General features: G+C 37.2%; 15 protein-coding genes and 1 long non-coding RNA gene across 20 annotated transcripts in view; 10 read left to right on the top strand and 6 right to left on the bottom strand.

Annotated features, from left to right (window-relative positions):
- Positions 1-7526: 7526 nt before the first annotated feature.
- Positions 7527-9287, bottom strand: LOC145210932 (uncharacterized). The gene has a single exon (XM_080080012.1). It carries the CDS (start codon positions 9285-9287, stop codon positions 7527-7529), a length of 1761 nt encoding a protein of 586 aa, XP_079936138.1.
- A 4184-nt stretch (positions 9288-13471) lies between these two features.
- Positions 13472-22317, top strand: LOC145208538 (uncharacterized). The gene is made up of 14 exons (XM_080078959.1): positions 13472-13658; positions 13923-14077; positions 14612-14765; positions 16363-16547; positions 17377-17536; positions 17897-17936; positions 18379-18544; positions 18757-18920; positions 19517-19697; positions 19789-19859; positions 20166-20352; positions 20468-20578; positions 20639-20741; positions 21759-22317. The coding sequence occupies exons 1-14, from the start codon at positions 13583-13585 to the stop codon at positions 21902-21904; spliced, it is 1899 nt and encodes a 632-aa protein (XP_079935085.1). The 5' UTR covers positions 13472-13582; the 3' UTR covers positions 21905-22317.
- Positions 22318-23866: 1549 nt separating this feature from the next.
- Positions 23867-26135, top strand: LOC145205692 (uncharacterized). The gene is made up of 3 exons (XM_080078434.1): positions 23867-23970; positions 24235-24389; positions 24690-26135. The coding sequence occupies exons 1-3, from the start codon at positions 23895-23897 to the stop codon at positions 24879-24881; spliced, it is 423 nt and encodes a 140-aa protein (XP_079934560.1). The 5' UTR covers positions 23867-23894; the 3' UTR covers positions 24882-26135.
- A 21-nt stretch (positions 26136-26156) lies between these two features.
- Positions 26157-34196, top strand: LOC145205682 (mesocentin-like). The gene is made up of 12 exons (XM_080078422.1): positions 26157-27725; positions 28613-28806; positions 29834-29993; positions 30405-30453; positions 30848-31013; positions 31235-31398; positions 31996-32176; positions 32258-32328; positions 32613-32799; positions 32916-33026; positions 33104-33206; positions 33629-34196. The coding sequence occupies exons 8-12, from the start codon at positions 32300-32302 to the stop codon at positions 33772-33774; spliced, it is 576 nt and encodes a 191-aa protein (XP_079934548.1). The 5' UTR covers positions 26157-27725; positions 28613-28806; positions 29834-29993; positions 30405-30453; positions 30848-31013; positions 31235-31398; positions 31996-32176; positions 32258-32299; the 3' UTR covers positions 33775-34196.
- A 1753-nt stretch (positions 34197-35949) lies between these two features.
- LOC145209017 (uncharacterized) lies at positions 35950-43089 on the top strand. Its single transcript, XM_080079267.1, has 14 exons — positions 35950-36100; positions 36363-36517; positions 37776-37926; positions 38402-38595; positions 39378-39537; positions 40004-40043; positions 40413-40578; positions 40796-40959; positions 41030-41210; positions 41295-41365; positions 41703-41889; positions 41961-42071; positions 42138-42240; positions 42864-43089. Exons 1-14 carry the CDS (start codon positions 36025-36027, stop codon positions 43007-43009), a joined length of 1905 nt encoding a protein of 634 aa, XP_079935393.1. The 5' UTR covers positions 35950-36024; the 3' UTR covers positions 43010-43089.
- Positions 43090-43998: 909 nt separating this feature from the next.
- Positions 43999-49795, top strand: LOC145210916 (crystal protein-like). The gene is made up of 10 exons (XM_080080011.1): positions 43999-44282; positions 44725-44845; positions 45083-45293; positions 45885-46021; positions 46450-46646; positions 46996-47254; positions 47781-47932; positions 48419-48586; positions 48920-49064; positions 49481-49795. The coding sequence occupies exons 1-10, from the start codon at positions 43999-44001 to the stop codon at positions 49793-49795; spliced, it is 1989 nt and encodes a 662-aa protein (XP_079936137.1).
- Positions 49796-53489: 3694 nt separating this feature from the next.
- LOC145210900 (betaine--homocysteine S-methyltransferase 1-like) lies at positions 53490-56402 on the top strand. Its single transcript, XM_080080010.1, has 5 exons — positions 53490-53762; positions 54073-54270; positions 54617-54779; positions 55497-55670; positions 56212-56402. The coding sequence occupies exons 1-5, from the start codon at positions 53490-53492 to the stop codon at positions 56400-56402; spliced, it is 999 nt and encodes a 332-aa protein (XP_079936136.1).
- Positions 56403-60963: 4561 nt separating this feature from the next.
- On the top strand, positions 60964-62607 carry LOC145209160 (protein hunchback-like). The gene is made up of 3 exons (XM_080079419.1): positions 60964-61258; positions 61553-61673; positions 61735-62607. The coding sequence occupies exons 1-3, from the start codon at positions 61075-61077 to the stop codon at positions 62147-62149; spliced, it is 720 nt and encodes a 239-aa protein (XP_079935545.1). The 5' UTR covers positions 60964-61074; the 3' UTR covers positions 62150-62607.
- Positions 62608-63167: 560 nt separating this feature from the next.
- On the top strand, positions 63168-65692 carry LOC145209159 (zinc finger and BTB domain-containing protein 41-like). Its single transcript, XM_080079418.1, has 3 exons — positions 63168-64429; positions 64821-64941; positions 65004-65692. Exons 1-3 carry the CDS (start codon positions 64222-64224, stop codon positions 65416-65418), a joined length of 744 nt encoding a protein of 247 aa, XP_079935544.1. The 5' UTR covers positions 63168-64221; the 3' UTR covers positions 65419-65692.
- A 2129-nt stretch (positions 65693-67821) lies between these two features.
- On the bottom strand, positions 67822-70827 carry LOC145209148 (uncharacterized). Of its 2 annotated transcripts, XM_080079400.1 has the most exons (4): positions 70503-70827; positions 70313-70433; positions 69699-69809; positions 67822-69360 (listed from the first exon to the last, which is right to left on the bottom strand). In XM_080079400.1, the coding sequence occupies exons 1-4, from the start codon at positions 70726-70728 to the stop codon at positions 68490-68492; spliced, it is 1329 nt and encodes a 442-aa protein (XP_079935526.1). In that variant the 5' UTR covers positions 70729-70827; the 3' UTR covers positions 67822-68489. The 2 variants fall into 2 exon arrangements, with proteins under 2 accessions (XP_079935526.1, XP_079935527.1); XM_080079401.1 differs by lacking the exon at positions 69699-69809.
- A 739-nt stretch (positions 70828-71566) lies between these two features.
- On the top strand, positions 71567-78779 carry LOC145209143 (5'-AMP-activated protein kinase catalytic subunit alpha-2-like). The gene is made up of 11 exons (XM_080079395.1): positions 71567-71709; positions 72111-72508; positions 73076-73258; positions 73552-73742; positions 74174-74308; positions 74450-74557; positions 74908-75049; positions 75367-75485; positions 75837-75950; positions 76858-77005; positions 77497-78779. Exons 2-11 carry the CDS (start codon positions 72112-72114, stop codon positions 77634-77636), a joined length of 1677 nt encoding a protein of 558 aa, XP_079935521.1. The 5' UTR covers positions 71567-71709; position 72111; the 3' UTR covers positions 77637-78779.
- A 480-nt stretch (positions 78780-79259) lies between these two features.
- LOC145209149 (protein NDRG3-like) lies at positions 79260-89145 on the bottom strand. Of its 3 annotated transcripts, none has more exons than XM_080079402.1 (13): positions 88965-89144; positions 87743-87869; positions 87147-87267; positions 86962-87024; positions 86660-86720; positions 86338-86424; positions 85731-85787; positions 85549-85655; positions 84794-84956; positions 84033-84120; positions 82574-82600; positions 81249-81353; positions 79260-80333 (listed from the first exon to the last, which is right to left on the bottom strand). In XM_080079402.1, the coding sequence occupies exons 1-13, from the start codon at positions 89049-89051 to the stop codon at positions 80245-80247; spliced, it is 1182 nt and encodes a 393-aa protein (XP_079935528.1). In that variant the 5' UTR covers positions 89052-89144; the 3' UTR covers positions 79260-80244. The 3 variants fall into 3 exon arrangements, with proteins under 3 accessions (XP_079935528.1, XP_079935529.1, XP_079935531.1); XM_080079405.1 differs by having other exon boundaries at positions 80268-80333; positions 82564-82600; positions 88965-89145; XM_080079403.1 differs by lacking the exon at positions 82574-82600.
- A 3449-nt stretch (positions 89146-92594) lies between these two features.
- LOC145209157 (uncharacterized) lies at positions 92595-98902 on the bottom strand. The gene is made up of 7 exons (XM_080079415.1): positions 97951-98902; positions 97774-97880; positions 97493-97611; positions 96005-96181; positions 93563-93651; positions 93441-93499; positions 92595-93359 (listed from the first exon to the last, which is right to left on the bottom strand). The coding sequence occupies exons 1-7, from the start codon at positions 98115-98117 to the stop codon at positions 93286-93288; spliced, it is 792 nt and encodes a 263-aa protein (XP_079935541.1). The 5' UTR covers positions 98118-98902; the 3' UTR covers positions 92595-93285.
- Positions 98903-98958: 56 nt separating this feature from the next.
- LOC145209154 (uncharacterized) lies at positions 98959-101884 on the bottom strand. 2 transcript variants are annotated; one of them, XM_080079413.1, is made up of 7 exons: positions 101234-101884; positions 100567-100697; positions 100388-100500; positions 99862-100047; positions 99637-99743; positions 99313-99368; positions 98959-99249 (listed from the first exon to the last, which is right to left on the bottom strand). In XM_080079413.1, exons 1-7 carry the CDS (start codon positions 101404-101406, stop codon positions 99137-99139), a joined length of 879 nt encoding a protein of 292 aa, XP_079935539.1. In that variant the 5' UTR covers positions 101407-101884; the 3' UTR covers positions 98959-99136. The 2 variants fall into 2 exon arrangements, with proteins under 2 accessions (XP_079935539.1, XP_079935540.1); XM_080079414.1 differs by having other exon boundaries at positions 99637-99734; positions 101234-101882.
- Positions 101885-102069: 185 nt separating this feature from the next.
- LOC145209142 (uncharacterized) lies at positions 102070-111882 on the bottom strand. The gene is made up of 14 exons (XM_080079394.1): positions 111823-111882; positions 111174-111391; positions 110278-110530; positions 109874-110023; positions 109079-109225; positions 108581-108747; positions 107641-107781; positions 106913-107077; positions 106354-106539; positions 106072-106207; positions 105482-105680; positions 104686-104786; positions 103488-104259; positions 102070-103144 (listed from the first exon to the last, which is right to left on the bottom strand). The coding sequence occupies exons 2-14, from the start codon at positions 111365-111367 to the stop codon at positions 102921-102923; spliced, it is 2835 nt and encodes a 944-aa protein (XP_079935520.1). The 5' UTR covers positions 111368-111391; positions 111823-111882; the 3' UTR covers positions 102070-102920.
- Positions 111883-120325: 8443 nt separating this feature from the next.
- LOC145209164 (uncharacterized) overlaps positions 120326-120377 on the top strand; it is a 564-nt gene continuing 512 nt past the window's right edge. Inside the window, exon 1 of the long non-coding RNA XR_013855018.1 lies at positions 120326-120377. This exon is cut by the window's right edge and continues 216 nt beyond it. This is a non-coding gene — a long non-coding RNA (uncharacterized LOC145209164).

Raw genomic sequence — 120377 nt, 5'->3', positions numbered from 1 at the left:
CTGTTGATAAACATGATCAAAAGATTTCACTTATTAGAAGTGCAGTGCTGTTCAATGCAGCAGCAGTACGAAGATCAAAAAACGTTAACATGATAAAACAAGACCTTGCTAAACTCTGTCGCAAGGCTTTAACGCTTGCAAAAGCTAAATTCATGGATAGTGACTTGCTTGAGCTATCACAAGAAGTTTTCTTGCGAGTAAGTAGCCTGAGAACCGATGTCAATTGTTCTATGGATAAAGAGAAAACATCAGTTAACATGCCATGGTCCGAAAAGGTAAAAATCACCGAGTCGAGACAAAACTTCATTACTACTGAGTACAAATTCATTATGAGTGATATTATAGAACACACTATTTTGACATTGGGAACTCCCCAGTGTCGCTTTGCTCTGATTGGAATGGGCTCTTTGGCCAGGCACGAAATTACACCCTATTCGGATTTTGAACATGCATACATTTTGGAAGATAATGTACAAGAAAGGGTGGACTATGAAGAAATACTTGAATATTTTAGATGGGTTTCAGTTATTTTTCATTTGATTGTCATTAATTTTGGTGAAACGATAGTGGCCAATGTGTCACTGCCACATATAAACGACCAAGTTTGCACAGAAAATGATTGGTTTTTCGATGAAAACACACCACGTGGAATCTCTTTCGATGGAATGATGCCCCACGCATCCAAATTTCCATTGGGCAGAAGTGAAACAAAATCAAAGCAGTGGAAAACTGAGCTGATTAAACCTGTTTCTGAAATGCTTCAATACTTAGAAGCGGAAGAATCCTTGAAAAATGGCTACCGTCTTGCTGAAGTTCTTCAAAATTCTTGTTTTGTTTGCGGTTCAGAACCAGTGTATACATCATATAAAAAAGGTATTGCAACCTTGCTGCAGTCAAACGGCCTTACAAATGTCATTGCTGGCTTGAATGAAGATTTTCAAAACTTCAATCCATTAAATACCTTGCCAAATTTACATACAAAACAACAGTTTAACGTAAAGCGTTTGATTTATCGCAGCACAAGTTTGTTCGTTGCAGCTCTGGGCCATATTTATAAGATCCCAGCTCAATCCTCATTTGAAATTATTCGTAAACTGTGCGAGGCTAATTTCATATCCCAATCTTTCAAAGAAAACACTCTATTTGCATTGTCTTTGACATGCGATGTTCGTCTTCGAGTTTACATGCAACAAAACGGACAGTACGACTTGGTTAATGTGAGGCAAAACAACGACGAAAGCTTTACATCAACACTTATAGGAATGCTTGGTGAAAACATTGTCGTCAATTATTTTGAAACAGTCTTGCAATTGCAAAGCCTTGTACAGCAATCATGCCACAACGTCCAAGAACCGCAAGACTTGGATATTTTCAATAGATTGTTCATTTTGTACTGGTTTAAGTTGTATGACAGCGCCATCAAAGAATGTCGCACTTTGCTGAAAGAACTTCATTTGGAAGACGAAACTGGCAGAATATTTTGCCTTCACACCATGTTCTACAGCTATGTTTACCTCAAGGAATACTCTGAAGCCACAGAGATCTACGAATGCATGCAAATTTACCCTGGCTGTTGCGTTAGTCCTGATGGTAAAACAATTTTTCTTAAAGTTTAGAAGTATGACGACTAAAACCCAAAAGGCGCCTTTTAATTTGTAAATGTTATTCAAAACTACTGGTACCGTTGTTTTAAGGTTTTAGCCCAAAATGTTTCTACAAGAGTGGAGGTTTTACTTTGTTTCATTAAATTCTGAAACGGGATCGGGAAACATTTTATTTTTGAAGATCGGGTTAGCCTTACTTTAAGTTTAATATGCTAGTTCTCCATCATATCTAAAAAAGGTCAATCAGTTGTGGTTTAGCCATGGTGGAAAACCTGCGACATCATGCAATCATTCGAAATGTCCAAACTGTTTCTTGTAGCATCCAAAAAAACTATTTTGTTCTAAATGTCACGTACAAACAATCAAATTCAGTGGTTTCCAACCATTTTTATCCAGAGGCCCATTAAATACTGGTCCAATTTCTATTTTAATAATAGGCCAGTATCGAAATATTGAAACCTATCCTGTTCCAACTTATAAGTTTAATTTAGCTACATTTTTATTGCTGATGAATAATTTACTCTTTATTGGTGATACTTTTTTCCCTTTGTTAACGACCCCTAAGGTGGTAGCGACCAATAGGTTGAAAACCGCTGGTCTAACTCAACATAGGATTCAAGCCTAAGATTAATTCTAGCATTGATTGTGCTTTACAGTTGCGGCATTGGCCTACCACGAAGCAGCACAACATGCGTCCAGCGATCACAACTTGAACTATTATTTAGGCCAGGAAGTGGTCTTGAGAAAATTATTGTTGACTGAAACAAAATCACCAGCAAAGAAACAACTACTGTTACATCGGATAGGAGAGTGTTTGTTTGAATGCAGAAAATACCAAGAAGCGTTTAAATATTTCAGACAAGAAAACAACTTCATTCAAATATGGCGAGACCGCTTCGACAAACTTCAACCTATAAGATGCCAAATAAAAATCGCCAAGTGCTCTTACTTTTTGGGCAAATTATCCGTGGCTATGTCATTTTACGATATTGCATTGCTACATCTGACCAGACTACAGCAAAAAGATTGTGATAACAAAAGTGTCCTTGACATGATTGCCACTTGCCACAACGGAATCGGAAATTTATTTCTTAAAAACAAAGATGTGCAGTGTGTAGATCATTTTGATAAGGCATGTGACATTTGGATAAAACTGCAAAGTGAAAATTTAAATGACTTAGTTTTGAGCCTATCCTTTGCCGGGAAGCAATTGCTACAAGGACAAGAGTATGCTCACGTCATTACCTGCTTCAAAATGGAGTTAAAAATAAGAGAACACAGACCAACTGACTGGAATAATCTTAATGTAAAAGCGGACCGTTATTTTGCACTTGGCTGCTGTTTTCACAAACTAAATGACACTGATCAGGCACTAAAGTACTTAACAAAAGCAAAAGAAATATTACAGTTGATCAATGATGAAAAAGCACCACTTGATATTGCAAAGTGCGATGCAATGCTAAGTTCCACTTACCTTGATGCAAAGAATTACCAATGCGCTTTCAGTCATTCACAGGCTGGTTTAGAAACATTACCCGACAATGAAGTGAATTTCTTGGTACGTTGTTACTTCACAAAAGCTCAGTGCCTTTTTTACTTCGGCAAAACATTAGAGGCATCAGATGCTTTTGAACGCTCTAAAGAACTTTCTACAATTAAAAAAATGTGAATGCGTTCAACATAATAGGAGCTCATACTGTGTTATTTTTGAACAGTTTGGGCTGTATAGTTTGTCTAGTTTTTTTTATATTAACGTTTTGTCTATATTTTTTCTAAATCAGCTTTTCTGTAGTAATGTACTAATTTACATTTACGAATGTCTTCAAATCACTGTGACTTTATAGACTACGAAGGTCTACAGCGAAATATTCGTTACTTAATATACAACCATCATTTTATGTTTAGGGGGCCTAATCACAAATGAAGGGTGTGCTTGACAACGCTATTAAACGTTGATTATTATTTGTGTTTTCAGTCTACAAAGTGTGCCGCGAACAAAAAATGAGTTTGTCAGTATGCTTAAAAAGGTCAGGGGCCACATAAACATAACCATATGCAACCAGTGTATCCCACTCGTGATTGTTAGAAAAAGCGAACATGAGAGCTACCTATACAGTTTGATTGCCAAACTTACATTTGGTTTCTGTTAGATTTTATCCATGCTTAGCGCAAATTTTTTGTCCGCAGAGATGTATGAGCAGTGCGCTATTGCAAATCAATACAGCTTAAACAAGTTCATAAATATGTTCCAAACTTAAATTCGCGGACTACGGAGAGTTGTGAGAAGATATTTAAATGTATGTGGGGTCCACAGACGTGTTGAATTATAAATTTGGTCGGTTACATTGCAAAATGTTTTGAGACTATTAGACTCACAACAGGTAAGGACTCACAACAGGTACAGTTTGGAAACGTACAGCCGTCGGTTCTCTTTATTATTAATCTGTTACGGGGCTTAATGCCTAACTATATGCGGAAATACTATACAAATAAACAAAACATAGAAACAATATATAGCAGCGGTTCCCAAACTGGGGTCCGCGGACCCTTAGGGGTCCGTAAAGCAATTTTGCGGGGTCCGCGAAAAGGTTGACGTGCCTCTATAGTCTTATTTGGCGTCAATTTGTGTCACTGAATAGGTTGAAATCAAAGTACAATTAGAGATCCACTGCCTCCATTACTATACAATAAATAGCCTTTATTGCATGACAACTATCAAGAATGCAATTGTTTGCGCATTATCGTAATGTTTTCTGTCTTGTCTGTGATGTCACAAACCGTCTTTGGATCGTTGTTATGTGTAATTTTGCATACCTAATAAGCTAAAATTCAGTAAACCGACTTTCGTATTGCTAAAATACACCTTCACGCTTAAGGTCCGCGGGGTCCTCGATACAATGGCAAATTGCCCGTTTTAAAAAAAAAAACAATGAAAAAGTTTGAAAACCACTAAGTTAGAAAGTTGTTACGTTAAAAATAATCGTGACTACACTAGTGTACTAGAAGAAACAATGATTTTGCACTTGTCCTATAGCATTCTTTGATTTTTTATAAGGCCGCAAAATATCAAAATAATTGCAAAGGATCCACCAGGCAAAATTTTTAGAAAAGTTTGGGAACCGCTGATATATAGCGTCCAGACTATAATCAACACATTGGTAATGCAAACAAGGTTATTTTGGGAGTATATTGCAATTTGTGATTAGTCGACTTTGTAAAACTTTCCATTTGGTGTCTGTCCAGCGTTTTATAACGGTGTCAAATACACCTGCCTTTTGTCATCAAGACCCAAAAAATGAGGCCTCTCTCACTACGATTATCGTGTTCTTGCATACCTGCAGCGAACCGGACACATTGCCTTCTTTTCTCTGCCACTCTTGTATTCGTACATTTGTGTTATTCTGTATTGCTGTGCCTCTAATAAACACCTCGCTACATTTGGTGAACCCAAGCGTGCAGAAACGTTGTTTTTTTGCAACATTACATAAGCCACAAACAATTGATGGTTGCACTTTAAATAACGAATGCTCTATCTAGACCAGTGGTTCCTAACCGGTGGAAATTTACTTTATGCAGAGGAAAATTATGTAAGTATAAGGAGTCACCCAACTCTGTTCCTCGGGTCAGATCCGCAACAACATGTAAGATTAATTTCATTCAGTTGTACACGACACATTAAAATGTGAAGGTCGTTTGTTACTTTAAAGACCAGACCAAAAGTATCAACGTCTGTATTATTGTGCGCGAATAAATGCCATTCTTATGTTGATTGTGATGCAATAAATGAGTATGGCAAACAGAGGAGACTCTTCAATATTTTTACTTTCTCACGGAAGCACTATTCAAACTAAATAAGATTGCAGTGAGCTCTTGCAGGTCCGGATCAAATCTCTTCACAAAATTATTTCAAACAAAGAATAAAAATGTTTGTTAATGTAGGGCACAAAACAACATTATAAAAATAACAGAGGGATAAATTGGAACTTGGTGATTGACTTTAGTGGGAAGATACACCATAAAGGTTGAGAATCACTGCTCTAGATCTAGACCTTCGTATTCTATGAGGTCACAGTGATTTGAAAACATCGGTGTAAAACTAGTACATTACTACAGTGATTTACAAAAAATATAAACACAGAAAGTTAACGTACAAAAAACTAGACAAACCATACAGTGCCAAGCAAAATAAATATTTTATTCCACTCCATTTTTAAGATAAAAATTGTAATCATTCCCTGTATGGACTCCGTTTACTTTGTACACATTTACTGATTTTCGATTCCAGAAAGTTCTTTGGCGCGTTCAAGAACATCAGATGCTTCCAATGTTTTGCCAAAGTGAAAAAGGCAGTGAGCTTTTGTAAAGTAACAATGCACCAAGTATTCCATTTCATTGTCGGGTAATGTTTCCAAACCAGTTTGTGAATGATTGAAAGCGCATTGGTAATTCTTTGCATCAAGGTAAGTGGAACTTAGCATTGCATTGCACTTTGCAATATCAAGTGGTGCTTTCTCATCATTGAGCAATTGTAATATTTCTTTTGCTTTTGTTAAGAACCTTAGTGCCTGATCAGTGTCATTTAGCTTGTAAAAACAGCATCCAAGTGCAAAATAACGGTCCGCTTTTACATTAAGATTATTCCAGTCAGTTGGTCTGTGTTCTCTTATTTTTAACTCCATTTTGAAGCAGGTAATGACGTGAGCATACTCTTGTCCTTGTAGCAATTGCTTCCCGGCAAAGGATAGGCTCAAAACTAAGTCATTTAAATTTTCACTTTGCAGTTTTATCCAAATGTCACATGCCTTATCAAAATGATCTACACACTGCACATCTTTGTTTTTAAGAAATAAATTTCCGATTCCGTTGTGGCAAGTGGCAATCATGTCAAGGACACTTTTGTTATCACAATCTTTTTGCTGTAGTCTGGTCAGATGTAGCAATGCAATATCGTAAAATGACATAGCCACGGATAATTTGCCCAAAAAGTAAGAGCACTTGGCGATTTTTATTTGGCATCTTATAGGTTGAAGTTTGTCGAAGCGGTCTCGCCATATTTGAATGAAGTTGTTTTCTTGTCTGAAATATTTAAACGCTTCTTGGTATTTTCTGCATTCAAACAAACACTCTCCTATCCGATGTAACAGTAGTTGTTTCTTTGCTGGTGATTTTGTTTCAGTCAACAATAATTTTCTCAAGACCACTTCCTGGCCTAAATAATAGTTCAAGTTGTGATCGCTGGACGCATGTTGTGCTGCTTCGTGGTAGGCCAATGCCGCAACTGTAAAGCACAATCAATGCTAGAATTAATCTTAGGCTTGAATCCTATGTTGAGTTAGACCAGCGGTTTTCAACCTATTGGTCGCTACCACCTTAGGGGTCGTTAACAAAGGGAAAAAAGTATCACCAATAAAGAGTAAATTATTCATCAGCAATAAAAATGTAGCTAAATTAAACTTATAAGTTGGAACAGGATAGGTTTCAATATTTCGATACTGGCCTATTATTAAAATAGAAATTGGACCAGTATTTAATGGGCCTCTGGATAAAAATGGTTGGAAACCACTGAATTTGATTGTTTGTACGTGACATTTAGAACAAAATAGTTTTTTTGGATGCTACAAGAAACAGTTTGGACATTTCGAATGATTGCATGATGTCGCAGGTTTTCCACCATGGCTAAACCACAACTGATTGACCTTTTTTAGATATGATGGAGAACTAGCATATTAAACTTAAAGTAAGGCTAACCCGATCTTCAAAAATAAAATGTTTCCCGATCCCGTTTCAGAATTTAATGAAACAAAGTAAAACCTCCACTCTTGTAGAAACATTTTGGGCTAAAACCTTAAAACAACGGTACCAGTAGTTTTGAATAACATTTACAAATTAAAAGGCGCCTTTTGGGTTTTAGTCGTCATACTTCTAAACTTTAAGAAAAATTGTTTTACCATCAGGACTAACGCAACAGCCAGGGTAAATTTGCATGCATTCGTAGATCTCTGTGGCTTCAGAGTATTCCTTGAGGTAAACATAGCTGTAGAACATGGTGTGAAGGCAAAATATTCTGCCAGTTTCGTCTTCCAAATGAAGTTCTTTCAGCAAAGTGCGACATTCTTTGATGGCGCTGTCATACAACTTAAACCAGTACAAAATGAACAATCTATTGAAAATATCCAAGTCTTGCGGTTCTTGGACGTTGTGGCATGATTGCTGTACAAGGCTTTGCAATTGCAAGACTGTTTCAAAATAATTGACGACAATGTTTTCACCAAGCATTCCTATAAGTGTTGATGTAAAGCTTTCGTCGTTGTTTTGCCTCACATTAACCAAGTCGTACTGTCCGTTTTGTTGCATGTAAACTCGAAGACGGACATCGCATGCCAAAGACAATGCAAAAAGAATGTTTTGTTTGAAAGATTCGGATATGAAATTAGCCTCGCATAGTTTACGAATGATTTCAAATGAAGATTGAGCTGGGATCTTATGAATGTGACCCAGAGCTGCAACGAACAAACTGGTGCTTCTATATATTAAACGCTTTACGTTAAACTGTTGTTTTGTATGTAAATTTGGCAAGGTATTTATTGGATTGATGTTTTGAAAATCTTCATTCAAACCAGCAATGACATTTTTAAGACCGTCTGACTGCAGCAAAGTTGCAATTCTTTTTTCATATGATGTATGCACTGGTTCTGAACCGCAAACAAAACACGAATTTTGAAGAACTTCAGCAAGACGGTAGCCATTTTTCAAGGATTCTTCCGCTTCTAAGTATTGAAGCATTTCGGAAACAGGTTTAATCAACTCAGTTTTCCACTGCTTTGATTTTGTTTCACTTCTGCCCAATGGAAATTTGGATGCGTGGGGCATCATTCCATCGAAAGAGATTCCACGTGGTGTGTTTTCATCGAAAAACCAGTCGTTTTCTGTACAAATTTGGTCGTTTATATGTGGCAGTGACACATTGGCCACAATCGTTTCACCAAAATTAATGACAATCAAATGAAAAATAACTGAAACCCATCTAAAATATTCAAGTATTTCTTCATAGTCCACCCTTTCTTGTACATTATCTTCCAAAATGTATGCATGTTCAAAATCCGAATAGGGTGTAATTTCGTGCCTGGCCAAAGAGCCCATTCCAATCAGGGCAAAGCGACAAGGCGGAGTTCCCAATGTCAAAATAGTGTGCTCCATAATATCACTCATAATGAATTTGTACTCAGTAGTAATGAAGTCTTGTCTCGACTCCGTCATTTTTGCTTTTTCGGACCATGGCATGTTAACTGATGTTTTCTCTTTATCCATAGAACATTTGACATCGGTTCTCAGGCCACTTACCCGCAAGAAGACTTCTTGTGCTAGCGCAAGCAAGTCACTATCCATGAATTTAGCTTTTGCAAGCGTTAAAGCCTTGCGACAGAGTTTAGCAAGGTCTTGTTTTATCATGTTAACGTTTTTTGATCTTCGTACTGCTGCTGCATTGAACAGCACTGCACTTCTAATAAGTGAAATCTTTTGATCATGTTTATCAACATAATTTTCCGATAATTTTAAATACTCTTGACCTAATTGATAAAATATTTCAGCACATTTTTTCACATTTTGTTCCCTGCCATCGTTCCCACAAAACTTTCGTAGTTGGATTGACAAATGTTTGATCCTTGCTTCATTTTTACTCATTATCCGACTTGGAAATTTTTTTAACAACTTTAACTAACCCATGCAAGCAGATTTGCCGAATCAAAGTCACATTTCAACTGTCTAAACGCAAAGCATCAGATCATTTGCCTTGGAAGGTCGCAAATGATTACTGAAATTGTCGTCTCAGTAGAACAATTGATGTCTTTAAACCTTAGCTTCCACACTTATTCAAGCACTATGGCGCCGGTTCGGGCTTGCAACAACCGCTCTAACGATGTGTTTTTCCATACCTGTCTTTAAACTCTTTAAACATTGTTCCAACAGTTGGACAGACATGAAGGTTAGTTTAGCATTAACACCCACCTTCAACACAGCATTCGTCCAACAATTTAGGTAAACATTAGGTTAGTTTAGCTTTAAACCCTGAATGTATTTGCTTTACGCGTTTATGGCTCAATATTATGATCCTGTACGAGACTCGATTAGAAAGCAAATCAAGCCTGTTGTGCGTTCGCAAAAGGATAACCACAAGTAGAACACAACATTAGGTATCTTAAAAAAATAATGTCTAACTATATGCGGAAATACTATACAAATAGACAAAACATAACAATCTATTTCGCCCAGACTACAATCAACACCTATCAACATGTTAGGTAATGCAAACAAGGTTGTTTTGGAAGTATATTGTAATTTTTGATTAGTCGACTTTGTAACACTTTTCATTTGGTCTCCTCCAGCACATATGTTTATCTTAAAGAATGAATATGTAACATGTATTACAAAATTGACATCCATTTCATACCACACCAATTTTAACACTTGCAAAGCAAAACAAGACCAAAACCCTATTACTGCTCCACGAGTCCTATATTTATTAACACATAAAATGAAACAAAGGTAAATGTTTACGATGTGACGAAAACAGGATTTATGCCTTCTCTGAAATAGCTAATATTTTTTCAAATTTAGGTGATTAACCAGTGCATCGAGGTAGACTAGGTAGTCTTGCTTGGTAAAGATCTTCTTCTCATTGTATTTTTTAACATATTAATGTATTTTACTTTCTTACAAAACATGCTTAAAACACAATCACACGTTTGCTCCAAAGTTAAAAATTCTCGTCGAAGAACACCCACATCGTAAAACAAATGCCATACTCACTTGTTTTTGTGGTTTTAAATACTATGCTTTTTTACAGGTTTTACTTGCTGCTTGGTTTTTACTTTCATTTTATTTGAGAATAACACGAGTTGCTGTCGTCATGTTCTATGGCTTGTTTGTTTCTCTTTGAAATTGGGGACTTATGACAAACGGAGGGTGTGCTTGAAAGCTCCAAAAAAGTTAATTAGTTTTTGTGTTTCCAGTCTAAAGTGCGTCGATTCTATATGTGGTATCGGTACTTGTCCGATACTTTGGTGGTATTGGAGCAAATACCAATACCTTAAAAACAAGTAAAGCGTGTTTTAGTTTGTCATTTCTTCCACTATTTTTTACTTCACACGGACTTTTGACTCAGTCGCTAGTCGCTACTGCAACACAATCTCTGCGTCCGGATTTGACGCTTGCTGTTCGTATCCGAGAACATACCAGATGTGCCGAAAAACCGATTTGCTGAATCAGCAATTTTAATGACGATCCTGTTTTTAAGCATTTTGTTATCAGTGGGGTAACAAAATAACCGTTTAAAACTAAAGTAAAAGCGATTTGCATGCCAAATCCACATCTTTTACCTGATGCTGTGCGGTGATTAGTTGTTGTGCCTCAACTAATGTTATAATGAATTGAGTTTATGTCGCGGCAGCAGGCTACTGTGCAAACGGACACTGTACGCTGTACTGGAATGGTTAATGCAAATCCGCACAACAGCAACTAAAGGTGCCTGCAAGCTAAACACCTTTAATTCTTTGATATTGGCCCAAGAAAGTTATTAACACAAACAGCAAAAACATAGGAGCTCCCCAAAGACTGTTTGAATGCTTAATTTACCTTTAGTTTCTGTTAATTTTTATTATGCGCTTTACAATTGCTACGAGGGAAGAGCATGCTTAGATTTAACACAAAGATTTAAAATTCCCAAAGACGGAATTTTTCTTTGCGTTTCTGTTAAATTTTCTTCATGCACAACATTTTTCTTACTTTGCGTTTCTGTTAAATTTTCTTTATGCACAACACAACACTCCGTGTAAACTGAGAATATGTGACAAATGCGCTATTGGAAAACAACACAGATTAAACTAAGCATCGATATGTTCGAACTTGGATTCGCGGTAGCGGACTACCGAGGGTTATGAGAAGAAATTTAAAAGTATGTGGGGCCCACAGACGTGTAAACGTCGTAAATGCGGTTAGTTACATTGCAAAAATGTTAACTACAGGTACTAACAACAGGTAAGGAACAGTTTTGCAAACGTACAACAGTCGGTTCTCTTTATTATTAAACCGTTCGGGTGCTATACACAGGTTATGACACATCTCCATAAGCCTAGTGCGGAAACATATTTGATCAATTTAATTGTTTCTCTTCAGGTTCGTTCCGCGAAACGTAGTATTGTTTAACACACAACAGAAATGTCAGTGTAAAAACGGCGGTGCAGCTTAATCAGGTCCTAGTAACATGACCATTATAAGAGAGTGGAAGTTAGTGGTTGTCACTGCAATCCTACTAAATTAAAGGACATATTCTGTTCTCGTTTATCATCATCAAGCAATGCCGAAATTTTCCATTGTAGTACCGAAATCTCAACCCGACACTATACATACACTCAGTAACTCAGTGCGGTTCTCAACCTTTTTTACTTCGCGACCCCGTATGGAAGTTTTTTAACACAACGCGACCCCTGTAGGAACACATAGAAAAGTTTTTACTGCCATATTGAGATTATCATAAATTTGCAAGATTGAACACCTTCAGCAAGACCCTAAAATTGTGGTCATGGCGCACGTCACCATGAACTTTTTCACTATTTTGCGCTTTTTATTTCAAGAAAAGGCGGAAACCCAATTTATAGAAACATTTATTCGCAAATGCTGTTTCGCCCCTTTCAAATCAAATTGTCGTGTGAGTTACCGTGCCAATAGAAGACACTTGGAAAGCATTTATAATACAGATTAAATCATCTTGAGTTGGGTTGCGTTTCACAGCCCCCTCAAAAGTGCTGTGAGACCCCCAGATCGTTAGAAACACGGCTCTAACTAAACATATAACGTAAACATATCTAAGATAAATTTTGGTATTGATTTACAGTTGCGGCATTGGCTTACCACGAAGCAGCACAACATGCGTGCAGCGATCACACCTATTATTTAGGCCAGGAAGTGGTCTTGAGAAAGTTATTGTTGACTAAGACAAAATCACCAGCAAAGAAACAACTACTGTTACATCGGATAGGAGAGTGTTTGCTTAACTTCATTCAAATATGGCGAGACCGTTTCGGCAAACTTCAACCCGTGAAATGCCAAATAAAAATCGCATAAAAGTGCTCTTACTTTCTGGGCAATTCATCAGTGGCAAAGTCATTTTATGATATTGCGTTGTTATAGTTGCTACATCTAACCAGACTACAGCAAAATGATTTTCGACAAAAGTGTCCTTAAAATGATTGCTAATTGCCACCTCGGACTTGAATTCTATGCCTTAGAGACAAAGATGTGCAGTAGATCATTTTGATAAGAAATGTGACATTTGGATGAAACTGCAAATTGAAAATTTAAATGAATTAGTTTTGAGCCTATCCTTGGCCGGGAAGCAATTGCTACGAGGGAAGAACATGCTTAGATTTAACACAAAGATTTAAAATTTCCAAAGACGGTTTAAATGCATAACTTACTTTTCGTTTCTGTTAAAGTTTCTTTATGCACAACACAACACTTCGTGTAAACTGAGAATATGTGACCACTGCGCTATTGGAAAACAACACAGATTAAACTAAGCATCGATATGTTCGAACTTGGGTCGCGGTCGCGGACTACCAAGGGTTATGAGAAGAGATTCAAACGTGTGTGGGGTCACAGACGTGTAAACGTCGTAAATGCGTGTCAGTTACATTGCAAAAATGTTGGAGACTACCGGACTAACAACAGGTAAGGTACATTTTTTGCAAACGTGCAGCGGTCGGTTCTCTTCATTGTAAATCCGTTACGGGTGCAATACACAGGTTATGACACATCGCTAACAGTCTAGAGCGGAAACATGTTTGATTGCCTCAATTGTTTCCAGGGTTCGTTCCGCGTAAAGGGTTGGTTCCGCAAAACGCGGGGTTGTGTAACACACAACAGAAACACACAACAGAAGTCAGTTTGAAAACGGCGGTGCAGCTTAATCTGGTAGAAAGATGACCATGTTAAGAGATTGGAAGTTAGTGGTTATCACTGCAATCTTATTCAATTTAAGGACATATTCTGTTGAAGGTAATGAATACGTCAATTTTGATAAAGTCAATGATTTTATTTTATTTTAACATTTGTTTGTTTAGAATGCTCTTGTATCCTTATCACACACCACAGATGGTGTTTTTTGGTATATTTCATGACCCTACCTTTTGTATATACTTGCTTTGCTTATTTGTTGTCAATGAACTTTCAAAAGTATAAAATGTGTAGATTTTTTCATTTAAAAATTTAACTGAAGTATTTATTTTACCAAAGTTCTTTCCTTTCCCATCTGCATTATAGGTTTCGGCAACTACTGCGGGCCTCATAATATCTTCGGCTTGGGATCCTTTACTATCGCCGACAACTGTGACTACGTTAATGCTACATTAACCATTGGTACTCCAGGTTGGGCAATTTTCCAGAAGTCGGGCGACCTTGGTAACGACGAGTGCAGTGTAAGAATGTACTTTACCAGAACCGTATGAACTAGATCTGCATGCAACTCTTTAAACCACTGGCCGACAGCCGCCGGACCGCAGGCTGGTACCGTTCCGCGAAGAGTTCGTTACCGGGCAGTATAATTTTTCATTTAAATGCTACAAAACATTTTGCTCATATATCCCGGAATAATAAACTAATTTATGCATTATTATTGCTAAATATTTGTAGTTTTTTTAAGGCAGGTCCGCGAAAAAATGTCAGTTTAAAAACGGTCCGCAGTAAAAAAAGGTTGCCGACCCCTGCTTTAAACTATAAGCAGTCAATAGCAGCAGAGTTGTAAACGGGCCCGAAAGTACAGACCCGAAACCCAGCACGAACCCGAATCGTTTTTAAGAAGCCCGATCAAGATTCGTTCTTCCAAAAAGCAGAAAAAAGCATTCGTTCTTAATTGATGTCTTTCCAATAACAAAAGTTTGATCAATAAGTTATACTGCTGCATAATCAAACTTTTTGTACAAATTTACATATGCTAAGCGCTTTATTTGTAGCTTACCCAGACTGGAGATAAAGTTAGAACTTTCACTGGTGACGGACAAGACATTCTAGCCTACGAGACAACCGTATCAGTAACTATGACATTTGAATGTATTTTTACCCAGAATACTGTACCAGGAAATACACTTGAATTTTTCGCCGTTAAACGTAAGTACCCAGCGCTTGTTACTAACATAATGAAATACTGAGAATGCGGGGTTCAAGACAACCCAAACCTTAGTGATATATGTGCGTTTAATCCGTTTTTAAACGGTATGATACAAATAAAAAATGCTTTAAAAGTGAAGATAAATAACTTTTATTGTCTTTGAAACTTTGATATTCTCATTAAAAAAAGATTTTTTTACAAATCTTGTTCGAATCGTTTCTCATTGCAAATCATACAATAACAAACAAAACAGGAATTCGTTATGCTCATTCATGCCTTGAAAATGTGTTATGGCGTCACACTGATGTGGCATAAGTTTTAAAGCTAAAATACATTTGACTTTGGTCATTGAAAAAGGTGCTTTTGCAGACAGTAAGTTAAAAGGAAAAAAAGTGTGTTGATTTTGGTGCCATAAGTCAAACTTTGTTTGTGTTTTTATTTGTAACGACGTTTGTTTGATTCCTTTCAAATAAGGAACTGAAGATTCCTGCTTCGGGACTGCGGGGCTGTAGCACCCTTAGATTATTTTACTTGATATTTCTGCTAGTATACTGCAAATAACATTCATCACAATATTTTTAATGGTTAAGTATGATTTCCCCCTTCATCGAATTTTTGTATTTAAACCGTTACCTATGGTGGGGCTGTGCTCTTCACAACCCCAGTTAATGACGTTATTTGTGCCAAAGCAAAACCAGTGTACCACATTCTTAAGTTCAACAATAAATACAGTTAATTGGTTCTTTTTTAAGCTTTAAAGTTTATTTTTAAGTTTAAAGTTTTTTCTAAGCTTATTTGTTTTAGAGGTAATTGTGTTCAAAATGACTGCATGTGGGGTTTTCCAGTTGTTATTTAATTAAAAACTGCAAAGAAAAATTGAGATAACACCTTTTATTCCAAATATATCAGAGAGGAATAAGTAACAACAAAAAATACACAGTTTTAATTTTAAATAGTACCCAAAAAATGTTTTTGCAAACTGTGAAGTTAAATGCCTTACTGAAAATCAAATACATAACAAACAGTTGAAGAAGGAACAGGAACTCTGAAATACCTGACTGATGACAATTTTAAATCTTGGTTACAACTTTTTTTTACACACAGTGTGGAAAATGTTTGCAAGCAAATTCAATTTTTAGAAACTTTTGCGTTTGAGCCCTTTGTGTCAATAAAAATGTAACAAATCCTTCTAGAACGAAGCCAAAAAAGTCTCAACAGTAAACACTATCGTTTTTCCACAATAACCATTGCTACCCAGGAAGGGGCTTTTTATATGTTGACCTTTTTATGTTCTATAAAGGCTTAACACTAGGTGAAGCATCCCAAGTATTTTAGGCACAATTTGCCACCGCCTCAAATAAACTCAAAGGGCGACATGCCTTGTTAATCAAACAGTTCAGTGAACGCTAATGTCATTATCAGTGCTGTGAGAGGTCAAATCAGTTACACGCATTTATAAACACTTGAATCACACATAAGATTGATAAAAGGTGCGTTTAAGTAACAAAGACTTTCAGTCGCTTTTAAACTTTATTTGGGAAGTTATTTTCCTCATTAATGGTATAAATTTTTATCATGTTGTGTTTTATTTTTTAGAAAATTGTTCAACGTATCTATTTGAGAATAATCTTCCCTACATGTTTGAGTCTCCTGGTGGAGACACCGGTCCTCCCGGCCCAACGTTCTGTTCGTGGACTTTGATCGCCCCACTCGATAATCTGGGTTCTTATGACATCAATTTTGTTCAATTACATCTTCCAAACGAGTACTCTTTTGTGAAAGTAAGTCGTCGATCTAATTTCTGTTGGTTAAGGGAAAGTCAGCGTAAAAAAACATCTACTTAACTTATTACACCTATGGTGCACAACCTTTTTGCTATGGCGGCCATATCGCAGATTCTTATTTGACCAACGACCGTCAATTGTCTGCTTATTTTTGTTTTCAAATTACTGATGTGAAGAAATACGTTTATCATTTAATGGGGCCTAAAAACCCGGATTAATTTCTGCCCTGATGCACAGATCGGCTTGAAGAGTCTGACGATCAGTCTTAACTGTTTATGATTGTTTGCGACAATTGGCGTACAAAAGCCTGACGCATATGGCTACTAATTAAGCCGGTACTATACTTTTTCAGCTGACAGGATGTCTTTTGTCATTTCGCGCTTCACTCCATCCCACGCTGCGTAGCTTTTTCCGGCTAGTAGCTTGTTCTAGTGCAGTGGTTCTCAAATCTAAACGGATCACGTACCACCTGATGACTTTTTGTATGCCTACCAACTTAACCCTCTTTAAATGGCGAGGCCAAGAGTAAACGGACCTATATTTTTTTTCAACTCGGGCAAGCATTTTTCCTAGCCAGCAAAGTTAAAAATTTCAGAAGAATATTTAAAACACGAGTGACCTCAATTACTCTTCATTTAACTTCATTTAGGTTTAGACAGGGTTGCCACCGACTTGCAGCCAAAAATAATGACAAACGAAATATACCGATCATTCAGCACGCTTATGGCGTTTATAGACATAAAAATATGACCAAAAAATATTTTTAAATCCATATATGGTGTTGTTATGCATCTTAGTTGTCATCGCAAGATAACTATGTTTGCAGGTTACAGCAAACATAAAATCTGTGGTATCATGGACTACCAAGGATGGAAGCGTTTCTGAAAGCTCCAAAAAATTTTCAGTTTATGATGTACCAATTGTGTCAGTGCAGTATTACGTCTCTGCGAGTACGAACACCGCTACACACGGATGGTTTGATTTCGGTAATGAAACTCAAACGAACCTTGATCAGTAGGAGTTTAAGCCACTAAATCAAAATGACTTCCTGGGTTTGTTTTACCAGAGGTTCTCAGCTTTTATTTCATTTACTCGTCCAAATATTTCAAAGTTATCTAACTGTGCTAATCCTAGGAAACTTTTTATACGTTAGGCAATTTTATACGTTTCCTATCAGCATGCCATGTTGACTCTTGGGAACAAATTTATATTTATTCGGGCCGTTATATTCGTCATTGAACTTTTCAACAGATCCGTGTGCACATAGTGTTTTAAATTTCAGCCCGATTTAGAAAACTGCGTTTGTTTTGTTGGTTAAAAAGTTAACTCAAATTTATTGGTTTTAGCCAAAGGTCCTTCCTCTTGTGGCGAGACTGTGCTTATAAAGTAAGTCGAAGTTCTTTCTTTGTTTACTTTATAGTGAACAGACTCCTCAGCATGGTTTTGTTCTGCGTTATATTTGTTGGCGTGCTGAAAACAGAAGTGCATGGTGTTCGAATTTAAAACTGACAGCTAATTTGTCCCCCTAAAGTTCGGCAATTTTACCCAGTCAAAACCGTCTCACGAAATTTTGTGAGATCAGCGAACCGGTTAGCATTATGGTTACTGTCAATGGGCTTTTTGTAAAAGAACCGGCTGAAAAATATGACTTTTGTGATAGAACCGGCTGACAAAAAATTGAATCCCACCACGGCTAACTTTTACCACTGGTTTCATAACAAATAGGCTACTCCCCAAATTATTCAAACATTTTACAACAGCTTTGACTTAATTTAAGACACAAACAGAATTATTTTTTTGAAAAACGTCACTTAAAAGTTGTTTCCAGACTAACTAACGAAGACAGAACAGCTCTTAACGCAACCACTGGTGATGAGTTTTATATCTCACCGTATCCGTCGGAGGATGTGCCGGGCATCAACCCAAAGTGCCGCTCGACATTTGAAGACGCCTTTTTTGAGTTTAACATCACCGAATGTCCTCTATTGAGTGATGTGAGTTGTGTTATTTTTTCCCTTATCTAGAAAACCCCTGCAGCTTATTTCAATGTATGTGGGCTGTATAGTTTCTAGAAAGTAGCACTAACTTTTTACGTCAATAAATCCCACGAAAACATCAAAATATGACAAAATAAACATGCTGACCAAAAATGTGGCAAAACATAAGCGGATTTGGGCATGAAATGACCTAAAATATGTACTTATAGATGTCCAATCCTGATGTCATAAGAAACGTCTACACAATTTGGAACCAGAAGTCGATGAACCTTGATGTCGCAATACAACGTTACATTCGTTATAGCCTCAACTTTACCTGCGAACTAAACGCCACAGCCGAAGTATCCTCAGTCAATGTGATGCCACGGGTCAAGTAAATATACTTGTTTATGTGGATTATGGTACGGCCTATTGAAGCCGTTATCCGAATTACCTGGTCTCCTGAGCAGCATAATTTATCGATAAGTATGCTGTGTTAGCTGCATCGACGCTTCAGTGCTCCCAGTATGAATGTATTCATCTCAGATTGCTTATATACAGGGTTGCCATCGACTTAAAACCAAAATTAAGGACAACCAAAAAATTAAATTTTCATACGAAACGAAACAAACGTTTTTGAACAAATCTATGCATTTTTACGAGCCATGACATATCACATACCATATATTTGGCCAGAAACAATCTGTTCCAGCAACTCCTTGTTCGTAAACAATACTTAGTGCATCTTACAACAGCTCAGGTCTAAGTTTACTTTTTCCTGTAGCAGGAATTTGCCTTGTAATTGTTAAAAATAAAACAAACGAAGGACTCAAGTCAAAAATAAGGACATTTCTTAGAAATAAGGACAATGAACTTTTCTAAGACATAGCCCTTTAAAATAAGTACAAATCTTAGAAATAAGACGGTATGCCAACCCTGCTTATATATGTTATAAGCGTGCGTGAAAAACCAAGTCTTACGTTTTTGTAGTGAAGTCCATTCTGCGAGCGATCCAGTGGCTGGGGAATTTGACATTACATTTAACCTCTATGATAATGAAACCTCTTCGGTTGCTCTCCAAGCTAACGCGGTAATCGTTGTCCCAGAATACGTTTACGCAAAAGTAAAGCTGAATAGTATTCCAAGTACCGTAAACGACTACATTTTGCAGGTAAAGTTGTAGATTGTTTTAGGGCCATTAAACCGTTTTTGTGATTAAGTACAAAATTCAAAGACCTAAATCTAAATCAAATGCTTTTTAGCTTGAAACCTGCTGGGCAACACAGACTTCGGAACCAACTAGCATGCCGTCGTATCCGATCATAGATTCCAGGTATGTGGTGGTTAAGTATGTAACCTGTAACCACCGTGACCTCGTAAAAATTGTATTTTTATACATGCAACATGACCTGTGACAGCAGTGTATTTAGTAGCAGAAGTTTGCATAAAAACCGCAACGTATGTAAACTGCATATACAAACCCACTGTTTCACACTATAGGATATCATCGGTGCAGTTGGTGACAAGCCTTTAGCAGTATTGGCGAGTGTGGCCATCTTAATACACTTTCTTCAGCTTAACTGCCATTTATTGGCTGGATGTTTTAGCATAAAATATGTGGTATTATTTATTATTCCAGCTGTGTAGTAATAAGTGGAAATGAGCCGGCCGACACACGAGGGGTGACAAGAAATTACAAACCGAACTTTGCCACTTTCAAGTTCAAGAGCTTCGCCTGGACTAATTTCTCTGACGCCGAGCAGGAGATCTTCGTTCACTGCGACGCAAGTGTTTGCCAGAATTCTACTGGGGAATGTACTGTCCTGGTAATTGAAACTAAAATGAATATTTTGCCCAAAGTCGACTTTTATGTTCTGATTAGAGTTGCGATGTTTAATATTCTTATTTCGCATTCCTAAATCTCAACAATTCTTCCTGTAGACATGCGGTGGTCCAGGAAGAAAACGACGATCAGTAAATCTAGATGAACCCAGGCGCCTATCGTTTGGGCCACTACAAGTCCTTCAAACTCGTAATAACCTATGCGAAAAGGTAACGACAAATTACCATGTTATTCTCAAAAACTACAACATAAATTTCTTGCACACTTAGGACAACGGGATGTGCTCGGACAAATGTGAGATGTTCAAGAACGAAGTGAAGTGTTCTTGCCATGCGGGAAGACGCCTGACAGAGGGTGGGAAAATATGCATAGGTAAATTCAATTCCTTAATCTGAGCTAATTTCGATTATTTTTTCTTGGTTGGCGGGACGCTTTCAAAACGCCAATTCCCAAAAGAGCTGTCATCTATGTTTCTAGTCCGATTCAAAAAACTACTAGCATGTGAACTCACACCACACGTCCCAAAGTTAGCTAAAAACCGATAGGTGGCGCAAAGAGCATTGGCAAATATTTCAAAGCAGCAAAATTCTGTGAAAATGCTGACAGTCAGGGCTATTAGGATTGGGTGGAGGTTTCATAAAAAATAACATTCGAACTAACGAAATTAAAACTCCTGAGCTTAAATTTAGTTTACTCTTTTTTGACTTGATAATTAGTATGCTCTTTATGCCACCCAACGGTGTTTAGCAAACTTTCAGTAAACTTTGTTAGTTACTCCACCAGTCCTTTAAATAGTCATATTTACTTTGATTTCTATGGTGAAGTTAGTAATTACAACTCGGTTCGATCAATCAGCTTTCTTTATAAGCTTAAGTCCAAGGTTACTCATCAAAAAAACTTGAGTGGTGAAGTCGAGGTTTGAACAAGCTTGTGAGCACATTCTCTCGGCAATGATGGCAATAGTTTCAAATGCAAATGAGAAATGAGAGAGATGAGTTTATTTCGCTTGGTAAACATAGCGATAGCACACAATAGCACTCAAAACAATCACCAAGCCGGAAATAGCTGCGCACCGTTAAAACGTTATGGAGTGCAAAACAGTAAAGGGCACAATTGGTGGATAATGGTCGAATGCGCTTCAGCTACACCGTATTAAAAGACGTTAGGTAACCGGGTTTCACAAGAAAGCGAGGTTGACGCATTGTGGGTAAACACGACTGGGGGTTGGGGTAACGGTGGTGGGACTAGTGGAGGGGGCCCTATGAACTAACATCCCGTGTTAGGGTAAGAGGGTGGGGTTCGACAGGAAAAGAAACCACCGAAAGAAACCCTGTCGGTTAGTTTCAGCATATGTAATGCTAAGTTAACAAACACTACTTTTTCACACAGATGAAGATACTGAATCGGAGCACAGAATGTCCAACGATATGACGTTTCTTCTCTACGTGTTCTTCGTCGTACTAGCAACCTTGACTGTTGTATACGTTTGGAAGTCCGCTAGCGACAAAAAAGAAATGATATATAACGTCCTTTAATGGTATTAATACAGGGGTCGGCAACCTTTTAGGCGACGTGTGGCAATTTACTTGTTATTTCCATGTGATAATGACCTCGCGTGCCAACGTTTTTCCAAATAATACTGGTTCGTGGCAACAAATATTAATAATAAAGAGTAAGCAGAGTGTTTTGTGCATGTAAGGCTGAATTTTAAGACAATTGCATGATAAAAACTATAAACAAGCAGTGTAACAAGTTAAATTTTTACTTTCATGTAACACGCAAACCGGTTGGCGTTCCATGAAAACCACCTAGCTAGCCAACCTTGGCACGCGTACCAGGGGTTGCCGACCCATGTTTTAATACATATCATGTACGTGCCTGACTGTGCACTTTATATATAAACAGAATGCAAATAAACACACATAATACACTCTTTCTAACCTCTGAATGATTACTTTTGTTGATAAGTTAGCAAGGCATAGGACAACAATTAAGTTGACATAACTTTTTACCTGCTATCGTTAACATTTTTGCTTAAAGCCATGCGCAACGATGATATTAGACAGCGTTTTTAATTATCCTTTAGAGCTTAACAAACTATCACTAAACAGCAAAAAAAATGAATGTTTGGTGTTCATCCCAACAAAAATCGTTTGAATTATTGCAGCATATGCAAAAAGAATGTATAATGAAACATTCAAACATAAATCTATGTGGCGTATATGATGTCTTTGCGCTTTCAGTCATTCACAAGCTGGTTTTGTACGTTACCCTACTATGAAGTGGATTACTTGGTGCATTGTCACTTCACAACAAACACACAGTGCCTTACTCCTTTTGGCAAAACATTGGAAGCATCAGATGCACTTAAACGCGCTAAAGAACTTTCTAGAATTACAAAAAATGGTAATGAGTTAAAAGTAAACGAAGCCCATACAGAGACCGAATATGATTTCAAGTTTTGATCTTGCAATGCAGTAAAATGAAATTATTATTTTATACTTGAAGAGTCGGGCTTGTATAGTTTGTCTAGTTTTTTTTATACGTTAACTTTTTGTCTATATTTGTTTTCTAAATCAGTTTTACTGTAGTAATGTACTAATTTACATTTACGGATGTTTTCAAATCACTGTGACTTTATAGACTATGAAAGTCTACAGCGAAATATTCGTTACCTAATGTACAATTATCATTTTATGTTTGGGGGTTAATCACAAATGAAGGGTGTGCATGTCAACGCTATAAAACGTTGCATACTATTTGTGTTTTCAGTCTACAAAGTGTGCCGCGAACCAAAATTTAGTTTGTCAGTATACTTTAAAAGGCCAGATGCCACATAAACATTACCATATACTAGTACTCACAATCAGTGTATCTTGTTCGAAAAAAGCACACATAGGAGCTCCCTAAAGACAGTATGATTGCTAAACTTAGATTTGGTTTCTGTTAAATTTTATTGATGCAGAATGCAAATTTCTTGTCCGAGAAGAATATATTTTTGACGGATTTCAACCAACATTCAAATAACAGGACACTCATCCAATGGTTTCCATAAACCAATGTTTTTTTTTGGTGTCTTGCTGTTTATTTAACCGTTCAACAATGGAACTGTGATGATGAAGTGACAATGCAAATAAAACTTTTGACTTGCACTTTTTGTGCAGTGCAATATTGCAAATCAACACAACTTTAACTACATTAATATGTTCCAAACTTAAATTCGCGAACCACCGAGGACTCTGAAAAGAGATTCAAACGTATGTGGGGCCCACAGACTTGTTGAATTCGTAAATGCGATCAGTAAGGTACAGTTTTGCAAAGTACTGTGACCGGTTCTCTTTATTGTTAATCCGTTATCGGTGCTATGCACAGGTTATGACACATCTCTAACAGCCCAGTGCGGAAACATCTTTGATTACCTCAATTGTTTCCTTCGGGTTCGTTCCGCTTAACGCAGTGTTGTTTGACACACATTAGAAATATCAGTTTAAAAACGGCGGTGCAGCTTAAACTGGTCCAAGAAAGATGTCCATATTAAGAGTTTGGAAGTTAGTGGTTATCACTTCAATCTTATTCAATTTAAGGACATATTCTGTTGAAGGTAATGAATATGTCAATTTTGATAAAGTCAATGATATATTGATATTTGTTTGTTTGGAATACTCTCATATCCTTAGAACGCACTACAAAAGGTGCCTTAGTTTGAAGCATTTCATGACTATACCTTATGTTTACTAAAAAATATATACTGGCTTTGTTTATTTCTTGTGAAAACTTTCAAAGCCGTGAATTATGTGTCTTTGTTTATTCACAAATTTATTTGTTTATTTTACCGAAGTACTTAATTCACAAATCTGCATTTTAGGTGTCGTCAATTACTGCGGGCCTGATATAAACTTTGACTTGGGATCCTTTACTATCGACGCTAACTGTGACTACATTAATGCTACATTAACCATTGGAACGCCATCTTGGGCAATTTTCCAGAAGTCGGGCGATCTTGGTAACGACGAGTGCAATGTAAGAACTGGTCCTCCACTATATACGAGACGTATGAACTAAATCCGAACTCGACCCTAAAGTTTTTAATCGATTTGGGTTTGAACTGAGTTTGATTAAAACGAGTTTGATTCGGACCTGACTTCATTTATAGGTAGTGCCACTCGACTTCATTTGGGTAGTGCAAGGTCTCCATGGTTTGTCCAAATGGCGTAGGGTCAAAAGTTTTGACTATTAAGTTGTGATTAATGCAGCAACAAGAAAGTCTCAGGCCAATACTTGCAACTTTGTGCAACTTTACATACGCTACTTTATTTGTAGTTTTTCCATTCTGGTAGTAAAGTTGCAACTTTCACTGGTGACGGACAAAACATTCCAGCTTATATGCCACCAGGAGCAACAACTGTAACATTTGAATGTATTTTTACCCAGAATATACCAGGAAATGCACTTGAATTTTTCGCCGTTAAGCGTAAGTACCCAGCGCTTGTCACTAACATAATGAAATACTGATAATGTGGAGTTTACCACAACCCCAAAACTAGTGGAATATGTGCGTTTAATCCGTTTTTAAATGGTATGGGGTAAAGAAAAAAATGCTTTAAAAGTAAAGATGAGTAGCTAACCAATATCATCTTCAAAGATTCGACATGCTTAGTAAAAACGATTTCAACTCTCAGTTATCATTTTATGCTGTTTAATCACTTGGAGTTAGCCTATTTCAAAAATAAAATGGTGCCCCCCTACTTTGGGTTCGGCGTGGCTTTATCTCAATTTAACAAACAATTTTATGTCATTTGGAACACAATACAGTCAAACTTCGATACTATGCCACCTTGCTATTATGCTACCCTCGCTACTATACCACTTTTGATCGTCACCAACTAAATTCAATAGAAAATATATTTACTATGCCACCCCTTACCCTTAATACTATGACAAATGAGAGTACGGTATTACTGTATTAACGGTCTGATTATGGATTGAAAAATTGGGCCTTCTGACAACTTTCGGTTTGAGCTCATGATAAAACAGAGAAAACACGAAAAACAAATCGTTGAATAAACAGACGTGGTCATGTTTCACGCTTTGCAGCGAGTTATGTGAACGTCGTTCTGTGCTTGTGTCACGGCAAAACTAACAGATCTTGTTTGTTCTAGGCACGATCTATCCGTATTTTTGTAACAAATTATACTGTATACCAGTGGTTCTCAAACTGTGCGTCGCGACGCCCTGGTGCGTCGTTTCAATTTTCCAAGGGCGTCGCAAAAAAGTTTTGTTTCGTGGCTTTTTGTTGTTGTATCAATAAACCCAACTTTAATAATAAGTTTCCTCATTAACTTTTATTTGCTGGTGCGTCGCAAGTCCAGAAAAACTTGTCCAGGGGCGTCGCAACAAAAAAAGTTTGAGAACCACTGCTGTATACTGTAATAAATTATAATCGTACAACACAACGTGGCATTACAGTACATTGTCACGTCACAAGGCTATGTTTAAAAACAACCCTCGCTATTATGCCACCCTCGCTACTATGCCACTTTCTCTCGGTCCCAAAGGGTGGCGAAGTTTGACTGTACACGGATCTGTTCATAAGTTTATTAAGAAAAATAACAGCCAAAATTGACTGAAAAGGCGACATGCCTTGTTAATCAAACGGTTTAGCACAGGGGTCGGCAACCTTTTTTGCACTGCGGACCGCTTTTGACAGTGAAATTTTATACTACAAATATTTAGCAATAAATACGCTTTAATTAGTCTATGATCCCCGGGATACATGGTCAAAATGTATTATAGCATTTAACCTGAAAAATTATACGGCCCGGTAACGAACTCCTCGTGGACCGGTACCGGGCCGCGTACCGGCGGTTGCCGACCACTGGTTTAGCAAACGCTAATGCCATCATTAGTGCTATGAGAGGTCAAATCAGTTACACGCATTTATAAACATTTGAGTCACACAAAATATTGATAAAAAGTTGCGTTTAAGTAACAAAGCATTTAAAGTCACTTTATTCTATTGGGGAGTTATTTGAGTTGAGTTGAGTTGAGTTTATTTCGCCGGTGATACAAATCGTAGCAGCACAATTGCACTAAAATATTCACCAAGCCGGAAATAGCTGCGCAACGTTGGGACGTTATAAAGCGCGACAAAGGTAAGGGCACAATTGGTGGAAAGATGATAAACGCGCTGCAGCTACACCGTTACTAATAGCGTTATGTGGCAGGGACTCACAACGGAGGGTGAGATTGGCGCATTGGGACATCAAGACTGGGGGGGAAACGTTGGTGGAACCAGCCAGGTTGGGACCTAATCTAACCACCCGTGTTAGGGAAAGAGGGTGGGGTTCAACAGGAAAAGAAACCACCAAAAGAAACCCTGTTGGATAGTTTCCGGCGCCGGAAGGAAGGGTGCAGCACAAACATAGTGACGATTGAACATGAAAGTTGTACAACATAAAAAAGAAAAAACAAAAGAGGAAAAAAAAACGGAATTAAAAAAAAAAAGATCAATGAGTCCATAGATTCGTGTGATACAAGGGTAGGGGGAACCTCATAAGCTCAGCTGTTGCCATTCCGTGACACTTTGTATAGTTGATGGGTCGCGAACTGCGGATGTTGTAACTGAAAAAGAAAAGCTCCGAGCGGCAGCGTTAGTTTTTTGATACAACACAGGGACTTTTTTATTAGGTGCATACACAACAAATCACACAAAAGAACAGTGTTTTTAAGTGAACGTTTTCCAAAGCAGTGTAATAATATTGTGCTTGGTCATGATAAAAAGCATGACCAGTAAAAACAGTAATAGCTGCTGGTGAATCATTATTCACCTCACAACGCAAGTAAGATAACTAGTGCGACAAAAAACACGTGTGCAAAAAGCAAAACCAGTGTGGCAACACAGTAATAGTGATTTTAATTTGACAAATGTACTATACTAGTAAGACATGCAGTTCAGTGAATGTGCACAGGATGAAAACACATGCTCTCAGATGGTTGCTTGACAGTGCCCACCAAAAAACTCATCATGGCAAACAAAGGAATACTAATATAATGGGGACATCTGAAAAACAATAATTTAACAGTGATAAGTGAGTAAACAAACTAAGATAATAAGTCCAGGTGCTGTCCGGCTGCTATTATTCCAGGAGTGTATTTTTTACTTGTTTTGTAAATATTTTTTTCGAGGTGGGAACAACATCAAATTTAGGTCTGTCCAGCATTTAGGACCTGTATATTTAATGGATTGTTGAATAGTACTGCTGCTGCACAAGGGTATAGTATAACCACTTTCGGTTTGTCGAGTACTTACACCAATGGTTACCATTTTTCGTTGAAAGAAATTGTCAAATGCTTCAGGTAATCTACCGTTTTGGCAATTGTATAAATACATTGCGCACTCAAGTTTAAACTGTTGCTCGTTTGTTAATATTTTATAATGTTTCAATGATTCTTCCAGGTTTTGATATTTAAAGCCATAGGTCATGCACAGAAACTTGTTGCAGATGTTTTGAATCTTATTCTTAAGGTTTATATTACCATGATACCAGCATGTTATTCCATACATTATTTGACTTCTGACAAGTGATTGATAAATACAATGTAATGCTTGCTTTGTTAACAAAGGCCTTATTTTTATAGTCAAGTAATATATTCTTTTAATTTTTTGTAAAATGTATGTCATGTGTTCTTTCCATGACAAGCTTTCATGAATAGTTAGCCCAAGGAATTGCACAGATTTGGCTGTTGCTATTTGCTGGCCATTTATTTCCAACTTACATATTGGCTTAGTTTTAGAGTTTGCGGGTCTAAAGTGAACACCTTTGGTTTTTGCAACATTAAATGATAATTTATTGGTTATTAGCCATTCATTTATTTTTACCAGTTGCAAGTTTACAGTGTTAAATAATGACTCCGTATCTCTATTTTTAAAAAGGAGGGTTGTGTCATCAGCAAACATGATTGCCTGTCCTGATGTTATGCTATTTGGCAGATCATTAATGTATATTAAAAATAGTAACGGGCCAAGATTACTTCCCTGGGGTACACCACAACTTATTGGTAGGTCATTAGATGTTTTGTTGCCAAGTTGGACCCTCTGTTTTCTATTAGACAGGTAACTCTTAAAAAAGTCTAAGGCAACCCCTCTGATGCCATGATGATTTAGTTTTCCCATTAATATATTTTCCGTATTAATTTTATGTATTTCTATGCATAATGTATGTAATGTTGTGTTTTGTTTTTAGAACAGGCGAATTGTACTACGGGTTTACCAGTAACAGAGCAAGATCTTCCCTACAATTTTGGATCTCCTGGTGACGGTGACGGTCCTCCCGGCCCAACGTTTTGTTCGTGGCTTTTATATCCTCCAAGTGGTGTGGCTTCCTATCAAATCAATTTTATACAGCTACAGCTTCCAAACGAGTACTCTTTTATGCACGTAAGTCGACAATGTATTGTTTGTTGGTTAAGGGGAAAGTCAACGCCAAAAACAACTTATTTTATCGTAAAACAATCATTGAAGCTTTAGTTTGTACTGAACACTTTCGGTGAAACTTTAAATGCCAGTTTGATTTTTGCTTATCGTACACCACATCATTTTAACAAAAACGTTTAAACCTTTACTTATCGCTGTACCAGTGTGTCCTAAAATATAAAATTACAACTTTGCGTTATAATTTTGGCGTTAACTGAACTACGAGTATTTCACGTCATTTCGACAGTACCCATCGGGCATTTAATAGGCATTTAAAACTATTTCCAGGAAAACGTTTCCTGTCAAATCTCTTACACTTTACCAACACTAATGATTAGGTTAGGGGTCTACTATTTACATCTGGGGTGCACAACCTTTTTGCTATGGCGGCCGCATCACAGAACCTTGTTTTACCAACAGCCGCAAAGTCTGTTTTTTGTGTCAAAATTACTGAGGGTAAAGATACGTTTATATTATCTGTATATACATCATTTATTGGTCCCTAAAAAGGATTAATTTCTGCACCAATGTACAAATCGACTTGAACATGACGACCATTCCTAACTGTTTAGGATTGTTTGCAACAATTGTCATACAAAAGGTAATATACTTCTTTCAGCCCACAGGGCGTCTTTTACATTATTTCTTCATTTAACTTAAATTAGGTATGGCAGAAAGTTGCACACGTACCACCTAAAAAGACTAGGCGTACCACTGGTGGTACACATACAATAGGTTGAGAACCACTGTGCAATTGTGCCCTTGCAATCTCTTTTGCTTCGCGATAAAAACTCAACTCAATTAAAACACATTTTGTTAACTTAATCATAATTAGGTCAGTCCATTGTAAAAGCGACAGATCGTATATCGGTCAATGAGAACGCTTATGACGTTTTGTAGACATGAAAAAATACCTTTAAATATATAATAATAGATCCATATAAGGTGTTCTTGTGCATCTTAGTTGTTATTGCAAAATAACTTGTTACAGGTGAGAACTAACAGAGGTGGCGAGGCATCATGGACTACCAAGGATGGAAGCGTTTCGGAAAGCTCCCAAATAGTTATATTTCGTGATGTATCACTTCTTAATTTGCAGTATTACGTCTCTACTAGGACGCCTTTGTTTACATACGGTCTGGTTGATATCGGTAAGGGCTTGTTTTAACAGAGGTTTTCAGTTTTTTTCATATACACCCTCAATTATTCAAACGTTATCCAGCTCTGCTAATAATAGCATCATTTTTTTCTTCATATGTTTTTTTCGTTATACCAGCATGCCAAAGTGACTTTGGGAACAAATTTACACCCATTCGGGCCGTTATTTTTGTCATTAGCTTTTGAACAGATCCGGGTACACATAGTGTTTCAAATTTCAGCTCGTTTCAGAATTTCTGCGTTCAAAGGTTCCTCCACAGGGTTTTGTCGAAGTAGAGTTTCCTTTCCGTAGATTATTAAAACAATACACTACATTTTATTCCATACCCTGGCTTTTACACGTTTCTTTAGATCACTTTTATATATTTTTTAATAAAAGTTGACTCAAATATTACTGATTTTAGCACCACCTCCTTGAGTTCCTTCCTCCTGCGGCGAGACTGTGCTCATAAAGTAAGTTGAACTTCTTTCTTGTTTATTTAGTGGACAGACTCCTCAGCATGGTTTGTTCCGCGTTATAAACAGTTTTTGTCGGCATTCCCAAAACAGAAGTGGATTATGTTTCAATTTATAACCGACAGCTAATTTGTCAGCCTAAAGTTCGGCAATTATAACCAGTCAATAAAAGTAGAATAGGCTAGTTTTTTTACTCCATCGATCTGCTATTATCCAATATTATAAGATACAAACATTTTGAAACGGTTTCTCCCAGGGCTATTCTGGCTAACTTTTACCACTGGTTTTAAAACAAATATACCCTAAATTTATTCAAACAGATTCTTAAACTAATTCCAGACACGAACAAATTTAAAAGCATAACTTAGGCTAAAAGTTGATTTTCATCCAGACTAACTGACGAAGACATAACAGCTCTTAACGCAACCACTGGTGATGAGTTTTATATCTCACCGTCTCCGTTGGAAGATGTGGCTGGTCTCAACCCAAAGTGCCGTTCGACATTTGAAGACGCCATGTTTCAGTTCAACACCACCGAATGTCCTCTATTGAGTGATGTGAGTTATGTTAATTTTTTTCCCTCTATCAAGAAAACCCCTGTACACTAATTTAGTGTAGTTCGGCTGTATAGTGTTTCTTAAAAGTAGCACTTATTGAACTTTTTACGTCAAAAATCCAACGAAAACATCAAAATATGACAAAATTAACATGCTGACCAAAAATGTGGCAAAACATAAGCGGATTTGGGCATGAAATGACCTAAAATATGTACTTATAGATGTCCAATCCTGATGTCATAAGAAACGTCTACACAATTTGGAACCAGAAGTTGATGGACCTTGATGTCGCAATACAACGCTACATTCGTTATAGCCTCAACTTTACCTGCGAACTAAACGCCACAGCCGAAGTATCCTCAGTCAATGTGATGCCACGCGTCAAGTAAATATATTTGTTTATATGGATTATGGTACGGCCTATTGAAGCCGTTATCCGAATTACCTGGTCTCCTGAGCAGCATAATTTATCGATAAGTATGCTGTGTTAGCTGCATCGACGCTTCAGTGCTCCCAGTATGAATGTATTCATCTCAGATTGCTTATATACAGGGTTGCCATCGACTTAAAACCAAAATTAAGGACAACCAAAAAATTAAATTTTCATACGAAACGAAACAAACGTTTTTGAACAAATCTATGCATTTTTACGAGCCATGACATATCACATACCATATATTTGGCCAGAAACAATCTGTTCCAGCAACTCCTTGTTCGTAAACAATACTTAGTGCATCTTACAACAGCTCAGGTCTAAGTTTACTTTTTCCTGTAGCAGGAATTTGCCTTGTAATTGTTAAAAATAAAACAAACAAAGGACTCAAGTCAAAAATAAGGACATCTCTTAGAAATAAGGACAATGAACTTTTCTAAGACATAGCCCTTTAAAATAAGTACAAATCTTAGAAATAAGGACGGTATGCCAACCCTGCTTATACATGTTATAAGCGTGCGTGAAAAACCAAGTCTTACGTTTTTGTAGTGAAGTCCATTCTGCGAGCGATCCAGTGGCTGGGGAATTTGACACTACATTTAACCTCTATGATAATGAAACCTCTTCGGTTGCTCTCCAAGCTAACGCGGTAATCGTTGTCCCAGAATACGTTTACGCAAAAGTGGAGCTGAATAGTATTCCAAGTGCCGTAAACGACTACATTCTGTAGGTAAATGTTACAATTGTTTTGGACCACTAAACCGTTTTTTGATTTAAAAAGTTTCAAGAATTAATCCAAATTGTCTTTTAGCTTGAATCCTGCTGGGCAACACAAACTTCTGAACCAACTAGCATGCCGTCGTATCCTATTATAGATGCCAGGTACGTGGTGGTTATGTATGCAACTTGTAATCACTGTGACCTCGTAATAAATGTATTTTTGTTTATGCAACAAGACCTCTGACAGCAGTGTATTTTAGTGGCAGAAGTTTGCATAAATACCACAACTCACTGTTTCATACTAAAATATCTCATCGGTGTAGTTGGTGACAAGCCTTAAGCAGTCTTGGCGAGTGTGGCCATCTTAATACACTTTCTTCAGCTTAACTGCCATTTATTGGCTGGATGTTTTAGCAATAAATATGTGGTATTATTTATTATTCCAGCTGTGTAGTAATAAGTGGAAATGAGCCGGCCGACACACGAGAGGTGACAAGAAATTACAAACCGAACTTCGCCACCTTCAAGTTCAAGAGCTTCGTCTGGACCAACTTCACCGACGCCGAGCAGGAGATCTTCGTTCACTGCGACGCAAGTGTTTGCCAGAATTCAACTGGGGAATGTACTGTGCCGGTAATTGAAGCTAAACGACTATTTTGCCCTAAAACGACTTTTATGTTTTGGTTGCGTTTTGGTAATAGGCCCCTAGTTTTATTTTCTATCTCTAAATCCCAATAATTTTCCTGTAGTCATGCGGTGGACCAACGGGAAAACGACGATCAGTAAATCTGGATGAACCCAGGCGCCTATCATTTGGGCCGCTACAAGTTCTTCAAACAGATCAAAACCTATGCGAAGAGGTAACGATGCATAAACTACCCCGGTGGTATAAACTTCTCAAAATTGTACGACCCTAATGTTTTCTTTACACACCTAGGACAACGGGATGTGCTCGGACAAATGTGTGATGTTCAAGAACGAAGTGAAGTGTTCTTGTCATGAGGGAAGACGCCTGACAGAGGGTGGGAAAATATGCATAGGTAAATTCCATTCGTTAATCTAAGCTAATTTCGACTATTTTTTTTGTTGGTTGCCGGAACGCTTTTCAAAACGTCCCATGTCCTGTCCCCAACCGAGCTGTCTCCTTTATTGCTAGTCCGAATGAAAAATCCACTAACATGTGAACCCATATCACACGTCACAAACGTAGCTAAAAACCGATAGATGGCACAAAGAGCATTGGCGAATATTTTGACCGGGATTCGTCCCCGGGAGTGTCCTGGGCTCGAGGTGACGTTGGTGGGACCAGTCGAGGGGGCCCTATAAACTAACATCCCGTGTTAGGGTAAGAGGGTGGGGTTCGACAGGTAAAGAAACCACCGAAAGAAACCCTGACGGATAGTTTCAAGCGCCGGAAGCATATGCAATGCTAAGTTAACAAACACATTATTTTTGCACACAGCTGAAGATACTGAATCGGAGAACAGAATGTTTAACGACATGACATTTCTTCTCTACGTGTTCTTCGTCGTACTAGCAACCTTGATTGTTGTATACGTTTGGAAGTCCGCTAACGACAAAAAAGAAATGATATATAACGTCCTTTAATAATAATTTTTAACAGGGGTCTGCAACCGTTTAGGCGACGTGTGACAATTTACTTGTTATTTCCATATGTTAATGACCTCGCGTGCCAACGTTTTTCCAAGAATTACTGGTTCGTGCCAACAAATATAATAATTGTAAAGAGTAAGCAGAGTGTATTGTGCATGTAAGGCTGAATTTTAAAACAATTGCATGATAAAAACTAACTTATAAACCAGCAGTGTAACAAGTTAAATTTTTACTTTAATGTAACACGCAAACCGGTTGGCGTGCCATGAAAAACCACCTAGCTAGCCAACCCTCACGCGTGCCAGGGGTTGCCGACCCATGTTTTAATATATATTCATGTACGTGCCTGACTGTGCACTTTATATATAAACAGAATGCAAATCAACACACATAATACACTCTTTCTGACAACCGAATGATTACTTTTGTTGATAAGTTAGCAAGACATAGGACAACAATTAGGTTGACATAACTTTTCACCTGCTATCGTTAACATTTTTGCTTAAAGCCAAGCGCAACGATGATATTAGACAGCGTTTTTAATTATCCTTTGGAGCAGTGGTCGGCAACCGCCGGTCCGCGGCCCGGTACCGGTCCGCGAGGAGTTCGTTACCGGGCCGTAAATGTTTTCAGGTTAAATGCTATAAAACATTTTGCCCATTTATCCCGGAGATGATAAACTAATTTAAGCGTTTTTATAGCTATATATTTGTAGTTTTTTGAAGATCGGTCCGCGATAAAATTTTAGTTTCAAAACCGGTCCGCAGTGCAAAAGAGGTTGCCGACCCTTGCTTTAGAGCTTAACAAACTATCACTAAACAGCAAAAAATGAAGATTTGGTGTTCATCCCAACAAAAATCGTTTGAATTATTGCAGCATATGCAAAAAGAAGGTATAATGAAACATTCAAACATAAATCTATGTGGCATAGCCTATATGGTGTCTTTGCGCTTTCAGTCATTCACAAGCTGCTTTTGAAACGTTACCCGACAATGAAGTGGATTACTTGGTGCATTGTTACTTCACAAAAAAAACACAGTGCCTTACTCCTTTTGGCAAAACATTGGAAGCATCAGATGCACTTAAACGCGCTAAAGAACTTTCTAGAATTACAAAAAATGGTAATGAGTTAAAAGTAAACGGAGCCCATACAGAGACCGAATATGATTTCAAGTTTTGATCTTGCAATGCAGTAAAATGAAATTATTATTTTATGCTTGAAGAATCGGGCTTGTATAGTTTGTCTAGTTTTTTTATACGTTAACTTTTTGTCTATATTTGTTTTCTAAATCAGTTTTACTGTAGTAATGTACTAATTTACATTTACGGATGTTTTCAAATCACTGTGACTTTATAGACTACGAAGGTCTACAGCGAAATATTCGTTACCTCATGTACAATCATCATTTTATGTTTAGGGGGCCTAATCACAAATGAAGGGTGTGCTTGACAACGCTATTAAACGTTGAATATTATTTGTGTTTTCATTCTACAAAGTGTGCCGCGAACAAAAAATTAGTTTGTCAGTATGCTTTAAAAGGTCAGGTGCCACATAAACATTACCATATACTAGTACTCACAACCAGTGTATCTTGTTCGAAAAAAGCACACATAGGAGCTCCCTAAACACAGTTTGATTGCTAAACTTAGATTTGGTTTCTGTTAAATTTTATTGATGCAGAATGCAAATTTCTTGTCCGAGAAGAATATATTTTTTACGGATTTCAACCAACATTCAAATAACAGGACACTCATTCAATGGTTTCCATAAACCAATGTGTTTTTTGGTGTCTTGCTGTTTATTTAACCGTTCAAAAATGGAACTGTGATGATGAAGTGACAATGCAAATAAAACTTTTGACTTTCACTTTTTGTGCAGTGCAAAATTGCAAATCAACACAACTTTAACTACATTAATATATTCCAAACTTAAATTCGCGAACCACCGAGGACTCTGAGAAGAGATTCAAACGTATGTGGGGCCCACAGACTTGTTGAATTCGTAAATGCGATCAGTACATTGTAAGGTACAGTTTTGCAAAGTACTGCGGCCGGTTCTCTTTATTGTTAATCCGTTATCGGTGCTATGCACAGGTTATGACACATATCTAACAGCCCAGTGCGGAAACATCTTTGATCACCTCAATTGTTTCCCTTCGGGTTCGTTCCGCGTAACGCAGTGTTGTTACACAAAAGAAATGTCAGTTTGAAAACGGCAGTGCAGCTAATACAGGTCCTAGAAAGATGGCCATATTAAGAGTTTGGAAGTTAGTGGTTATCACTGCAATCTTATTCAATTTAAGGACATTTTCTGTTGAAGGTAAGGAATATGTCAATTTTGGCAAAATTGATGATTTTATTTCATTTAAAATTTCTTTGTTTGGAATACTCTCATATCCTTACAACTCCTTTTAAAAGGTGCCTTAGTTTCTAGCATTTTACGACTATACCTTATGTTTACTAAAATATACTGACTTTGTTTATTTCTTGTGAAAACTTTCAAAGCAGTGAATTATGTTTTTTGTTTATTCACAAATTTAATTGTTTATTTTACCGAAATACTTCACAAATCTTCATTGCAGGTGTCGTCAACTACTGCGGGCATAATGTAAACTTCGACTTGGGATCCTTTACGATCGCCGATAACTGTGACTACATTAATGCTACATTGACCATTGAAGAGACGGCTTGGGCAATTTTTCAGAAATCGGGAGACCTTGGTAGCGACGAGTGCAATGTAGGAACTAATCCTCTACAATTTAACTTAAGAGACGTGGGAGCTAAATCCGCATGCGACCCTTTAAACTAGTGATGCACCGAACGCGCCTGAAAAGGTTCGGGCCGAAACCGAAACATCGATAAACAGCGCATTCGGCCGAAAATGTTTCGGCCAACCGAAATTTCGGTGCATCACTACTTTAAACCAGTGGTTTTCAAACTTTTTGAGAATGCTGGGCATTAAAGAGCTAAAATTTCCCTCCGCGGCTCACGGGTAAACATAACAGAAGTTGATCATATAATGTTAACTTTCAAGATTATTGTAGTCGGTAAGGACGCTTTTTATTACCAATAACAATAGTATGAGCTTTGAAACGTTGCCATGCGCACCAGTATTTTGACGTAAAGTCCTGAAACACCATGGAATGTTTGCACCTGAAAATAGAGATTATTTCGCGGCACACTTGGAAATGTTTCACGATACACTTTTTGAGAATACATTATGTGGACAAGCAGTTAATAGCAGAGTTTTTAGTCATTTCGGGTTTGCACTAAGTTTGATTAAAATAAATTTGATTCGGACCTTACTTCCACTCGACTTCATTTGTACCGCAATTTCACCAAATTTAAGTCCCACTGGGAATTAAAATTTTTGGATACGGCCACTAGTCGCCACTGCCTGGCTGACATTTTTTTCGGGGGTCCCGTCAAGTACATTGTTGCAAATTTTGTCATTTTGTGATCACCATTAGCGAAATCAAATTTGTGATTTCATTTGTTACTCAAATTCGTCCAATTAAACAACGTAAAGTATAAGTACTTGAGCATCATCTCGGCACACCGTTCGATGGCGATCGCTTGTAAATTTGCCACTAGGTAGTGCAATTAGGTATCAATGCTTTGTCGAAAGTGCCGTAAGGCCAAAGGTTTGGACAAGCAGTTGGCCAATATTTATATAAAACACAAAATCAGGATCAAACCAAAATACACTGACAGTGTGCTCTGTTTTATCATTATTATTTTTACAAGGGCGTTTCAATTTCGAACTGTACTTAAAATAATATTGACAGCTTTTTAAAACCTTTTAATTGACCTCTTTCCTCTTTCCTTTTAATTGACCTCTTTAATTGACCTCTTTCAAAAAGTTTTGATTAAAAAATTATAATGCTGCCTAAAATTAATAAACACTAAATGTAACTAATACAACAACAAGAAAGTATGAGGCTTGTACTTGCAACTTTGTGCAATTTTACACACGCTACGTGCTTTATATGTAGTTTTTCCATTCTGGAACTAAAGTTGCGACTTTCACTGGTGACGGACAAAACATTCCAGCTTATCGGACACCTGGATTTACAACTGTGACATTTGAATGTATTTTTACCCAGAATATACCAGGAAATACACTTGAATTTTTCGTCGTTAAACGTAAGTACCCAGCGCTTGTCACTAACAAAATGAAATACTGATAATGTGGGGTAACCACAACCTAAACCTTTTAATAGTAAAATAGGTGCGTTTAAACAGTTTTGAAATGATATGATGCAAATAAAAAATGCTTTAAAAGTGAGATGAATAGGCCAATCTATATTGTCTTTAAAACTTTGATATACAACAGTAAATCTGTACATAAGTTTAATGAGAAAAATTACGGCCCAAATAGATTTAAAAAGCAACATGATTTGTAATCAAACGGTTCAGGAAACGCTTATGCCATCATCAGTGCTGTGAGAGGTCAAATCGGTTACACCCGTTTATAAACACTTGAATCACACAAAATATTGATAAAAATGCGTTTAAGTAACAATACATTTAAGTCGCTTTTAACTCTATTTGGGAAACTATTTTCCTCATTAATTTTATGTATTTCTATAATACATGTAATGTTGTGTTTGGTTTTTAGAACAGACGAATTGCACTTCGGTTGTAGCAGTAACACAGCTAGATCTTCCCTTCACTTTTGGATCTCCTGGCGGAGGAGACGGTCCTCCCGGCCCAACGTTTTGTTCGTGGCTTTTATATCCTCCAAGTGGTGTGGCTTCCTATCAAATCAATTTTATACAGCTACAGCTTCCAAACGAGTACTCTTTTATGCACGTAAGTCTACAATCTATTGTATATTAACCAACAGGTTAAAAGGAAAGTCAGCACAAAAAACAACATATTTTATTGCAAAACAATCATTGAAGCTTTAGTTTGTACTGAACACTTTTGGTGAAACTTAAAACGCCAGTTTGATTTTAGCTTAACAACAACATACACCAACCCGTTACTTTTTGCTGTGTGTGTGTGTGTTTTAAAATATAAATTGACAACTTTGCGTAAGAAATTTGGCGTTATACAAGTGGTAAAACTAAGCTATGCGTATTTCACGCCATTTCGACCGTACCTCTTCTTCAAACGCTTAAAACAGTCACCGGGAATACTTTTCCTGTCAAACCCCTTGCTTCTAATCAGCACAAATGCTTAGGTTGTGGGTCTACTTGACTAATTACACCTTTTTTGTATGGCGGGCCCTGATGCACAGATCGAATTAAAATGTCTGACGATCAGTCTTAACTGTTTGTGACTTTGGCACACAAAAGCCTACTAATTTTTTGGCTACTAATTAAGCTGGTAATACTTCTTCCAGCCCACAGGATGTGTTTTAACATTTCGCGCTTCACACCATCCACGCTGCCTAGCTTTTCCGGCTTGTCGATTATTCTAGTGCAGCGATTCTTAACGTTAAACGGATCGCGTACCACCTGACGACGACGGGCCGTATATCGGCCAATGAGAACGGTTATGGCGTTTTGTAGACATCAAAAATGTTAATAGATCACTATAGGGTGTTCTTATGCATCTTGGTTGTTATTGCAAGATAACTATGTTCGCAGGTGAAAACTAACAGAGGTGGAGCGGCATCATGGACTACCAAGGATGGGAGCGTTATGGAAATCTCCGAAACAGTTACGGTTTATGATGTATCACTTCTTGAACTGCAGTACTACGTATCTAGGAGTACTCCCTTGTTTACAAACGGACGGGTTAATATCGGTAAGTAAACTCAAACGAAACTTGACCAGTAAGACTTTAAGTTGAATCAAAATGACTTCATGAGTTTGTAACAGACGTTCTCAGCTTTTTTTTTCATTTACACCCTCAATCATTCTAAAGTTATCCAACTGTGCTATAATCAAAGCATATTTTTTCCATACGTTCTCTATCAGCATCAAAATTGACTCTTGGAAACAAATTTATCCATTTTCGAACCGTTATATTCGTGATTAAACTTTTGAAAAAATCCGTGTATAGTGATCCAAATTTCACCCCGTTAGAGTTTCTGTATTCAAAGGTTTCTCAACAAAGTTTTCGTAAGGTATAATTCCTTTCATAATTGTGTGCATTATTAAAACAACTTATTGCAGTACCACATAACTTTACGATACCTTTTCTTACACACGATTTTTCAGATTACTTTTCTGTTTGGACTAAAAGTTAATTCAAATATTATTGATTTTAGCAACACGTCCTTCCTCCTGTGGCGAGGTGGTGCTCATAAAGTAAGTTGAAGTTATTATTTTTTGGTTTAATTTGGGGGGCAGACTGCTCAGCATGGTTTGTTCCGTGTAACAAACAGCCTTTTTTAGCATTCCAAAAAACATAAGTGGATTGTGTTTGAATTTAAAACTGACAGCTAAAGTTCGGCAATTTTAACCAATAAAAGTAGAATAGGCTAGTTTTCTTACCGTATCGGTCTGCCATTATCCAACATTATAACTTGCAAACATTTAAAACGGTTCCATTCCGGCTAACTTTTAGCACTGTTTTCAAAATAAATACACCTTAAATTTATTCAAACACTTTAAAACAGATTCTCAACCTAATTCCAGACACGAACAAATTTAAGTTGAAAACTTTATTTTTTTCAGACTAAATGACGAAGATATAACAACTCTTAACGCCACCACTGGTGATGAGTTTTATATCTCACCGTCTCCGGTGGAAAATCTGAGGGGTCTCAACCCAAAGTGCCGTTCAACGTTTGAAGACGCAATCTTTCAGTTCAACACCACCGAATGCCCTTTATTGAGTGATGTGAGTTATGTTAATTTTTTCCCCTCTATCTAGAAAATTCCTGTAACTTAATTTGGTGTATGTGGGCTGTATAGTTTTTCTTCAAAGTACCACTTGTTTATACATCAACATATCCAACGAAAACATCAAAATAGGACAAAATTAACATGCTGAACCAAAAAAGTCGGAAAAAGTAAAGGGATTTGGGCATGAAATAACCTAAAACTTGTACTTGTAGGCGTCCAATCCTGATGTCATAACAAACGTTTACACAATTTGGAACCAGAAGTTGATGGACCTTGATGTCGCAATACAACGCTACATTCGTTATAGCCTCAACTTTACCTGCGAACTAAACGCCACAGCCGAAGTATCTTCAGTCAATGTGATCCCACATGTCAAGTAAATATACATGCTTTGTAGGCCATAAGTAGGACTGCCATATAAAACATAAACCTCACATTTTTTGAAGTGAGGTCCATTCTGCGAGCGACCCAGTGGCTGGGGAGTTTGACATTGCATTTGACCTCTATGATAATGAAACCTCTGCAGTTGCTCTCCAAGCTAACGCGGTAATAGTTGTCCCAGAATACGTTTACGCAAATGTGGAGCTGAAGAGTATTCCAAGTACCGTAAACGACTACATTTTGCAGGTAAAGTTGTAGATTGTTTTTGGTCCACCAAACCATATTTGTCTCTGTACAAAATGTCATGACCTAAACCATATTGCCTTTTAGCTTGAATCCTGCTGGGCAACACAGACTTCGGAACCAACTAGCATGCCGTCGTATCCGATCATAGATTCCAGGTATGTGGTGGTTAAGTATGCAGCTTGTAGTCACTGGGCCCAAGTGAAAATGTATTTTTGTTTATGAAAAACCGAAATCTTGCGGCTTTAAGCAACATTACCTCTAGCGGCAGTATTTTTTATTTACGGAAGTTGTGCACAAATACCGAAACAAAATGTGGTATGTAAGCTGCAGAAAGTGCATCCTGCTTCGACCTATTAGGTCTTATCATTGCAGCTGGTGACAAACATAGGTCACATTGGATAGTGTAGTCATGTACCTAACGGTACACCGCCTGCAGCTTATCATTTATGCTTTAACATCAAATATGTTATATTACTTATGATATGATTTCAGCTGTGTAGCAATGGGCGGAAATGAGCCAGCCGACACACGAGAGGTGACAAGAAACTACAAACCGAACTTCGCCACTTTCAAGTTTAAGAGCTTTGTCTGGACCAATTTCACTGACGCCGAGCAGGACATCTTCGTTCACTGCGACGCAAGTGTTTGCCAGAATTCAACTGGGGAATGTACTGTGCCGGTAATTGAAACTAAAATGAATATTTTGCCCAAAGTCGACTTTTATGTTTTGATCTACAATTGTTTCTGTAGTCATGCGGTGGTCCGATAGGAAAACGACGATCAGTAAATCTAGATGAACCCAGGCGCCTATCATTTGGGCCGCTACAAATCCTTCAAACTCGTAATAACCTATGCGAAAAGGTAACGACAAATTACCATGTTATTCTCAAAAAAACGACATCATAAATTTTCTTTACATACTTATAGGACAATGGAATGTGCTCGGACAGTTGTGCGGTGTTCAAGAACGAAGTGAAGTGTTCTTGTCATAAGGAAAGGCGCATGACAGAGGGTGGGAAAATATGCATAGGTAAATTCCATTCGTTTATACAAGCTATGTTTATATTTTTTAACTATATATTCTCGGTTGATGGGACGCTTTGAAAATGGCGTATCTCCAGTTCCCAACGAGCTGTCTTCTTTGTTCCTAGTACGATTGGAAAACCCCTTCTAACATGATAACTCACACAAAGTTTGCTAAATACCAATAGATAACGTAAATAGCATTGGCGAATATTTATAACCAAAATCCTGTAAACGTAATGACGGTCAGGAAGCAACGTTGAAGTTAAACTTGGTTCTTGACCTTAAAATGAGTCGTTCCTAACCGTAGGTTAAGTTGTAAATACTTTTACACCAGCACCCAACTGCGTTCATCACAATTTGATGAGTTTTGTTGTTAGTTGCTCTATCAGTCCTTTGACTCAAAGTTTCTTATTGAATCCTACAGCGAAGTTAGTAATTACAGCTCAGTCTAATTAATAAGATTTTTTCAAACTTATGCAATTTCCAAGTTTCCAAAAAAAACAAAAATGTAGAGACGAGAGTTGAACCGACATCTTCGTAAGCACAAATTCCCTGGGCCATAACGATCACGACTTTAAAACTATCAAGAACAAATCAATAAGTTAATATGTACCCTTTTTCACGCAGCTGAAGACACCAATTCGGAGACAAGAATGTCCAACGACATGACGTTTCTGATGTACGTGTTCTTCATCGTACTAGCAACCTTGGTTGTTGTATACGTTTGGAAGTCTGCTAGCGATAAAAGAAAAATGATATATAACGTCCTTTAATGGTATTAATATATTTTCATGTACGTGCTTGAATGTGCACTTTATATATATGCAGAATGCAAATAAAAACACACAATACATTTTTTGTGGCATCTGAAAGCGCAACAACTATATTAGTCAGCATTCATTAAAAAATCCTCTATAGCTTAACAAACTAGGCTATAACTTAAACGCAAAAAACTGTTTGTAAATTTTGCGTTAATCTGTAAGAAAATCGTTAGAATTACTGCAGCAAATGTGAAAATAAATTAGGCTATAATGAAACACTTTTACATATACTCCTATTGTATAAGTGATACCGGCGGTTTTTAGGCACTTGGTAAATAAGTGTAAATTCATTAAAGCATACAACACGCAGCCATAATTCAGCTTGTTTAAATCCACCTGACATGTGAAATAAAGAAACTGATAACAAACATACAGCGAATGACCTAGAGTTACCTATTATCAGCAGCAACAGCAAACCATACGTTGTTACCGCGATACCACACCGTAAGGTTGTTGAGAACATTTCAAAATAAAATCTTATGATCGAAGGCGTGTCTTTGTTTGCTGAGGTGACCTTTATAAGCAAAATCCTATTATGCGATAGCAATTTCTGAAATAGATCGTGTAGTTTGTGCGCAATTGATGTTTGGTGGTGGTCTGCAATGTAATTCATTTTTGATACAAACAGCTCACCTTCATAAAAACATGCGCTGTAATAGTAAACTAGCCTTTACGAACTTTATTCAATTTCTATTGTAAAGAGACGGGTATATTATTTTCAGTGATAAACCTAAGTTTCGAATGGCCCGAAACTTAACTTTAGGCGTTGTTTGGATGACGTTTGTTTGGCTTCAGCTCGAATCTGTCAAGAAATTCAAACACCAAATCGGTTTCACTATCAATTAAACAACGCTTTGATGTATTTCATCTTAGTTTCTATATCTCTCCTATCAAGGTTCAACTAAAATTGTATAAAAAAACTGTGTTAGGAAGTATCAAAAATGCGAGGAAAAGTAATTTGGATTGGGATATCACTATTGGTCGCTTATTGTCGTGCAAGCACACAGACGTCTTCCGAAGTTTTAGATGTTATTCATACGGTAGCAAAACGGCAAGGTCCCACTGATCACAGACCTTTGGCTACAAGTTACACCAACGATGGCAGTGGTGATGCCCCTAAACCGACGGTTATGATCACACAGGGAAAGGTCTACGGAATGACTTATCCGGAAAGTCACATATTTTACGCCATTCCATACGCGAAACCTCCAGTCTACGAACTAAGGTGATGCGGCGATTTTAACGGTAATGTTTGTAAGAAAATGGGTAAGGAGTAATATTGCTTTTTTTCGTAGGCTAACATTGATGAAAAAATCTGAACTATAGCGTAATAACCAAACCATTTGTAGTCATAGATCAAGTTAGGAAATTAAGTTACATCAAGCAAGCGACTCGTTAAAAATACATAGCTCTCAGAAAACTTGTGTATGCTAAAATACATTGCAAAAAATCTTGTTTTTGTTAATAGTGCAATGCTGTACACAGCATCACAAAAGAAACATCAGATATGTCAATTTTACTGTAGTAACAAAACTCATCCTATATATTATAATATATTCTGGAACCGTAGTAGCATAAAAATTAGAGTCCAGTTTAGAATATTTCTGACAACGTTTGGGTGCAATGAATTAACCGTCAATGACAAAAAAAACCTGGTAACATAACAGGTGGATGCCTACGCAAGAAGCTCTCAATTTCTCAGACGGTATGTTCGATGCATCGGTGGAAACTCACATAGCATGCGAACAAGTTTATGCAGCCTGCGAAGAAGGTGTTTGCGACAATGATGTATGAAACTGTTTTACTTTATTTTTTACAATTAGTTTCTAAATAGACTCTTAAGCTCTGAAATTATAACCTGTGAAGTCGATAAAAGACCCAATTTCAAAAGATCTTTGTATGGTTTAGCATCTGCTGTGTAGTATACTAGGGAAGAATAAAACTGTTTTATATTGTGAAGTGAGGAATTCGTCAATAAAGGTTGGCAACCAATGCATTAACTAATTTCACATATTTCTTCTTCAGCTGAGCGAAGACTGCCTTGTGCTTGATGTTAACGTGCCATTGACGGTTGAACTAAGCGACCCAAATAAGCCACCATCCGCCCAACTGCCAGTCATGATGTATAACCATGGAGGATTTTTCTACGCTGGCTCTGGGACGACGCCTCAGGACAGCGGAAGATATTTAAGCAACGCTACCAACGCTATTATCGTCACAGTTAATTCACGAATCGGTACGTTGTAGACATTGGATTATTTTGAGTATTTTTAATTAATTTAAGCAGTAAATTATTTTTATGCAGTAAACGTTGGTTGTTAAACTGCTTTTGGTGCAATATTTTTAACTTTTTTTTTCACGGGGTTCGAACCCAGGATTCTCCCGGGGACGAATCCCGATCAGGTTTTTTTATGTCTGTATGGGTCAAGCGCGCCATGCATTCCTTGTACTGTACACTTTAATGGCGGTTAACGTTGAATGTTCCCGGCGTTACAAAAACACACAGAAAACAAATAGTGCACAGATTAAAACCGCTGCCATAATAAGGTGCAAATCGCCAAGCCAATAAACTGGAACATCACCAGGTTACTAAATTAAAGAAAAAACGTCGAGACAAGTTTATTTCGCCTGGTGAGAATCGCATTGCCACACAATTGCAAATCATCAAGACCAAAATAAATGTGCAACGGTATACCATCATAGGCACAATTTATAGATTGGGGCTAAACGTGTTGCATCTATGTCAAATAACACTAAAAGAATCAAAACTAAACAATGGTTTTCCAATTCACGGGTTTAGCAAACAAGTCATCACTGCTTTTTTCAGGGCCATTTGGCTTTCTCTACTACAAGGACAACACAACCAACACAACCTTTGACGGTAACCAAGGGTTAGAAGATCAGAGAATGGCGTTAAAATGGATACAAACTAATATCGCGAGCTTTGGAGGAGACCCCAATAAGGTATGATATCCTTCAATGGTGAAATCCGTAAGAGAAAACAAAAATACGGATTGGACAGACTACGCTTTTTTTATTCAAGCGACAGAGTCGTATTTGTGGCTGTACCTTGTTAATTTTGAAGTTTAGCGTTTATAGTCAAACAAAAGAAACTCAAGGTTCAAATTTCGTTTAGCGTTTTCATTAAGGAAAAACTTTTTTACAATTTTTTTAACATTAATAATAAGTTATTTAAGACCGTTTTTAGAATGACACTGCAAAAGATTCAACTCTGTGTTACACACTTCCTCTCGCCATATTTGAAGATTCCTCTTGTAGGCTACTCAGCTCTTAACACTTTGTGTTAATCTATTGGGCAATTTTAGTTGAAAATTTCTATTTGCTAAACAAAACAAACTTATTTTGCTTTACCCCACTGTCCTTGTATTTAGGTCACAATATTTGGCGAGAGCTCAGGTGCGCAAGCAACAATGTTTCACGTCCTATCGCGCAAGAGTGAGCCATATTTCGTCAGGGTTATCATGGAAAGCAACCCGGCTGTGTTCAAATATCCTGATCAACAAGGAGCACTTAGAATCACCAACTATCTCATGGACGCAGTGAACTGCTCCGACATTGAATGTTTAAAGTCAGTTAAGTTACTTTAAATTTAAGTTGGCCTAATTAACTTTTGTACAGTTTTAAGTTCAGCAAAGTGTAAATTAGGCATGTATAAAAGCAATGGTTACAAAACTCTCTGCTGAAGAAAGATTGGAAAAAAATCGCTGATTAAAGTTGTTTAATCCGATAAATGAAATTAATACTTCAGTAGCTAATTATTATCTTGATTACAAAATCAAAAAATAACGTAAAGAGTTTAAGGCGTGTCTTTGAGTAAATGTATCTGCTGTATGGATATATTTTTGGCAACGATGAATTGCCATCATAGTGAGAGCGATTTGGACCTATTCTTTAACAAATTTTGTATTATTTCATAGGACCATGAACGCTACAGTGATCGCTGAAAAGCGAAACGCAGTAATTGGGGAAGCCCTTAAAGACGGGGACGTTTGGGGGGCAGTGGAACCCTATAGACCTATGATTGACGGCGTCGAGTTTCAGGATCAACCTTTAAATCTGTTCCAAACTGGAAATTGGTTGACAAACAAACGTATGATTATTGGCACCAACCATCAAGAACTTGCATTTGTCTACAGTGTGTTCGAAAACCGTAGCATCAACCAACTTGAATTCAAGGTAGTATAAAATTTAAGAGAATCCTTACGATTTATATTTTAAAATTTATCTACGACTGATAGAGACTTTCAAAAAAGGGTTGAATTGAATGAAAAGCGTAATAATGGCAAACTATTGTAAAAACATATGGCCTATCAACCTACAAACAGTTTTCATCTAAGCAGGCCCCTATGTTTAGCGAGCTTGCAATCTTTCAAAATACGCCAACTAAAATTGCGTCAACTTTAATGGTTTTAAAACCTTATCGTTTTTCCCAGGACACTCCTGACAATATGCCAGTAATTCATTGTCAGGCTGGTAACGGAAGCAACATGACAACCCATCGGAACTTAAATGATAATGAAACGCTATTCTGTTGTGGTAGTTTTTCTTTGTGTTAAAAAAACATTTTGGGGACGTCATAAACAAATTGATTGATGTTGACGAATTCATTCTGCAAAACTACCAAATACTCTCGTCTATATTATAAACCCTATTTTGTAAAAAATCTGTTTGACCAAATATACCTAAAAATGTTTTGATTTAGAAATTCAACCAGTTTATGCTGGGAGATGAGATTGGGGACATGGTTTCCGACCAATATTTGCAGTACGTCACAGACGAATACAACACAACTACCGTGCTGGGAGTAGAACTGACAGATATGTGGTTTACTTGTCCTACCAGAGCACTAGCAAGGTTTTTTATCTTCACTTTTTTGAACAACCGTAAACAAGCGCTTCTTAACTTTTTTGTTGCCATTATGTCTAAAAACATCCAGAGGAGTTTCATTTACCCCTTTTTGCTGTGATATCACAAATGTCGTCATAAAAATCCATTTTTGTTTAAAATAGCATTAGTTGAAGTAAAAGCATTACTATACAATTCAAGGTCCGACGACAGTATTATTGTCTAATTATACTCTCGAGGCAGCGACGGTTTTAATTTAGAAAAACATAGTATACTTGTTAGGAATGTATTTAAATAAGATGCTAATAATGCTTTAAAAAGATATGTAAGCACTTTTTATAAAACATTCTTTTATTAATTTGAATTTCTACCACTTTCAATTTTGTTACAAATAATATCAACATAAAATCTTAAATATTTTGCAAAAGAATGTCATAAACAATTCTTAGTGTAACAGAAGTGACATGTCGGACTATAATTATTCGTTTTCCCCAGGTTTGCAAGCAACACCTATAATGGAACAGATGGTGTATATTTATACGACAATGCTTACCCTATGGGCGGTCCAGGGTGCTACGCTGTGATGACCAACCCAGCCGTGTGCGGTTATTCCTTTCACAGCTCAGAACTACCATTTGTATTTAAAACAGGTCCAAGCTACGGGTAACTTACGTTGTTGATTCGAGTTTGTTTTAGTATATTTACGTTTCCATTACATTGGTAGAGATAATTTTAAAATTTGTTTAAATAGCACCAACCGATTTTGTAAGAATACTCGAATCAAATTTTTTGGGCAACCTAGGCCAAATACCATACTTACGAATCTACTAATAAAAAAATACCCGAAAAAAACTGGAGATTTCGAGTCTCGTAACTTTGCAGAAACAGGACAGCACAAATAATTCCCAAAACTTGTTATGGCACTTCTAGATTTATAATTATATCTTACCCTTCAATTGGGTTAATTTGCAATAACTCTTGACTTGTGAAATGTAGAATGACCTTCACTGAAAATGACACGCTGGTATCAGACATGTTCAGCGAATATTGGGGAAACTTCGCACATTTTGGGGATCCTTCAAGTATTTCGTCATCCAACAACGCTTCCACCGCATGGCCAACGTATCAAGTAGTGCAAGGCGTAAGTATAAGTAGCTGCACGTCAGGTTGATGTTGCGTGTGCCTATTTGCGACATCCACTTTTCTGCCTAGTCCAGAGCTATACCAAACCCTGTCAGTACCTCTGGGCGTTGTGTAGAGTTCTTTCAATTCAACGCACCAGATAAACGTTTCTGGCAAAAACAATCAAAGATAACTTTAATTTCTTTCAAAAAGGCACACAGTAAGACTCTTTTGTTCACATAAGGTCTACAACAAAGCAATTCGCTCTCGAAAACCACTAGAATAAACATAAATACATAACAGGGACCGGCTCTCAAGCGTTCATGCATATTACGGCACACTCATAGTTAAGCATAGTACGCCAGGCCTGTTGAGGCGTCAAACCAAGTCAAGCAAGTTACCCATGCATTTTATAAAAACAAAGTTTACATTTAGGAAAACATGAAACAGTGGAGCAACATATACATCGCGGCACCGCAAAGTTCGGTCGAGTTTGACTACCGCAAGGAAATGTGCGATTTTTGGGATTCAACGGGCTTCTATGTAAACATTACCAACTCAACGACGGATCCACCTACTACTACAACCACCAACACTATATCCACAACCACCATCACAACAACAACCACAACGGCTCCCACAACAAGCCCTACAACAAGTGCAGGACAAAAAGCTACACCTCTAGCACCGTTGAGCGCACTTTTTGTTTGGTATTCACTGTTCATTTGGAGCCGCAACATTTTATTGTAAATTATGTCAAACGTTTGTACCATGTTTGTGCTAAGAGAATGTATTTTCTGTATGCTTGATGTACACAACGGATTTCGCACAAAACCAGACCTAGCATGTGGCAATGTTACATACAGGCAAAATTTTCGTGCTTAACTTTGATGATACTTTCTTATTTCTTTTAATTTTGAAAAGTTTTTGTATTTAGCAAATAAAGTAACCTATGTGTGTGATACATGTTTGTGACTAAGAGTCTACTTTGTACCAAAAGTATGACCACACACGGCAAAGTTATAAAGAAATTGCAAAACTTTTAATTTGTGAAATCTCACCTTGGTTTATGATATCAGCAGCATACTTTTGCAATATAATTCCATTCAGTTCAATACTCAAGTAAATCATTGTTTCCTCATAAAAGGCATTCAAGTTTGTGCTCAATTTGAATAGCACAGACTGGGCGCGCGAGGTTGCCTTTGGCGCGCATATTGCCCCGTAGTATCAACTGCAAACAAATGGCTCTGTTTAATGAGGTAAATTAGCTCAGCACAAATTCTCAATTCAGTTTAAGTGGCAATGTTGCAGACAATTGCAGCAACTAGATCGTATCTTGTGCTACAAATAATCAAATCACTGCAAAAGTTTGTGCTTTCAAAAAATCTGTGGTAAAAGAAAACACTTGTCCGATCCATAAGTAGTTATCTCTGAAGATTTTGCATGACTTATCCAGTGTATAAATCAGTTTCCAGCTAATTGCATGCAGATTGCATTGCATAGTCCTACTTTCATTGACAAATGGAAGAATATCAACAGCACAGCACCCTTAAATCAAACCAAATGAAAAGCGAGGTTGGTCACGCTTTAAGTACTGCGACAAAATCACTCATGCGTGCAGTCACCGCATTAGCAGGATAAAAAAGCATTTCGTTTGGACGAAGCGAAAAACACGCCTGACGCCTAATCAACATTTTCCCACGAGAAACTTGTCTTGAGAACGAGATAACTTAAAGCTACAGGCAGAAAATTACAAAACACAGTCCAGTTCGCGTTTTATTAAAATCACATGAGGATTCTTTAATTTGATATTTTTGAATGACCTTCTTATTGGGCGCAATTTAGTCAGACTATAATTATCCGAAAAAGGACTAACACATAATATTTTAAATGTTTTTGGTATTTTATAGCGTAACTGCATAAATTTTATTTCGTTCCAATCAGACTAAGTAGTTGTTCAAGGTTAAACTGGTTAAAAGTTGACTTCGCTATGGTTGCAAACGTGGATACGTCTGCTTAAATTTAATAGAATTCTTTGTTTGTGCAATGGAACTTTTGCTTATGGCAGCAATTTTACACTTTTGTTTTGTTCGTTTCTTTAAGGCAGGGGTGGGCAAACTTTTCAGTGCAAGGGCCGCATTCAAAAGTTCTTAATGTCAGGGGGCCGCATAGTATTTTACCAACGGCCCCCAATTGCTTGCTTGTTTTTTTTTAATATAACTGGTGTAAAGAATTAGGTTTGTATCCTATATATACCATTTAAAGTCGCCTAAAATGCTCAGATCAAAAATTTCTTACTTGACGCATAAGTTTAGCTAAACGGAGCTAACTGTTTATGACGTCATAATCTATGTTGTGACGATTGCGGTGCCTGTTCTTTCGCATTGTTTGCACACAATAAGCAGATAAAAAGCCTGGCGCAATTGGTTACTAGGCTGGTAATCTTTTTTTCCAGTCTTACGAAATCTGTTTTTAGCAGTTTCAAAATCAAAATATTTGGCAAAATAATTTAGTTACGTCACCGCCGCCAGCACGTGTATTTTTTGACATACATGGTCACCGCCTCACAAACTCGTCTCCGCGGCCGCATGTAGCCGTACGGCCGCAAGTTGTGCCCCCCTGATTTTGCCCAAAATATTAACGGAGTATATTTTCAGCTATGTGCAAATACGTTAGTTGTCACTGAAATTATTGGACAAATATTGGTTGAAACGCCACAATTTCAAATGTTTCAAAATAAACAAGCATTTGTTGCAACATATAGGCTACACCACGTCTTTTTGTCAAGAAATTATTGCGCCAACATTAATGTGTTAACGATTCTAAAGCCGTGTTTAATGTCCGTTTGCAAAGTATTGCAACGACCTAAACTTGATCCAATGTGATAAAAGTTTTGGCGTCAACAGTGCAAAATGGGCTGTTTGAAAACGTGAATCGCTTTTACTTTTATTTACCTTTATCGAACGAAGAAATTTTGTCAAGTGACGATTTGCAAAATAACGTGGCAGACACAACCGGCTATAAAGCACGTAAAAAGTGTCTGTGTTTAGTTCCAAAGTATGGTACGGGTACAGATATTGCACATGGTATAGGTATCGGCAAGTCGCAACCCCGGTATTTTTTAAAACTCGTCGGCTGTGCTCATAATACTATTCAGTGTTACTAACATTCTCTTTAAAATTCACTAACATTTGGCGGGCCGCATGAACTCCTTTGCCGGGCCGCATGCGGCCCGCGGGCCGTAGTTTGCCCACCCCTGCTTTAAGGTTTGGATCACAATGTAATGTTTTTCAGTAGGTAAAAGGTTAAAACTGTTTTTTTTTCGATAGTCGTAAGGAGATGTGTAAGTAAGGAGATGTGTATAACGGCACTTTCTTGTTAGCTTTGGCAAGAGCAAACAGAAGTTTAAACGCCTCGTCATGCCGGTGTAAACACAAGTGAAGGCTACGTGGCGACTTATTCCTTGTAATACGCACCTTTAATCGGTAGGTAAACGTTACGTGGCAACTTGTAAAACACAGCCATATTTCAGATCAACTATTGCTTTTTGAAGCTATCATTTCGGTCAAACATCAGCAGTTCAGATATAATGGTCAAGATAGCACAGTATAAATATGGCAACGCACATGCCTTGCCGTATGTCCATCTGGTATATCACACGAGGAGTAGTGTAGTTTTGTTGACTTTTTACCGGCTATAGCTGTTACAAGCAACGATCGCAATTCTGCACTTACAAAAACTCACAGCAATGCAACGAAGCAAATGAGGTGAACTTTGATTAGGCTTTAAAAAGTAGGTGTTAAAAAACAATATTAAAGCATTATATGTATGACTAGCATTAAGGAGGACATTCTAAGCAAAAATCGAGATTTCAAGTTCACCGGATAATTTATTAATTTTGCACAAACAAAATTTGTTAGGTTCAAAGTTCTTAGATAAGTCAACACCGTTACAATTAAGCAAACAAGTTCAGCAACTTTTGGGCAACGAACGCGCTTCATACCTCAGACACATTAATGTGTGCCGATAGGCCTGTCTAATTTGCAGTTGTGATTAAAACGAATGAAATATTGTGTAGCAGAATGCAGAGGGTTTTGTATTGTGACCTATCATACCCATGGCAATGAGTATTTGATTAGAAAACCGAACGTGTGCAATACGATTTTACATTATTCAAGCTTTTTGAAAGCTATTTTTGTGATCAAGCTACTTTTCAAGTCTGTAAGTAATCTATAGTAATAAGCTTATTATTTCGGGGTAAATTGCAAGTTTTTTATTTTCTAGGAAGTAAATGCCAAAGAGTGCTAATTCATCTGAGTGCTATGTTTAGTTAAAGCATTAAACTTAAATAGTTAAAAACCATCAAGTTTAAAATGGTTTTGTGGGAGCGATGTGTTTCTGTTCACCACATATTTGCACATAGGTCTCGTCAATAGTAACAAATATGAGTAAAACTGCAAGGTCAAGCATTCTAGATTTGCTTGCGGCTGGTCCAGTAATAGGCGATGGTAGCTTGATAGCCGTTTTGGAGAAAAGAGGCTACGTTAGAGCTGGATATTGGACACCAGAGGCGGTAGTGACGCACCCCGATGCTGTAAAGAATTTGCTGAAGGAATATTTGTGGGCCGGAGCCGACGTGATTCAGACACCTTCGTTTTATTCTCACGATGGGCGATTGAATCTACTCAACGAAAAAGGCAAACTAGTGGACGTTACTGTAAGTAGAAATATATGTTAAATCATTGTTTGGTTTCAAGTGTTTCAATTGGAAAAACAGTATTTTTATGACAGTTTGTTTGATTTAAACCATTTTTGCTTAAGGATCACCACTAAGTAGAATCCACTTTAAAACGCTTCCAAAACACAACCAAATCAAAATTTATGTTTAATATGCCACTGTTTATATTTAAAACACTATTATTTAAACACAAATACACCAGCATGTTTTTGCCGTCGAGTGTAATCTTTTCGCTTACCACTAAGGGGACGCATGGCACATCATAACCTTTTTCGTTTTCGCACTCCAGGCAGCACAAATCAACGAAGCAGCTTGCAAGATGGCCAGAGAGGTTGCAGATGAGGGGAATGCCCTGGTTTGTGCCGGATTTTCTCCAGGAATCTCATTCCAACAAAATATTGGAGAAGAGGCTGCGCGAAGGGAGTTTGAGTCGCAAGCGAAAACTTTTAAAGAGCATGAAGCGGACATTGATTTTTATCTCGGAGAGGTAAATTGAACGTATTTAATATTAAGCGACTGAAGTGGTTTGATTTCTGGATTGTTTGACCTAAAAAAATTACATGGTACCTGGTCAGGCCAAAAGGATGTGGGTTCTGGTCCCATTTTGACCAATTATGTATGACAGAGCTAAAACTTTGAAGACTTTCAAACCAAATAAATAAAAAACTAATCGAAATTGACCCAAAATAAGTTTAAAATTGATGAACTGCAATAAGACAATAAGTATGATTGGACCCAAGCCTTGTTCCTGAAAACTCCAAGCACATGAACGATTACAAATTTAGAATTTTGTCGTTTTAAATATTAACTGGATAACCGGGATAAATTTTCAGTTTTTTGGTTACGTGGAAGAACTGGAGCAGTGTGTAGATGTGATGAAGACCTTGAAGAAGCCAGTTGCTTGCTCGATGAAGATCGGAGCAATGGGAGATTATAGTGGCGTGACGTTAGAAGAATGTGCCGTAAAGATGGCTAACACTGGAGCTGATATGATAGGTAGAATAATGGTTGGTACTTTGCAGTAGGTGGGATCAGTGGTGGGATTCAAATCTTTTGTCAGCCGATTCGCTGATCTCATAAAACCAGTGATGGTATTCAAGTTTGTATTGGTGGGATTCCAATTTTTGTCATGCTAAACGGTTTGCTGATCTCATAAAATTTCGTGAGACGGTTCTACAAAACCGGTGCGAATCGGCTGAATCCACCATTGGGTGGGATACTGGTTGCCCGTATTGAAAGAAGGCTAGTCAGAATGGGAGTTGAGGCCGTCTTTGCGGGTCGGGCTCGGGCTTAAGTGCAAATAAAAGTGACTCGTTTGGGCCTGACTTTACACTCAGCATCATTTGTTCCACAAAACTTTCACGCCCTCGGGCTTTGGTTAAAAAATATTCGGGCTTATAGTGTCGGGTTTAGGCCTGCTAACTAGTATGGGCTTAATAATGATCTGACTCTAGGCGTATAAAGTCAACTCGATGTTTTAAATAATTTTTAAAAAGACGGTTCCTGAAGCCTAAAGGTAAAGTCCTCTCGCTATATTTATGTGGTGGGTCATGTTTGCCTGAATTGCAAATATAATCTTAGCAAATTGAAAAAGTTTAGAAACGGTTTTGATGTGGCCAGGCAGCAAAAATCGCCAAACGTAATAAAAAGAATCTTGGATTTGGAAAATATCCCACTTTCTTACTTTGCACTTACACCGTTTTGTATTGCAAGGGTTGAACTGCTATTTCGACATCAACACCAGTTTGAAATCGATGAAACGTATCAAGAAAGCACTCGACGCTGAAGGACTTTCTCCTTATCTTATGTGCCAGCCTGTTGCCTGGATGTGTCCGGAGGCAGAAAACAACATCAAAGGAGTTCACGCACTTCCGGAAGCTCCATTAGGTACAAAAACTTCCTTTGGTGCTATCTGCAAACACTTTTACCTTTCGTGTTATATGCACAAATTTTTATATTTGGTGTTGTGAAACTTTGGTTTGCAATTTCTGATCTGTGTATTTGCTGCAAGCCAGTAGACTACTCTGGCGTAGGCAGCCGAAGCCAAATAGTTTTTGCCCAATACCATGTTTTGCTAACGCTAGGCGTCGTTTTTTGTATTTTTGCGCGTGTTTAGCTTTGTTGACTTATTTTATGTCTGCATGAACATAAATAGGCTATATTTTGACTTCAACCCACAACTCGGTGACAATGACAAAGGTCATTTTTGGCAGTTTATGTATAGTTGTTTGATAGTATATTCATGATAAGACACGAAACCACACGGAATGAAAGTATCTCAATACACAACAAAATTTTGGGTACGCCAATGTCTGGCGATGCCACACAAAAACTCATGAAACATTTTGGTTTTAAAACGTACCAGACGATATTTTCAAAATGTTTGCATGGATGGTTTGATAAATCACAAAAATGATATTTTCTATAGGTCTTGATGCTCGTGTGATGACCAGGTTTGAAGCTCACGCCTTCGCCAGGTCTGCATATGAAATTGGTGTCAACTACATTGGGGGTTGTTGCGGCTGCGAATCGCATCACATCAGGGCGTTTGCACAAGAGGTAAATGGAGATTTTACACAATTTATTTTTCAAAGACAGATAAAACTACAGGTTAGGTGACACAGCTTTAAAATTACAATTTCGTTAGAGGATATTTAATTATATGCCATTGTTGTGGAAAAGCCCGATCCTTTTCAGGGTTAACTTTTTAGTAGAGCTATTAACACAGGAACTGACACTATAGGTTTGCTAATTTACGGTAGGTGGCGCAACGGAGTATTGGCGTTTAAAATGGCAATTGTGCAGTCAGCAATCGCAAAAGTCTGTGTTACATTACGCCACCTAACGGAAATTAACATACCTATGGTAGGAGATCCGGTGTTTGCAAATCCACCTAACTTTTTATGGAAACGACTGAATTGAAGCTATGTGGGACAGCCAATACTACCAATCTGACATTTTGCTTCAAAAATTTTCCATTTTGTATTTTGTTCTTCGTGGAGATTCCCGGGCCCAACTTTTCATCTTTACTATTATTTGATATTGCTTATTGCAGCTACAACAGGAAAGGGGAAGAACTCCTCCTGTGAGTACAATTTCCCCTCCGGTTTTCAGTTATCTGGGAGAAAGCGGTTGGAAGCCGTCGAGAGTAAAGTAAGGACCACGTTAATGTTAAATATCAAGAAACGGCATCAACTAAGTAAAAACTCACGGTCGAAAGTAGGCTATGGTTTCTTTCCCAACTTTAAGGTATTACAAGCCCTTGCTTTAAACGGAAATCGTTGTTAAGCTTTGAGACTCCTGTTTCAAGTCCCAGGCTATGTTACCTTTTTAGACTTTAAGCAAACTGTTTAAGGAGCTTTACCGAAATACGCGTAATCCAGCATAGCCGAAGCTGTTCTTGCGCTATAAAAACACAAATGTTTACAGAGCAAATCGTGAACATTGGATGAATCTCAAAGTGGGATCAGGACGACCTTTCAACAGCCCTTGTACCGTGCCAGAAAGTTTTGGGTACCAGAAGAAATAAGTTCTTTCAATTTCAATTGACAATAATTATGTCTCCTAAGTGATCAATTTCGTTCTTATGGTCAATGTGTGTATTGTGCAAAATTTGTGTTACCATAATCACCGGTGATTGAAAATACAGCAGCACGTATACGTTATAGCCTATGTCGTGATTCGTGAAAGCAATTATTTTGTAAGTATTGCCTATTTCCTACGCGGTTCTATGACATTATTTTAGTACAATATTTTCATCTAATGATTTGAAAAGACATTCACTTTCAGATGCTGGTTTTTGATGAAAAATGTTAACTTTTTATTCAGTCGAGTTTATGCACCACAGAATAGGGAAAACCTTTACCTGTGAGTGCATGGTCCTTGCTAGATTTAAAAAGACCACACGATAGGGAACTTTTGTTTCAGTAACAAAAATAAAAATAACCCTCAAATCTGTGTAATATTGGTGCCAATAAATACAACACAAATCTGCAATTACATCCCTAATCCTATGTTCAAAGTGCAAACACAGTTCGTATTGGTTGGTTTGAACAACTGACTTTCCTTGCACCTAAATTGAAAATAAACGCACACACAACTTGCACGCACTGAAGTGTGAAATAATAACACGGTAATCAAAATAAGTTATCTATGATCAAACTGGGAGGGCGTCTATGTGTGTTTTATATCATAGACTTTGCACAAGCCCAGGTGAGAACACACACCAAAAAGGAACGCCAACATGCGCACATGCCGTGCTCGTCACAGGAAAGCTGTATAACACGCCCCAAGGCATACATTTGTATTACAAAGTACACATTCGCCAAAACAAGCATGCAAATAAAAAACACAGGCATCAAGTCAGCTAAAAGCACAAAAGTAACAACAGCGTGTTTTGTCTCGTTCAAGCAGCGTCCATTATGTGAATAGGGTGCATCTAAAATATACAGGATCATATGGTTCACTTGGATCACTTGGATCGCTTGGATCACTTGGATCGCTTGGATCACTTGGATCACTTGGATCACTTGGATCATTTGGATCACTTGGATCACTTGGATCACTTGGACCACTTGGATCGCTTGGTGCACCTATTTCACTTGGTGCGCCTTCACATCGCTTGGTGCACCTTTATATCGCTTGGTGCACCTTTATATCGCTTGGTGCACCTTTATATCGCTTGGTGTGCCTTAATATCGCTTGGTGCGCCTTCACATCGCTTGGTGTAGCTTTATATCACTTGGTGCACCTTTATATCGCTTGGTGCACGTTTATACAACTACGTGCACCTTTATATCGCTTGGTGCACCATTATATCGCTTGGTGCACCTTTATATCGCTTGGTGCACCTTTATATCGCTTGGTGTGCCTTAATATCGCTTGGTGCGCCTTCACATCGCTTGGTGCACCATTATATCGCTTGGTGTACCTTTATATCGCTTGGTGCACGTTTATACAACTACGTGCACCTTTATATCGCTTGGTGCACCATTATATCGCTTGGTGCACCTTTATATCGCTTGGTGCACCTTTATATCGCTTGGTGTGCCTTAATATCGCTTGGTGCGCCTTCACATCGCTTGGTGCACCATTATATCGCTTGGTGTACCTTTATATCGCTTGGTGCACCTTTATATCACTTGGTGTGCCTTTTAGATCGCTTGGTGCGCCTTCACATCGCTTGGTGCAACTTTATATCGCTTGGTGCACGTTTATACCACTTGAAACTTCGTATTACTTGGTACACATTTATATCGAAATAAATAATCACATTCACATGGACCGCTGGCTGCCTTTTTCGTCTAGTACGATTTGCATTTTACGGCACCATTTATATGAACGAATTTTTTTTTGTAAAATAAACCCCCATGCATTTAGGATGAGCTGATGCAAACAAATATTAAGTTACGATTTAAAAGACGAAAATTACACGAACACATCTGGTTATATGCAAGCCTTTTTTCTTTAGTGCTTCATTTTTTTGGTGTGATGTTTTCTTTTCCTATCTTTTTGACCTCGCTTTTCCCTGCACCCGCCGAGGGCAGACGTGTAAGAAGGGAATTATCAGTGGACGATTGGTGTTTTTGGGGTGTTTGTTTTGTTTTATTCAGTCTAAATTTTGAAAAATTAAGCAAATATTGAAGCTTCTCCGAATCGGACTTGTTAGACCATTCATTGATCGGTATAGCAAAATGCTCATAACCTGGCGCCAGATGAAAGGGTCCAAGGTTAACCATCGCTTTTGTTATTTCTTTATACTGAACTTTCACCACGCCATAGATCTGATCGATGAGTTTGGGGATCTTTTGTTGTTTCCAGCCTGATTTGCATTTGAGGACATGATTAAGGGATTCGCTGTTGTTGTTTGTCCAAAATTTCCAATTAGTGGTATTTTTCTCCATTGCGATTCTTTTGCTGTTTCTAAACATCTTACTAAATATGGCCTAGCCAAAGGTTGATCATTGCATATTTCGAGAATTTCTGCACATTTAACGTCAAATTCATCCTCAGTGGTGGATTTGATTAGGTCGCCGTACATTTGTAACAAACTGTTGCGACGTTTTTCTTCAGCGCCCACTTTATCGCGAAAGAATCGCGTCACGTCATCCTTTAGATCAGGGGCGGGCAACATACGGCCCGCGGGCCGGATCCGGCCCGCGACGGGATTTTGAGCGGCCCGCAGACAGTTTCAGGTCTTACATGATAATGTGGCCCGCGGCCACAATCTGCCGCAATCCCCCACTACTTACTTACTGTCTCAAATTATAGTTGTAACGGACAGTAACGCTCCCCAATAGCAAAAAACTTTCCCGCCGTTGTTACCATTGCACCATACATGGGCGCCGCCACGTAGGGGCAAGAGGGGGCACTTGCCAAGTACTTCATTTTCCCATGTCAGGCCCACCGACTGGAGAAGTTGCCCGCCCCTGCTTTAGATGTTCATTGCATAGAACATGATTACAGCCCGTAAAGGCACAAGTTGCTGCTTTATGCATGGCTTTCTCGTCGTCCGAACCCAAAATTAGGTTGTCAAAATCATCATCTAAAAACACACTTAAATTTCCAAAAAAGTCAAAGAACGCTTGATCCAAATGCTTAAATGTCGTAACAGTGACGAAAATGGGACCCAATTTAAACGTGCACCAAGTGATATAAAGGTGCACCTAGTCGTATAAACGTGCACCAAGCCATAAAGGTGCACCAAACGATATAAAGGTGCACCAAGCGATGTGAAGGCGCACCAAGCAATATAAAGGTGCACCAAGCGATATAATGGTGCACCAAGCGATGTGAAGGCGCACCAAGCGATATAAAGGTGCACCAAGCGATATAAAGGTGCACCAAGCGGTATCAAGGTGCACCAAGCGATATAAAGGTGCACCAAGCGATCCAAGTGATCCAAGCGATCCTGTATATTTTAGATGCACCGTGTGAATAGGGTATTTTACGTTGTAACCAGATGTGTTCAACCTAAAGTCAAAGTTATTAAGTGAGCCATGAACTTAAGATTGCAAAAGGCTAGGTTTTGTTTTTTTTCTACGTCGGTTAAGTTTTAGTTTCCATGTTTGCTTTTAAGGTGTATGTGCTCTTGAGTTTATGATTAAAAATGAAAAAAATGGTTTTGAAAACAGTCATGTGAGAACCTGTTGTATGAGAAATTGTGTTAAACCAGCATGTTTATTTTTCTGTACAATAAGCATTTACAGGTCTGTAAACTTTTTCTTGATTACAATTTGTGTAAAACAGTGCAACCATTGTGATAAAAGAACTTTTTTAATTAACTTGCTTCATGATGGATGCTGATCAAATTGGAGTGGAATCTGTTCCAACAATTCAAAAGATCCAGTTTGGATCAGATGCTTTAACTCTGCTTAACTCATTTCGAAAGAAACCTAAAACAGAGTTTTGTCCACATTGTAGCTACAAAACAACAAGAAGAGGCCACTTGGCGCTTCATTTGACGAAACACTCCGGTCAGTACTGAAAGGTAGTTTTTGGTACAAATAAAGATATGCTCTAAACCAGTGATTCTCAAACACGGCTCTCAGGGCCGCATGCGGCTCCCAACTGCTTATCTTGTGGCTACCACAAAACCTCATAAAACCACCATAGATTGCTATTTTAGCTTTCAAGTTAATAATCTTTAGTGATTTTCTCAAGGTTTTGTTTTTTTTGCGGCTCCCTCCACACCTACAAAACTACCATTTGGCTCAGACAATAAAAAAGTTGGGAACCACTGTTCTAAACTATTTGTATTTTGTTGTTAGATGAGCGCCCATACGAGTGTGTTATATGCAAGAAGAAATTCAAGCTCAAGCATCATCTAACACAACATGTTTTGTCACACTCAGAATTTGAACACCATAAATGTACACTTTGCGACTATAGGTAATCACTAATCACACTGTTTGTGTTACAAAATTCTGTTAAAGATTGTTTTTTTCCACAGAACTGGTAGTAGTGTAAACATGGAAAAGCATAAAGTCAGGAAACACTTTACCGAACTATATGAAAATGGATCAGGTAAACTATCTTTAACAACCACCGAGTCTGAAAACAACAACCTTGAAGGGATAAACACATTTGAGGAGCAAGGACTAAATTTTAGTGTGCCAGATCCCAGTACACCAACAATAACAAGTTTTCAAGATTCTACGGCTTCATCTGTTTTCCATTCAAACATGGAAAGAAAGACATTGACATGTAAGCATTGTGAAATTGTTTTTCCAGACAATGTAATGTATGGTTTGCATATTGGATGTCATTCAGTGGCCAATGTGTATCAGTGTAACATATGTGGGTTGGAATGTCGTGATAAATATGATTTTATGTATCATTTAACCATTGGGACACACCAGAGCTGATACTGCATTGTAATAACGATTTGTTCACCATTATCTGGTCAAAAAGTTGTGGTACTGTAGAACTCTTCAGTTTTATTGCATTCCAAAGGCAACAGAAGTTTCTGCATCTGTCAAAAAAGCACAAATGGTTTCAAAATTCTATCAGATTGCCTTACTATATGTGTTTGTTTCTCTTACAAAACAGAAGTCATTTATGTAGATCTCTTCAGTTTTATTGCATTCTAACGGCAAAGAAAGTTTCTGCATCTGTCAAAAAAGCACAAATGGTTTCGAAATTCTATCAGATTGCCTTACCATATGTGTTTGTTTCTCTTACCAAACAGAAATCATTTTGTTGCCAGCCAGTATTTCAAATCACTGGTTTTTATCAATCTATTCTAAATTTACAATGTTTTGTTTAATGTTGTTTTATAAAATTAGCTTTCATAAGTTGATAATAAAGCATAGTTTTTAATATATTTTCATGCAATTATTTTAGTACAGTATTTCATTTAAACATTGAAAATAATATTTATAAATAAGTCTTGTATTTCTGACCTCATTAACACGTGAAAGAACAAACAAATATTTAGGGGTAAAGGGTTGAAAATGAATATATACAATTTCAAGTTACAAATACTTTAAAATACGCTGCATTGTACCAATCAAAAAAGTATGAAACTCCAGAATCATCTGCTATAGCAAGTGTAGCCGTTTTAAAAATTTCAGGTTTTGGGGGCTGTGGGTGAACCGAGGGATCGAATGGGGTCAAAATTCACATGGACCATCTTTAGACCAATATCTATAATGTGTGTAAATTTGAAAAAGTTTGAACCATTTTTTGTTGACCAAAACATGGGAACAAATCCGCATTAAAAATTTCACGTTTTAAGGGGCTGTGGGTAAACAGAGGGATCAAATGGGGTCAAAATCCACATGGACCATCTTTAGACCGATATCTATAATGTGTGTAAATTTGAAAAAGTTTGAACCGTTCTTTGTTGACCAAAACGTGGGAACAAATCCGCGTTAGACGAAAAAATATATATAGACAAAAACAATATTGTTTTTGTCTATATATTTTTTTCCTTCAGGGAAGGGGACCCATAATTAGTGACTTTCACTTTCAGTACAGAAATTCTGTGTTTTGATAAAAAAAAATGGGAAAAGATAGGGAAAACCTCCACCTGTGAATGCATGTTTCCTGTCAGCCCTCAAGAGGGCCACACCAAAGGAACTTTTGTTAAAGAAACAAACCCAAACAAGCATTAAATGTGTATTATATTCATGCCAATATATACAACAAAAATGTGCAATTACATCGCTATGTTCAAAGTGCAAACACAGTTCGTATCAGTTGCTTTGAACAAATGACTTTCCTGGCTACCCAAATAGAGAATAAACACACACACACACAACTTGCACGCACTGAAGTCATAACACGCGTATCAAACTGGGAGCACACGAGCCTACGTGAGAACACACAAAAAAAGAACGCCTCACATGCGCACATTCCGTGCTTGACACATAAAGCTGTATGACACGCCCCACAGCATGTTAAGCACAAAAGTCAGCACACATTCGCCAGAACAGGCATACCAATAAAACATACACGCACCAAAGCCAGCAGAAAAGGTAGTTTTCATTTAGGCAGAACGCACAAAAGCAGCATGTTTTATATCGTTCGCGTAGCGCTATTTTGTGCATGGTGTCATTCACAATCACAACCAGAGTTTCCCAACAGAAGAAAGAGTTACTTGCTATATCACGTTTGCAGTCATTGTGTTTCACAGTCAAAGCACGTATTTTGGAAAAGTAAACAACATGTGAGCCGTGCGAACTTAGATTGCGAAAAGTAAAGTTTTGTTTAGTTGATGTTTGAAAGTTAGTTTTAAGGTATAAAAAGTTTTGAAAACAATTGTGTGAGCAGTTATATTGTGAGCACCTGTTGTATAAGAAATTGTGTTGAGCCAGCATGTTTGATTTTCTCTACAATCCATTATAGATGAGCACAAAATTTTCGTGATCACAACTTCTGGAAAAGTGCACCAGTTGTGATTAATCAACTTGAACTTTTTTGATTAACTTGCTTCATGATGGATGCTGCTGTGGATACTGATCAAGATGAAGTGGAATTTATTCCAATAACTCAATCCCAGCAACCAACACTGCAAAAGATTCAATATAGATCAACTCTGCTTAACTCATTTCGAAAGAAACCTATAACACACTTTTGCCCACATTGTAGCTATAAAACATCAAGAAGAGGTGGCATGAGGATTCATTTGAAGAAACACACAGGTCAGTACTGAAAGGTAGTATATGGTACAAATATATGTATGCCCTAAACTAGGGGTGTGCAACCTGCGGCCCTTTATTAAAGGTTGTGCGGCCTGCAGAGACCCTTGGATCTCGAATGTCCTGACAAACGACTATGTCCAACTATTATATATTTTTGAGCAATTAAGATTAATGCGTCAGATGCTATTTTTCTGCGACCTGGCATGTGTGGCTAGAATCAAATGCGAATTTAACTTGTAGTTATGCATATTTGGTAAATAACAAAGAAAAATCACTTTGTGTTATACACAGGTGGGGCCCGCGATCTAATTTTGGCAATCATATTTGGCCCCACAGCAACAAAGGTTGCACACCCCTGCCCTGCCCTAAACTATTTGTATTTTGTTGTTAGATGAGCGACCATATGAGTGTGTTATATGCAAGAAGAAGTACAAGCTCAAGCATCATCTAACACAACATGTTTTGACACACTCAGAATTTGAACACCATAAATGTACACTTTGCGACTATAGGTAATCACTAATCACACTGTTTGTGTTACAAAATTCTGTTAAAGATTGTTTTTTTTTTGCAGAACCGGCAGTACTGTAAACATGGAAAGGCATAAGATCAGGAAACACCCTACTGAACTATTTGAAAATGCATCGGGTGAACTATCTTTACCAACTGCCGAGTCTGAAAACAACAACCCTGATGTGATAAACTCATTCGAGGAGCAAGGACTTAATTTTAGTCTGCCAGACACCAGTACACCAACGATAACAAGTTTTCAAGATTCAACGGCTTCATCTGTTTTCCATTCAAACATGGAAACAAAGAAATTGACATGCAAACATTGTGAAATTGTATTCCCAGACAATGTGATGTATGGTTTGCATATTGGATGTCATTCGGTAGCCAATGTGTATCAGTGTAACATATGTGGGTTGGAATGTCGCGATAAATATGACTTTATGTATCATTTAACCATTGGGACACACCAGAGCTGATACTGCATTGCAATCTGTCCATAGAAACACAAAAGGTTTTGAAATTCTATCAGATTGCCTTACATATGTCTTTGTTTCTCTTACCAAAAAGTCATTTTGTTGTTGGCCAATATTTTGATTCACTGGTTTTCATCAATTTTACAATATTTTGTTTATTGTTTTTTTATAGAAGTAATTTCCATCTGTTGATATTGAGGCATGGTCTATTTAATGCTATTGTTAGCATTTCATTTTTAAATAAAAAATGGTATATATATATTTAAAAAATGTTTGTGTGAAACTTAATATCTGAAATGCTGTTTTTTGAAAAGTTTTTTTTTAAAACTTGATAACAGAAATGAAAAAAAAAAATGAAAAATTTTACGGAAACAGCATCAGAAAGCATATTTTATGCATCTAAACAATTTAACCCATGTACTAGGCTGTATTACATGTACTGGCTTTACATTGCAAACACCGATGCACCGCAGTGAATGACTCTGCCTATTACCAAAAATGGTATCAAAATGCCAATCCATTCAAAACGCAAGTATCTTGCTTCCATCTCGATAATCATAAAGCCAGCCACAAACTCCACATCCGATGGGGCAGCACCAATCTACAATACACTCCCCACCCAGTCTATCTCGGAGTCACTTTGGACAGGACACTTTCTTACAAAGTGCACCTGGAGAAATTGAAAAAGAAGATAGCTGCCCGTAATAACCTACTGCGGAAGCTCGCTAACTCGACATGGGGAGCGGACCAACACACCTTGAAACAAGCAGCTGTAGCTATATGTTATTCAACTGCTGAATACTGTGCACCAGTGTGGGCTCGATCTTGCCACACAAGGACCATCGACACAGAGCTCAACCGGACATGCAGGGTTATTACCGGTACCCTCCACGCAACACCACTCAGCACCCTCTATTGCATGGCTACAATCGCCCCTCCACACATCCGTAGAGACATTGCCACAAGGAAAGAACGCCGCAAACAGTCCTTGGATACCCGACATCCTTTTGTACAACCACGAGACTGTTCAATCGAGACTGAAATCCCGAAAGAGCTTTATCAGAATCCCCACTCTGGAACACAACAATGCAGCAGCCGCTAGATTAGAAAAATGGACAAGCGAAGTTGACCTAGCTCAATACCCCGCCATTCCAGACCCTTCGGAATCACTCCAAAAGAAACCTACCTTGACAAGAATGGACTGGTGCTCCCTAAATAGGGCTCGCTGCCGTGTTGGGCGCACCAAAGCAAACCTCCACAAATGGGGCTTCGTGCAAGATGCATATTGTGAATGTGGCCTAGAAACTCAAACGATGGACCATATATTATCCCGCTGCCCTCTTGGCCCAGCATGCTCTGACCAATCTTTAAGGGACATCACGGAAGAGGCCCTCACCTGGCTCCAGCACTGGCGTGACAAGCTATGATGATGACCGCGTTAACGTCAAAGTTGGCACTTTTTGTGTACCAAATTGTCCTAGGTTGCACAAAATGCAACATGTTATCACATAGCAGGCAGTTTTAATGGACATAAACATATTTCATGCCAAAATTACGGACTTTCGAAAGCACCGATGGTTAGAGCTAATCAGGGTGGGATTGAAGTATTTGCCATAATCTGTTCTTATTTGACCTTGTTTGGGGCTTATTCTCACTTTACGCACACATAACGGTGTTTATCACCACCTCAAAAAGATCATTTGCTGAAAATTGCCACCACGTACAACACACTTCAGTTGCAACATGCGCGCTTCAGTATGTGTGTTTTGCTAAACACATTTCTGTAGCGCAGTGGTTCTCAAACTTTTTTTTGTTGCGACGCCTCTGGAAAAGTTTTGTGGACTTGCGACGCACTAGCAAATAAAGGTTATTGGGGAAAATTATTATTAAAGTTGTGATTATTGATACAACAACAAAAAGCCACGAAACAGAACTATTTTGCGACGCCCTTGGAAAATTGAAACCACGCACAGTTTGAGAACTACTGCTGTAGCGTACACGGCTGGTGCATTGGCAACGTATGATATGAAAACTGACTGTTTCATCCAAAAAGTCATGAACTACGTAAAACTTCAAAATATTGCAAACGATGTCTACGTTGCCATAACGACAAACACTTCTTTCCAAGGCATGCAGTGAAATAAATTTTCTAGGATCCATTTCATTACCGGTAAAGATTCTTCGACCAAATATTCGATTTTCGCCTAAATTGTACGAAATCAGTATCGGATCGTTTTGGAAAAAACAAACAAGAAGACATTACCTGTCATGATTTTGGTAAGTAAAACTTCGCTTCCAAAAAGAGTAGGAAAGACAGATGGAATAATCCGTGACAGAATCATATGGCTATGGCAGAATGGAAAGTTGTTTCTGTCTGTGTACCTTTGCAAACTTTTAAAACTGGAACGAAGTTGGTAAAAGTGCTATTGTATCGAGAAATAAACCATTGCCCAAGTTGCAAATAGTATGACATGTACAGCGTTAATTTTTATCACAGGCAAAGTTAATACTGTACACATTTAATACTTCAATAAATGAACAATACTATGGCTAGCAACAAAAAAGGTAAGAGCAGTTTCACATTTTCACTACATATTACAGACCATAAAATAATTTCATTGAAGAGTGTTCTACCCTAGAAATACATAGTAGGCCAGATATAATTCATGATCATCATTTAGGATGATGCTACCAAGATCTTGAATGGTAGAACTAGAAGTCATTTCCAAAACCAAAAAACAGTACTCCATTTGTAAGGACATACAAAAGGCACACGATGGTTACAAGACACAACCATTGTGGCAGTGAATGTGGAAATAAAGGTCAAATTACTCTTATTGAAACACAGACACAACATGAATACAGAAAATGTTGCCTGATACGATTTAGATCAATATCCTTGTTGATCGGAAAATTGACATTTGGCAAAGCAAAAGTGTTAAACATTATTTTTGAGCATTTTAAGTAGGTAAAATCAGTTCAATCATACAAGAAATGCAATGTCACTCTTTTGTGCAGTGTATAGCATTGTTTGCTATTCTGTTTTGTACATAAGTCTTAAGCAAAACACAAACTTAGTTTTGGTGCTTACCTATTGTGAAATGAAACATAAAGTCATGTTTGTCAAGACATATAGCCCCACAAATGTTACACTGGTATTCATTTGTCACTGAATGACAACCCATGTGTAAACCATACATTATTTTGTCAGGGAATATGATTTGGCAATGTTTGCATTTCCAACAGTTTGATGCAGTCGGTTCTTGGGATTTTGTGACCGGCTCCTTTGACTTCTCTGGTGGTGAGACTGGTGTATCACTAGCATCACTTTCAACAGTACTGTATTTTTGGCGGTTGCAAATATTGGAAGTTCCTGTCTCTGCAGACATTGAAGATTGACTTGGACTGTCAGGGATTTTTCCAGATTGAGACATATCGAATGATCTTTCAGAATTCAACGATTTCCGCTTTTCCCGAGCTTCTGCTAACCCTTCTTTAATGATTGAAACATTTAAAGGAGATGACATTCTTAGGGCATCACTGGCATTGTCATGTCCAAGCATGACACGGAACAGACTGTTGGAGGTATCAGTTTGTCTGGATTCCAGTGGATTTTGGCCTAGAAGTACTGTGTTCTGCTGAAGATAGTTGTCAGGACTTTTTTGCGGCCAGGGTGTTTGGCTCGTGGAAGCTATGTTAAAAGATGTTGGAGATTGAAAAATAGGTGATGCGATTGACCCTTGAAAACTGGGTGTACTTAGTGGTGTGCTCGTTACTGATTGAGATGAGTTTATTCCCTGCTCGGTGAAAGGGTTTACAGCATCATAGTCAGCATGGCTACCAGGTACCATAGTTGGCAAAGTCAGTTTTTCACCACCACGACGCTTTAGTGTGATCCTGTGTTTATTGTACTTGTGTTTTTGCATGTTGCGATTATCAGCGGTCCTGTGTTGAGAACATGTTAATTATATTTTTTACCAACAATATTGTAATTCAAAAAAATATTTAGCACAACAAATTCAGATTCATATTTTGTCACGTAGTTTTGAAGGTAAAAATACCGGTGCATCCAAAATATACAGGATCGCTTGGATCACTTTGATCGCTTGGTGCACCGCTTGGATTGCTTGGTGCACCGCTTGGATCGCTTGGTGCACTGCTTGGTGCACCTTTATATCGCTTGGTGCACCTATATAAGCACCAAAAGTGATATTAAGGTGCACCAAGCGATATAAGGGTACACCAAGCGATATTGAGGTGCACCAAGCGATATAAAGGCACACCTGGTTGTATAAAGGTGCACCAAGTTGTATAAAGGTGCACCAAGCGATCCAAGCGGTGCACCAAGCGATCCAAGCGGTGCACCAAGCGACCCTGTATATTTTAGATGCACCCTAAAAATATAGAACATCACAAAATCATATTTGTTGTTGAAGTTTATAAATCTAAAACCTATACATATTATGAGTTTAGCAAATGTTCCTGTTAATTACAATTACCATATTTCTAACTAAAAGGAATTGTCACATAATAATATTGTTTCCAACAAAAAACTGAGTTACAATTTCGTGTAGGGTGTGAGTGCCGTATTGTAAAATGCCATGAATACATACGATTGATTATGTTTTTGCACCAGTTTAGGATTGTGGTATGGGCTTTGGCCCCCAAGTGTTTTAAATGAGTTGTTAGAATGTTGGACTATTGACTATGGAATTTTAAGGACTTACAACTTCAATAAAACATTTTACCATGAAAGAGGTCTTAAATCTGTTACATTACACTATATGTCAGTGATATTATAATAGTCTAAATATAATCATACAGGTAATCCACAAAGTTTTTTATGTACCACTACAAACACATGTTATGCAGAAGAAAGGTGACCCAGTTGACTTACTTGTAGTTACAAAGGTTGCATTTAAATGGCTTGCTTGTTGAGTGTGTTAAGATGTGATGTTTGAGATGATGTTTCAGCTTAAAGTGTTTGTTGCACAAAGCACATTGCCATGGCCTTTCATCTGAAGGAAAATAAATATATCAAAAATTCAGCACAAACAAATTAAATGGTGATTTAGCATGTACTTTACCAGTGTGGGTTTTCAAATGAATCGAAAGACTGCTTTTCCATGCAGTACTGAAGCTGCACTGCGGGCAGTGATATGATTCCTTTACAGAATGCGTAATTTCTCCACTTCTGGCATCAATGAGAGGAATAGTTGTTGCAGAAGTGAAAACTTGGCCAATCGACAATCCACTCAGCTTAGGTGATGTAGGTTTGGTTTCATTATGACTTGTGTTCATAGTATTCTCCATTTTAGTTTCAAAATTAAACCATTTGTTTTTAAAAGTACCGGTCAGTCTTCAAGGTTCAGTTTTAAGCTATGAATTTACTCAGCTAATTCAACTAACCTAAAGCAAAAGAAAGATTATAAAAGACATTAATCTATTGTAAATAATATTTAAAAAGTTACTGTATCTGAACATTAAAAGAGCAACCAATTTTGCTTTACTGGTTCAGTGATTGCTTTAAAACAAAGATAGAAAATTTATGATCTCCTTTAACAAAGCATTTTGGGGCAAACCAATGGGAATTAAAAAAATAACAAAAACAAAATACATCAGATGCAGCAAAACTCTAACAAAAAACAAATGCTAGTATATTGCAACACAGTCTACAAGTACGAAGTAATTTAAAAAACTATGTGTGACTGTTCCGCCACACAAGCATATGCAAACAAACAACAATGCTTTTGCAAAACAAACTAATCAATAATAATACAAAAATCACAAATGAAAACAAAAACCAACAGACCTGAAACAATGGGCAGTCAGCAAAAGTGATAACACTTATCTAACAAATGGTAAAGGCTATAAGACCCTAAAAGTTTCGTTTCCACTGTTATTATTACACACACCACACATTTATTACAATTATTGCAAAAAACAACATTGTACCACGTAAGGAGAAAGTTACAATGGCAGGTTTACGCATGGCTGCACAAGTGTCTACAAAGTATTTTGCATCTTATATTAAAACAAATGTATAGAAAACCGTAATTACCATGGACAAAATTGCATAACTGTATTGTACCCTGGAATTTCATGTCATGCAAATATGCTTACGTGCAAAATTTCATATTTTTTTCTATCACGCCTCGATGATTTGCGTTGTGTGTGTTTGTGTCAGGTGACTTGCCTTGTGTTTGTTTTGTCATCCCAGTTTTGTAAAATTCGTGTCTTACTTTCGCATCGTTTGGTAAAGAAGACGCAATTTGCAAACACAGGCTATTTTAGGTATTGTGTTCGTCATTCTTGTCTACGATACCTGTTAATTCTGGGCTCATGTAATTACCGACGTTTTGTTACGTCAAAGGTCAAACACGTCAGCTTAGCTTACAGCATGGAGTTTGTTATCGTTCATATCTGTTGCAAATGTTGTTAAGTATTTTATTTCTTTACAATAATAACTATGCCGTTATTGAGTGCAATAGTGAAGCATACCAATTGTCAAAATACATGCATATTGCAGATGCAAACGTATTTTGTCAATTGAATTCAGTGTGCAAATAAAAATGTTTGTTTTGTACATAGAAAGTTTAATTTATTACATGGAAGTCGTTTGTTGTTAGTCTCATCTTTTTTTTACTTGTTTAAATTAATCAAATTATCTACAAAAAACTTATTTTGGTTTGCAGAATGGCATACCAATCAGGGGAAAACAGACAGAGCATAGTGCAAACTGGGGCAATTAAGATTGGGCATTATGTGCTCGGAGAAACGTTGGGCGTTGGAACATTTGGCAAAGTTAAGATCGCGACACATCAAATCACTGGCTACCGAGTTGCAGTAAAAGTTCTCAATCGTCAAAAAATCAAGTCTCTCGATGTCGTTAGCAAGCTGAAACGTGAAATCCAGAACCTCAAGTTATTCAGACATCCTCATATTATAAAGCTTTACCAAGTGATATGCACACCAACGGATATTTTCATGGTAATGGAATATGTTCCTGGTGGAGAGCTGTTTGATTACATTGTCAAGCATGGAAAATTGAGGGAAAGTGAAGCACGAAAGTTTTTCCAGCAAATTATTTCAGGTACTTAAATTTAAGATGTTGACACAAGTTTGATTGTGTTAAAAATTTTCCAGTGAAACTATTTGTTTAAAATAAGTCAGTTAACTGAACATGATTGTTTTAAAACATGCTTAATATGAGAAAAGCTTGTTAAATTGATGATATAGTGGTCACAAGATATTTGTGAAAGTTTCTCTCAAACATATATACTCTGTAGATTAAAAAAGACACAAAGTTATAAGTTGCTTTCCGGCATCATATTTTATACTCTAAACCAGGGGTGTGCAACATTTTTCGTTGGTGGGTCGTATAACTTATTTCGGACCTCAAGCAAGGGCCACATAACTTTTTTCCGTGTGCACAATAAATTCGAAGTTCTTCAAAAAGCATCAACAAATTTGTTTTCTACAACATACAGAGTTTCAGCACAACACTGGCTTTCGCAACAAAATGTGTGTTGGTGGGGGCCACACTAAATAGTTTGGCGGGCCGGGCCGGGCCGGGCTGTGGCCCACGGACCTTATGTTGCATGCCGCTGTTCTAAACAACCTTTTTTTTAGTGCCCTGTTTAAAACTTTTATGTCACAGGGGTAGACTATTGCCATCGACACAAAGTCGTACATCGGGACTTAAAACCAGAGAACTTGTTGTTGGATGCTAGGAGCAATGTTAGGATTGCTGATTTTGGACTTTCAAATATGATGTCTGATGGAGAGTTTTTGAAAACAAGCTGTGGTTCACCTAATTATGCCGCACCAGAGGTAGTGTCAGGTAAGATAGGGAATTCTATTTACGCCTCATAATATAAGCTACTTTAAATAAATGTCAGTAATTTTGATGTGGTTTGGCTATGACTTATTAAAAAAGTGTGTTCTAAAATGAATGTTGAAATGTCTGCAAGGAATGTATTTATGTATATTAAACAAATTGTTTTGGCAGCTTTGTTTTTGTGTTGTAAGTTTTTTGTAAAACTTTTTTTTGTATTTGTTTAATGGTTCTTTAATCACTTACGAGTGGATAAACCTTGTTTGAAATTGTTTTGTCAAAACACATTGAACTTTTAGGAAAACTGTATGCTGGACCTGAAGTGGATGTATGGAGCTGTGGTGTAATCTTGTATGCACTGCTCTGTGGCACATTGCCGTTTGACGATGAACACATTCCAACCCTGTTCAGAAAGATTAGCAGTGGAGTATTTGAAATTCCTCAATACCTAGACTGCAATGCTGCCAAATTGATTCAACACATGCTAAAAGTAAATATTGATTTTTGTTTAAATAGCATTTAGTTTTGAATACTTGTTTCAAAGTTTTGTATTGTTGGAAATGCAAAATTGTAAGTAAAGTAAATGTTGGATGTGTTTTGTAAATGTGGGAAGTATATATTTCATGTCATCTGATAAACTTCCTGCAACTGGAAGTGATTTGTCACGGGTCCCCTTCCCGGAAGGGAACCTACTTTGATTTCACTTGGTTTGTGTTATGCAGTACCCCATATTATTCCTCCGGGTGTTTTAACTGCTATCCAAAACCAATTGGAGTTGTAAGCTTTACAATTTAATTTTTGAATAGTAGCACAACCAAAATTCATGCCCATGACTGTTTGGAGAAACCTTAAACTACATTTCATTTGTAAATACTTAATGTTGTTTACTAGTTAACTTTTACTTTTCATGATTTTTTGCAGGTAAACCCAATGAAGAGAGCTACCATTACTGAAATTCGTCAGTACGACTGGTTTAAGGTGGATCTGCCTAGCTACCTCTTTCCAGATGATGCTGGGTCAGATAGCAACGCTGTAAATGAAGATGCTCTGCAAGAGGTAGACCAATGCCATCTCTTTTTGTTTGTGCAATGTTGCTGCATTTCTTCACTTCAACTATGTATTCTAAAACTCAGCATGTAATTTCAGTAAGATTGTAACATCAAACAAATTTGTAATGTAACATATGGTTTTGTAAAGGTTTGCAGAAAGTTTGGGGTTAAAGAAGAGGAGGTTACTCATGCATTGGCTCACAAACCTCCACATGATCCACTGAATGTTGCATATCACTTGATTATTGACAACAAGGTATGAGTGATATCTCAAAATGATCATTTTAGTACATGTACCATTAGTTTTGTTTTTTTGATTTTCGTTTACCATGAAATGCCCATGTGTAGTTTCATTATGTATATGTTTGTTTGTGCTATGTTAAAAATTGTGAAGAATTTGACATTTGTCAAGCTTACAATACACTAATAAGTTATAACTTTTTCATGGTCTTTCTGCTACTGCAGTGTGGTTTATGGGTCTGTTTGTGGTAATATACATGATAAAACTAACATTTTAGTATAAGACCCTAAAAATGAATAATATTGTGATACAATATTGGAGGTAACAGATTCACTTGATCATTTTTAAACATGCATATTTTCCAGATCATCTACAACCAAGCTCAAGATTTCTTTCTGGCATCAAGCCCACCTGCATCTGGACTCACTGGTTTTGGTTTTGCACAATTTGCGAGCCGACCACATCCAGAAAGGATCGCACCAATGCTCGACCATGCTGACTTAAGAGGTAACAACCAAATTTCTGCTTAGTTTCTCCTGCTGCTTAGTGCTTACAAATTTGCTTGATCATACCTATAAGCTGTAGTTGTGTGGCCCATGCTTTATGCTAACTCATTAACATGTTTACAGCACAAACAACTTAGTTTCAATAAGAACTACATGATGCCCAGTTTTTCGTTGAATACATTATGCCCAGTTTTTTGTCATAAATGTATGCACATGAGGAAAAATGTGACTGTGTACTAAAACAAAACTGTTATTCATGCAATTGTAACTTATGGATTGTGTAAGCTGGCAAGTAAACCACTTTTTATCATTTTCAAGAAGCGCAACCTCCAACACCAGGTTCTCTGAAGACAGGAAAGAGGGTTGCTCCTCTGAAACGTGCCAAATGGCATCTTGGAATTCGCTCCCAGAGCAGGCCAAGAGACATTATGTTTGAGGTTAGTTTGGCATGAAGTTAGGGCACACTTAATATGTGTTTTTAAAAATAACTGCTAAGGAATGATAAGATAGGGCTTAATTTGACTAACTCAAGTTGAAATACTTGTGTAAGTCATATTCCAACTTACAGGGTGTGAAAATGTTAAAAAAATTGAATTTACAAACTAATTGATATAAACCATAGGAAAAAAATGTCTATGAAGCAAATTGTCTAAACCCTGAATTAAAGTTTTTGTCATATGAACCAGCTTGTATGTTTCTTACCGTTTTTTTTTACTATAAGTTTTTTTTATTTCAGGACAAATACAATATAAGTATTATTAGGTATCTTATTCTGTACTTTTGTGCAGGTCTTTAAGGCCATGAAACGTCTTGGTTACGAATGGAAGGTGGTATCACCATTTCATGTACGTGTACGACGAGTGAATCCTGTTACTAAGCATATTAACAAGATGAGCTTGCAGGTAAACACAATCCTGTTTTTGTGTGTGGCTAATGTGTGCTGACCATATACTTGTGTTTGATTTGGCCCATTCTCATATAAAATGACAAGTGGACTTATTGGAACTTGCCTTTGGATGTGCTGTTATATTAATCCCCCATTATGAATTCCTGGCTATGGTGTACTGGTGAACATAGGATTGACATTGTTTTGACCAAGCATTTGTTTTGTAACATTTGTTTTAGACTTCTGTTTGCGCAAGAGTGTGAAAGAAATTATGTTGACAAAAATGCAAAATAGCCTTCTGTTTTTTTTCACTTGGTTGGTCAAGCAAGTGTACGAAATCTCTTATATTAAGATAGACAGTTTTTTGGTTGTACCCTAAAACTTCTGCCCCCCAAAGCAGTCAGTTAACCAAAAGGCTCAGTGGTTGGATTCAGCTAGTTCGCACCGGTTCTATACAACCGTCTCACGAAAAAACAGCGATATTATTCAAGAAATTAGCAACATGTCCAACTATAATAAAGTCCATGATATGTTTTGTTTCGATCTGAAAATATTAAATTACATGCTAATAATGATAAAGAAACACATTTACCCAGTGGTGGGATTCAGCTAGTTCGCACCGGTTCTATAGAACCGTATCACTGAATTTAATGAGATCAGCAAACCGGTTATCATTACTGGTTACTGTCAATGGACTTTTTGTAACAGAACCGGCTGAAAAATATGACTTTTGTGATAGAACCAGCTGACAAAACATTTGAATCCCACCACTGCTTAGGCTGCCCAAAGATGAAATTTGATTTAAAAAATGAACTTATCTTTATTACTACATACACGAACTGATCATTTATTGGCTTGGTGCTTTTATGTACACATATAGTTTGACCATTGATGCACCTGAATACACTATCCTTTTTTTGCAGCTCTATCAAGTTGACTATCGAAGCTACCTTCTCGACTTCAGCAGTTTATCTGAAGATGCACAAAACCAGTTACTAGACACATCCACTGGAGTTCTAAGCCGATCAACTCAGGATAGCTGGGATCCAATCCTGGGCTTACCGATGGAGGGTAAATATCTTTTCTAGCAACACTCAAGTTTTAGCAGTAAATATATTAGCCCTGCATAGAAAAGGATTTTTTTTTATCCCAGCATGCTCTTGTTCCCAAAAGCAAATTATATAACTTTTCCAAGTTGTTGCTACAGTTTCACTAAATGTTACCTTGTCAGCATACTTAAAAAAAGGTACAGCGATAACTGGAAGTTGAAAATTGTTGCATGAAAAAGCAATAACTGTCACATGTGAAATACGAAAGTAATTAGAACATTTGAGCCAGTCTTGTGCTTTCGCTGAGCAATGTAATATACATTTCATTGCTGTAGTGGAATGTCCAGTGCTTTTGCAAATACTGCCACAAATTAAACTACCTGGCTATTTTAAATTCTGTTCTGTTTGATGCAAACAATAAGCATAGTTCATTAACCGAAGCAAAACAGAATTATGCCTTTTTACCTCTTTTTAAACCTGCCTAACAGTTGACTCTTTTTATCGTTTTTGTAGAAGTTTCTGGTCAAATGTTCTCAAAGAGTGTTCCGCTGGGCCAGGCTGGCCGAAATGTGAGTGTAGAATCAGTTGATGTTCACCACACGATGGAGTTCTTCGAGATGTGCTCCAGCCTTATTACTGCCTTGGCAAGATAAGCCGGATGTTTTGTTGTTTTATTTTACGCTGTGCGGTTCAATATTTAGTGAACATGTTGTTTGAATCCTTTTTAATGCTCAAAATGTTTTGCTTAAATAATGCATGTAATTTTATTGAGGAATTTTACAAAAAAAGATCAACCATGAATGTTTAAACTTTTTTGCCCCTTTTTCCAAAGTTTCTGATGATCACAAGTTACAGATATAAAATTATTTCGACAGCAATACTTTTTGTTGTGGGTTATATTGCATTGATGTTAAGTAGTGGTTCTCAACTGGTGGTGCCTGGTGACGTTTTTGGTGGTCCACAGGGCGTTAATTATATTTGGTCGTAAACTGGAAATAGTTGCATATAGTTTATTAAATATTCAGTACAAAAAACCTTATTAAAGTTATTGGCCGTTTATTGTTAGCTGTCAATTGTTTGATATCACTCCTTGAAATTGGGTAGTGAAGAAATATATTGCAAGCCAATATGTTTGTGGCCTTCTTTATCCATACTTAACAATAGACTGGTCCACATTATTCATTTAATTGAACTTGAAGGCCAAAGCCTGAAACGAATTGAGAACCACTGATGTAAAGTTTCATTGTTCCAATTGCGAAGTGAAAAGTTTTTATCCTTTCCATATCTTATAAATTCCTGGCCAGAGATGCACGGGGTAAATAAGCGCCAACTTGTTTTATATTTTGTTTCATCAAGCAAGGTGTCAAGTAACTAATTTTACAGCCAATCATTAGTCATGCAAACACATGAGGTTTTTTTTCTCTTTTTGGATAGTGTCATCTATATATTAACACAGCTTACTGTGGGTGTTACATTTTTAGCTGTAATATCATTGTGCTTTTGAATAAAGACAGATTTATAAATCACAAACTAGATGAGTTTCTGAAATCTTGTTGCTAAGTGAAAATAATTTACAAAACATGTTTTCTGATATTCATGTCTACAACATCATGTTGATCTTTGCCAAAGCACAAACACTAATTATCACGTTATCCACTGTCTGCCCATTCACTTTAACAATGTGGAAAATGATTTGTTCTGATTGTAAATACAATTTGTTTTTTTTGACGGCTTTTTGTGTGCACGTGTTACTTGTTTTCGCTCATACAATAATAAACATCAGAAAAATCTTTGAACCAAGTTTTTCACTGTTTACTTTTGGAAAGTATGGACCTTCTAAACCAGGGCCCAGGGCCCATGGCCTCCCAGGGGGCTGTGTTCCGGGAGGCCATGGGTGTAGGTTTGCCAGAAACACCCACTAAAAGCCATTTTCTTTTTAACTTTATTCCCTAATTTAATTGTCTATTTCACATACTATTTGTCTATATTGAGGTTTTTCAAGATTACGGATTCTTGTTTACTCTATTCGACCTGTTTCAAGTCATAATTAGTACCAAATTCCAACACGAGATTGCCATTTACATTTTTAAGGGGGCCTACGAAAGGTTGAGAACCACAGTTTTAAACAAAGGATTCAATGGATCTGTTTATTCAGAGTAATGAAACTTTATAGTAGCATTACTTACCTTCTAAAAGCAGGGCATCAAATATTACTTCAACGTTTGGCTTCACAATAAAAACTTTTCAAATCAGCTTTCAATATGGGGTCAAATCCGTGCAACCCAAACTTGCATTTTATTTGTACAGGTGACATATGACTACGAGCAGTTTCATGTACGAAATAAGGTCGGAACGTAAATACAGATCTACACATATGTGGTGATAATTCATGGACGTTACCAGCAATTTACAGTCAATGCATTTTGTAGCATGTTCACTTTGTCATTTACAGAGGATAGCAAGCTTTTTTGATTTGCTCAGGGGCACTTGCATACAGGATAATTAGTGTTAAAAGGCAATGGAAACATGGCTGGCATTTTCCAACTTTGGTAAATCCATTGACATGGCCATATATCCCATAAAAAACAAAGCTACCGAACCACAAATATCATGCATCAGCCATTTCTGTTTTGTCATTCACCCTGCCACCAAAATGTTTACTTGCTACAAGTATTGGAAATATTTAAACTGTCCCCTTTCTACAATGTCAAGTCGCACAACCTTTCAAAACTAAAAAGAAACAAAACAAAAAGCAAAAAAAACACAACATCACAGAAATTACTTGCGCTGATAGCAACTAATTATGGAAGCAATCACTGAAAAAACACCAACTGCGAGCCATAGAACTTTCAGGAAACTTATTATGGGTACATATTTGCAGAATGAAATGACTGTGTACAGTGTAACCTTGTACTTGTTGTTTCTTCTTGGTAGGAGCAATGATCGAAATATAGGATAGACAATTTATATGAGATGTAAAATGTTTATGTGAATTTCGAAATGTTCTATCACAGCCTAGCCTGTTTTGCAAGTCTAAGTATGCAAGGTCATGCTTTGCAGGGCTTATGATGAGAAAATCACATTCGGCTGTCATTTATTCCATGTCAATTACAGCACTATACTACCAGTATTTGCAACAAACATGTATCTACACAAACACATATCTGGGGGACCAGGTAGCTATAGCGATCGTACAGAATATACGCATAAAACAACCAAGGCAGTCACATATTGGAGGGGTTACCCTTAAGGTCAAAACATTTAGCAGACAGCTTCAGAAACCAGGTGTGTCTTGTCAGTTTGAGCCAATGGTTTTTCGCCATTGATAGGCTGATGTGTTGGAGAAGCACCTAAAAAGTTGAAATTAAGTAAAGCGAACATTCAGCCAAAAGGGTGGAAGTTAGGTTTGATACTGAGTTGAAATGAATAAACAAAAATACAAATTTATTAGAGCACATTTTAACACAAATGCCTATTATTCTAGTTAACATCATATTGAAAACTACTATTTCTTGAAAACATTGTTTTTAGATGAACCAGAATCTATGCAAATGACTATAAACTTTATACCTGTGCTCACAATCTTTGCATGGAATCCACTATGCAATCTGCACTCACTACGTTTTTAGTCGTTATTTTACTGTTCAGCCCTGATTGACTACTGACACTACTTGTACAAGGTTGTTGCTGCTTTCCTGTAAGAAATCCAAGATGAACATATACACTCTATATACTATTGTTGGTGAATATAGTAAACCTCGGTAAAAGCAGATTCGGATCTTCGCTTAATTCAGACAAAACTCGGGGTACAAATGATTTTAATGTGCTAAGGCTTGAACTAATCTACATCAGTTAACCTGGATCTTCGCCTAATTCGGACAGATTTTTTGGGTCAAACGCGTCGGGATGAATATAGGTTTACTGGATATGTGTGATAAGTGCATTATAAGACTGGTGCCACTTACTGAACTGATCTGACCTGAATGGTTACATAACTGACTAAAAATTTGAAAAAACCTTATGTCCCTAAAACAGTTTGACAGCACAGTAGTACATATCGAATAAGTGAACTTCTGAATACATGCCAGTACAATCTATAAAACTGATTGTCTGATTTTGCAAATTCATCATTAAGGATACTAAAGTTTCCAGTAACATTTTATCAAACTGAATTTAATCACTTTAATCAACTTCATTCTGCCACAATACTGACTAAATCGCTGTGGGATAGTAAGCAAGAGATGTCATTAACAGCAACAACATACCTGTGGAGTCAGATGAAAGAGTACGGATCCTCTTGTGATCGCCATCACCCGAGCTTGATGAAATTGTCCTGGATCTTGCCAGACGTGTCATCATCACGCCAGGAACTTAACAAGATCAAGTTTGTTTTATTTTCACAATCAACTTTATTCATGTTACATCAATAAATAGTCCACACCATTCAAAACCTTGGCCTATAACTTTACAATCAAAATCTTAAACTATTTTTGGTTTGTGCTTCACAGTATGGGCTGAGACCATATAGCAGTGATTCTCAAACTGTGTGCCGTAAGAGATTTGCAAGTGTGGCATGAAATATTTGCTATTGTATAGTGCAAAAAATTTCACGTGTTTTAGGCAGTGTTTTATACCGGAACGGAATGGAACGTTATACCGGAACGAAATAAATAATTCTTGGCTCAAATACCGGAACGAAATACCGAAATAAAAAATATTTAAGATATCGGAACGGAATGAAATACTGTTATTTTTTATTCCGGTATTTCGTTCTGGACATTTATCATGAAACAATTGCTGAAAATTTCGCGCCGTTGAACTATAATAAAAATTGAAGCTCCACAATTTACATCCGTTTGACCATCATTGACAAATGTTATGTGACGTAACAACTACCGACAATAATCGTTGAACTTTTTTCTTTTTCGCTTAATAGTTGTAAAGACCACAAAGAAATGTTCTTTTGTTAAAACCGAAATACTGAAAAATAGCGTTATAAATTTTTTTTCGGTCAGAACGAATAACGTTATTTGGTTTCGTTCCGGTATGGAACACTGGTTTTAGGACCTGATGACAAAATACAAGCATGCGTAACAATGTTTAAGGCGCTGCATACTTGAAAAGTTTGATAACCACTGCCATATAGAGTAGGTTGTTGTAAGGTGGTTGGTTGGGTCCCCCTCTTGTTATGTTGTAAAATAAGATAGGTAGCATGCACTTATACAATACACCAGCTTATGTTTATGTGATCAGCCTACAATTAATCAAAAAAGTGGGAACATGGATAAATGTCTAGGAACCTGTTAACTAATGTCTTCTACACAGGCTTATTATAGTACATAAAGGTATTCGTTTATCTTTATTGGGCTAAAAGTGAATGTAACCTTTGTTGTGGACAAGGAACCACTGTTGGGCATTTGTCAAAATATACATTTACTAAACACCAGCAAAACTACATAAAAATGGACATTGAGTAAAAAATTCGAGCACATTGGTACTTGGTAGTACAATCAATACAGACAGTGGTGAAACATCAACAAACACAAGATGCAAAGTCAAACACATTTACAATCTCAATACCGATGTTTACCTGTTCCCCTCATTGGAAAACGAACAGCTTTAAAGGATAAAAATATATGATGTAAACTAAACTGCCAACACTCCCACCAACTGTACTTGGCAGCAATTTGATTTACTGTTTACAATATCAATAGCAGAAGTTAAAATATGTGACAATTTGAACATGCTGAACCGAATTCGTTGTACTGTTTAGGGAGGACAAGTTTCATGAGATCTTTAACCCATCCTGTGTGCAGACAAATACAGCATCTTATCCAGTTTTGGTGTGTTTGATTTATGATTTACTGCAAAAACTGTATTTTTATAGCATCTGGTGCATCTTAAAGCAGTTACAAACAGCAAATTTGCTAGTACACCTAAGAAGGCCTAATTTTTTTCCACAGATTGATGTTTGTGTTAGGCTTTATATGTTAAATTTAAGTAAATATGTCATAAAAGGATAACCAACTAAATTGTGTCTAATTTAACTGAAATGTGTCTAACTTAACCAACCCAATTAATTGATTAAAATTAGTACAGCTTCGAAAAACATTTTAGAAGACTACAGAAAAACTACACGTACAAGTCGTAATTATTTCACTGAAACATTAAACCAGCCATTGTTGAAAAATGGAAAAATAGGGCAGTGTGCTTACGGACCCATATTTGTAATTTTACATTTACAAAATTGGATAAGTAAACTGATGTGGTTTCCTGAAGTCAAAAATCAGGGCACTAATTTCCTGTGAATATTCAATAACTTAATGTAGTAGAAGAGGGCAGTACAAAGGGTGACCTATTTTATTGTCTGGCAAAATTAGGTCTTATGTCTAGACATACTGATTTTTGTCTGAGGCTCACTAGACAGATACTTCCAAATCCTAAGGTTGGTACATTATAGAGCAAACAAATGGTTTTTAAATGGGGCATCACAACCTATAGCCATGTCTTTATAGCCAGATAGGCAAAATAGCCTTTAGGCTACATGAGACTTTTTTGGCCCAACAAGTGCAGCGTTTATTGTGGATAAATGTCAATATATTTCCAATGCCCCAAGTCTTAAGCCTAGGGATAACATTACAAACAACATAGTAGACTTCATAAGGGCCAAGAAATAGAATGAATGTCAGTTAAACAACATTCTGTAATAAGATGTATGCAGTGCATGACTTTATGCAAAAGTGTAGTACATTTAGGCTTCATATAAGTTAAAACTATGGACCTGGTCCATTAAACTCACTTTCAAAAATCATGTGTAGCTATTAGCCCATAGCCTAATCAGAAGTGAAGATGGTGCATTAGTGACTGTGCATTCTTAACTCTATAGTAGAGATGTTAATGAATATGTACAGCTCATGCCATTTAGAAGTGTGCAATTATAACTGTGGTCGTGTTATGCTTTGAACAATACCCTTGCAATGTACAGCATACAATATTTATGTGAGTGTATGTTGCCAACAGGCTTATAAATTTCATGCACAAGAACTTACTGTGGCCAAGACCCTGCAAAAAGTAAGTGATGGACTCGGCCACTTTGAAGATTTGTTCCTCCAAAATCATACCACCAGCATCTGCCATCTATATACAAGGATATATGTTTTAATACATCAGTTATATTGCGCTTAAAGAAAATAATTTTTAAGTGTCACCTTGTAATACAAATACAATAATATTTTATTTTAGGCATTTAACTCTATTTTAAAAGTACATTGCTATGAGTTTTCCAAATTAAGCAATTAATTACACAAAAAGCGACCCAAATAATTTTACAATGTTTTAAAGAGCTTAAGTTTAACAAGCATATTTTAGCTTTTTTTACAATTTGGACACATGCAAAAAATGTTCACTGTATTTAATAGTTTGAACTAGAAGATCAACAGGTTGACACACTACAGTCCATCTATGAGGGCAAGTGGTAGAAAAGAGTTTTTTACTTAAAGCAAACCCAACACCTCAGAAAATGCCTATTTGATTTACATATTAAGTGTGTTCATGTTTGTACAAATCGTTTGCAACACCCAAGTTTTAAACTTCTTGCCTTTAGCTTGAACAATTTCCAACAAGGCAAAGTTATGAATAAAATTGCACACAGCCCATAATCAAACAGCCTAAACTTGGCATAAAAAGCAGAAGTAGCTTCCTAAAATAGTTTTATCAGAACTGTGTATGGAGCACTTCAAAATTGTTTGATTTTAACACAGCATAGGCACCCTCAAGTCTAACCCAAGAAGGGAAAGTTTAAGGTTTTTACCTTCAAGAATGTGGTTTTCTTTGGGTTAAGTCTTGAATTGAGCTCAACAGCATCATCAACAAATGGGGAAAGGTCACCGACAAGTATGATCGTTTGGCAAGATAGAGTGGTCTTGTCAATGAGTTGTGGATCGGGTGATCTAACCAGGCTTACCTCAGCACGTCTTTTTGAAAAACATTATATTAAACTCTTAAAAAAACTCTATGCTTCTCATGAAAACAAATTAAGATTTGTATGTTTGTTTGAAAGTGGTTTGGCATTAAAATGGTGCTTGGCTATTGTCTACAACAGTGGTTTCCAACTGAGACGAAACTGGAGGGGAAAGAATTACATTTATTTTTTGTGATTTGTAGGGCTGCTGTTACGCTCTGGAAATGGCCTGTGAAGTTGATAAAAGATCAATTTTAAATGATCTTTTTTTGGTTTAGCTTTTGCTATGTAGCATATTAGGGAGTAATGAAAACGTTTTGGGTTAGGGAGAAATTCGTCGACAAGTCACTGGTCTGAAACATTTATTTTGCTTTAATTTGCTTCCTTGTGGGAACACAGGAATACATTGGAAATCACTGACTTTAACAAACCCACACAAGTTTTTTGTTTGAATGGATTTAGGATTTTTTCTTGTTATTTTTTGGAGTTGCTAATTTAATTTTTAGTTGAGAATGAAACATGACAAATACTGCAAATGCCCACAGTAAAATTGCTTATCTATTCAACCAGACAAATAGTGTTGGCTATCACAGGAGCATAAGTACCTATCATACTCCTTCATAAACAAGGACACATTATCAGCGTTCATAAACTGCTTGAAATGCTTGCGGTGGTTGTCCAACAGCTCATGGTTGACAAGCTCAACCTCAGACTGCAAAAGAAAGATTGTTGGTAGACAGAGTGAGATTAGAACACAACCAAGACACCAGAATGATTTATTTTTTACCTTGGTGAAATGATAATTCATGACTTGATCAGTGAATGGAGTAGTAATATTGCTGATCTAAAATACAAAACATCATGGCTTAAAATTGGCCATATGCTATTGAAATATTTTTTTAACATAGATTACTTGCATAAGGGCATGACTACAATGTTGAATATCTTGGAAAAAACTTTGTACCGCTGTGTGAGCAGCTCTAAATATGTGACAAGCAGCATGTTGCCTTCTGCAGCATGGACTTGAGAAAATATTAACAGACACAGTCAACATAAGAAAATTTACCTCCTGGGTTATCAGAGTTCTGCCAAAAACACCAACCCACAAGAACCATTATAATCAATACAAGCTGTTGATATTCGATTACTGATTAACTTAGCAAGCCAGCCACACCCCCTACAGACCGAAACCAGCCAACTGCCACACCGGTAACGCCCCCCCTGGGACACAAAACATACCTTCTTGTCGTCAACAAAAAAGGGCAAATATTTAAACCTGTGAGTGTGCAGACACACAGTTTACACCGACAGTGCTTTGTGCAAAAGCAATCTGGACAAAAGGCTAGTTTATTTGTCCAGATCTAGTACTTGAGGTTACTGTCGGTCATAATCACCTTTTCGCCAATCCATGACAAGTTTCCAACTGTGGAAATAGATGGATTGGTGACGATCAAACCTTCAACCATGTTGGGATTCTTCATCTGAGATAAAGACACAAAAAGTTTAGGTACTGAAATTTGAAAAAAATAATTTTGTATTGATCATTTGGGCCCCAATAAAACATGTGTACATAATCTTTACGAACAGAAAACAGTTTGTTTCATCACTTTGCAGTTGACATTGTAATTGATAGTGGTTGATAAAATGTCCAATACATATGCAACATTTGTTATTAGCTTTCTGGCATCATACGTAAATAATACCAAAACCACTTACTGCAAATCTGATAAAAACATTTGCTCCTGCACCACAGCCAACACAGATGGCACTCTTCAGTCTACATAGGAAACATAAATTATTCATACATGCCCAATGCATCAATATAATGAAATGCACTAATCCCTCTATTCACTATAAACCAACAGAACAGTAAAAATTAACTGACAAGCAATTCTGAATGCCCAAGTGTATACCAAAGGACTTTTTTACTGGAAACAATTTTAGAATGGGTCTGCAAAATTTGTGTTGTGAAATATTGTTTGTTAGTCCAAGAAAACATGGATACAAGAAACACATACCCGAAATGAGAAAAGACTGTTGGCAGCATATCTGAAAGATTTTCCATTGATGGATAAACATATCTAAAATACAACGCACCATTACAACAACAAAAATATGTTTGCTTTGGAAAAATACTCAATCACAACTGAAACAGTGATTTTATGACATGGATTCTGTTATTCTTATAATGCTGTTAAATTACCCAGCAGGCAAGGCAGATGCATTTTCCTCTTGTCCTGGGGCATCAATGTGATAAATGCAGTACTTTTGAATCACTGGAGCCATCGGCTCACTGTTCATCAGAGCAGCAAAGTTTGAAACAGCTGAAAAAAAGTATTTATCATGTAAAAATATTGCAAAATACTATGCTTACATACTAAACTGCTAAAATTTGAATCAGCTTTTGGTTTGATAGTTACTAAGGATAGATCCTCAGATATGTAGTATATTACCGATTAATGGCCATTTTGCTATCAGACAGCCGATAAATGGCACATTTGCAATATATTATGTTTGCTTGGCACATCTGTGTCTTGCCTTAGCATTGCCCAGTGACTGATCTTTATCATGGGATGGCATTCCGACATCCATAACTTTAATGCTTTGATGTGGCTTTCGCATTTCAATTTCTACATGTTTGTTTATACACATAGCAAAGCATAACCTTGGAACAACAATTTTTTTTGCTACTTTGTTGCACAATCACTCACATTTTAACCAACATTGGAGTTTTTTGCCAATAAAAAGATATTGGTATCGCCCTTCAAAAACCTATATCAGTCTATCTCTAATACTTACAGTTCAATCCAACATCATGGAATGTAACAATAGAGTGAGATCTTGCCCTATCTCCCTGTACTGTGACATGAAGCTTTGTTGAATGGACAGTATTGGATGCATTGTAGGTGCAATTGATGTAGTTTTCCTGCAAGTAAAAAACCCCTATTAATAGCATACATGACGTATCATAAACAATATACTCTGTTAATGGCATACATGCTGAATCATAAACAATATGTCATAGTGTCTTAACATAAACAAGTGGTAGTGGTAGTATCTTAAGGCTTACATAGGTGGTAGTATCTTTAGGCTTACATAGGCACTTAGAGTATGGGTATATTTGACTTATATATAAAAACAATCAAATCATGTATGTATAACATTGTGTAGTACCTCAATCTCCTGTACTGCCTCTTTTACTACATTAGTATCCACCTGTTCATTTTCTTTGGCCTCATTGCCAAGCATTTGTTTGTAGTTAAAACTCATGTTGCCACACTTTCTTAAAGGAGAACACAAAAAAGCCAAACAGCACTTCCGCAGAGTATAATATACTACTAGTCAATCTGCAGTTTTAAAGCTATAAATTCTTAAAGTATTACTAAGCAAACTGCAATTGACATTTATTGATTGCTTCCTTGTCCTAAGCTCACTAATTGCATTTAGATTTGCCAGCATCAATGTCAATAAAAAACAAAGTTTAGTAAAACCAATGAAAACACCAGGCGCTGGCTAACTGTATACTTTGTCATGCACTAACACTAGATGCACAAACATCCATATCCCATTCGCACATGCCCATGTGTATCACTGCACGACTTATAGATCACTTCCCTTATCACCAACATTAGCACATTGCAACGTCAGGAAGCAACGTAAGTTATATTGCTTGCAAGGTATCAACTGCTCACAGAAAGAGATTTGCAGTTTATTTAATACAGCCGTTTCTAATGGCACTACTGATATTGTAGGGAGCAGGCATGCATGTTCATACAAATGCATGTTGTTTTGTAGCGAGAAAAAACAACAGCTACATGTACCCAATTTTACTGTTTGACGCCCAAATACATTTCCACTTCTTTGCAGTTTCCATGAAATTACATGTTCGTTCATATTTAAAACGCATAAAACATCTATATGCACTGATTTGCAACAAAACATTGTTAACATGTTTTACTTACATATATATTGTTACTTACTCATATGGCAATCGATTTGAATGATTTTTTTAAATGTTTACCTGTGTATTGGAGCCATGTTTGTCCAAAAGTGGATGACTGTCTGCATGTCCTTTGTCCATGTTAATGCTGACTTCCTCAAGATTCATGATGTTTGGCGTTTGCAACAATTTTCAGCACAAAAAAATCACTTTTAACAATATTTTTTGTTTCAAGTTCTGCAAGTACAAAACAACCTTAGGACGTGCAAATAATGCATTTAAAAACCAAAACCGCCAACACTTTGACCTTCCTGACCTCAAACATTGAACAAGCAAAATTTGCTGCAAAATGTTTGTTTCAAACACTAGCATTTACTTCAAAAATTTGCATGTTATTTCAGTGGTTTGAAATGCAGATGAAAGGAATACCACAAATAAAGTGACTTTCAAAGATCATGGCACACTGCAAAAATGCAATTTTGGTTTAAAAAGGATTATGCGTAAATCCGGCAAAGAATAATATAGCAGCGCGACATGAATATTTGCAGAGAGCTACGGCCAGACGAAAACACTTCTCGAGGTCCAGCTTGGCGATGACGTACGATGAAAACAAATGGCGTAAACAGTCTAGAGTTGCCATTGGACGACGTAGCTCAGGCGTAACCTCAAGCGCAGGAGCTTACAGAAAATCGTCAACAGGGCTAGCACGAGGCGGGCTCAGGTTTCTCTCTAAAACATGCGCGGGAAATTACGTTTCGTGAGGTCGCGCCAGGGAGTACGGCTATGCTGCAAGCGCCAAGCAAAATCGCTGTTCTACGATGCTCGAATGCTGTGGGGGGTAAATTCGACTATGTTGACTGTCCCTTATCTCAACTGATACTGAGCAAAATCAACTTGCCTGTCAACATGTATTTTGCGTGGCTGAAATTCATGAGCAAGCGAACAAGCTGATTATCCGCATTAACCACCAATACGGCGGCGTTTGCTCCAATGCTCCTTCCCCTCTCGCAAGCTGCATAGCGGTCGGCATTGCCTTCAATAGCTGTTGGTTTCCGAACATCATGCAGCATGGCCAACACGACAATGAAATATGGCTTTACTCCTTACTTGTTGAGCGTACGCCTAGTATTGAAGCCTAAGCTAAATTACCGTAGCCTACTAAGCAATACTTATTTCATAACAAAAGTGACTGGCATAAACTACTGTAAAGAATGTGGAAACAAGATTTTAAAACTGTGGCCTACTGCCTGGTAAGTCCTTAAAATCCTATGTTAAGGTAAACAATTGTCATAAGCTATTTCCTCATGTCCTGACATGAATATTAACAGCGCGCTGCCGAGAATCTTCGCAATCGCGAAACGCTCTTCAAAATCATATTTAACCAGGCCGAAGTCCTTTAAATGGGCACCACACACGCGTTGCTGTAAATCGATAAAGACCTTAAGTTGCGGTTAAGACGCAAGAGAAATTTGAAAAGGAACCAACGACAGCTGTTCAGCTCTTTGAAATCCTCACCTAGACGCCAAAGGATTAGGAGTAGCGGTAAATTGCATTAAACGGATTTGAAAACGACCGTTTTAATTGTGGCTTTCACATCTGTTCTTTTGAATGTGCGACGAATGTACAAATCGCAAGTCTATAACCGACCAGGCTAATTACAGATAATTCTGTTGCTATATACTAGCCTATCATTCACCTATACTAACCATAGGCATGTTTTCAAATAAAACATGTACCATATTTTAATTCAACAACGTTACCTATAAGTTAACGGCCAAGTAGCTTATTCATAAGTGCATCACCCTTCAAGATAGCCTAATTTCGTTTCTCATAAAAACAAATCAAGTCGAGCAAATTCTATAAAATAAATGCAGAAAACTCTAACCGCAAAAACATAGTTGTTTAGCGACCTAAATAATAACAACCGTTATCGAATGACACATCCCTCTCTGTGCATGTGCTCCATCGAAACAAAACTGACGACATCATCAACAAACACATGATGCCGTCTGTCGCTGAAGACGGTAAATACGCTTTTGTTTCGTCAGCCATATGTCGCAAACGCTGGCTCAATATCTGAGAGGAGTACGTCACCAGTTTATTGTGAAACTAACTCAGCATCAATATCTGGCCTGGTTGTACGTTGCTTACCTTTAAATCTAGTTGCGTGGGTTACGTTTAGGCAGTCTCTTGCTACATAAACAAAACTTCAGACATTCCATGTAGGCCATACATGTATTGTAGTGTAACATGAATAGCCTAGTCGTGGAATTTACAACATCATAAGTATAGCACACATAACCTCATAATGCTACTCACACCAAGGGGTTTGCATGTGCAACTGCCGTTGTACTGCAAGAGAGACGCCAAGCAGTCACATTTAAGTCAGAAATTCGATAAAACCATCATTGCACACCACACCTACATGAATATTGCTTTGGGCTGTACAACTGGCTTTTACATCTAGCATGTTTCGTTTTGTAAACCTAAGCTTAATGCGTAACTTAAAATTATATCAAACAGATGGTGAAATCAATAAACATTAAAGTATCAAGCCAAACTCTTTAAAACAGACGCCCAATTGAATTTCATGCTGTCCTTACTTATCTTTGTTCTGCAAACGCGTAACGCCTTTAACCGCAAACCGACCGGACGTCAGTCCTAATACTGTTAGCTTGTAGCAAAGAGCAACCGATTTCCCTAGTGATTACTGTGTGATAGCTTCTTTTACACGCTGTTTCCAACAGCTCGACGAAAAGAAGGAAAAAGGGCCTTGCTCCCACGTGCTAAATTGATCGACTAAACAGAACGAATCATTTATTGATTTTTTATTAAGTAAAAATCCATTGGCAATATTTATTTGCCACGTTAAGTATGATATGTTACACGTGAAGATACATGAAGCTCACTAACAAGAAAGACTTGTCTTTTGTCTTAAGTGAAGTTTTTCGCACTCTGTAGCCTACATCTCAGCAACTTGGCAACACCTCATAGGCAGGATGCCCAGATACAGACACGGCCAGCAATGCGGCTGCGACGTTAATTGTGATAAACTTACGCAATCGTTTTGTATGATTCATGTATGAAACAGACACAAGCTTTAAATCAACTGTGTTTAACCACAACAAAATTTCCTTGCGGAAAAACGTAAATCTATCCGCAACGTCACCAAAACGAATTAAGTTTTGTGATCCAGTTTAACAGCCAAGACCATATGTTGGATTAGGGCTTGACAAACAAACAGTCCAACCGGGCATTTCTGCTTGGTATTACCCCAACCTTTGAGCTTGATTATCGATTTATTGTAATGGTACAGCTTCCGAATCGACCATGAAACCAGAGATGGCCAAGTAGAAACATTTACCAGCCATCTTCCATAACACAATTGGCTAGTTCAGGTTCTAACTTGATTGGTTTCACCAACTCTTCCCCCAACAGAAAACGCTTTAAGGTGGTGCTTCTGTCGCCCTGCAGTCTTTTAGGTGAGTTGTCAAAAGACTGGCAACCGCAGCTATTTTCGGCACCGAGCGAAATAAACTTAACTTAATAACCAAACCAACATGGTTTAATCTGAAACACATATGGCACCACCTGACGGATGTTGCCATTGGACGATGTAGGTCTATAACCGACCAGCAGGCTAATTGTTTGCACAAATATTTTTGACATTAGCAATTATTGTCATAAATTTCTGTACATTAAAAACTTAGAGCCATCAACTGGTGTTGTTTTATTTAGGAAGAAATTTTTGACCTTGTTTGATCAGTAATTTATCTTTAGAACAAACTTGCAAAAACATGCTCAATGTAAGAAACAGAATATTATACATTTTTGTACACAAGCCCAGAATTGACGTTTTACCTTGATAGGAACAGGGCTGCCACTCTAGATATTTGATAGCAAGATCTAGATGGTTTTGGTTAAGCCTAGATGTAAAATTTGGGATCTAGATACTGGCTATAAAATCCAGATAGTTTTTTCACGTTTGCAAAGACCATAGGAACAGTAAAAGCCTACAAACGTTCCACCCAGATAACCATAAAGCCTCGACATTATAATGTGATGATAAGGAAGAAGTATGCTTTTTTAACATCTAATATGGAGTAATTTATATTAAAAACCTTTGTATGTGATGTTTGGCTAATATATTGCATAAAATGGGATTATTTTATGTTTAGATATATTTTTGGATGTTTTATTTTTTAATCTAGATGATTCTAGATATTTTTTGAGGTCAAACTAGATTATTTCATTAAAACAAAAGTGGCAGCCCTGATAAGTAAACACATAGATACAAATAATTTTTTCAATATTGATGCAAAAATTTAAGCATAACAATCAGCTTTAAGTGCATGAAGAAAAGAAGAAAGAAATCACATAGCAGTGTGTCAGAACCTAAAATTTAGCTACTTAGAAACTCTGAACTTGTGATTGCTTGGTGATACGTTGGTGGGGGCTCACTGTATAAAGGTGGTTCTACAAAAAGGTAATACATTTTTGGTTATGATTATAATTCTTTGTCCCATTAACATATATGTATGCAATGATTATACCCACCTTCAAGTGAAAGAGAAATTGGAAAGAAGTCCTGATGTTGAGCCTCCATGTTTCGATTTCTAATATTTGTAAAGTTAAGTGATTTGTAACAACCATATTACTAACATCAAGAATGAACTAACTGTGCTCGATTGTTTTGAGATATGACAAGGGGTTGAACTTCAGCATCTACTTTACAAGCGAAATCCTTGCATACAGCTTGTCTGTAGGCCTGCAACAATACAAAACTACCGTTGCCTATAAAATGTTTGTACACACAAAAATCAGTGATTGCTGCAAGACATAATGTATAAATGAGTATAACTTTTCCAACAGTTTTGATTATAAACTAGAAGGGTGGCTTAGCACATATTGCCCTTGCATATACACTATAACCTATTTTAAAACATAAATATATTTCCTTTGCTTATTTTGTATTGGGTCCCATATTAGCCATCATCATTTATAACTTTATTAGTTTCTGCAGGCAAAAACTCATGGGTCCCCACACATGCAAAGTTGAAAATAATGCAATTCAAGAGATAACCATGAGGAAGTCGGGTGTTGTAAGGTAAAACACAGCGATCGGTTTAAATAATAATACTATGTAGAATACAAACTATAAAATTAGATTCCCCAGATATTGTTTGAAGTATGTCCTATTTAACGTTTTAAAAAACTGACCCATTTTAGGGGGCTAGTAGGGCAACTAATTGCGTTCGACACACAAACTAAAAAATATATAAAAACCATAATGACTCAATCAATAGTACTGCAAAATTTCAGCACAATCCAAGAATGTTTGAAATTTTGACCACTAGAGGTATTTTGAGCATAGTACACTTTGGGGGACTTGTGGGGTAAATGTTAGGACTACAGGGTTGAACACAACAATCAACACCTATAAATGGCATACTATACAAGAAATCCAAATTTAAGTGGGGGTGGGATGCACATCTACATGAATATATCTACCATCTGTGTAAATTTCAGCCAAATCCATCAAACATTTGATGGAAAAACGAGTCGGACAAACTTTGGGTAAAAACACCCTTTTTGGGGGCCTAGCGGGGTAAATACTGGGGTTATCAACAAAAACAAAGTGAGATGCACATCTACATAACTATATCTACCATCTGTGTGAACTTCAGCCAAATCCATCAAACATTTGATGGAAAAACGAGTCGGACAAACTTCGGGGGAAAATACCCGTTTTAGGGGGCTAGCGGGGTAAATACTGGGGTTATCAACAAAAACAAAGTGGGATGCACATCTACATAACTATATCTACCATTTGTGTAAACTTCAGCCAAATCCATCAAACATTTGATGGAAAAACGAGTCGGACAAACTTCAGGGGTAAAATAACCATTTTAGGGGGATAGCGGGGTAAATACTGGGGTTATCAACAAAAACAAAGTGGGATGCACATCTACATAACTATATCTACCATCTGTGTAAATTTCAGCCAAATCCATCAAACATTTGATGGAAAAACGAGTCGGACAAACTTTGGGTAAAAATACCCATTTTAGGGGCCTAGCGGGGTAAATACTGGGGTTATCAACAAAAACAAAGTGGGATGCACATCTACATAACTATATCTACCATTTGTGTAAACTTCAGCCAAATCCATCAAACATTTGATGGAAAAACGAGTCGGACAAACTTCGGGGGGAAAATACCCATTTTAGGGGGCTAGCGGGGTAAATACTGGGGTTATCAACAAAAACAAAGTGGGATGCACATCTACATAACTATATCTACCATCTGTGCAAATTTCAGCCAAATCCATCAAACATTCGATGGAAAAACGAGTCGGACAAACTTCAGGGGTAAAATAACCATTTTAGGGGGATAGCGGGGTAAATACTGGGGTTATCAACAAAAACAAAGTGGGATGCACATCTACATAACTATATCTACCATCTGTGTAAATTTCAGCCAAATCCATCAAACATTTGATGGAAAAACGAGTCGGACAAACTTTGGGTAAAAATACCCATTTTAGGGGCCTAGCGGGGTAAATACTGGGGTTATCAACAAAAACAAAGTGGGATGCACATCTACATAACTATATCTACCATTTGTGTAAACTTCAGCCAAATCCATCAAACATTTGATGGAAAAACGAGTCGGACAAACTTCGGGGGAAAAATACCCATTTTAGGGGGCTAGCGGGGTAAATACTGGGGTTATCAACAAAAACAAAGTGGGATGCACATCTACATAACTATATCTACAATCTGTGCAAATTTCAGCCAAATCCATCAAACATTTGATGGAAAAACGAGTCGGACAAACTTTGGGAAGAAAAAAAAAGGAAGAAAAAAAAGAAAAAAAAAAAGAAAAAAAAATAAACATTTCGAGTAAAATCAATATGTGTCCCCTTCAGGGAAGGGGACCCATAATAATCAACGTTTTGATGCCTTATACAAGACACTTTGTCAGGATAATGGCACATTTAAATGTCAATTATCTATAATAAAAACTGCTGGAAGGGCAATGCTCGTTTATGTTTATACACAAGCTTTTCCCCAAACAAAAATTTACATTTAATGTAATTCCTGAAACAAAATACTCACACAGTGAAGTGGGCCAATGAGAAGACACACTGGCAAACATAGACACCACAATGCAGGATGGGAGAAAAGTTTGTTTCTGCTAGTGAAGTTAGTTATGGTAATGCGGCAATCGAGAATAGGCTGACAACTGCAACAGCCCGTACTAAAATATTGTTTCAGAATGTCAGAAAAGTCAATCTAAAAACACAAGAATTTTGTATTTGCAATGAAACTACATAGTTGCTAAAGATAGACTTTATAACCAAACTCAACAACATTTGAATAACAAGGGTGTAAATATTTTTTAAGCATTTACTCATAGCTTAGCAAAAGTTTAGTTTGTGGAGAATCAAAACTAATCAAGCAAACTAGAAGGGTGGCTTAGCACATTTTGTCGGTGCATTTACACTATAACCTATTTTAAAACATAAATATATTTTCCATGCCTTTTTTGTATTGGGTCCCATATTAGCCATAGTGTTTTATAACCTTAGTTGTTTCTGCAGGCAGAAACTTATGGGTCCCCACAAACGTAAAGTTAAAAATAGTGCATTTCAAGAGATAACCATAGTCCACATGCTACACAAATTTTAGCCAATTCCGACACTGTTTAATAAACTTACCCATTTTATGGGGCTAGTAGGGTAACTAATGGATGTGACACTAAACTAAAAAAATATGAAACCTCAATGACTCAATCAACAGTACTGCAAAATTTCAGCCCAATCGGCCAATGTTTAAAATTTCGACCACTAGAGGCGTTTTGAGCAACAACCGTTAATGCTTCTGATGTCACCCCCTGAATGCCATGGTGCAAAAATGTCCACCAAGCAACCCACCAACAAGTAACATACAACTAGTTGCCCTTGTAACATTATTGCGCAACAGAATTATTTCGTTTGTGGTGCCCATTAACATACAAACACGTTTTACACTTTGGGGGCATGTTGGGTAAATGTTGGGGCTACAGGGTTGAACACAACAATCGACACTTATAAATGTCATACTTTACAAGCTATCCAAATTTCAGCCAATTGCGGCATTGTTTACAAACTCACCCTATTTAGGAGGCTAGCGGGGTAAATACTGGGGTTATCAGGACAAACAAAGTGGGAAGCATATCTACATACCTACATCTACCATCTGTGAAAATTTCATCCAAATCCATTAAACATTTGATGGAAAAACGAGTCGGACAAACTTTAGGCAGAAAATAACCCATTTTAGGGGGCTAGCGGGGTAAATATTGGGGTAATCAACAAAAACAAAGTGGGATGCACATCTACATACCTATATCTACCATCTGTGAAAATTTCATCCAAATCCATCAAACATTACATGGAAAAACGGGTCGGACAAACTTTGGGAAGAAAAAAACAAAAACAAATTCGAGTAAAATCAATATGTGTCCCCTTCAGGGAAGGAGACCCATAATAAAGTATATAGCTTTAAATGTATCACATGATTTAACATCGCTATCTGAGATAATATGATTAAAAACATGTTTACATCAAGTGCAAATCTTGTAGTTTCATTTCTATGTAAAATCGTTTCGACTTGGTTGAGGTATTCTGTTAGTTGTTGTTTGATTCTTGGAGCAGAAGGATTGATGTAAACCACAAAAGTTTCTACAATGCAAACCAAATATGAAAACATTTTAAGCGATAAGATTTTTTTACCCACTACTGACTTATACACAGCTACAAAAGATGGAATGTTTATTTACTGTACATGACAATATTTACAAAAAACATTGTTTTAAGGGCAAATATTCTAAGTTTTTACTTTACCTGGATGACCTTCTCTCTCCTCATACTTAACAATCATATAGGTTGGCAAATTTGTAAGTCTTCTTCCAATAGTTTGAAACTCAGCAAGTGAGCCAACAGAGATATTACTATCAAAATGTAAGGATAAAAGTATTTATCTCTTTTTTGCAAGTTGTTGCTAGCAAACATCACACTTACAAAGAATATGCATCTACAAATCTTCTTCGTTTTTCTGAGAACACATTCACTTCATTTGCATTATGGTGAAACTTTTTTCCCACCTTGGTTAAAAAACGAGGTGTTTTATGCAAAAAATTCAAAATGTGAAAGACTCCAATTTCAATGCTCATATTAGAATAGTCCATTTTGCCACATTAATTGCTCTAAAAACAGATTTTTTTCATCAAACTTGCTGTTATGATTACAAATTTGTGAAATTCCATTTCAAAGGCAAGGAAACCTAAATATACTTAACTATGCTCCATTTTGCTCTATCTTTTACACTTTTTGAAGAGCTGAAACAAGTTTACCTTGTGCCTACATCAGACTCTCAACACAGCTAATATTATTTTGTCTGGGAAAATAGCATCATCATTACAAGTTAATCATTGCAAGTTTGATGAAATGTTTACATTAGGGTTCGAATGACAATGCTAAATGATTACTTAGCACAGTGCTTCTCAACTCGTTTTAGGCCATGGACCACCGGCCCAGTTAAAATAAAATCGTGGACCATTTCATTTTTGAGCAAGTTTGAAGTACGCATACGAAACAACCATTTGAACTTGAAACATAATTCTTGTAAACCGATTTTCGAGAAGTGAGATACAATTATTAACAGCTAACATTTTGATGCTCTTTTCAACATGTAATATGCAATCATCTCTAGTTTAATACTTAATTTAGTGGACGTCTTGTGGACCACCCAAAATGTCATGATGGACCACTAGTGGTCCATGGACCACCAGTTGAGAACCACTGACTTAGCATTAATATTTAATTTTTACACCGCTGCAGATGACCCAATAACTACAAACATGACAATACAATAAAGACACTGGATGGGATGCTTTGTTTTTTGGGGGTAAAAATGGTAGAATCCCTTGTAACAATTGGTTGTGAAAAATCTGTTTTGCCTTCATCCTCGTTATAAGTTTAAAATCATTTATCATTTTTGAAACATTTGCTAACTACATCACACATCAGTTTGTAAAATCCTTTGCATAATTCTTTATTGCTTAAACAAATATTTGCATAAATATAAAAAAAGTGATTTGATTTTCTCAGTTTTGTCACTTTTTTCACTCAAATTGATCATATTAAGAACCAGAATAATTAAAAACGTAATAGAAAAAAAATATATACAGTCACTTGAAAACAAAGATCATTCTAGAGCTTTATTTGTTGGTGGAATAAATTTGGATACTTGTGGCAGCATCCGCTGTTGTGACGAATGAGCAACAGATTCTTCATACGATGGAGGGTTCAGGTTTCCAACTAAAAAAAACAACAAATATAGTGTTTTCATTTATTCTAGACTTAAATCTCGTGGAAATGCACCATTTCTTTGAACTTGTCCTGCAAAGCTTTCCTGCTGGTACAATATGCTTGAAGTCCTAAAAATTTGAAAGTTTGATTAGCAGTCTTTTGTAAAGAATATTATAGTTAAAAAAAAATTTAAAACGGTTGAAAGCAAAACACAAAGTTCTCAAACTGGAAAAAATCTCACAAAAATTATATATCAGATGATTCAAGTACAAGCAACATTATTTTGCCAAAATATTTTTTAAACAAAGAAAAGCTATGGTTTGGATACGAAATTAACAAGATTACAATTCATTTTAAGTGTCTTACAGTTAAAAAGATCTGTGAAAACAAGCTCACCATGAACTTGAACTTTCAGCAGGTGCATTGTTCCATTGGGCAGTAAAAAATGAAACAACTGCTGTAATGTTGCATGTAAAGTTTTGCCTTTGAATTACCTGAAAAAACTTACATTTTTTTTTTTTTTGTGTTAATACATATGCAAAGGTGGCTTGAGTAATTAATGCAATTGCCTGTAATGAAGACGTTTTGGTAAATAAAATTTAATATTCATGCTGTACTTACAAAATAAAACGGTGCAGCTACCAAACAGCAAGGAAAGCATGAACACCACAAAATTGGGTTGGTGAATAGCCACATTAGGCCCAATGAGCTTTTAATGGTAATGTTGCAGTGGTATGCATGATAAGAACCATCCCGTCGTTTAAGTTGGTGTTCATACCATAGCTTCAGTAACTTGGTGAAGTCAATCTTGGGTACAATAAAAACATATTTACAATTAGCACAGTAAAGATTAGCTATAGCAATTAAAGGTCACAGTATTTTAGGGTAAAATTACTGTCCAAGCTTCTGAAGAAATAGACATGGTAAAATATAACAAAATTAAGAGATTTAGTTTAAACATTTCTAGTATTAAAGTGTTTACAAAAATCATATAATGCACAACAAGCAATCAGAAAAAAAATTTGATTGACATAAAATGTTACAAGTAGCAAAAACATGCACCTAATTGAGTTCCATCAGTAATAATTATTCAGTTCCATCCGTAATTATCAGCAAAACATGCACTAATGTATTTTGTTTCACATACTGTTAACTTAAAGTTTTTCCCCCTGTCTAAACAGTGTTCAGCCTGTAAAAGAGCATTCTTCAACTGTCGCTGGATTTTTGCATGTTTGGTGTTCAATGCAACAATAAAAGTATCTGATGTAGTAAAAATAAAATAAATTTCTTAAAATATGCATTATTTAGTAGCAGCTGGTTGCACACCTTGTTTGGTTTGTGTTGATCCACTATGGTTTATGCCAAAGTACTTGAGTTTGCAAGTCACATACATAGGAAGTTCCAAAAGATTTTTCTTTAACAACTGGAACCCTTGAATCGATCGAACATTCACAGTGCTAAAAGTAAACAAGTAATAGCCAGCGGTTCTCAACCTTTTTTGTCGGGGCCACAAGGTAGTTTTTCAAGTGTGTAAGCAGCCACCGAAAAACAAATTAAAAGAAATTGAATGAAGGATAACAGCAAATGACAAGAATCTGAAAAGCTACTTTTTGATAATAACACTTCTTTGCAGAAAGCTAACTGATTCTGACTTATGAGACACAATACAATCCCTCTGTACGTAATTATTCTCGGTAATAGATTGAGTGAGTTGAATAATGAGAGTGTTTAAATATGCTGCATTGTTAACTTTTATAAATAGTAAAATTCAAAACATCGATTGTTTGGCTATTGTAGCTTTCGTAATAATCTTTGATGATTTTTTTGGTCAGATGAGGGTTGCAAAATAAGTAGTTGGGAGCCGCATGCAACCTTGAGAGCCGTGGTTGAGAACCACTGGTCAAGACTATAAAATGTATCAACTTATATTAATACCAACAGTATTTATCTTGTGTCATATTTGCCAAACCACTTGAATACATTTTACACTTACTTGTCATAAGCATTTATTGTTCCAGAACGGGCAGGGAAAAACACATTTCCAAGATCCTGGTTGCATTCTAAACCATTTTCTTTCACAGTAAATGGATGGTTGGCAATGTCTTGCATTAAACAATAAGGTTCATACACTGCAAGTTCAACATCTCCAGCTAATGGACTGGCCATTTTGGACAAAAAAAGAAACCCATTTGACAAAATAGTATAATTTTGATAAAACTAAGCAATGCTACTGTCACAAAGCTTAATGCAGGCTGTGTCAACTGTTTCATGCAGAAGCCAAGCCACTAAGTTTGATGAGCAAACAAATCTGTTTGCGTGTACTTTGTAATTATTTGTCACAGTCCACAGAACCACATGATCAGATTGTCTTCATTTTTGAACAGAAATTATGAAAACCACATAAACAACCATAAATCGATTACAAATTGGTGGCGTTCCGGTTCCGGGCCAATATGCCTCAGCAACAAAATAGTTCAACTGAAGATTAGATTCTGTTAAGCATTTTTTTGTCTAAACATGCGTTGTTTGCGTTCTGTAAGTCCAATAGCAATCAGGTGCGGCTTCTCTAAAAGTCCAAGACCAATTATAGACACGTTTTTTGTAAGTCACAACAAATCCTTCATTGTTATGCGTCACCAACATGTGCGCGTGTGTAACAGAGCATAACATCAAAACATCATCACGTGGTTGTTGCTTTTCTAATTCGCATTTTTTTTGCTGAAGAGGACTTAGTTTATAAAATACATTTTATAGTCCTTTTTTAAGTCTTTTAATAGAAACTTGTGAAAAAAGACATTTTTACAGAAAAGTCGTCAGAGACTTGTTGGCTTTTGTTGGAGCAGTTTACAAATTTTGTCGCAAAGTCGTATTATTTGGCATGGTTTGGCAAAATTCGTTTAATCTTACACATTCTTTAAATAACAAATCGAAAAAAGTTAGTCTATGTACGGATTTAAACATTTCGGAAACGAATATAAACAGAAATATATAAGCCAATCGTACTATTAAGACAGTACAATCTTAAATAGCAGTAAATCGTGGCAGAATAGGCGAAAAAATAGTTTCACAAAAGGTGCAACTGAAACTGAACATATTGTAGCAAGTATTGCATGCAACAAACGTTGAGACATATTAATGTTACGCAAAGCTAAAACATAAAGTAAAAGCTTGCACTCCTCAATTTAAGATGGCAAGTGGCAAACTAAAGAAAGTATGTTTCTGCTTAAAGTATTGGTGTTAAGTTGGAAATTTTAATACAGTGGGAGCATATTTTAAGAATTTGAGATCAACTATAGCGTTGTGAGTCCTATACCAAAAAAATAACGTATGATGGACACTATTTCCCCCAACAATTGTGGTATTAGAAGATTGTGCATGAATAAAATGGAAGATCTACTAGCACCATGCCTCAACGTTTGCCGAACATTTAGCTAAAATTCGGTAGGTAGCACAGAGCACGAACACCTGTATAAAACGACATATAAAATGCCATCGGTTACGGCTACTACCCGATCCCTGCCCAACTTTAGCTTCTAAATAAGTATTTTTGCCTTCTGCGTCACCCATCAGATTTTCACTTAATGTGGGACTGACGTGAGTGATGGTGTTAGCAGCTCTACCAATTAAAAAAGCACAATACATCACAAGATTGCACAAGAGAAAATATTCTTTGGGGCTAGTTAACAAAACTTGGGTCCTGAGAAGGTGCTCCCATAACTCATGTCGCCATCAAGCTCAAAGTGTCCCCCTAAAAACTTCCATTCGGGGGCAGCATTGGGTCCAATATAGGGGTCACCGTTGTGAAATAAGGGTTGAGTCACTAATTTTTTCCCAGCATCAAGCAATTCAAACATCCGTCCCATGCACGTGGGCATTTTTTCAATATTGCCGTTCATGGTTTCCTCTGTTAAAAGTTTAAAAAAAGTTGGATACAAACTCTTGTGTTGTGCCAATTTAATACACTACACACATTAAATACCCTACTTTGGGGTAAATTATCATTCACAGCTAGCCAACAGCAACTTTGGTTGTTTGATGGTGCTTTTGAGTAATGTCATTAAAAATATCTTAAATGTTGTTTCCTATCATAACACAGGTTTGTCTAGAAATTGAAAAGTACAAATAATTCTGACTCATAACGATAGTCATCATTTTTAAACTAATTTTGTATTGCAACTTACTAGGCTATTGTCTTGAAGATACATATTTATGTCAATATACAACACTACACAAAAGACTGTACTTACCCAAACAGACAAGCATGTCCGTGTACTGCTGATTAAATAGTCGCCGTAATAGCTTCGTTTTTTTGTTCAATATGCGTTTTGGGCCATTATCAACTTGACGCCAGCTTTCAGAGGCAAGCTGTTTAATCGGCCATACACTCGACACGCCCTCTTGGAAGGACACCGTCTTGCCGGCGAAGCAAAAGCGCCAGCATGTGGTGGAGTTGGCCTCCTGGCATCCGCACAATGTCTGTGGCAGAGACAAGCATTCGACGTCCGACCATTCAGGCGGATTTCCCCGCACCGATACCAGCTCTCGTCCGTGCGCGAGCTCCAGAAACCTCACATAATGCGACTTCTCAAAATTCGGCGCAACCTCGGTTTGGTACGGATCGCTGGACTCCTCGCTGAGTGACGTCATCAGCAGGTCACGTGTCTGCGCCAGTGTCGTAATAAACGGACTGCAGGGACTTCCGCCTTCTCCCTCGTAAACGATCTCAAAACCGGCTTCCAGCGCCGACTTGAGCCCGCGCACGGGGAAGAGGATTGCGCTTGAGCGCCTCTTAGTGACGTACCACTGGCGGTGAGTGAGCTGCCGCTGGGGGTCGCCCGTGAACACCGTGGCGTTAGTGTCGTTTAGTTTCACGCACGACTCTGCTTGGATCAGCTCTAACATGACGTGAGCGTAGTAGCCACCTATCGTGTACACGTCCGCTATGTAGGGTTGCTCCAGAAGGTTGGTTGCATAGCGAAAAGCCTTGGACCAAAAGTTCGTCGCATTCCAGCGGTGAAACTGATTGAAAAAGTAGTAATATTTATTAAGCGGATGTCTCATATATCATGTACGTGGGTCTGACGTTGCCTATGAAAAACTTCATAGTACGCCAGGCCTATTGAAGGCGTTATACCGAACGTGATTCGCCCTGCGTCGCTCAGTTGTTAGAGTAGAGAGTCCCAAAAAGACTACTGCCGTGGGTTCGAATCCCACCGCTGGCTAGACTTTTGTAGCCTTCGCCTTGCCTTATGGAAATACTAGGGAGATCGGCTTGATTCGGTACAACGCCTTCAATGGGCTGGCGAAGAAAGATTTATAGATGAGTATGCCGTGATAGCTGGTCTGCATGGACGTTTCAGGACTGATCCCAGTATGAATGTATTCATCTTGCCTATTGAACAATTTTAACCAAACAGAAAACTCACTTCACACTCAAACACTCACCTTGTTAGTTTTGGTTGCTCGTGACGCAATATCGTACCATGAAGGGCCACCGGACTCGGTGACGTCATCATCAACGTCATCTTCATCTTCAAAGTAGACATCTAAAGTATTTAACATCCGTCTTAGTTACATTGTTTAAAGCAGGGTTTAAAGCAATTGCATTTAGCGATTTTTTTGTACTTTTTGTGATATCGAGAGCAAGGTTGGTCTGTTTATTTGGCCACACGGGACGAGTTGTTAAAGCTATGTATGGTGACCGGCATTACATTTCTGAAATATAACTGTAACGAGCTTTCCCTCAAAGTTGTTTCACTTTTACAACTTCTTTTGGCCTACTAGCGCTTCAAAAACTGCGAAATTTTTGTATCATTTAATTTGATAAATTTAGTGTCAGTTATTAATGTGGAATGTATAGTTTTCTCTTCTACTACGTAATGCCCCATTATTTTCAATCAAAATTACAAAAAGGCTATTGTTAGCGCATAGTCGTATAATTTTATCTTGTCTATGAAGTTACAAACTTCGCTTAAATGCGTTAGAATTGCGTGAATTTGACCCTCAGTGTTGTTGTAGCAATTAAATTGGGTTTTAACTGTAAACATGAGCTTTCGTGGTGCTAAGTAAAACTAATTGCACGCAAATGCTGAAGAGTCAAGACCTTTAAAAAAAGAACAATATAAGGGGGGGCGATTTGGAGCCAGTGCCCTAGTAAGGGGGCGACTTTGCTAAAAAGTTGAAGGCCACTGGTTTGAAGTGTTATTTTTTCCTTTTTTTATTTTCACATTTTTTCACAAACCAGTAAATTTCTTTTTGCCCTTTTCGGTGTTTTTTCTCCACCTGCCACCTTCGTCCGGCGGTGTGACTTGCCACAGGAGAGCGATAGAGTTCAGTGTTTTTATGATCTCCATGGGGGCTGGCTTCTCAATTTCAGCAAATACTTCTTTCACTAGTGTACTGGAGTACGGTTCTAACTTCAAATTTAAACCGGGTCGAATCTAAAATGTATTAGAAATAGCGTTAGGCATAGTAAATCATGCCAGTTACTGCTAAGCCAAGCTGACAAAGAGTCCATAAACAACTTGCTATGTATTACTACAACAAAAAATACAAGAAATTAAAATTATATATTTACAGTCCTCCTTCCTGCAAAGCAGTAGTTTTCAACGTTCTTTATTAACGATCACTGTTATCAATTCACCATATCTCATGCACAATAAATTTAAAACCAAACTTTTTTATGCATGCAAGAATGTTCTACTTTTCCTGAAATGAAACGCATAAATATTTTTTGAAAAAAGATCTAAATAGTTCAAAAAGTTTAATAATGGGTTTGTATTCGTACATAGAGATAATTTAGAATCCTTTTCAGAAACTTCTCTTACAAACCTCGTAAAAGTCACGTGACGGAAACGGCGTTGGGTAAAATGGAACCCATTCTGCATTAGTTAGATTCGGTTTCCCCCCGATTGAGTTGAGGATATTGGCAGCTAGCGACATGTGAAGCATCTCCTCTGTAGAAACGCTGGACATACAAAATAGTATCTACCAGCAATATCAATAACTCTAAACTATCAATAACTCTAAACGAAAATAAGTCAAAAATCAAATGACAGGCAAAGCTTTGTCGCGAAAAAAATCAAAGCTTTGTCGCGAAAAAACAAATTGTACCTTTTTAGGACTTCTGAAGCATGTTTGAATCGATCTCTTTTCAGTGAAAACAGCGCTGTGAGGTAGGGAGGTATCGTGTAGAGCTCAAGCAGCATCGCACTCTGAAAGTTTTTGTGCAAACGCGCAACAGTTTTTCGTAGTTGTTCAGCGGAACCACAAACCTCCACGCGGGCAGCTTGATATTTACTGCAAGCAAAGAAACACAGCTCATGTTACAAGATGCAAAATCCTCAAGACTTTATTGCGAGAAGTTGCTTATATTCAGAAGCAAGTTTCATACATGAGAGCCAAAAATATATATTCACTTGTTAACAGAGTGTACACCACATACCTCAAACAAAACTTGTAATAAAGGAAAAGTTTTTTTCTTAGTTTTCGCGAGTTGCAATAATAAACGTATGTTCCTAAAATAAAAAGCAGACATACATTTGTACAATGCTAACTTGTAGAGTGTACATTAATGCAGCAATCGTGAAATGTGAAATTCTTCTTAACTTGTCTCTTTATAAACAGTTTTTGAGGTGTGTGATAAATATTCACTATATACAAGTAAACCTACTTAATCTTTGGTTTTTCGGTTTTAGGTGGGCCATTCACTTCACATTCGATCCACCGTCTGACGAGCTCGGTCTTGTCTGGTGACAAATCACGAGTCGTGGGCATAAAGTTCGGGTGATCCCAGCCGTACTCAAACATCGACATGTTCACAAGGTGAATCTTTTTCCTGTAAAGACAAAACAAACTTATTCTTTTCACCTTGGTTAAGGTAACAATGAATACATTTTTACTGAAAAGCTATCTAGCTAAAACAAAGTTGTAATTCGAGCCTGACTTTACATACGACCATATTTGCTAAAATTCATGAACCACCTGTTCGTGGCAATTCGAAGCAACATGCTACACTGAGGTATAAGGGATTCGTGGAGTTGTTAGTCGGGCCGGGTTCGGGTTTAGGATTATTTAACAAACGGGACTAATTCGCGTCTGATTTCAGATACTGTGTACGTAAAAATAAAATTACCTAGCTAAGCACCTGGTTTCTGGACTTAAGCACCTGGTTCTATAATGTCCAATAGCCCTAAAACGTCCTGTTTAAGTCATTGTCTATATTTTTATAATTGTTGTTATTAACAGAACAATTAATACAATATTACATCCAAAAGAAAAATTAGAAGAAAAATTGAGAAATGTTTTGGTATAGGTTGGTGCATTCATTTCTACAAACACCAACATGCACCTGCTCAGTATATACGTATATTTTAAAAAAACATGAAAGATTTTGTGTACCTGACATTTTCAATAGATCTCAAGTTGATAATGTCGTGTTTCGCCATAATTGGAAACATGTTGTAGTAGAACTGGAATATAGGTCTGATGTGCTCCTCCCACGAAGGACACATATTTTTCATCACTGTCGTCGGCAGAGAGCTAAAATATAAATATTACAATTAATGACCGACAACAAAAGCAAAAAAGTTGGTACTATGTGTCGTTTAAAAGATGTGAGCAATGTACATTACTTTTAGGTGTTTTTGCATACACACAAGTTTCATTACTACATGAGAACACTATTAAGGGGGCACGGTAAAAAAGTGGAAGTAAAATTGGAATAAAGAAAACGCTAAATAACAACGTTTCTTAGGAAAGAGTAGTTTTGGAAACAATGGATCTGTATTAAAACCAGATTCTTAAAAAAAACTTACGATCATTAGGGAATAGTAAAAGCAAACCGGAACGAAAATTGTTTTACTTATAAGCACTTGTTGTTTTTATTGCTGTAACTTTGTTTGAACTAGGATTGAAATGAAATTATCGCTGTGCATTTGCTGCGAAGTAATTACCACGATAAAAATACTAAAAAAAAAAATTACTGCAGTGAAACTACAGCGATGAATTTACTGCGATGAAAAGGCTTGTATGAAATTACTGGATGTACCAAAATTGCCGCGATAAAATCACAACGATAAAATTGCTGTGGTGTAACAATCCATTGCTGAATAATCTCTACAATATTTTTTCTCAGTAATGTTTTTATGTTACGCAGCCTAAATTTGTTGAATTTATTATTGTGGCTCTGATATGAGTAATTAGGGGCGAATTTGAAAACATTGGATCGTTCTGAAAGGAAAATTATTCAGCTTTCATCAATGTCTCTAGTTCAAAATCAATAAAATTCATCACTCTGGGCCGACAGTAGTAATTAAAAATTTTCTATTTTGAAGCTTACCTGAAGACTTTAAGTGCCATTGCAAAGCTTGAATACCCTTTATGAAGCGAACATTCTTTGAGAAGTGTTCCATAATTTCCACGGATGGTAAACATTCCTCCATCGCCAATTTTAAAAATCCGCCCATGTCGATCGGTGAACGTTGCCTCAATTCCCATTGGATAGATCTGTGCAAAAGCAAGAGCTGCTGAAGAAACCTTTATCGGGGAGACATTTTTTCGGTTTAATTGTTTTTTTTTTCTGCTCTATGACAAGTTTTAATATTGTATGAAATTGCAGCAACATCTCATGTGTTTCAAAAAAATAAGAAAGAAACTCATATGGCAAAAAGAGATTTGTTTTTCTGTAAATTTATGCAGAACATGTGCTGATACATTTCATGTGATTAAGAACTCTCATAAAAAGCTGTTGGTTAAGCCTTAAACTTACATCTTAATGCGAGTCTTTATAGTATCAAAAGTATCAGCTTAGCTAAAAAAGATGATAAAAAACACCAACCTGTCCGTCCATTCCGCATTTTCTGGGATGTCCAATATTTCTAATGATTTCCACAGAGAGTTGAGCGATGCCATGCATGTCCGTCATCACTGGACCTGTCAGTTTAAGAGGTTCTTTTGGCCACGAGAGAAAAGGCGAGCACGGTTGCTATAGGAGGTAACATTAACATATTATCTTAATTTCATTTGATGTGTTGTTAAATAAATAATGTATTGCTGTGCTAATGCTATTGAAAACAATTCATCACTTTTTATGTAAAAAATAGTTTTGGGGCGTTATGTTTTATTACTGGAGCAGTGGTTCCGATTAGGGAGAAATTCCCCCCAAGGGAGAAATTTTAAACTAAAGGGACGGGTTTTACTTTGACTTTTACAAGTGGTTTGTAAATAGGCACTCAAGTTCTGGGAAAATTAGCTGTAAAGTTGATATAAGACCCAATTTTGAACGATCTTGGTATGATTTAGCATTTACTATGTAGTATATTAGGAAGGAATAAAAATGTTTGAATTGTTAAGGGATAAATTCGCCGAAAAAGGTTGGGAAACTCTGTACTAGGGCATAACAATGTACTATGTAGGGTATATTGTCTTATGCGCCACTTTTATGGGATAGCGGGCATTAAAATCATTTATTGGCTTTATTACTTGTATGTCAATGACATATGCTAAAAAACATGCCTTTGTATAATTCTACGATTAGGCTCATCTTTAATGTCATCGTCAGTTGGTGAAAAATAGGATCTTATGTTACGTTTAATTTGCAATGCAATGCCGTGGAAGCAGAACAGGAACTTACATGAGGGTTACAATTCGCCATTGTTTGTGATCTTTCTAACAGCCTCAGTTGCAGCTTAGCTCCCTTCAGTGGACGACCGAAGCTTGATGCCACTGCAGGTATTTTCCATGACTGTCCACGCGCTAGTCGGCGTGTATATCCACCCATTGGCTGCAACATAAGCATGTGTAAGTAGCAATATGTGGTGATGTTACCTTTTTTCTTGAGAACAGGAAAGAAAATGCTTTCAAAATGATAAGACTGTAAACTTGAATAGAATCTGTAATTCACAACTTTTTCTATGTACCGCAAACCTTTTAAATTTTACTTTCTTGCAACTTAATTTCAAGTCAACGTACTGCATATGCCACCTAGCTGAAGCATTTTAAACATAAATTATTTTGACACCGAGATCAATTTCTTACCTTAAAATTAAAGCCCATTTCGTCCTCTAACGCCACCACGTGACAGCTTTCGTTCCCGTTTCCGTTCAGATACCCGCAATAGCGCGGAAACAAGCCACATAGGGTGTAAGCAATTTTTTTATTTTTGAATGGAAGATCCTCGTGCGTCGTCGATCTGTTCACCACAGCCAGCCGCGAGTGGGCGATAGAGCGCACCATCTCTGGACTCGCCCAATCCAACAAAATTTCAGCTACACCACCAAAATTGCGGTACCTGAACATACGATTATTAATTAAGGTAAATTGTTAAAAGAACACGGTTTATGACTTTATCTTTGTAATCTTACTTTATCCCCATAAAAATCACGGCAAACCTGCCCGGTTGAAACTATTATTTCGAACGAACGTCAATTTTTTTTCCAAAATGCACATCCTCAGTGTTTACTGGCTATAATTGTATAATTAAATTAATTCATACACACATTTTATCTTATGAGACCCTGTCCCTTATTTATTGGTTAATACAAATGTAAGATACGTTTAGTAGACATACAGTAAACCTCGGTAAAACCGGATTCGGTTAATCCGGGTCTTCGCCCAATTTAGACAAAACTTGAGGTACAAATAATTTGTAATGTGGTAAGGCTTGAAATAACCGACATCGGATAGGACAATTTTTTAGGTCCAACCGGGTCCAGAATACCGAGGTTTGCCGCCAGTCGGTTTTAGAGCAAGGGTTATGTTAACTCGTTATCCCATGGTAAAGCATTCTTCTTTTATGCTTTAGCTACATTCGAAATAAAGTATTTCATGTTTTCGGCCGTATGAGTAATTGTAACGGACCAATTCGTACAGGTTGCCTATGCATGTTATATAGTGTAACTGTCAAAAAAGTAACAAAAACGAGTTCGACTTGCCATTTTATGTTTGTTAAAAAGTCCAGCCAGCCGCCTTGAGTCACTAAGAAGAAGTTATGACCTTCGCACATTAAAGCCCGCTGGAAACATTGTTTGTTGAGCGATGGACACACAGACGGGGCATCCAACACCGCTATATCAATGTGTTTTAACGTTGACTTGCTGAAATTCCCGTAAATGTCGCTCTTAACCATCACACTCAGATCAAGGACAAGTTTCTTGAAAAAATAACATTGCTTTAAAGCTTTGAACTTTAACACAAAAATTTAGTTTGTTTCATATTTCTAAATAAAAAAATAAAACATTTTATAGTGAAATGTTGTTCAGTGATCTTTAAAATAAAAAGTGAGGATAAATAACCTAAATGTCCAACCTTCTTTTTCGGTTGCAAACAAATACAAGATTTTAAAAAGTATTTATGTTTTAAAATGCACGATTTTAACCAGTAAAGCATTTTGTAATGTCAAAATTGTTTCAGTCAGATTTTGACATAATTTAAAATAAAGTTTTCTCTTTTCTTCCCCACAGTCACAAATGACTGCATCAACTAGGCCTACTATAGCAATTCACTCTGATCATTAATCTACAATATCTTACGGTCTACACTACAGCTTATGATTACTTCCAAAACACACAAACTAAAGATTACCTTGTGTTCGTAGCTAACGTAAAACGGCACTTCCCAAGTGTTGTCCTCACATGCGTGAAACGGCCTCATCACCCGACCAGAAAACAGGTTTTCCGGATCGTCCGATGACGTCATACCGATTGTGCCAGTCAATCGACCGCTCAGTTTATTATAGTCGCTGAAAAATTAAGAATTTAATTTGAAAAATCGTATTTAAGTTGGTAAAAGCAGGATTAAATTACACATTAGGCAAAGTAAGCATGTGCTCAGGGCGTTAAGGAAAAGGGGCAATGTAGAAACTCTTCAAAGCAAAAATTTTAAATTTCGCTCAGTATTTAAACGCACAATAAAGTAAAAGTTGCATTATTGATTCAGCTTTTCGTTTCGTCTCCTTCGCCACCCACCAACTTTCCAATGCAACGAATTCATTTACCAATAAGAGACTCGATAACCGCCTCCAAAGCAGAACTGCAAGCCGAGCCGGGTTCTTCGGGTCTTGTTCATGTTTAGGCTTAAGTTTGAATACAAAAGGCTTGACTCGGCCTGACTCGGCCTGACTTCAAACTCAGTCTCATTTATTCCACAATTTCATCTTTCGGGCCTAATTCGAACTTTGTTTGAAATACCTTGGGTTGTGTCCAGGTTTCTGGCTTGTGCTACAAGTCTGCTCTGAAAGGTTTAGTCCAATCTTAGGATCAACCGGTCAACCACAATGGTTATGAAACACTAACTAATTTCCAAAATAATTGTTCAAAACACAACACAGTACAGCACTCACAATGCGTCGAGAACGAAGTTGATGGACAGATTCTTTGCCATTTTAAACTTCCTCTTGTAGTTGTCGTCCAACCATTCCACGTCAACCAGTTTACTTTTAAGACTGGGCGACATGGCACTGCCAACTACCCTGAAAAATACTTTCAAGTCAGAATGATACGCCAGTGTCGAAAAGGAGGCAGGTTTTAAAAAATACTGACTCTATTACAGTTCTGTACACACAAGCACCTAGTCCCAGAACCGCGTTACCAGGTTATTATTCTTGTATCGTGCTTAAAACGGCCCTTGGTGAAATAAGTATCTGCGATGCGGGAACTAGACTTTCTACAGCAATTCACTCTGATCATCAATCTACAATATCTTACAGTCTACAGCAGTGGTTCTCAACCAGGGCCCATGGGCCTCCAGGGGACCACGAGCTGTGTTCCGAGGGGCCACGAGTGTCGATTCACCAGAAACACCCACTAAAAGCCATTTTTACAATTAAGTGTGTGTTACAAATAACTTTATTACCTAAATTAATCGACTATTTCACATACTATTTGTCTACATTGAGTTTTTTCACTATTACAGAATTCTTGTTTACTCTATTCGACCTGTTTAAAGCCAAAATTAGTACCGAATTCCAACACGAGTTTGCCATTTACATTTTTAAAGGGGGCCACAGGACTTACAGGGCTACTTAATGGGGGCCACGAGGCCAAAAACTTACTATTAGGGGGCCACGGTCCACGAAAGGTTGAGAACCACTGGTCTTCAGCTTATGATTACTTGCAAGACACACAAACTAAAGATTACCTTGTGTTAGCTAAAAGTCGAGATCATTGTATGACTAGATCAGGGGTGTGCAACCTTTTTCACTGTGGGGCCAAATACAATTAGCATGATTAGAACGCGGGCCGCACCTTTATATAACACAAGGTGATTGTACTTTGTTGCATACCAAATATGCTTAACTACAAGTAAAATTCGCATTTGATTATAGCCACAAATTGACAGGTCGCAGAAAAATAGCACCGGGCGCATTAATCTGCTGGAAAATATATAACACTTGGACTCGTTTGCCAGTACATTTGATATCCAAGCGTCTCTGCGGGCCGCACAAACTTTAATCAAGGGCCGCATTTGGCCCGCGGGCCGCAGGTTGCCCACCCATAGACTAGATCAGTGGTTCTTAACCGGTGGGAAATTTCCCACTAGTGTGAAATTTCAATGTTTTCAGGGGGAAATTATGTAAGTCGGGTAACCAAACTCGGGCCCGACGGTCGAATCCGGCTTTGAATTAACCGTTGAAAGTTACTTTACAAAAAAATTTCCGCAACAATATGTAAGATTAATTTCAACAAGGTTTACAAGACACATAGAAATCCAAAGGCCGCGTTTGTTACATCACAGACAAGACTAAAAGTATCAATGACTTTGCTATTTTGCTAATAAAAGCCTTTCCTTGGTTGATTGTGATGCAATAAATGACTAATACAAGCAGAAGAGACTACTTAATATTCCAAAAAGTTTAACCTCTCTCAGAAGCACTATTTAAACTAAATAAGATTGCAGTATACCTTTAAGGTCAAGACCAAATCGCTTCACGAGATTTTTTCATTTAAAGATTAATTTTTTTTTGTTAACGTGGGGCACAAAACATCATTATAAAAATAACAAATGGGAAATTCGAGGTTGGTGGTTGACTTTAGTGGGAAACCACACCAAAAAGGTTAAGTACCACTGGACTAGATCCATAGAGGTGGCTAAACCGTTTGAAAACATTCTTATATGTTTGTGACGTCACAATCTTTATTGCGACGCTTTCTGTCACCAGTTTATTTGGCTTTGTTTTCAAACAATTATCCTTTGAACAAAAAGTCTAAAAGCTGGACACTAACGTCTGATTCCCCGTGATAAACATTTTAGGAATTCAAAATCTTTTTTAGACATATACTGAATTGCATTGTACTTAAACCGAATTTTTACAAAGCTAAAAATGCATAATTACCTTTTTAAACGTTCAGTGTTGTGTGAAATGGGGGTATTGAGCATTTTAGCCGAGAAAGCTCCGTCTACTGTGATATGATATCCAATTACTTCAGGAGCAATTTGCCAATCGGGATCCAAGTCTACCATTCGGGCATGGTGTTTACCTAAATTTTGTTTTGTTAACTGCTTATGCCGGTAAACTTTATTTGGCCACGGTAAACTTTATTTCGGCCATTTTGGCCTTAAGTGAGGCGAACCGATTCAAACCGACCTTCAATAATAATAAAAAAGTGTTAGGTGCATTCGAATTAATTACAACAGATTGGTCATGATAAGCTTGATGTTGATAGGGGCATGGGATGTTTGATGTTGCGTACATTATATACATAAGCTTAGTACAAGCCTGTTTTCAGATGTTTCAATTTATAGTCTCTTAGAAATTTCAACATTAAGTTTATTATAGGAAACAACAACACAGTCCAAAATGGATATCGCAAAAAAAGTAAAAATATGATCAACTGCATGTATTTTTCATCACTTTTGATTTACACAACTACATGTTAAAGCAATTTGCTATTTGCATTTTCTACATACCTTTAAAGCCTAAATGTGTACAAATTAACTGACATGTTTTTTGTTTGGTGGTTTTATAACATACCTTCAAGGGGTCGTGCGAATAGGCCGTTTTTGATCGTGCATTGCTTTTTCGGGTCCCAGCAAGTTGATGTAACGACCGTGGATATGAAATGGAAATGTCCATTCCCCATTGGATTAGCGGACGGGGCAATATGGGAGATGCTGGTATAGTTGTAGACCTGAGAGTAGTTCTGAGTTATTACAGTCGCTTACATGCGTCTTGGCGCTTCTGACAATGGTATAGTATACGGGACATGTCTAAAATACAGGAATACAGGGCGGCGGGTATACGGAAATGGGGGTCTTAAAGATGGAAGAGACGGCGTTACGTAAAGCGCATATCCAATACGACTAAATGAGGGGACCAGGTGAAAGTTTACCGGCAAGGCATTCCTCAAGTATTCACCTTTTCCAGTTTTGCATAATCGTATAACTGAAGTTGATGTATAAAGCAAGCGGCCTAATTTGCTGTGCTTATTGGAATTTGCTTTTAGTCCTACATATGTACTTTTTATTGCTTTGCATATATTTACCGTGATCTTTGTTTCGGTTGCCATGTATTTTCTGAAGGACCCGCATGCTGGACAAAATCGATCGTTGTCAAAGTAACATCGAAAGTTATTTGCCGTTGGGTCGTTCACGTGGAATTTGCCGTAGAAGTGAATGCGCGGCCATCCCAAGTAAGCTGAGAATGTTATAACAAACATCGTTTTACACAAGAACATTGTACACCAGTGGTTCTCAACCGGTGGGAAATTTCCCTCCAGTGGGAAATAATGCAGATGCAGAGGGAAATCGTATCAGTCCATGCATGGTACCTAGATTGTTGTTTTAAGTTTCACTCAAATATTTAAAGGTCATAAATCCGTTTATTTGGCATCAAAGTTTTCACAAACATTGTCATTAAAATAACAGAAGGGGAAATTGATTTTAGTGGAAAAACTAAACTGGGTGATTGACTTTAGTGGGAAATTACACCAAAAGGTTAAGAACTACTGCTATACACGGACTCGAAAAGGAAGTTTAAGCAAAAACATAACTGCCAGAGAACGTGTGTATGTAGAATACATCATCCAGATGTTTCAACAACCGATTTTTCAACGAACATACACTGATGATGACAACAGTGATTGTTGAAACGTCTACATGATGTATTCTACATACCCAAGTTCCTTGGCAGTTATGTTTTTGATTTACATAGTTTTTATACTTTGTCCAAAGTGAGGTTTTTAACCTTGGGACAATTACCCCAACGGAGTAATTTGCTATCTTTGAGGGGTGAACTACATTTTGTTTTTTTTAATTCTAGCGACGTCAACTTTATGTGACGACATATTTTATGTTTTGTGGAAAGGGGATAACGGAAAATTGTTTTGCTCTCAGGTGTAATGATAAGAAAAAGGTTATTAAACAACGTTTTCCCTTGACCACAAACCCGAATCACTTTAAGCTTGTAAACTTGATTTGCTAACAGACGTTACATTTTAAACGGAGACTTTCGCATGAGTTTTAAATGTTGTCATAGTTTTGCTTAGCACGTTAGAACGAAAACAATGTTATATGCAAGAAACTATCTGTATGCTGCTTGGCACAACGAGTCAGGATAAACTGTTGTTCCTGAAGGCGGAAATAAATGATCAAACTCTTCTGCCATATCTTAATCATTGGTCATACCTTTATTCGTCAACCGGTGGTGACTGTTTAAAAAGCCTATAGAAGATTGTTTACATTTAACACGATTTTATTGAAGAAATTTACCGGTATAAGAAATATAAGTACAACGTCACATATGTGGCCTACCCTGGTTTTTTAAGAAACTTATTTTACAGGCAATCATACAATCTGCCTTTTTGACAAAGTGAATTGATCGCTAAACAATGTCGAATGAAACTCCGGTTTCAGCCGGTTTTGTTACAAAAAGTCCATTGACAGTAATCAGTAATGCTAACCGGTTCGCTGAACTCCTAAAATTTCGTGGGACGGTTCTATAGAACCGGTCAGTGGCGTAGCCAGAGAGGGGCCAAAGGGGCCATGGCCCCTCCCAAATTTTTAAAGTTGTACATTGATAAACTTTAATTTAGTGTAGTTTCGTCCCTAATCATTGTGGTTTCGTCTATCAAAGGAATATATAAATTACCAAAAATGACTGTTGGCACCTTTTTATTTATGCAGACATGGAATAAATCAATAAAGTGTTTCGGTGTCCCGTCGAACCACAGTTGGGCGAGTCACGTGTTTGTTAAAAGCACGCCGAGCGTTAGCAAAAAGTTGAATTAGACAACAAATTATTTGGCCCCTCCCAAAGATTTTGGCTGCCTACGCCACTGGAACCGGTGCGAACTAACTGAATCCCACCACTGTTTGCGACACACATTACGATAACTCATAAAAGTGTTTTGTAAACGCCTTTCATTCCTATCTACTTGCACGTTGCTATCGTAAGTTTTGCGATGATGAACTTGGTCAATTTACCAAAATCTACTTTACTACTAAAGCAGTAGTTTCCTTGCAGCTGTTTTCAAATATTAGGCAGCTTCCCAGTCAGAAATTTTCTTGTGTTTTTCCCCGGCCAAGCAAAACATTTCCCCCACGTATCCTCACGACATCTACCTTCTGCCATGTTTGTATAACACAAATCAACGTGAAAGATAAATCTGTGTTGTGCAGTGAGATGGGCCATACATATCAAAACCACACATGACACAAACATAAACGCCAGATATGACAGGTAGATCGCCAAATGCGCTGCCGTTTACCATATTTAACCGATACAGTTGGGGTTTTATAGGATGTCAAAACTTCGATTGTTTACAATAAAACTGCTACATAAGCAATATTCGGTTATACATTATGTATGGCAGTAACAGTTGGGGTTGTCATTAATAATCATTATCAGCACACATAAACCGACCATTTATTATGCTATCTTTGAAAATTGTCACAGATGTGTTTGCAGTGCATGAGCATAACTCTTTTTAATTTTTACATCCAGCAGTGTTTGCTTTAAGTTTGCCAAACCAAATTGAAATGCAGCAGTTTTTTGGGTTTCAGTCGAGCGTGATCGTTTTGTGCTGAAAAATGAGGTTGTCGCATGGTTTCTAATACGGTTAAAGAAAGTTCAAAATCGTGGGGCTTAGTGATGCAAATCCTTCTGGCCAATCAGCTACAAACATCTAAATTTTTAAACAACAAATGACAATGTCAATTGTGACGTTGTCCAATCACATCGTGTTCTATTTTTTTAAAAAAATGTCGCAATGCTACGAGACAATCATTTGGGGTTATTGTACTTTCTGTAGAGCAGGGCTTCTCAAACTGTGAAACATCGTGCGTTATTTGTCATTGTCACATTAAATGGTTTACATGCGTAAATTTATTGTTAAAACATCATTCTCGTGTATAGGCTATACCAGGGGTGCACAAGTGCGGCGACAGAGACGAGTTTATTAAAATGTATGTACTGGCGGCCATGACGCAAATAAAGACTCTTTTGCCAAATATTTTGATTGTCAAACTGCTCTAAGCACATTTTGTGGAGCCTAAAGAAATATTACCAGCCTAGAAGCCATATGCGCCAGACTTTTAATGCCTTTTGTATGCAAACAATGCGAAAAAGCAGAAACCACAAGCGTTACAATATAGATTATGGCGTCATAAAAGCTAACACTGACAATCTGTGTATCAAGTTGGAAATTAATTTAGGCTTTTTAGGCGCTATTAGATGGTATATATATAATATATAAGTTTTCTTTACATCAGTAATTTTGAAACACAAGCAAGCAGGCAATTGGCGGCCGTTGAGAAAATAAATATGCGGCCGTCATAGCGAAGAGGTTGTGCACCCCTGGGCTGTACCCATCAAGGGGTCGCGTAGAAATTTCTGTTTGAAAATGGGGTCGCAGAGCTAGAAAGTTTGAGTAGCCCTGCTGTAGAGCAGCGGTTCCCAAACTGGGGTCCGCGGTCCTTTAGGGGTCCGTGGGGCAATTTTTGGGGGTCCGCGAAGCGGTTGAAGTAATTCAATAATCTTTTTTGGCGTCAGTTTGTGCCACTAAATAAGTTTAAATCAAAGTAGAATTGAGAATCGACTGTCTCGATTGCTAAACAATGGCCTTTATTGAATGACAACTATCAAAAATGCAATTGTTCGCGCACAATCGTAATGTTTTTTGTCCTGTTTGTGATGTCATATGCTGTCTTTGGATGATTGTTATGCGCAATTTTGCATTATTAGCTAAAATCCTGCAATCAACTTTAGTTTTTATGAAATACACATTTAGGCTGAAGGACCGCGAGCCCTCGAAATAATGGCAAAGGGACCGTTTTGAAAAAAATATGAAAAAGTTTGGGAACCACTGCTGTAGAGGACGCTTATAACACAGCAACTGCTAGAATTCGTAGAACTGTTCGTAAGGAAGTATTTGGCAAAAGAATGCACCGTGAGTGGTCTTGGTGACAACAGCGTTACTCCAGTAAGTGTATCTTTATTATTCATAAAGTAAATATAACTTTTTAAGCAATTTGCAAGTAAAGACAAGTGAGAATTGGTATTTAGATTCAGTTTAAGTCAAAACCATTACGTGGAAGCAAAAAGTCTGATTCACATTATGAAAGTCAATTATTGTTATGGTAAGTTTAATATAAGAAAGCCAGAATCTCCTACTTCTTATTTTTCCTATACAATTGTGATCTAACTCTTTGTCTGGATCTGTAGGTGAAATGAAAGGAAGCAAATTATCCAGCATTGTTATGAGATGAATTGGAAGATGCTGTTTAGTGGGTGTTTCCTGTTTATTTTTACGTCGAACTTTTATTTGTCGAAGTGTGAGTACTGTCAACTGTGTAAACCTTATGCGCTAAAATATATTGCAAAGAGACCATATTTGATGTATTGTGTTTGCTGGAAAGGTCAGTGGGATAAAAACGCAGTAAATTATAGCTGATCATAGTTAAAATGGTGAAAATTGTCGGGTAACCGAAAAAGGCCCAAAGAAAAAACGGAGAAAAGCTGGCAAAAGCCCGCAGATGAACCATACAAAAATTCTTATCTATGAATTATCTGTGGTCCGGCGTCAAGTTTCATGGCAAGTTAGGTAGATGTTACGTCGTTTTTGTCAACTGCTGTGAATATAACTTTGTCCAGCAAACGTATAACAATTGTCCTGTGACGCAACAGTTAGTGTTCCATTGCG

Source organism: Phallusia mammillata, chromosome 1, assembly GCF_965637545.1.
Source record: "Phallusia mammillata chromosome 1, kaPhaMamm4.hap1.1, whole genome shotgun sequence".
NCBI lineage: Eukaryota > Metazoa > Chordata > Ascidiacea > Phlebobranchia > Ascidiidae > Phallusia > Phallusia mammillata.
This window is presented reverse-complemented; position numbering and strand designations above follow the sequence as displayed.

Coding starts and splice junctions, on each gene's coding strand:
- LOC145210916 (XM_080080011.1), top strand. CDS start 43,999: ATGCGAGGAAAAGTAATTTGGATTGGGATATCACTATTGGTCGCTTAT. Junction 44,846..45,082: donor AAGGTGTTTGCGACAATGAT/GTATGAAACTGT, acceptor TTTCTTCTTCAG/CTGAGCGAAGACTGCCTTGT. Junction 47,933..48,418: donor CCTACCAGAGCACTAGCAAG/GTTTTTTATCTT, acceptor CGTTTTCCCCAG/GTTTGCAAGCAACACCTATA.
- LOC145210932 (XM_080080012.1), bottom strand. CDS start 9,287: ATGAGTAAAAATGAAGCAAGGATCAAACATTTGTCAATCCAACTACGA.
- LOC145209149 (XM_080079402.1), bottom strand. CDS start 89,051: ATGAATCTTGAGGAAGTCAGCATTAACATGGACAAAGGACATGCAGAC. Junction 84,957..85,548: donor TTTATGAAGGAGTATGATAG/GTACTTATGCTC, acceptor TTTTTCAAAAAG/ACGTGCTGAGGTAAGCCTGG. Junction 84,121..84,793: donor AGAAAACCACATTCTTGAAG/GTAAAAACCTTA, acceptor CCTTGTATATAG/ATGGCAGATGCTGGTGGTAT.
- LOC145209017 (XM_080079267.1), top strand. CDS start 36,025: ATGGCCATATTAAGAGTTTGGAAGTTAGTGGTTATCACTGCAATCTTA. Junction 40,579..40,795: donor AATGCCCTTTATTGAGTGAT/GTGAGTTATGTT, acceptor TTGTACTTGTAG/GCGTCCAATCCTGATGTCAT. Junction 42,241..42,863: donor GGGTGGGAAAATATGCATAG/GTAAATTCCATT, acceptor TTTTTCACGCAG/CTGAAGACACCAATTCGGAG.
- LOC145209157 (XM_080079415.1), bottom strand. CDS start 98,117: ATGGACTATTCTAATATGAGCATTGAAATTGGAGTCTTTCACATTTTG. Junction 97,881..97,950: donor TTTGTAGATGCATATTCTTT/GTAAGTGTGATG, acceptor ACATTTTGATAG/TAATATCTCTGTTGGCTCAC. Junction 93,652..96,004: donor TCATTGGCCCACTTCACTGT/GTGAGTATTTTG, acceptor GTATTGTTGCAG/GCCTACAGACAAGCTGTATG.
- LOC145208538 (XM_080078959.1), top strand. CDS start 13,583: ATGACCATGTTAAGAGATTGGAAGTTAGTGGTTATCACTGCAATCTTA. Junction 14,766..16,362: donor TGAATTTTTCGCCGTTAAAC/GTAAGTACCCAG, acceptor TTTATTTTTTAG/AAAATTGTTCAACGTATCTA. Junction 20,353..20,467: donor CTGGGGAATGTACTGTCCTG/GTAATTGAAACT, acceptor TTCTTCCTGTAG/ACATGCGGTGGTCCAGGAAG.
- LOC145209148 (XM_080079400.1), bottom strand. CDS start 70,728: ATGGAGAATACTATGAACACAAGTCATAATGAAACCAAACCTACATCA. Junction 70,434..70,502: donor TCATTTGAAAACCCACACTG/GTAAAGTACATG, acceptor ATTTTCCTTCAG/ATGAAAGGCCATGGCAATGT. Junction 69,361..69,698: donor GTGCACCTTTATACAACCAG/GTGTGCCTTTAT, acceptor TTCTCAACACAG/GACCGCTGATAATCGCAACA.
- LOC145210900 (XM_080080010.1), top strand. CDS start 53,490: ATGAGTAAAACTGCAAGGTCAAGCATTCTAGATTTGCTTGCGGCTGGT. Junction 53,763..54,072: donor GCAAACTAGTGGACGTTACT/GTAAGTAGAAAT, acceptor TTCGCACTCCAG/GCAGCACAAATCAACGAAGC. Junction 55,671..56,211: donor ACTTCCGGAAGCTCCATTAG/GTACAAAAACTT, acceptor TATTTTCTATAG/GTCTTGATGCTCGTGTGATG.
- LOC145209142 (XM_080079394.1), bottom strand. CDS start 111,367: ATGGTTAAGAGCGACATTTACGGGAATTTCAGCAAGTCAACGTTAAAA. Junction 110,024..110,277: donor AAATGGGCTTTAATTTTAAG/GTAAGAAATTGA, acceptor CTTATGTTGCAG/CCAATGGGTGGATATACACG. Junction 106,208..106,353: donor GCTTCAGAAGTCCTAAAAAG/GTACAATTTGTT, acceptor TTGTATGTCCAG/CGTTTCTACAGAGGAGATGC.
- LOC145205692 (XM_080078434.1), top strand. CDS start 23,895: ATGTCCATATTAAGAGTTTGGAAGTTAGTGGTTATCACTTCAATCTTA. Junction 23,971..24,234: donor AAGGACATATTCTGTTGAAG/GTAATGAATATG, acceptor TCTGCATTTTAG/GTGTCGTCAATTACTGCGGG. Junction 24,390..24,689: donor TTGGTAACGACGAGTGCAAT/GTAAGAACTGGT, acceptor CTTTATTTGTAG/TTTTTCCATTCTGGTAGTAA.
- LOC145205682 (XM_080078422.1), top strand. CDS start 32,300: ATGCCGTCGTATCCTATTATAGATGCCAG. Junction 32,800..32,915: donor CTGGGGAATGTACTGTGCCG/GTAATTGAAGCT, acceptor ATTTTCCTGTAG/TCATGCGGTGGACCAACGGG. Junction 33,027..33,103: donor ATCAAAACCTATGCGAAGAG/GTAACGATGCAT, acceptor TTACACACCTAG/GACAACGGGATGTGCTCGGA.
- LOC145209160 (XM_080079419.1), top strand. CDS start 61,075: ATGATGGATGCTGATCAAATTGGAGTGGAATCTGTTCCAACAATTCAA. Junction 61,259..61,552: donor TCATTTGACGAAACACTCCG/GTCAGTACTGAA, acceptor TTTTGTTGTTAG/ATGAGCGCCCATACGAGTGT. Junction 61,674..61,734: donor TGTACACTTTGCGACTATAG/GTAATCACTAAT, acceptor TTTTTTCCACAG/AACTGGTAGTAGTGTAAACA.
- LOC145209143 (XM_080079395.1), top strand. CDS start 72,112: ATGGCATACCAATCAGGGGAAAACAGACAGAGCATAGTGCAAACTGGG. Junction 74,309..74,449: donor ATGAAGATGCTCTGCAAGAG/GTAGACCAATGC, acceptor GGTTTTGTAAAG/GTTTGCAGAAAGTTTGGGGT. Junction 77,006..77,496: donor CCTGGGCTTACCGATGGAGG/GTAAATATCTTT, acceptor TCGTTTTTGTAG/AAGTTTCTGGTCAAATGTTC.
- LOC145209159 (XM_080079418.1), top strand. CDS start 64,222: ATGATGGATGCTGCTGTGGATACTGATCAAGATGAAGTGGAATTTATT. Junction 64,430..64,820: donor TCATTTGAAGAAACACACAG/GTCAGTACTGAA, acceptor TTTTGTTGTTAG/ATGAGCGACCATATGAGTGT. Junction 64,942..65,003: donor TGTACACTTTGCGACTATAG/GTAATCACTAAT, acceptor TTTTTTTTGCAG/AACCGGCAGTACTGTAAACA.
- LOC145209154 (XM_080079413.1), bottom strand. CDS start 101,406: ATGGCCAGTCCATTAGCTGGAGATGTTGAACTTGCAGTGTATGAACCT. Junction 100,501..100,566: donor ATCAACACAAACCAAACAAG/GTGTGCAACCAG, acceptor TTACTACATCAG/ATACTTTTATTGTTGCATTG. Junction 99,250..99,312: donor AGGACAAGTTCAAAGAAATG/GTGCATTTCCAC, acceptor TGTTTTTTTTAG/TTGGAAACCTGAACCCTCCA.